Below are 144179 nucleotides of genomic sequence, written 5' to 3'. Positions count from 1 at the left end.
GACACACCTCTCTGCCCCACAGAGAACCCTAACCAGTGCCTTTCTCTTGCTCAGTTACTGAGTCCACATGAAGGAAGTAGGGCCAAGAGATGGAGCCTGTGACCTCAACCCCATGGAGCCCCCTTCAAACAATGTCAAACCAGGCCGCCCTCAGGCTGACCAAAGCTCCTCACACCCTTCCCAAATTATCAGCCGCTTAAGCTCAAGAGACAAGGTGCCTGGGGGAGGACAGACCCTCAGATCAGCAGCAAGGGAAGGAGCCAAGGACCCCTCCCCAGAGAGGTGGCCAACCCTCAAGCAGGCTCAGGGAACGTTCTGTGGCCCCTACACTCAGTAGCCTCAGACACCGTATCTGTCTACACTTCCTAAGCGTTCAGTGTCTTCCTGTCACTTGCTCTTCTGCATCTGACTTTCCCAGTTCCTCCAGCCCAATATTTCTGTTCTCCTGCCTGTTGTGAACGTGAACAGCAATGACTCGGGTAAGAGACAGTCTCGATGACCTAGCACGCTTTGCTTTCCACATTGTCCTCAAGTCAATAAGCCCCACACCAGGGGGCTGCACACGCTTGTTCCATGAATCAGTAAGGCCTCCAGGGATTGTGCACATGTGGGTGGGCGTGGGGGAGCCCACTGCTCTGGGTCTGTCTGCCTACTTCCAGTAGCATCCCTGACATCTGTTCAGACCTGCACTCCACCTGCTCTCTTGGACCACAGCTTAAAGAGTAGAACTCATGACCCAAGCTAAGCCATTCAGCTCCTTCCATTTTCCTGTCCTAGGACCTCCTTAGTGGTAGTGGGGGCGGCGGGGGTGGGGGAGGTGGGAAAGGGTGGGGATTGATCTAGGCTGGTCCCATCAGCATTGTCTCCATAGTTTTTCTAGGTATTCTGGGGCAAGGATTTCCTCAAAGGAAGTGAGGCCAGGAGATGATGCCCTGAATGAAGCTATGATGAAGCCAGATGTATCCTCTGGACTTTCAGCTTAAAATAAACATAAATTGTCTTCAGGCTTAAAACACTTGGAACTGGTTTTTCCATCACTCACATCTTCAAAAAGAGTCTCAACCCACAAGCTTTGTAACAGACATTGTCCTTGCTTTACAGAGGATTTTCCATCATCTTCTGAAATGACAGATGCTGCTCGATGATCAGCTTTGCTGGTAGTAGGTGGGACCATCTGTGCAGCCGCCATGTGTGGTGGGGCCCTGCCTGCCTCCTTCCCAGCTTCCCTTGACCTTTGCTCCCAGCCCCTGCTCAAGCCAGAAACCTGGGGGTCATCCCTGGTTCCTCTTTGTCCCTTGCTCTTTGAATCCAATCAATCATCACGTCTGATTAATTCCATGTCCAGACAGCTCTCAAATCCACCCACTACTTTCTCTTTTCTCTGACATCACCCTAATCTGAGTGCCTGTCACCTTCTATGAGGGCTCCTAAAATAGCCCCTAACCAGTTTCTCTCTCCACACCTGCCCCCTCCAACCCTTTCTCTGCCTAACTTGCAAGTGAAATCACAAAATGTAAATCGCATCATTACGTATGCCTCTCCCCTGTTTAAGTCACTTAAATCCTTTGTGTGTGTCTCACCTACACTGCTCTGGCCACACCAGCCCCCTTGTGGTCTCTGGAATGTAACAAGCTCTTTTCTACTTCTAGCCTGTATGAGTTTCCTTTTGCTGCTGAAACAAGTTACCACAAACCCAGTAGCTTAAAACCACATACATTTATTATCTTATAGTTCTGTAGGTCAGACGTCTCACACAGTTCTCATGGGGCTAAAGTCCATGTGTCTGCAGGACTGCATTCCTTTCTGGAGCTCTAGGGGAGAATCTGTTTCCCTGACTCTCAAGCTTCTAGAGACTGCATTCCTTGGCCTGTGACCCCTCTTCCTTCTTCAAACACTACATCTCTCTGATCCTTTTTCTAATGTCATATCCTTCTCTGACAGCAGCGGGGAAATGTCTCTTCTTTTAAGGACTCAGGTGATTAGACTGGGCCCACCCGGATCATCTAGGATATCCCCCCATCTCAAGGTCCATAACCTTCATCTGCAAAGTCCCTTTTGCAATGTCAGGTGAGATATTCACAAGTACTGATTTTGTACTGGTTTTGCTGTGTGCCCACAACAATGTCAGTCACATGGTGGATGCTCTACAAATATTTGATGAATGAACGAATGAAATTAGTCCTGAACTTTTAGCTTAGTCCTGCCTCCTTCTTCGGGACAAATCCTGACCTGAAGAAGAATGGATTTAGGGAGCTCTGACCTGGATTTCTGGGATTCAGTACCAAGGCTCCCTTGCTGTGACTCCACCCCTGCCTTGTCTCCAGTCAGAATCCTAGGTGCCTTCCCTGATTCTATGGGCCAAGCCCCTGCTTGAATCACTTCCATATCTGCTCTTGTCCGCAAGACTCCTGGATGAGGGTCTACTCTTGCCCTTTGCTGGGGAGGGGTGCATTTCCTTCCTAGCACTTCTCAGAATTACTAATTTTACATATCACCATCTGTCTCCATCAGTAAGCAGCGTACACCAGGAGGACAGTGTTTGCATCTCATTTGTTCCCTGTTGGATCTGCATGACCCCACCTCGTGCCTGGGCCCCTCCCCAGACACTCAGTGGCTGCTGGTGACTTCACGGAGGCTGCAACACTTCTGTCCTGTCTAGATCTCCCAGGACGGCCCATGGATCACTGCCCTTCTCCACGCTGGAGCTCCTCCACGCGAACTGCTCTATTCATTGAACCAGGTCATCCAGCGGCCACTTCTGGACTTCCTCTTCTCCTTGCCAGTCCAGTCCTCTTGCCTCTATTCCATGCTGAGGGAATTTTATCTCTAATGCATATTCTGGGATGAGTACCAACCTCAGGAATAGGCACAAGTCCAGAGAGAATATAGGATTTACTCAAGCAATATTTATTGAGCATCTGATCTATGCCAGGTCTTCTGCTGAGAGTTGCACAAAACTGAGCAACCACAAAAACTACCCTTGAGAATCCCCCCAAATGGCAAAGAAACATACTACTGTAGAATGATAAATGCCCCAATTCTGCTGCTATAGCTGTGGGGGTGGGGGGGGTGTTGGCGGGGGTGGAGAAAAGCCAAGAGTCTCCAGTTGTCTCTCCACCTGACCATCCTTCTAAGGGATAGACCACTATACCCTGGCTTAGAGGGAAGGGAGGCCGTAAGAGCCCATGGAAAGGTTAGAGGTGAAAACAAGCAGTATGAACAACATTTTGCTTCTCGTTTAAATGTAATTCATGTTTCATTCCAGCAAGACAGAGGCTCAGGCTCGGATGTTGCAAAGATTTTAGAAACTGTAAGGTCTGTTGTCCAAACAGGTACTCAGGTACTCATCCCTCAGGTGAGGATCTGCGGGTTCGACTTCGCGGAAGGTCTGTAGGAGGAGTAAAGGCAACAGAAGCAGGGTGTCTGGAGCAGGGCCAGAGTTGCCAAACTAGGAAAAAGGACACAGTTCCCCTGGGCCCTACTTCTCAGAGACTCTTCCTCAGATGCCAAAGTGCTCAGTGGGGAAAATTGCAAAACAGTAGTAAAAAAAGAGTTTTCAAGTTGGAGAATGCAGCCCTGAAGTTAATTGATAGGCACCAGGCAGGCATTCCATCATTTGTCAGCTGAGGGCGGAGATCCCGGAGCAACCAGAGGACCAGCAGGCAGGTGACACAGGGATGGAGTGTGTCATCCACCCCCTTGGTCTTGCTAGCCCGAGGACTCCCTCCAGAGGGTTGATGGGAAGATGTTTGCGGGCCTGGTATGTTTCTCCAACGTGCAAGCTGATGTTAGTCCTTTACGCTGGGTCTCAGTTGCGGCTGACACAGAGCTTTACTAATGCAAAGTGATTTGCCAAACCATTTTGGCCCTGTTTTGCTGGAAGCCAGAAAGAAGACAAAGAACACTGTAAAAAAAAAAAAAAAAAACAAGCAAAGCAGGATGCCCTGCCTGTCTCCCCGAGGTGACACCAGCTATTTTCCCATGAAAATAAAGAGAGCAAGGAATAATTAAGAGAAGGGGGAGGGGAGGCGCAGAGAAAGCCATCTGTAAAAACAGGAAGGTTTTCAATGACTTTTCGGTAGCAAAAGAACAATTATTATATTCTTCTGAGGGGATTCAAAATTCCTGAAAACGGAGCGAACTCGAAAGTGAATGGATGCTGTTGTTGTTTTTGTTGTTCCACCAGCCTTCCGAAACGTTATCTGAGCCTCAAAATAAGTTTTAAGAACTGCCACACTGTTCTCTTCTGTGAAGGGGTCTCCATGGGGCTTCCACCCTAATCCGGGTAAGTAAAGAGTGGATTAAGCCAGTAATTTTCAGTAGCTAAAAAAGAACTACAAAGGCACAAGTGCTACCAATTATATCTCAACACAAACCAGTGCCTCCTTAAGCCTGGATGCAGAGAAGGCAAACAATTTCATTGTCAACCGGGGTGTTCTTGAGGAGCCTGGGAACATGCTGTGTGCATTAAAGGCGAGATACCTCGCATGTGCAATTACTCAACACATCTTTAAAACTGTAAACACTTGTTCACATGTGGAGAAGTTTAGAGCTGCGAGGGCTTGGAAAACCCACCTGGCAGGCGGGCTCCCTCCGTCTCTCCTCAGTTGAGTAACCATTCTCTGCACCCGCTGCTCCTCCCAGAGCCAAACACAAGTCAGTGGAGAAATCATTAAGGATTGGGGGAGGCAGGAGTTCATGCGCGTGCTATTTTTATCCAGAACAATCCCTCTTCCCCTCTCTGGATTGATCCGATCGCTCCCATAAACCTTGCCTCCATCTCTCCCCCACCCCGCACCCCCCACCTCGCTGCCTTGGGGAGCTGGGAGCTCGCAGAGATGCCATCTGGGCTTGGCTAGCTGCTCTTTCCACCTTAGCGTGGCACAGAGGATACTGACGTTTCCAAATAAACCCAGTGGAGGATGATTGCCCAGCTCTGGTTTTTGGAAACAGCAGACTGTGTGGCCTCAAAGACGACCCGCCGTGCATGGAAAAATAATCTCTCCCAATGTGCTCAACAAAAGAATATATAGAACACAAATACCCCAGCCTGTAAAGATGGGAATCAAATGGAAATAAATTAAGGTTTATTCTCGCCTGTCGGCCCCTGGCCTGGCTCACTTGAGAACCACACTCCTATATGTATAGTGGATGAATCACACGTCAAATGTGGAAAAGATCCATTAGATCATCCTGTTCAGCTGGCTGCCCAAGGAGAGGGCAAGACTGGTCCTTCTTTCCCGGGGCTGATGTTACATGTCTCCAGCAAGGAGCTGATTGTTTTGCCTTTCTGATTTCATTTGCCATTGTGAGCCCACGGGGGAGGGAGCAAAGCCCGTTCCCTGGCCTCTCACACATTCTGTGTGTTGGTCTGGGAGATGAAGTGCTCTAAATTCAGAGAGAAATAAACCCAGCAGTGGAAAGATGGCAATAAAGCCATGAGAAATTAAAATTTCACTTGAAACGGAAATGTTCCCATCACCAAAATCTGCCAGATTTTGGACCGGGGCGGTTGGTAAAGAGGTTTCCAAAATGAAATGATGTCTACAAGTTGTTTGTTTTAAAGGACGTAATATATAGTAAAAATGGAATAATTGTCTCACCCGAATAAGAGTGATTTCTCTCCCAGCAGACCTTTTCCAGGCTCTGTAATTTTACTGTTAATGGTCCGAGGGAACGTAATCAGCTAGGTACTGGGCCCCCCTAGCACTGAAGTCATTTAATTAGCACCAGTAAATGAGAGTTACCCAGGTGCTGGAGCGCAATTAGCAGTGCCCGAAACATCTCCCACGTTGGCCAGTAATTAGAGCCGAGGATGGGGAGCTCAGCACCCTAGGAGAAGAATCTGCCCCAGCCAAGGACAGGACCAGGCCAGAGGTCCAGCTCTGCAACAGGCTGAGCAATGCTAGCACCCCAGATCCTCCAGAAGCATCACACTTGAAAGAGAGGCAAAGAAATGAGTTAAAGAATCACATAATAAATGATAACAATGTAGTGTTCTCCGAGTACTAATAGAGGTTATCTGGGGGACGTCCCTGGTGGTCCAGTGGTTAAGACTCTGTGCTCCCAATGCAGGAGGCACAGGTTCAATCCCTGCTCAGGGAACTAAGATCCAAATGCCACCTGGCAGGGTCAAAAAAAAAAAGTTGTCTGGGCTCTGAAGCCATATCATCTAGGTTTGAATCCTAGCTAGATGCTTTGAGTTAGTTACTAAGCTTTGTGTCTCAGTTTACTCATCTGCAAAATGGGTATAATAATAAAAGCTACCTGAGGCTTAAATGAGTTTGTATGTATAAAGTGCTTAGAAGAGTGACTGGGAGGGACGTGGCTCTAGGCATCCAGGCTTCAGTAGTTGCAGCTCTTGGGCTCAGTAGTTGTGGCTCATAAGCTTAATTGCTCCGTGGCAGGTGGGATCCTCCTGGACCAGAGATCGAAACTGTGTCCCCTGCACTGGCAGATGGATTCTTAACCACTGTGCCACCAGGGAAGCCCCAATCTCACTTTATTTTGACAGGGCCAATGCATGCTGGTTGCCCAAAGTCATCCAGCCATGGAGTAGTAGTTATAATTGCAATAAGAAGAAGATGAGGTTCTACTTAAGGCCTACCACGTGCCAGATTTTCACCTAGATGCTCTATCAGAGGTGTGGCCCACTGATCAATTCCAGCATGCCACCTGTTTTTGTAAATGAGGTTTTACTGGAACTCAACCATGCCCCTTTGTTTACATATTGTCTGTGGCTGCTTTGGGCCATGACAATAGACTTGAGTAGTCCCTGGAGACCACACAGACCGCAAAGCCTAAAATATTCGCATCTGGCACTTTAGCCTAAATACATTCTCATAACCTGCGAGGTAGGTTTTCTTTGTTTCCTATATTCCGATAAGGAGACCAGGCCTCAAAGAAGGTCAAGCATACGCCTAAAATCTCTCCTCCATGGGCTAGATCTCATTTGACTCCAACATGTCACTGCTTCCGGCCACACTCTCCCGGATCCAGGAGCCCAGAGCCTGTTCTCATCTCTGTACCCATCACCGTCCACGGAAGGGGGAGGGAGGGACACAACCAGGGAGGCAGCTGCTGATCAAGGCGCTCCCCTTCCTCTGGAACAAAGGCTCATGAGCAGAGTGAAGTCCTTCAGGGCAGGGACAGACTCAAACACTCTCCCCCCTCCTACATGCCAGTAGTTTATTCCCAGTCTCTGCTGTGTCTCCTCTGCGGGAGGCACGAGGGTGGCAGGAGGAGATGCTCGGCTGGGGATGGTTTCAGGACTGTGACAAGGAATCGGCATTGAGTTACTCCTTGAAGGCCGGTTGGTAATACTCGTTTACCAAATGATGTGGTAATTACCCAGAGATCTGTCCAATTTCAAATGTGTTTAGAAAGTGGAGGTTATTGCTACCACATGTGGTGGGTGTTAAGAAGCATTTTCCTTGTTTGAAAAGTGCCCCAGATTTCAAAGTCCTAGAAGATAAAAGGTTCATCTCAACTCCCCTTAAATGGATGTCCATTTCAGAAACACTCAGCAATCACAGGTGGCGGGGGAGTGGGAGGAGGGTTCACAGCGCTGGGCTTGGAAGGGAGAACATGGCCTGGGTTGGCGGTGTGGCCTTGGGAAAGCCACTGCCCCTCTCTTCAATGATAAAATAATCCTTATGAATCTGAAGTCCCCATGCTCTAAAATCAGATTCTATTTGCTGTAAGGGAGGCTGTCCTAAGCAGCGTGACAGTTTAATGAGCATGTGGCCTTTGAAAGGATATCGTTTGAATTCCTATCCTCGCTGTGCTGTGTGACCTTGGGCAAGTTAGTTAGCTACTCTGTGCCTCTTTCGCCTCACCTGTAAAATAGTGAGCATGGAGGTACCCACCTCTGTTATTTTAGTCCTGTTTTGAGTAAAGAGACACCCCCAGTGTCTGGTCCATGATGAATACCACACACGTCATACAGATACACACACTATTTATCACATTTATCATTACGAGCAATTTTTTCCCACTCGGGAAAAGTTCTGAGAGAGCATTTTATAAGGAAGTTAATTGCAAGCCTGTCCAGTCAGGATCAAGTCACTAAAAGACCCTGATTTTGGTGCAGAATCTTTCTGTACTTTCTCATTTCAACCTACATATGCGCGTTGTGAAGTTGGGCTGAAAATTCTGGGGCCTCTGGGAAAAAGGGGTGGGAGATGTGTATGTTTTTGTTTTTCCCTCCTCTCCTCTTCTCTGACTTTGTTTCCGCCCGTTCTGGGACCTGCCAGTTGGTCTCTCTGGGCTTCATGCCAGGCCCAGGTTGAGGAGCTGACCTCAGGGTTCTCAAAGGCCGTAGAAGTTAAAAGCGCTCAGTGTAGGCACCAAATTTGGTTCCGATGTGCTTTTCCCACTGCCTAGGACACTCCCCTCCCTGTCCTCCCCAGTTTACGCCTTCCATAGAGGCTGAGTGAACATCTACTATGGTCCCTAGTCTGTTCTAGTGAACAGAGAAAGGTCCCTTCACTGGAGCCCATGTTCTGTAGGAGGGTGAGTAGGAGACATATTAAAAACATAAAGAGATACAGTAAGTCCCCTGCATACAAACCTTCAAGTTGCGAACTTTCAAAGATGCGAACGTGAGTTCTCATGTCCAATCACGTAAGTTAGTTCACATGCCTGGCGTACATTGTCACGTGTGTGCGTCCTCTACAAGTGGTTGTGTTTTTGTGTACTTCACTGTACAGCACTGTATAGAGTACAGTAGTAGCATCTTTATTTCAAGCCCGGGATGTCTGGAAGCGCATGTAAAAGCAGCGGTGATGTAGCTGGTACTACTGTACTTTTCAAGGTACTCTACTGTAAGATTAAAAATGTTTTCTTTATAGTTTGTGTTTGTTTTTTTATGTATTATTTGTGTGAAAAGTATTAAAAACCTATTATTGTACAGTACTATATAGCCGATTGTGTTAGTTGGGTACCTAGGCTAACTTGGTTGGACTTACGAAGGTGATCTGGGAACAGAACTCGTTCGTGTATAGGGAACTTGATGTACCATGATACACGTCAATAAGTGATGTAAAGAATAATTAAACACAGAACAGAGGTAGTGATAGGCTTCCTCTTCATTTCAGGTACTTGGAGAGGGCCTCTTTGATCAGCAGAGACCAGAAGGAAGGGAGGGCATAAGCCCAGTAAATATTTGGGGGAAGAGAATTCTAGGCAAAGACATGAACAAAGGCCCTGAGGTGGGAACACTCTTGGGGGCTAGAGAAACACTGAGGGCCTGATGGGGTGTAGAGAGGGGAGAGAAGCAGGGCATGATGTCAAGAGCTGGTGGGGAGCCTGGTTGGGCAAGGCCTTTTGAGCACGATGAGGACTTGTGTTTGAGGGTGAGGGAAAGCCTCTGGAGGGTGTTGGGCAAAGGTATGAAATCCAACTCAATTTCAAAACCCAGTTCACCATGGACTAACTACTTGACCTTGGGTACTTAACGTTTTTGTACCTCAATTTCCTAATCTGTTAAATGGGGCTGGCAACCCAATCAGTTACATGAAAACACTTGTTTTGAATATACACATTTATTCTAATGCAATTTATGATATGCCAGGGAACAATCTGAGCATATTTGAGCAATTTCATGCTTGGCTATCCATGATTTCAACTGCAAAACACACAAAGTGAAAAGAAAATTGCACCCAGTTAAACAAAGTCCAGTAGGGACACATCCATGTGCACACACACACCTCAAACATCTCCCAGCTGCCTCCGTTCACTGCCTGTGTTGGGGCCACACCCTCCCCAAGTGACATCATGATTGCCCATTTCAGAAGATCCTCCTTTTACCACGTCGCAGTAACTCACAAGCTGACCCCGTCTGACTGTTCTGACACCCACATTTACAGGCACACTTTGTCTTTTCCAAGGTAAAGGGCCATATCTAGTATTTATGTATTTTGCACAGCACATTGATTTTTAGGAATGCGTATGTCACATTATAGCAGAACTGACTGTATAGTCTTCACCTCCTAGAATTATTGTGAGTATTCGGAGTAGATAGTACTTACAAAGCAATTACGTGTCTAGCTGTCACATACTTAGTGCCATAAAGACTAACTGTGCTTATTGCTGTTGTTGTTATTATTATAAGCGGCATGCCCTCTCAAAGGGCCACTCCAGCAGCTGGGTTGAAAACAGGTTGTAAGTGGGCAAGAGTGGAGACCCAGAGACCACGTAGGAGAATGCTGCAAAACTCCAGACGAGCAGCTTGGATGAGGGCTGTAATAGGAAATCGGGGAGATGCGGCTGGATTCTGTTGTGAAGGTTTATCCAACCAAATTTCCTGATGGACTGGGTGTGGGTGCGGGATGGGAGAGAAAGGATGACTCCAGAAATTTTGGCCTGAACCAAGGAAGGATGGTAGTTTTCTCCTCTTCGATAGGGAAGATTGTGGAAAGAGCAGGGTTTGGGGTAATCAAGTACACTATTTTGGACCTGTTCACCATGATGCCTGTTGGCTACTCAAGGGGAGAAGCCACGGGGACAGTCTTTTCCTCCACTCCTTTCTTCACTGTCCCTGAATGAAGAGAGCTGCCCTGCCTTGGGTTCCCCATCACTTTGGGTTTCCTTCCTCCCAGCAGTTCTCTGCTTTTTGGTACTGCATTCCTTGCTAGACTATAAGCATCATGAGGATGGAACTATGTCTTACTCGCCACTTGATTTCCAGAGCACATAGCTCATGCTCAGTAAATACTTCCTGTAATAAATGAATAGGTGAGTAATGTGGAGGCACCACTTCTCTTTACAGAGCAGCTTCCCCATCACCCCCAGGAATGGCTCTGTTCTGCCAATGGGCTGGACCACCAACCCATCAAGGGGCAGGACCAGGATGGGGGCAGGAACCTGGTCAGATCCAGGGCTTTTCAGCAGGGATGCTCCTGGAAATCTGAATGAAATCCCTCTTCTTACAGGACACCTGGCATCCTAGAGCCCTGACAGTCATGCCTGACTCACTCCCTGGGCGCTGGGAGAACAAAACACCCTGGTGGAGAACCACAGTTCCAGGATCTTATTACAGCAGCTGCCACCACTTGAAAGAGTCTTGCAGTCTGAAAAAGACAGAAATACCACTACTAATAAAAACACAAATGTTACACAAATCCTCTGGGTTTTACTAATAAAAGTATTTAGAAAGATAGGGTACAATTTTAGTGATAACGTGACCAGATTTGCCCAGGACTTTCCTGGTGTTCGCATCCTTCAGTCCCGGGCAAACCTGGAGGGTTGGTCACCCTGGAACCACCCTGAACCTCACAGGGTCCATGCATTTTTTCCAAACATTGACCTCCAGTCCTAGTGTACAGAGACCCTTCCTGTTACAGATCAAAGGATCAGTCTCAGAGAGGCGTATGTCTCGGCCACGGTCACCCCCCGAGGGTTTTCTATGAAAGCGAAGTCCCACTGGCAACACTAACATCCAAAGTGAAACGCAAATTCAGTGCAGTCTACCATATGCTTCCATCTCCTCAAGGAGTGAGTCCATACTCCATTCAGCTCTGGCTAGCTCCTGGCTGTTTCTAGGGGTCAGTAGGGCGTGGCAGATGGCAGGGACCACGCAATGAGATGATAACCAGGCCCTGTGATCTGCACCTCATGCTTTATTGGATCAACAGTGAGGCTATACCTGGGGATGACAAGATGAATCTGGGAAAATATGACATCAGCAGTTTCAGGGACTTTACTTTCTTGCTAACTATGAAGTAAATTCAGCTGCTTATGAAACTGCACATTGAGATATTTAAGAAAGCAGGGGGAAATTAGCAATGACAGCTATTTCATTTAAAATTTTCAAAGTAGGGATAAATGAATATAAGGCCTATTCCCAGGCTCCGGGCCTGTCTGCCTATCAAGTTACCTTTAACTTGGCTATTAGAATGCAGAGGGGAGCGCCTGGATGCGGCCACATGAAAAGCACCTTGCAGGCTATCTCACAGTTGGCCGCACTCCGCAGAACAAGAGGGGCCTTTCATGCAGGGGGTGCGGGTGCCCAGGGAGCGCAGCGAGGCTTGGGCATCTCAGCGTTCCAAAATGGGACTTCATATCACAGTCACTCGGGTGGAAAGGGGGCAGCTGGCCTGTCCCTCCTCTGCTCCCGCCTAAGGTCACAGATGAATAGAGCCCGATTGAGGAGTGGAGATGGCCTCACAGGCGGCTCAATGATGTGCAGAGGAGGGTGTCCTGTTCGGAGATAAGGCTGGAGTCGGGGAGGCTGTGGGCTTCCCGGGGCGGTCAGCTGATAGCGACAGGGACAACACAGCATTGTTGAGAACGGCCAGCTCGCTTTTGGGCAAAATGAACCCGGGAGGACAGCACAGCTCACGTGGGTGCTGATGGGAAGGGTGCCTCCAGCTCCTTCCAGGAGGCTTAGCTTCCAAGAATGAGGCTTAGCTTTAAATGACACACACTTGTCCTGTGCCCACGAATCACTTTCCATTCTGCATGACTCAAAAAATACAGACTCCCATTGGCTGAGTGCCTGTGCCAAGCACAGTGGTTAAAAGCACAGGCTCTGGAGGCAGACTTCAGCTCCTTGCACGTAGTAGGTGCTCAGTTAACAGTAGCTACTCATTATTATGGACAAACTGTGATGGTAGCAGCGGTTGGTCGCAAATGCCCCTCTAAAAGCAGCGAGCAAATCAGTACTGTCCTGCAGTGGAGCTGAGCTGGCTGAGAGTGTCAGCGCAGGTGACGGCAAAGTCTTTGCCCACAACCCGGGTGTCCCTGGAGGAGGGAGCGCCACACAGAGAGAGCTCCTGGCCCTCAATCAACTCAGTCACGGGGACAGCAGCTCCCTGCCAGGAATGCTGGGAAACGTGGGCTTCCCCTGTACCCAGTGAGAGGAAACCCTGGGGTAAATGCAAAGCAGCATTGTCTCTGCTACAGGGGTTACATCTGCACTGGAATCCTGCCTCTGCCCACTGACTCAGGGCTCTTTAGATCTGTTTCTCCATCTAATGATGCCTACCTCCAAGAATGGCAGCATGCCACAGACATAATAAGTGATCAATAAATGCCTGTTTATTAATAGATTCAGATCAGTTGGGAAAATTGCATTGGTTTAAATGCGTGGGTTAAATATCTGTAATTATCAAAATACTAAAATATGAAGCAAACTATTCTTGAACCTATAGAATAAAATTTTATACCAACAGGACAGTTGAATAAAATGACATTATTCAACAGAAGCAATACCTCAACAGCTGAATGTCAGTGTAATCTTCTTTTCTATTCTGTTTTCATCCATGGCCCTTATCTTTATCTTCTGCCTCCAGCAAATGACTCCCCTTCTCTTTGTGAAATCAGAAAAATGTGAGGAATAATTTGCAATTTTTTTCCAATTCTAATTAATGTAGTTTTCTATTAGCAGGAGACACAAATTAGGAAACACATTATGGAGGAAATCTCTTAATAACCCCACAAGGTTTAGAGTAGATAATTAAGAATTGAAGAATCACTTATAAAAATTTCCATAGAGATTAACTGTACCAGAGAAATATAGTAGATAAAATTTAGGAGTGAGGGTTTCTTGATTAATCACAATGAATTTTTTCTTTAATCCCAAAAGATGACAGAGGGCAGTAGAAGGGAAAACCACAAAGGAAACTGAGAAGAAACCCACAGACGCAGGGGAACATCCCTGAGAGTAGTTTTACACAAGCCAAGGAAATGTTCAAGAAGGCAGTGATTGGTAGTATCCAGTGACTTTTCATCCAGGGTAAGGACTGAAGAGAATTTGGCATCTAGAAGCCTACAGTGGTCCTTACTCAGAGCATTCGCAGTGAAGTGACGGGGGAAAAAGGCAAGTTACAGCATGGGAGGGATAAAAAGTTTCAGGAGATGACAGAGTCTACCTTTTAGAGAATTCTGTAGTAAAGAAATGAGAAAGTAAGAACTACACCTCGAGAGAATGGCAAGGTCAAGGGAAGTTGTTTTGTTTGTCTGTGGTGCGTGTTTCCTATTTGATTGTTTTAGGAGAGGGAGCGGAGCTTTATAGAGAGACTGAGAAGCAGGTGGAGGGTGATAACTGACTAGGTAAGAAAGAGAGGGTATAACAAGGTCCTGGGGTGACCGGGGAAGATTGAGTCCAGTGACAGTTGGAAGGACTGGTCCAGGGGTGGAGAAAAGGAGGGAGGATGGGAGGAGATATGGATAAGTTTGGAGGTGATGGGGAAGGAAGGTAATGGAATTTATAGCCGAGCTTTTCATTTTCTGTGATCTCAAGACCATTCTGCTTAGCCATGGCATGAAGTGGGAGGGCATAAAGAGAAAGTAGCCAAGGTTGAAGCAAATCCCTTGCAAATGACAAAGGGATCAGGGATGGTATATGCTTTCTCACTGCTGTACAACAAAGCACTGTAAACCCAGCAGCTTAAAACAATACACTTACTGCCTCAGTCTCTGTGGGTGAAGAGTATGAACATGGTTCACACGTTCAGTGGTTCTCTGCTCAGGGTCTCACGAGGCTACAATTGAGGTGTTGCCTGGGCTGTGTTCTCATGTAGAAACCTGACTGGAGAAGAAGTTCATTCAAGTTGTTGACAAAATTCATTTCTTTGTAGTATGACTGAGGACCCCAGCTTTTTGCTGGATGTCAGCTGGAGGCCACCCTTGGGCCCTAGAGGTCACCCACAGACCACAAGAATTTCTTTTTTTTTTTTTAATAAACTTATTTATTTATTTATTGGCTGTGTTGGGTCTTCGTTGCTGCGCATGGGCTTTCTCTAGTTGTGGAGAATGGGGGCTACTCTTCCTTGTGGTGCATGGGCTTCTTATTAAGGTGGCTTCTCTTGTTGCAGAGCATGGGCTCTAGAGCGCAGGCTAAGTAGTTGTGGCGTACAGGCTTAGTTGCTCCGCGGCAGGTGGGATCTTCCCGGACCAGAGCTTGAACCTGTGTCCCCTGCATTGGGAGGCAGATTCTTAACCACTGCGCCACCAGGGAAGCCCCACATGAACTTCTTCAACAACTCACTCATTTCATCAAGCCTGCAAGGAGAGTCCCTCCCTCCAGTGTGCTAAGATGGATTCTTAGCTAATGCAACATACTCATGGGAATGACATTCTATCACCTTTGCCATATCCTATGGTTAGAAGCAAGTCATGGGTTCTGTCCACATTCAAGGGGAAGGCATCGTACAAAGGCATGAACACCAGGAGTAGGATCACTGGGAGTCACCTAAGGGTCTGTCCACCACACATGGAGACAAAGACAGCAGGTAGGTAGCAAATCCCAGCTGAATCCAAAATCACATTAGTCAGATCTGGGAACTTCTCTATCAAGATTAGAGAGAGCTTAGCTTAGGAAGAAGAACAGGGAAGGCAGAGGATTTGTTTCATGCAGGGTTGGAGACTGGTGTCTGGGGGGTGGAGTGATGGAAACAAAGATGCTGTATAGAAGTCACTAATGAAGAATCCACACCAGGTAAGAAAGGGTGCTGCTGCACAGGAAGCGAGAGAGGGCTGTGCAGAAAGTGGGGCTGGCAGAGCTCAAGAGACAGGTTTATTGGAAGTCAAGGACAGGGTGGAGCCCACAGGAGCTCGTAAGCAGAGGGTAAGGCATCCAAAGTTATATTTACAGAAATAGGGAAGACAAGGACTTGCATATGCCCATGGGTTTGAGGTCTAAAGACAGAATTCAGAAAGTGAGAGCCTCCAGTCTTGGAGGGATTATCCTCAGAGACATTAAAATCTAGCAAGACTATCAATACCCAAAATTTGGGAAGACTGTGGACCAGACATCAAAGACATAGGAGATTATGTACATCTCAGGGGCCAGAGACTGCCCCACAGGCAGTGGCTTGATCAATCTCAGTGAAATTGAATCAGAGACTTTGTAGAATTTTTCCAGCCGTAATGCCCAGGTTCAGTAAATGACTCTGCCAGTCAATAGCTCACAGATTGAAAGTCTTGGCATCACCTTTAGCTCCTCTCTTATACCCTAAATAGGTCAGTTACATCTTCAAAATAAACCCCGAGTCACACCACTGCCCTTAGTCTGTGCTACCCACCTCTCTTCTGAAATCTAAAGGAACATTTGAACTTGCCCCAGAATTTCCAATATTTCCTCTTAGTCCATTTTCAATTCAGCAGTCACATGGTTCTTGTGAAATGTAAATCAGATCATATCACACACCTGCTCGAAATTCTCCCAGGACTCACCACCTCACTGGAGAACTAAACTCCTTTCCATGGACTCACAGACCTGATGTGGCTGGTCCGCTCTACTTATCCTGCCATCTCTCTGCCATGTTCCTTGTTGTGTACTGGTCTCTTTGTCTTTCCTTCAATGTATCAAGCACATACCCACCTCAGGGCCTTTGCACTTACGTGCCATCTGCCTGAACAAGGTCACCCTGGACAGTTCACTTCCTCACCTCATTCTGCTTAACTTCTTAAAGAGTCTTCCCTGACCACCCTTCTAAAAGAGCAGCCCTATGACCTGCCCCTCACTCCGCTGTACTTATCATTGGAGCCTCCCTACCAGTTGACATCTTATCCCATCATGGCTCCTCCATCAGAACATAAGGCTCATGAGGGCAGGGGCTACATCTGTGATGTTGACTGTCATATACCCCTGGCTCCTAAGAGAGTCTCTGATGGTAGTGGAGACTCGACAACTATTTGTTGATGGACTGACTGAATGAACAGAAGGAAGGAACCTAACAGTTACTTAGTGTATTCCCCATTTGACAGGGGAAGGCCATCAGCACCGTGCAGCTGGGGTGTTCAGAATCTGAAATAGTGCAGAAATAACATAATATTTTACATTAACTATATTTCAATCTAGTGCAGAAATTAGAGCAAACTCTCCTGGTATTAAGAGCTTCGAGAATCAGCCAAGACTGAGGACCCTTAGCTTCTCTGCTCACTGTCTGCTTGTTTATTTATTTGCTTGTTTAGAGGTTTCGTCATGCTGTTTTGCAATGTAGGAAAAAATGGAGGTAGAGACAGTAATATTTATTTCCTGAAAGAGAAACTTCTTGTCACTTAAAGGTTAAAAAAAGTTGGTTATTTGTGTTTCTTTAGTCCAGATTTTCAAGAACCTGAGTCCCAAGTACCCAAGTACTTTCATGTGCTGATGGAATTACTTCTGCCTAAATTTTCAACAACTGTGGGGTGACAGAGACAGTAGTATCCCTGCCTCTGACCTTGAGTTTCCAATCTCAGTCTTCACCGACAGAGGCATGTTATGTCTTTACAACTGTATGAAATGAAATCACCAGTGCTCTGCCTTCCTGCTCAGCCTGACTGTCTTCACGGCTGGAAACAACTTCCGGTTGTTGGGTCAGAGAGCTGCAAACGGACTAGTAGGGCTGAATCAGCAAACTCTGATCCATGTGTACACACTGCCACTGGGGAGATGACAAACAGACCCTGGGAACAAAGAGCTCCAGGCACATGATTCTGGAAGCATGTGAATGTTTAATTCTGACTTACACTCTTGGTAATGAAAGTGAGGCAGAGAAATGCCAAGAACACACACAAAGCTTTTATTGTCAATGCATTTTTACTGCAATTGTTTAGGTACTCTTTTAATCAGGCTATAATTGCTGCTGGGAAATTAACACATGGGCACCTCTCTACAATCTTACAAGCTCTAATTACACCCACAGTCTCAAAAGGGCACCACGTGGTACTGAAACAAAACTTCAAAATTGAAAATTTGCTTCCCCAATGAGGTTTCTCAGCTTCTACACCACATTATTTCATTAAGGAGGTCTTAAGTTGAAATACAAGAATCTGAGGTCAGCCTCCTGGTGAATTGTTTGAATTGTTCAAACTGGTCATCAGGCATGCATTAGCCTTGGCTTGTATATCTCTGGGGGTGGCAAACTTACTACTTACTAAGGAAGTTGTCTAACAAACTGAACTCTGCCTCCTGATAAATTCCATCCAAGACCTAAGATCTGTCTTTTGGAGCTGCAAATCTGTGTGTAACTTTTCTCCCACTTGACAAACTTTCAGACACCTGAAAGAATATGCCCTAGAGAAGGTCATCAGGGATGGATACCATATTGAAAATGCGATGTCTTAGATGGAGTTCCCAGAAAAGTCCGTGAGATGAAGGCAAGTGATATAGTAACGGTTCAGGGGAGACAAGTAAGGAAGTTCAGGACGAGGAAGGAGGGAGGAATCTAAACAAGTGGGAAATTTCAGGCAAAGCTCCACAAAACCCTAAAGCTAAGGAAAGCTTCAGAGCTGCTCATTCTGAGCCAGGACTGCTGGGCTTTCATATGCCCACCCTGAGAATCAAAGGTCAAGGACTGCCCTAGGACAGGGAGGATCAGTATAAACTCTCAGGCATTGCAACTCTGCACATGTCAGCAAAATGTTCCAATATCCCACTGGATGTTCTCCAAAGAAAAGACACAGATGCCCACTCTCAGAGGCAACAGCATCTGATACCTAGATACAGTTGCACACAATGGGAAAAAGAGATCTGAGGTGGGTTTTTTTGGAGCAATAACATTTTTGGCTGCAGAAATAATAATTGGAAGTCACTTAGTGTACTGTGAAAATCCCAGCTGCTTTCCATCACTCAGCATTGAGAAAACTTGAAGCAAGGCTCTCGTCTCCCAGGTAGAAGATGGAAAGGCACCTCTCTGGAAAACTGATCAGCTCAACATGCTGAAAGTTTAGGGTTCCCCAAGGAAAAAGCTGGATCAAACTGCAGTGAATGCACAAATAAACAACGTGTGTGCACACGCACACACACACACAAACATAAAACTCTGAAACACAGGCAATCAAGGAGCACCCTTAACTTAAAGAAAGCCTGTAAACCAGTGATCAAAGCTCACAAAATAAAAAAAAATAATAATAAACTTGTGGGAAATCAAAGCAAAGTTTTTAAGAAAAGAACACTATAATTGCTCTTCTCAGAAAGCCAAGAGAAATTATTTTACTCATGAAATAAGAATCAAAGGTTATTAAAAAAGTAGTCATAAAATAGGAACAATAAAAAAATCTTAAAGTTGAAAAGCAGAGAGCAGAAATGAAAGATTCAATAACAATTTTGGAAAATAAAGTTGAAGAACAAGAAAAGACTAGAGAGGTAGGAAATAAAGAGAAAAGAAAATTAGAACACAATTCCATGAGGTCCAACATTCTGGAATAGAGGTGTTCCAGAAGAGAGGACTGAGACAACTATGAGGAGAAAATCATTTTTAAAAACTCAAGCATCAGACTTCTCAAACTGTTAGACCTTATAGCAAGGCTTTCAAAATTCTAAGGAAAGATGGTTTCCAAACTAGAATTCCATTTCCAACCAGACCATCAATTAAGCTTGAAGGTAGAATAAAGACATTCTTAGCTATACAAGTTCTCCAAACTGTACTTTTCATGCATCTTTTTCTCTGGAAGATTCGAAGCATGTGCTCCACACATACACACACAAATATTTATATTTGTATTTATATTTATGTAACAAAGCAGGAAGAAGAAGAAATGGGATTCAAGTAGCAGGGGTCCCAACATGGGAGAAAGGGAACATCAGGTGATGATTAAGGATGACCACCAAGTAGCAAACCTGGATGGCTGCAGGGAGAGAATAAAGAGCAACAAAAGGGATAATGACATCTCTGCAAAAAGGACAAAATACATTAGTTGATGAGTTAGAATATATTGAGAGAAGTTTATACTTCTGGTGAAATGCTTGGGGTTACACTAAAGGTAAGCACTAGAAAGCTAAGCAAACACATAAAATAATTACCAGCTCTAGTGAAAAGAAAAAGCTGTACAAGAAAAGAGATGTGATCATAGTACACTATGAGCAGGCTCAGCTCAAAATACACCATTATGACAATGTCAGTATTGTGTATTGAATATTCTAACTGAAAAATGATGATGTAACTGTTGGGGAGGATGTGAGAAGAGAAGTGAAAGGAGGGCATGGACAAGACCATTTAGGGTTTTCACTTTCAGCAACAGTAGGTCAATAGACAACCTCTTAGAACCAATAAGAAAAAAATCAAGACATGAAAGTATGCATTAGTTTTCTATCACTGCTGTAACAAAATATCAGAACTCGGTAGCTTAAAACAACACAAATTTATTGCCTTACCACTCGGTAAATTAGAAGTCTGAAATGGGTCTCACTGGGCTGACATTAAGGTGTTGCAGGGCTGCGTTCCTTTCTGGAGGCTCCAGGGGAGAATCCATTTCCCTGCTCCTCACACCCCCGGGGTTGCCTACCTTCCTTGCCCTGTGGCTTCCTTCCTCCCCTTTCAAAGTCCAAAATGGTGGGTCAGGTCTGACTTCTAATTCCTGCCTCCCTCTTCCACTTGTAAGTTCCCCTGTGATCATGTTGGACCCATTCAGGTAATTCTGGGTAATCTCCCTATTTTAAGGTGGCTTGATTAGCAACCTTAATTCCACTATCAATCTTAACTCCCCTTTACTGCATAATCTAGCCTATTCACAGGTTCCAGGAATTCAGGTGTGGACGTGGACATCTTTGGGGGCCATTATCCTGCCATCCACAGAGTGAAAAAGTGTTACAGGGAAAAGTGATATGAAACTATGAAACGCTGGAAAATATCTCCTCTTAGAGAAAGGAATTGAGGTTAGGGAGGGGTAGGACAGAGGGCAGCTGTTTTCCCCTATAAACTAGTACTACTATTTGCCTTTTAAAAAAAACCCTACGTTAATGTATAACTTTAATAAAAACAATTAAATGACAAAACAAAACTGCCATAGCCAGGGAGGAATTTTAAACTGGTCAGAGACATGATCAGATTTGCCATTTAGCAAGCTCCCTCATGAAGATGATTCAGAGGTGAGGGTTAAAAATCTAAACTCACCCATCGGTGATATGCCTAGGGAAACAGCTCAACACGATAAAAAGAAATGTCTCTACTGATGTCTGGACAGTGTGACCAAAACTCTGCCGAGGAAATCTGAAAAGAAAAGAGAACTCAAAGACGACACACTTAAAACCAGCATCCGGAAACTTCAGAACCTGTACCTGGGCTCAGGTCTGCAGCGACGTCCATCTGACCCCTTCCTATAGACCACAGTCCCCTGGGGGAAGGGGCCAGGCCTCCATTATAGCCGGGTATAAACAACCACCTGCTAAGCCCTTACACAAACAGTGACCCACAGTTTGTAACTACAAAGTCCTGCCTATCATGTCTCCCTGAAGTTCTCGTGACACTCGTGGCACTAACAGAGCATTTTTTGTTCTCCTGGCTATTGCCTTCCAAATATCTCCTTAATTTAAAATTAATGCTAACTTCAGTAGCAAGACAAGGAAAATCAGACCTGAAGAGTTAATGGTCCTTTGAAACAAACACCAACTCCTTTCACTGGCTTTTTACATGATTGTATCGTAAAGATAACGGGCAGTGATTCATTTGACCAAGAAGGAAATAGTTCAAAGTTAAAATTCCTTCAGTTCAATTCCCAGCATTAACTCTGTGTGTGTGTGTGTGTGTGTGTGTGTGTTGGATGTTACACTAACAGCTGACACAGGAGAGTCACGAGGTTGAAGTAAACAGTATTCTCACCCTTGTTTTATAGATGAAGAAACCAAGGCTCAGAAAAATTACAGAACTTGGGAAGGACAATCAGCTCGTGAGTGAGTGACTTGGGGGTTTGAACACCCCGCCTCTCTGACCCTCAAATTTGTACTCTCTCTGCATCTTGTTGCCTTTGGAGCAATGCAGCTTAAACCCTTTCACGGGGCAGGAGCTCAGAAACACCAATCAGAGCAGAGCCCAGCTTCCAAGTCAGGGGCAAAATTACTAGCAGCAAACATGACGCCATTGTGTGGATGTCATGAAAACCACCATCATCCACAAAAGAACCAGACGTTGCAGAACGATGAGCCCCTCCCCACAGCCCCGCCTTCCATTTGCTGCCGCCAATTCCTCCGAGCATTCCGTGGCAGAGAAGAGATCCCGGTGTCAGGGGATTAAAAGAAATTTGGGAGAGAAAACTCAAACACTGCTTTTTTTTTTTTTTTTTAAATCCAGTGCGTGTTATGAGAAGGGTAGCCATTCACACATCTTGGTGACGCAACACCTTGGTCCGGGTCAAGGCTCATCAGCATCTGGGGGAATCAGGGTCTAAGACGGTGACCTAATCCAGGATGGAGACACAGAATTCCCTGGCACTGCCTAGTGGCCTTGTCAGCTATGTATTTACTGATACCACCTTCATTTTCCTTAAAATATTTGAGAGTGAATTGGGAGTATGTGGGTAATATTTAGTCAAATTTCTACAGACGGGCTGCCCGAAGAGCAGGAGTTGGCTGACTTTTTCTGTAAAGGGCCAGACAGTAAACATTTTAGGCTTTGCAAGTTGTACAGTCTGTGTCACAACGATGTAACTGTCACCGTAGTGTGAAAGCAGGCATGGACAGTATATAAATGAATGAACGTGGCTGTATTCTGATAAAACTTTATTTATGGACACTAAAATTGGACTTGAGTTTTCATGTGTCACAGAACATTTTTCTTTTTAGTTTTTCCAACCATTTAAAAATGTAAACATCATTTTTTTTTTTCACTTACAGGCCATAGAGAAATAGGCAGCAGGGCGGATTTGCCAACCCCTGCCCTAGATGATTTCAGGTTGATTTCAGGCAGGTGCGGGCTTCTGTCTTTTTTTCTTGGATCATGACACATCATGAAAAACTTCAAACCACTTTTAGGCTTTCGTCCTTCTAGGAAACAGTATTCATGACTCCCACTTCTTTGATCAAGTCATAATGGCAAGAGCAATTCTATTACTGCCAAGGATAGAGCATCAGTCCATCAGGGAGAAACAAGGTGCTGGGAGAAAAATAAATCACTTATTCATCCTCTGAACATGAAGGAGGGGAAAGAGGGGAAAAGGTGAAAACACAAATGAGGAAATACATGAATAAATTCAGTCTATGGCAGGTTAGACTTTCTGCCTAAGTGTTCCACACTGAGGCAAGAGGCAGATGCAGTTCCATATCTCTGCCCCTTTCTCACATTTCCGCTGTGCCACCTTTGGCAAGGCCTAGATAAGGCACTTTTGCTTTCAGAGTCCCATTCTCCACAAGGTAAATGGAGGACATAGGTCTCTTCCTATCCCCAAAGATCTAACGGGTCTATCCTCCATGACAGTCATTTCTCTATCTCCAGAAACAGTCCCCAGTTTTCCACTCCCCATTTGCTCAGACCATGTGGTCTGGAGGGAGCTCTACATCCAGTTCTGGGGTAGGTGGGACACACCAACCAGGCTCAAGCCCATCAGCATGTTGTATTTCCCCAGGTACCATGGTTGGTTCAGGAGCAGACATGAGACCCAATCACTGAGATTCAGCATCACTTCTAATGAAAATGTAGAGGTAGAAGCAGGCACTCAATCTCAGCACGAAGAGGATGTTAGATTTAGAGTTGTCACCTTCAATGGAGAACCTGAAATTGCTGAGGACAACCCAATGGAATGAAGTCAACGTCATGGAAGGCAGAACCAAGAAATGGGGCAGCATTACTGGTACCCTGAATTTAGCTGGCATCCTGAACTTTTCAGGGATTAAATTAAAAACAAACAAACAAACAAAATCTACAAGGCTTAAGCCAGTTGTAATTCAGTTTCCTGTCACTTTCATCCAAAAGAATCCTGACACCAGAGCTGGGAGTGTTTTTGAGACTGTCTTTACTGGGAGCCAAGCTAAAATTTGAGACTGTCCCTCCCAACTGATATAATATAATATAAATTATAGCATTATCTCCTCCACCCCACCCTCCACTGTAGCACAGACTGGTAGTTTGTTACACAACTGGAACATGATGTGATAACCTCTATCCACCCTTATTCTTTCTTCCATCTCTGCGTGTGAATAAAGAAAATAAAAATTATTTTAAAAGGAATCCTTCAAGACTTTTCTATTTACCCAGCACACACAGGTCATCACACATACTGCAGGCCCTCGATAAACACTTGTTGAAGGATTGAGTAAAGAGAACATTGCTTGTGCAGACTAATAAGTAGTTTCTTTTCTTTAATGTTCCCAACAGAACAAACAGCAGACAGAAGCATAAGAAGAAAGGAGATGATTGATTTTATTGAGTAATCCTTGGTACAGGACACATCTGTTGGAGCCGGTTCTGGCCTTCCTGATATAAGAGGGACACAGGGTACTTGGAGAGGGTACAGAGATTAAACTAATGATGGACTGGAAAGCACGCACATTTAGCAGCAAAAAACAACTAAAGAGACACTTACTACTTAACAAATGTACAGAATCCAAGAGTTTAGAGTTCATCTGGTCTAAAACCCTTCTCATTTTACAGAAGGGGAAACTGAAGCTTCCAGAGCTGTAGTGATGGGGGAATGCCAAGGCTTCTGAGATGCACTCTAGGATTTTAGTTTTCAAACTGTGGGTTTTCAAATCTATTAGTTGGTTGTGAAATTAATTAGTGGATTTCGATCATTATTTTATATGAGCAAATGAGAATAGAACAGAATAGAAAAAAAAATCCAAACATATTTTCTGTGATAAGAGTAGGTATTATTGCATAAAATTTTGTTCTGTGTACTGGGTCAGGATGTAAAATGTATCTCATACTATGAATCAAGTTTCTAAAAGTTTGCAAACCATGGGTCCAGGCAGATAACAATATTGACAGCTCATCCATTGTATTCAAAGTCCAGCAGAGAAAACATGGCTAGTGCTCAAACACCATGTTTATAACAGTGAGTGCAAACCTGACCAGTCATCAGAATCACCTGGGGAGATTTTTTAAATACAGATTCCTGAGTGCCATTTCCAGAGATTTTTAAAGTCTGGAATGATTTTTGTGTTTTTAAAAGTTTCTCAGGAAATACTCATGCACAGATTAGTTTGGGGATCAGACATCACTTTGAAGGAGAAAGGTCAGCAGAGGACCTCGCTAGATCAATCTACAAAGTGTTACAGGAGTGAACAGAGAGAGCAACCCCAATTTGTCTTATGGGGCACTGACACATGCAGTTCCTGTAGAGCGCAATGTTTGCATCAAATACCACCCATAGTTGTTTACAAACAGAGATTTAAGGTTTCCTGGAGACCTAGAGAAGGCAATGGGAAGAGAAGTAAAAGAAGAAAGCCAAGAACCCTCTAGAGAGGCTAGTATTATTCTGATGTCAAAACCAGACAAGTGCATCACAAGAAAAACAAAAACAAAACCTAAAGACAAATATCTCTTATGAATATGGATGCAAAAATCCTCAACAAAATACTAGTAAGCCAAATCCAGCAACATATAAAAAGTATTGTACACCATGACCAAGTGGAATGTATTCCAAGAATGCAAGGTTGGTTTAATACCCACCCCCAAGTCAATGAATGTAATATATCATAGCAACAGATAAAAAAAAAGCCACATGATTAGTTCAATTAATACAGAAAAAGCATTTGACAAAACCTAACATCTCTTCCTCATAAAAACTCTCAACAAACTAGGAATAGGAGGGAATTACCTCAGCTGAATAAGGGCGTCTCTGAAAAGCCCACAGGTAACATCATACTTAAGAGTGAAAGCTGGATGCTTTCCCCCTAAAATCAGGAACAAGACAAGAATATTTGTTCTTGCCACTTGTAATCAACATTGTACTGGAGATTATAACCAGAGATGTTAGGCAAGAAAAAGAAATAAATTCATAGTGAAAGAAAAAATAAAATTGTCTCTACTCACAGGTGACATAATCTTGTGTGTAGAAAATGCTAACAAATCCACCAGAAAAAAAGTATTAGAACAAATAAATGAGTCCAGCAAGCTTACAGGATAAAGGTCAATATACAAAAATAAAAATATTCCTGTACACTGACAATGATAAATCTAAAAATGAAATTAAGAAAACAATTCTACTTACAATAGCATCTGAAAGAATAAAATAGTTGGGAATATATCTACCAAAAGAAGTGTAAAACTTATACTCTAAAAATTACAAAGCATTGTTGAAAAATTAAATAAGATCTAAATAAATGGGAAAACATTCCATAGTCATGGAGCAAAAGACTTAATATTGTTAAGATGGCAATACTCCTTAAAGTGATCTGCAGATTCAACGCAATACCTATCAGAATCCCAGCTGGTTTCTTTGTAGAAACTAATAAACTAATCCTAAAATTCATATGGAATTCCAAAGGACCCAGAATAGTCAAAACAATCTCGAAAAAGAACAAAGTTGCAGGACTCACACTTCTGATTTCAAAACTTATTACAAAGCAACAGTAACAGGGTGGTATTAGCATAGGGATAGACTGGCAATAGTGTGATACTGGTAACAGTTTGGTCCAAAGCACTACTGTGGTACTGGCATAATGACAGATGTAAGGAATAGAATTGAGAGTCCATAAATAAACCTATGTGTCTATGGTTAACTGATTTCAGCAAGAGTACCAGGACCATTCAATGGAGAAAGAATAATCTTTTCAACAAATGGTACTGGGACAACTGGATAGCTACAAGAAAAGAAAGAAGTTGCACTCTTACCTCACACCACATTAAAAATAAACTCTAAATGAATAAAAGACCTGAATGTAAGAACTAAAACCATAAAACTCTTAAAAGAAAACATAAGGGTAAACCATGGTCTCAGATTCTTAGATATGACACCAAAAGCACATGTAACAAAAGAAGAAATAGATAAACTGGACTTCATTGAAATTTAAAACTTTTGTGCTCCAAAGAACATTATCAAGAAAGTAAAATTACAACCCACATAATGGGAGAAACTACCTGCAAATTGCACATCTGATAAGAGACTTGTGTTTAGTACATATTGGTTTGGCCATAAAGTTCACTTGGGTTTTTCCATAACAGCTTATGGAAAAACCTGAGCGAACATTGTGGCCAACCCAATACAAAGAACTCCTACAACTCAATAATAAAAAGACAAAAACAAAAACTAGAAACAAATAAAAAACAATTAAAAATGGGTCAAAGATCTGAATAGACATTTCTCCAAAGAAGATATACAAATGGCCAATAAGCACATGAAAAGATGCTCAACATCATTAGCTGTCAGAGAAATGCAAATCAAACCCACAATGGGATACCAGTTCACCCAGAGAATGGCTACAATCTAAAAGAGAGATAACAACAAGGGTTGGTGAGGATGTGGAAAAACCAGAACGTCATACACTGCTGGTGAGAATGTAAAATGGTACAGCTGCTTTTGGAAAGCAGTCTGAAAAGAGAAGTCCGGATACATGCTACAACAAAAATGAACTTTAAAAACATGATGCTAAGTGAAAGAAGCCATTCACAAAAGATCACATATTACATGATTCCATTTATATTAAATCTCTTGAAAAAGCAAATCTACAGAGACAAAAAAAGTAGATGGTGGTTTCCAGGGGCTGGAGTGTTGGGAGAAATGAGGAGTGACTGATAATGGATACAGGACTTCTTTTTGAGGTTTAAATGTTTTAAAATTTATTCTAGTGATGGTTGCACATTATCTGTGAATACACTAAAAAGCACTGAATTATAGAGTTTATAAAGGTACATAAATTATATCCTCACAAAGCTATTAAAACAAGCAAACAAAAAAGAACTTTCTAGACAGGGGAGAGCAGACTCTTTCAAGGGAAACTGCATCTTACAGATAACTTACTTCACGGCAAGACAGGTCTGTACAGATACCAGGTCTACGAACTCAAGGAGGCTGGACAGAAAGATGACAGGCAGAGGCAGGAAGGAAGTGCTGTGGAAGTTGCTGAGTCCCCATTACGAAACAATCAGGCATCTGATTTACACACAGATAGTTTTTGACAGATGCTGTTTGATATGTGGTTTCTACGCCAGATGACTTGGGTTTTGTTTTTTTTATATATAAATTTATTTATTTATTTTATTTTTGTCTGTGTTGTGTCTTCATTGTTGCGCACAGGCTTTCTCTAGTTGCGGTGAGTGGGGGCTACTCTTCCTTGTGGTGCGTGGGCTTCTCACTGCAGTGGCTTCTCTTCTAGAGCACGAGCTCAGAGTACAGGCTCAGTTGTTGTGGCGCATGGGCTTAGTTACTCCTCAGCATGTAGGATCTTCCTGGAGCTTGGATTGAACCCATGTCCCCTGCACTGGCAGACAGATTCTTAACTACTGCACCACCAGGGAAGCCCGACTTGTGTTTTTGAGCCATTTAATACTAGAGTTACTTATGCACATGTCAAAATCCCTTAGAAGGAGAATCCTTGAGATTGGAGCCCTTACTGTCTCCTGAGGGTCTCCATGTCTCCAGTGGCACATATTAGGTGCTCAACAAATATTTGTGGAATAGTAGTCTCCTTAAAAGTGACATCTATGTCTGAGTGGGTTGTAGAGCACCCGTATATCCAATGTGTTCTACCATCACTTTCTATGTCTGTGGGATGGAGGCTAGGGTAACGCCACGTGGATTTAACAAAACAATACATGTCCAGCACTTATGAATCTGCCTGAAATGAAGAAAGCATTGAAGATCTGGACACTATTGTACTATTGTGATTATTGTTGCTATAATTTTCGTTGTTGCATTTAGTGATGACTTAATACATTTTTTTTTCAGTTTTTTTTAGGAACTTTCATTGAGATATAATTGACATACAATAAACTGCATGTATTTAAAGTGTACAATTTGATTTTTTTTTCTTATTAGTAATGTATATATGGCAATCCCAATCTCCCAATTCATCCCACCCCAACCTTCCCCACTTTCCCCACTTGGTGTCCATACGTTTGTTCTCTACATCTGTACGACTCAGTAAATCTTGATTCGTTCAATAAAGAGGTGAAGTACAAAAAAGAAATCACTGTCAGTGAAGATTTTTAAACTCTGTGTCCACAGAGCTGGAGACCTCTGCAGGTCTTAAATATCTTAAATGATGATCTGTCTGACCTATAAGCATGGTCTTGACTTAAATTAGTAGGAAAACAAAGGGACATCCAAGGATCCTCCCAGCAGACAAGTGGTACATGTTTTCTACACACAGTGTGAGTAAAAATAACCCAGTGGCATCAAAGAGGCCAGCACAACACTCCTCTGGGAATTTTTTTGAGGAAAAAACAAGAGTTCACATGAAATTGTCTCTGTGGTTTCCAAAGCACTGACCGAATGCATTGCTCACCAGCAACTCTGGAATATTTGACTCCCTAATAGGGTTTTCAAGAGTGCACCATGCTGACTCGTACCCTGGATGCTCTTTTTGTTTTATTCCATCCTGGCAAATACGGGCTCCAGACATCAACATGAGGATTGGAGGGGCCAACTCTCCCTCAATTGCACCTGCACAATTTTTAGATCCAAAACCTGCATCCAGCATCAGCCCTGGTGATTACAGTGGAAAGTTCCTTACCAGGCTTCTCCCAGCAAGCGTGAGGTGCCCTCCTCCCACCCTCCATCACACACTCTGCGGGATTGGAATGATCAATGTGGCGCTTGAATGAAGCAGTCTCGGACTGGTGCCTTCTCACAGGTACTCGGTCACTCGGTCACAGGTGTGGTGTCTGTCTTGATGGAGGCAGCACACATAATTTGACATTTATTCATATTTTCATTGCTGGAGGGGTGGGAAGTAGGAAGTAAAATTTTCTTTATAAACCCAGAATGGCTGTACCGTGACAATGTGTGAAACACAAAAAACTATACTATTACAGAGAGTGTGCTTGTTGGATTCTTGTGGGTGAAATTAGAAACTTGTCAATGAACAAGTCTGGCACCTGCTCATTCTATTTTTTTAAACATATTTTTAAATTTTATTTATTTATTTATTTATTTATTTATTTATTTATTTATTTATTTAGTTATTTATTGGCTATGTTGGGTCTTAGTTGCTGTGCTTGGGCTTTCTCTAGTTGCAGGAGCAGGGGCTACTCTCTGTTGAGGTGTGTGGGCTTTTATTGCAGTGGCTTCCTTTGCTGCAGAGCACAGGCTCTAGGCATGAGGGCTTCAGTAGTTGTGGCACACAGGCTCAGTAATTGTGGCTCAGGGACTCTAGATCACAGTCTCAGTAGTTGTGGCACACAGGCTTAGTTGCTCTGCAACATGTAGCATCTTCCTGGCCCAGGGATCAAACCCATGTGCCCTGCATTGGCAGGTGGATTCTAAACCACTGCACCACCAGGGAAGTCCCGGCACCTGCTCATTCTGAAAGGCCTGTCAGGGGAACTCTGGTGGCAATTTGCTACTGTCTCAGACAAAGCAATAAAAGTCATCAAAATCAATGTGTAAGCATGTGGTACCCTTCTTTCTTTTATAGCCTTTTGAGTGAATTTCACATGAGGAAACAAGCAAAGCAAGAGGAATGGTTTACAATCCATCGTCATATTAACCTGAATGCATCTTGGGATACGAGACAATGAACTTAATCTGGCTAAGGACCTGCCATAACATAGCTCACGCCTTTTCCTTAAAAGCCAACAACTGACTTTCCTATTGAAGTAAAAATGATCTTCTAAATTTTGCCTCTGACATTTTCATAAACTCACAAATGTTTCCTCAGCATATTCTAATATATATCTGTACAGATGAAAACCCCAAGTTTAGTGCAAAGACAAAAAGATCCAAGCTTGACATCAAAGACCTGGGTTCGAGCCCCAGGTCTGCCCTGCAGTAACCAAGAATTTAGGGGTGTTTCTCATTCTTCTTTGAACTTCAGGTCCCTCATTATAAAATGAAGATATCTTCATTTAAAATCCCCATGGCAGCATATTTGTAAGGATTAAGTGAGAGGAGGGAGCTGTTGCTTCCAACATTTCATGTGTTTTCTGTATTCATTTAATAATTATAGTGAAATGCAATTATCTTGGCTTAGTGCCAATCAACACAAGGCGATTATAAGCATTGTCCAAGGTAAGAGTTCCTGCTTCACTTACTGAACATTCTTAAGTTCTGCATTTGGATGCTGAGGGCCAGCAGTGACCAGATCCAACACCTATACTGTATCTATTGGAGCCTTTGTTACCCAACTGTTTCCAACGGAGGATCCTTCACTTTATAGGAAAGTCAGGTAGAGGGTCAAAAAATGCGTGATCTCAGTGTCAGCCAGTGGAGTCAAACATCCTTCAGGCCATCCCACTGGGGTCTGGACCTCTGTCCAGGATGTGACCTACTTTGTTGTTCCAGGAATTGGTTTCAGTAGGTTTGGTTAGTCCCTGGAGCTGGAAAAACCCTGGATAATGAACTCTCAGTAACTAAACTCATAAAAGACTGGTATATAACCAGAATGCCAATGTATGGATTTTTAATGAGACAGTAAACTGTTAACAGACTGGAATGATCCCATTGGCAGGTCAATGCATTCCTTGCCTGAAATAAGGAAAACCACATTCCAATTGGGTGACTATTGAGTCAAAATAAAGGGATACCACTGTCCTTAATGCACCTTCTTCATAAAAGATATTTTGAGATATTGTCCCCCATTCTGGAGCAGCTAGAGAACTCTAGAGAACACCATATAACTGTTTAGTTAAGTCTTCTGGACAACGTTAGGTATATAGTGAACATGTCCTTTTTCTGTCTCCCAAATGTGTGCTTGGCTTCCATGCTAGGCATTGTGACAAGTGTTTTAGTGACATTTCCATCCAACCCTTTCAGTGATGGTATGAGGAAAGGTGTATCATTATCACTGTGTCATGTAAATAGAAGTTTAAGAGGAGACACTTGCCCAAGGACACGCTAGTAAGTGGAAAAACCAGGACTCAGACTCAGACAGTCTGACCCATGATCTCAACTATGAAGTTCTACCATCCCTACTGGATTAAATTACTACAGCCAGCCTCTGACCACTGAGACTCCTGAATTCTTGTTGGTGATTTTAGTGTTTCTGAAACTCCCCAGGCACCTGTCAACTCAACAATTATAAAGTTACTGATTAAAAGGATGCCTTAGTTGCCTGATCTCATTTAAGATATGCTGACTTAATTGAACTCTGTTTAATTAAATCTCTCTCCTTAGGGTGTCTTGCTACAAAAAAAATCATAGCCACAGACTGTTGAAGCTTGGAAAGACCTTTAAAATCATGTGATCCACATATACTCTTATGGATACAGAAAATGAGAGAGAGGTTAAGTATCTAGACCAAGGTTTTTCTCAATGTAATGCTCATCAAATATCAATTGAGTGGCTACTAAGCACAAGGTAAAAATACAAGTCATTGCCTTGACTCTTCAAGACTAGCTCTTTAATTCTTCCTCCAGCAACTACTCTCCACTCTATGCTACAGCAGTTCCAAAAAAAGAGAGGGCTTTGTTTTTTTTTAACCAAGATATAACCCTTCCCCCTGATAGTGCAATGTAAAGTGTGCTTTGGGTCCAATTGCTTGTCACCCCTTGTCATCAAGTTAGGATTTCTATCCCTCGAGACATCTTGAACTGTAACTGATCACTCTTGCCTAATGCTCGCTGCCACATGGATGTCCCAAGGTCAGGTCCCAGTGGACCATACTGACGCCATGTTGTGGAGCGGCCTGGGAGGATCCCGATGTTACAAGTCATCCCTCACTATGTTTCTTAACCCATTCAACAACTCTGCATGAAGAGCTGCCAAACGGTTAAGAAATTAAAAATTAAAAGACAGGGATTCCCCTGGTGGTCCAGCGGTTGGGACTCTGCTTCCAATACAGAGGATGTGAGTTTGATCCCTGGTTGGGAAACTAAGATCCCACATGCTGTACAGCATGGCTAATAATAATAATAATAATAATAATAAAATACAGATATACCACTGCAATGACTGTGGGAGGTTCCCATTGAAAAAGCCCTCTGGACTAAAAAGCAGGTGTGGCCAATCTTTTTTTTTTTTTTTTTTTAAGAACTTTTATTGAGATACAGTTAACAGACAATAAACAGCATATATTTACAGTGTACAATTTGGTATCCCAATCTCCCAATTCATCATCCCCCAACCCTCCCTGCTTTCCCCACTTGGTGTCCATGTGTTCGTTCTCTACATCTGTGTCTCTTTTTCTGCCTTGCATTTCCTCTTTCATAGTTGTTAGCATTTGCCTTATGCATTGAGGTGCTCCTATATTGGGTGCATATAAATTTATAATTGTTATCTCCTCTTCTTGGATGGATCCCTTGATCTTTATATAATGTCCTTTCTTGTCTCTTGTAACATTTTTTATTTTAAAGTCTATTTGATCTGATATGAGTATTGCTACTCCAGCTTTCTTTTGATATTCATTTGCATGGAATATCTTTTTCCATCCCCTCACTTTCCGTCTGTGTGAGTCCCTAGGTCTGAAGTGGGTCTCTTGTAGACAGCATATATATGGGTCTTGTTTTTGTATCCATTCAGCCAGTCTGTGTCTTTTGGTTGGTGCATTTAGTCCATTTACATTCAAGGTAATCACCGATATGTATGTTCCTGTTACCATTTTCTTAACTGTTTTGTTGTTGTTTTTGTAGGTCTTTCTCTTCTCTTATGTTTCCCGCTTAGAGAAGTTCCTTTAGCATTTGTTGTAGGGCTGGTTTGGTGGTGCTGAATTCTCTTAGCTGTTGCTTGTCTGTAAAACTTTTGATTTCTCCATCGAATCTGAAGGAGATCCTTGCTGGGTAGAGTATTCTTGGTTGTAGGTTCTTCCCTTTCATCACTTGAAATATATCATGCCACTCCCTTCTGGCTTGCAGAGTTTCTGCTGAGAAATCAGCTGTTAACCTTATGGGAGTTCCCTTGTATGTTATTTGTCGTTTTTCCCTTGTTGCTTTTAATAACATTTCTCTGTCTTTAATTTTTGTCAGCTTGACTACTATATGTCTTGGCGTGTTTCTCCTTAGGTTTATCCTGCCTGGGACTCTCTGCGCTTCCTGGACTTGGGTAGCTATTTCCTTTCCCATGTTAGGGAAGTTTTCAACTATAATCTCTTCCAATATTTTCTCAGGTCCTTTCTCTCTCTCGTCTCCTTCTGGGACCCCTATAATGCAAATGTTGGTGCATTTAACATTGTTCCAGAGGTATTTTAGGCTGTCTTCAGTTCTTTTCATTCTTTTTTCCTTATTCTTTTCCGCATCAGTGATTATCACCATTCTGTCTTCCAGGTCACTTATTCGCCCTTCTGCCTCAGTTAATCTGCTATTGGTTCCTTCTAGTGTATTTTTTCATTTCAGTTATTGTGTTGCATATCTCTGTTTGTTTGCTCTTTAATTCTTCTAGGTCTTTGGTAAACTTTTCGGTCTTTGCATCCAGTCTTTTTTCAAAGTCCTGGATCATCTTCACTATCATTATTCTGAATTCTTTTTCCGTAAGGATGCCTATCTCCTCTTCATTTAGTTGTTTTTCTGGGGCTTTATCCTGTCCCTTCATCTGGTACAAAGTCCTCTGCTTTTTCATTTTCTCTATCTTTCTGTGGCTGTGGTTTTCAGTTCCACAAGACAAAATACTGCTGATACTGCTTGATACTGCTGTTTGCCGTCTTGTGGAGGAAGCTATCTAGGAGGCTGGTGCTTGCTTCCTGATGAGAGGGACTGGTGGTGGGTAAGGCTGGGTGGGTAGAGCTCAGTAAAGCTTTAATCTGCTTGTCTGCTAATGGGTGGGGCTGTGTTCACACCTTGTTGGTTGTTTGGCCTGAGGCCACCTAGCGCTGAAGCCTACAGGCTCTTTGGTGGGGCTAATGGCAGACTCTGGGAGGGCTCAAGTCAATGAGCACTTCCCAAAACCCCTGCTGCCAGTGCCCCTGCCTCCTCGGTGAACCACAGCTGCCCCCCACCTCTGCAGGCAACCCTCCAACACCAGCAGGTAGGTCTGGTTCAGTCTCCTATGGGGTCACTGCTCCTTCCCCCTGGGTCCTGGTGAGCACACTTTTTTGTGTGCCCTCCAAGAGTGGAGTTTCTGCTTCCACCAGTCCTGTGGAGGTCCTGCAATCAAATCCCGCTGGCTTTCAGGGTCTGATTCTCTGGGGATTCCTCCTCCCATTGCTGGACTCCCAGGTTGGGAAGCCTGATGGGGGGCTCAGAATCCTCACTTCAGTGGGTGAACTTCTGCAGTATAACTGTTCTCCGGTTTGTGAGTCACCCACCCAGCATTTATGGGATTTGATTGTAACGCGAATGCGCCCCTCCTACCGTCTCATTGCAGCTTCTCCTTTGTCTCTGGATGTGGGGTGTCTTTTTTGGTGAGCTCCAGTGTCTTTCTGTCGATGATTGTTCAGCAGTTAGTTATAATTCTGGTGCTCTTACAAGAGGGAGTGAGTGCACGTCCTCCTACTCCGCCATCTTAATCCTATCTCCAGGTGTGGCCAATCTTAAAGGCAGAAGGACAATGAATAGCCCTACCTCCCAGCCTGTCCCTGTGATGGAGCCACCGGGGTGGTTATCAATGAGCTAAGTCTCAGCAATGCATGCCTGGCCAACAGTGAACATCCGCCAGCTTCTGTGCCCAGTTCCGAGTGGGCTGGTGCAGAGGAATAAGCAGGATAACCTGGGAAATTCCACTCGCTGTGAAACCAAATAAAATCCTCAACATCTCACTGGAACTTAGTTCTCAGGCTTTTCACCCCGGAGTGGAATTTTACCTCGGTGGCAAGTCCATCTTGAGCTACTCCCGTGATCAGGTTTCATTAAGATGCACCCAAAGATACAACAGAATCCCGAAGCAGCTCTCCAGGACCATGCAGGCACACTGCCATGCTCATCTGAGCTTTCAAATTGCCAAAAAGCCAAAATAAATATCAAATCCTTTCTGGTACTACCGTGTATGGTCTGAGGATTGAGGGAAAAGAGAAATGAAGTCATCTGGTTTTCATCGAGTGGATATTTATTGAGTGGTTACCCTAAGGGAGGCATAAGAATATAAAGATGAACACAGCATGGCCCCTCCTCTCCAAAAATTCCAAGTCCAAAAATTCCAAGTCCAAGTTAAGCGCCAGGTGCCCCAAGGAGTGAGTCTACTGTATTAGAAATGCTGATCTGAGTGCTGCAGTGATGGCTCTCTCCAGGAAAGCAAGAGTTAAATCACGTTACAGGAGGAGGAGAGATAGTGTGCTGGTTACTTCCAAGGGCTTTGGAGTCAGCTTGCTGGGGTTTAGTTCTCAGGCCCGCCATTTATGAGCTATGTGACTAGGCGAAAGTGAGCACATTTACTCTGACCTCTCTGAAATGTCTCAGTGGGACTTCCCTCATGGTGCAGTGGTTAAGAACCTGCCTGCCAATGCAAGGGGACATGGGTTTGAGCCCTGGTCCGGGAAGATCCCACATGCTGAGGAGCAACTAAGCCCGTGTGCCACAGCTACTGAGCCTGCACTCTAGAGCCCATGAGCCACAACTACTGAGCCCACGTGCCACAACTACTGAAGCCCACGCACCTAGAGCCCATGCTCTGCAACAAAAGAAGCCACCGCAATGAGAAGCCTGTGCACCACAACAGAGTTGCCCCCACTCACCACAACTAGAGAAAGCCTGCGTGCAGCAACGAAGACCTCACGCAGCCTAAAATATAAAATAAATAAAAATTAAAATATCTTTAAAAGAATAAATAAAACATCTCAGTTCTCTCATCTGTAAAACGGGGTCCACTGTGGCACCACACAGAGGGGCACTGTGAGCTGTCAGCGGCTGAGGCTTTGTAGTGTTTAGGAGGATACTTAGCTCATAGTAAGAGCTCACTATGCTTTAGCCATTACTATTTTTTAATTATTAACTTGTAATCCACATAAATTAATGAAACAGCTTACCAAATGAAAGGGGAGGGGACGGAAGGAAGGAGGAAAGACAGAAGACTACATGCGAACTCTTTAAATTGTTCCTTAAGAAAAAAAAAATTAATAAAACCCCCAAAGAAGTGAAAAGCATAATGGATGGTGATCAAAAACATAAGCACCTCTGTCCTCATTAACAGGTCCCCCCACCACCCTTCCTGGACTTGTCCAGGGGCCATGACACTGCTTGCCTGTGGTCAGGCCAGTGGCCATTTGGGTACCACACACCTGCTTCTCATTTCCTCCTCGGCTCTTCTCCCATAGTTAGGAAAATGTTCGGAAAAAAGAAAGAAAACAATGGTGGTTGTTTGGCAAATGAAAGCTCTTCCCAACTGCACAGGGCCTGGGGCATGAATGCTAAGCCCTGCCACCCAGCCAGGGGATCGCTCCCACAACATAAACACGGGCCAGGGAGGCTCTAGAACGAGGATAATTGATGTTCGCGGGCAAGTCCAGAGTTGAGCACGTTTCAAAGATTTATTGAGCCCCTCCTACATGTCAGAGTCGGTTCCGGGCTGGAAAGCGAGCGACAGTGTCTGCCTTTACATCCAAGAGAGAAAGACCAATGAAAAGCAAGTCAACAACCGTGTGAGAAGCATCATTGCTCAAGGGCTCCACAAGCCTCTGTTCTCAGCAGACAAGTAAACTTTTAGTATTAAACAGATTTTTCTCTATTCAAATTCTGAGAAAATAAACCATGTATTTAGGGCATGTCCTTATTAACCACAACATACATCCCATTACAATACTGAATAACCAAATATGTCCCTTAAAGCCACAAGGCACATGTAACACAGAACATTAAAACAAAAATTTTGCACCGAACACGATATCAATAGCACCAGGTCTATCCATGTGGCCTGCATCACCCCCTGGTTCAAGTGTTCATCTCACGACTGTGGAGTCCCTCGATTACTGGACCCGTCTCCTAACTGGTCTCCCCGCTTCTGTGCTTGCACCTCTCCAATCCATTCTGCACTAGCAACCTTTCTAAAATGCACCTGTGATCATGCCCCTCCCCTGCTTAAAACTCATCAATGGCTTCTTTTACTCCTAATCTAAAGGCTGAAGCTAGCCCAAAACCAAGGCTGACATTCAAAATATATAATGGCACCCTAGGTGTTCACCATTCAGATTGCAAGCCAGCCAAAACAACCTTTGTGAACACACAACTCTGTTACATGTACATTTACTTCCAAATTATCTACATGCACTGTCATCAATCCTCCATCAAGTATCAGTATGATTCATTTCTTTCTCATAAAAATAAGTGCAAAGATAAATTCCAATATCTCCTTTCCCAGGGGAGCAGCGTGTGCATTCCTGGACACCAAACTTGGAGACCACTGATTCAGGCTATGAACCAAGACCTTTCCTTGTGAATGCACAACATAAGAGCTAAATAATGGAGACAAAAATGTATTGTTCATTTCCATGTTGCTATTACAATGCACCTCATACCAAACACTTGGACCTGGAAATTTGATGTAAACCAAATTGTAGCAAAAGAAACTATATTGTAAAGACAGTGAGGGAAATTGGCTATTGATGGGAATCCCCTTCAGGCATCCTTTACGTAAGGTAAACAAATATTATTTTTACTAAATTAGTACAAATTCATCAGGTTTTTAAGCTCCTAAAATGAATTTTCTAAAACAATCTATCACTGCTAAAAGAATGCCAACAACCAAGAGACTCAGAAAAACAAATTATGTGCCTTGATCATTTGCCAGCTAATTATTTCACTATCACCATAGAAGCAGAATTGAAAGAAATTATCCCCATAAACATTTGAAAGAACTTTTTCTTTACAACAGATATAATTGGTGCACCCTTTGGAAAAAATGTTGCAGACACAGGTAGGTCTAGTAGGCAAGGACAGTGATCCAAAAATCCAAAGGATGGGTAAAACCACGTGTAAACAAACTTTTGACCATTCTCCAAACAATAGCCCCTTTTGCCCACCTTCTAGATTTTTGTTTATGCTGTTTCTCTCATCAGAAATGCTCTCCCCAGACTCATCTCCCCCTCCCCAGACAACTGCATGCATGCACGGGCCCAGGCGTGAGTGTGTGCAGGCACCAGTGTGCACACGCACAGACACACAATGCTCCAACGTAAATTGCTTAAATCCTACCAATCTTTGAAGCCCACCTCAAATTGAACCTTTTCTAGAAATCCACCCTTAATCTGTCCAGAAATTGTAGAAATTAAGTCATCTGAAGTCCCATATCCCTTTCTCTGAACCATACTTAATTATAATACAAATGTAAAAGTTCTGTTCTGTTTCAATTCTCCCACTAAATGCCAATCATGTTGAGATTCCAGACTTTTTTCTTACACATTTCTCACAGCATCTAGGGCAATGTTTTGTAAATGGTTTATGTCCCCCTAAATCTTTCTTTGGTGAATGAATGGAGAGATGCCTTACTGTCCAATAACCTTCCATTGCTGGTATCAACCCAGGTGATTTGCTTTGTTTCTGAAACTATTATCTTTAAAATGCAAAACAGGTCATCAAATCACTGATAAAAATTCCCAACATGGTAGCTCTACTTTTAAGGAACATCCATACTCTTCTCCATAGTGGCTGTATCAATTTACATTCCCACTAACCATGCAGAAGTGTTCCCTTTTCTCCATGCCCTTTCCAGCATTTATTATTTGTAGATTTTTGATGATGGCCATTCTGACTGGTGTGAGGTGACACCTTGTTGTAGTTTTGATTTGCATTTCTCTAATAATTAGCAATGTTGAGCATCTTTTCATGAGCCTTTTGGCCATCTGTATGTCTTCTTTGAAGAAATGTCTCTTTAGAGCTGCCCATTTTTTGATTGGGTTGTTTGTTACTTTGATATTGAACTATATGTGCTGTTTGTATATTTCGGAAATTAATCTCTTGTTGGTCACATCGTTTGCAAATATTTTTTCCTGTTCTGTGGGTTATCTTTTGTTTTCTTTCTGGTTTCCTTTTCTGTGCAAAAAGCTTTTCACAAAGTTGTGAGGTGTCCTGTAGAAGATACAGACGGTGCAGACTAATTTGAACGTTCACTTTTCATTCTTTAGTCATCATAACACCTTCCTGATGGAGCTTATAATTATTATTAATTTTGAGATTAATCAATGCTCTCTCCCAAATGCTAATGGCCAGTCGTCCAACTGAGAGCCCATCCCGTTGAGGACACAGCAGATGCTGTGGGTGGGGCCACAGTCCACAATTGGAGGGACTTTGGCAGCAATTGTTTTTTCCCTGGTGCCCTGCCTTCCCGCCCTCGGTGCCCCCTTTCCCCTACTGCCATTTGGAGGTTGCTCTTCAAAGCCCTAGCTGTTCAAGCTTTAAAACAACCAGCTTGCAAAAGTCTAAGCAGTTTACTGCAAATAATGCACTTCTATTTATAGGATAATGGGATCTATGTGTAAGCCTTAATTTTAAAATGAGTTCAACCCAAGGAACATTTAATAATAAATCCATGATTAGGATATGCATCCCTCAAAACTCTGATACTGACAAATTATCGCAGTCTTATCAAGGGCAATTTGTAAACTGAAAAAATAGCACTCACCCTCAAAAATCAAAACAGATGGGGAAAGACAGAAGGGATGAGGAAGAGTGCTAATTATCCAAGATAGGTCTTTGTGTGGTGGTTGGTTAGCTGCCTCTTTTTAACACCGATATTTCCAAGTCTTTTATAAAAAGAAAATTTTAGCAATATGCTGAAATCACCCTTTTATAATCAATCCCCAGATAACTTGTGTTTTATTTGGCTTTTTAAAAAATCACTGTGATGGTAATAAACTTGAAGTGAGCTAAAATAAAGACCCCTGAATATTTTTTTTTTTAAGTTTCAAGTTATCTGCTCATTAGGGATATTTGAGAGTCCAAATTCATTTTTTGTGTGGACTATGAATTATAACTGGATAAAGCTATTATGGAACAAAGGAAAGGCCACCCTATCCTTTCCTTACTCTCCACTTTTTAATTCAAATTTTTATTATGGAAAGTTTAAATGTCTGCAAAATAGAGTGACCAGTTGAATGAACCTAGAGGTACAATCACCACCTTCAAAAATTATCCTTTTGTGGCTCGTCTTAATTTATCTATACCTCATACATCTCCCTCTTCAAACTGCAATTTATTTTCAAGTAAATCTCAGATATCCTATCAATTCATCTATAAATATCTCAGTATGTATACCTAAAAGAACACTTAAAAATACCTCAAGAATGTTACCACCTCTAAAAAGAATGAATAATAATACTCACTATCACCAAGTTATCTAGTCAATATCCCAGTGTTCACATTTCCTAGATTTTCGTAACACTTTAAAATTATTTGAAGAACTATTCAAACTAGGTCCATACAACATGATTGGTTTTTAGTCTCTAAAGTCTTTTTTAATGTATAGGTTCTTCCTCATCTTTGTTTTTTAAATATCCTTAAAATTTTTTATTGAAGAAACTGGGTCATTTGTCCTACAGTTCTCTTCATTGATTGGATCCCCATGGAGTTCAGCTGTTCCTCTGGCCCCTGTCCTCCCTGTAATTGGTAGTTGGATCTAGAGTCTTTTTTTAATATAAATTTATTTAATTTTTATTTATTGGCTGTGTTGGATCTTCATTACTGCATGTGGGCTTTCTCTAGTTGCAGCGAGCGGGGGCTACTCTTCATTGTGGTGCGTGGGCTTCTCATTGCCGTGGCTTCTTTTGTTGTGGAGCACAGGCTCTGGTTGCGCGGGCTTCAGTAGTTCCAGCATGTGGGCTCAGTAGTTGTGGCTCTCAGGCTCTAAAGCATGGGCTTAGTAGTTGCGATGCATGGGCTTAGTTGCTCCACGGCATGTGGGATCTCCCCAGACCAGGGCTCAAACCCATGTGCCCTGCATTGGCAGGCAGATTCTTAACCACTGTGCCACCAGGGAAGCCCAGCTCTGGATTATTGCTCAGATTCAGGTTTGAGTTTTTGGCGAGACCACTTCACAACCAGTGCTGTGTTCTTCCACAGCCGTGTTTTCTCTATTTTGTGATGTTTGCAGCCATTGAGGATCATTGCCTAGATCCATTAATTCACTGGGGTTTGCACAATGGCCCTCTTTTTTCCAGCCTATGACCCAGGCAAGGGCATCAGGAGCTGAGGCTTCATTCTCTGCAGCTGCACAACTCCTCTCGTTCCTCTTCCTTAGCTGTGATACTTGTATAAAAAGCAACTTCCTCTCATCAACTCCTTTGTTCCCTGAGGTAGAGTTAATATAGAAACAACAGGACAAATGCTTTATTCTTTCCTTTATTCAACCATTTTCAAAATAATGAGTTCTTAATATTCTCCAAAGGTGACCAGTGATTTTTTTCCGCTACCATTTGGACTGCCTGGATTCAAACATATTGGATGCGTTTCCATCCATTTTAGTTACCTTTATTGATGTTAAAATATTTGCCCTGGGGAAGCTTTTGCAAGTTGGCTCCTGAGTCCTTTTGACATGTCCCTTCTAGTCTTTGATAGCTTCCTTGCTTTCACTTATGACAAGTTGCCCCAGGCTCACCTTGTTTATTTCTTCCCAAACATGGAATCCACCATCTTGCCAAGAAGTCTTGGCAAGTAGAACTTTTTAGCAGAACCACAGTCTGGATGCTAAGTGTACTCATTGGTATTGATTTAGGCATTGGTCCAAGGCACCTTGAGTGGACAGAGGTTGAAAAAACTCTATCTATCTGAGTTCATACTACTAATTCAAAATCAGAACTAATAAGATTTTACTTAAATTTCTTGATCTTACAACTGTATCTATACTCATGCCAAAATCCCATTTCTCAGTGATGACAACATAATTATTTATTTGCTTTATCCCACACCATACTTAAAACAGTATCAGAATAATAATACAAGCACTAGGACCAACAATGTGATTGCTGAAAATGATTTAAGATTTCTTTCTGCAGTCCTTTTGACCCTTAAGTGTGTATACTTACCAGGGACAGACAGTCAAATTACCACATTTAAAAGTCACTTGGAGGAGTTTCTCTCTCCTTGCTTATTCCACCAGCTCGTTACACAGGTAGGTTTATTTGTTTCCTTTTATTTTCAACTCTTAGAGATTGCTTTCTAAATTTTGTTTTATAAGTCAGTTTTATGATTATGTAAAACATTTTCACGGTTCCAAAGTCAAATCTACAAAACAGAATAGATTTAACAAGGCTAGCGTTCATTTCTGTACCCATCACACAATTTCCTTCCTCCCTCCAAAGTAGCCATTTTTTCAGCGTATGGTTTATTCTTTCATTGTTCTCTTAATATAAGCAAATAGCATAAATGATAAACGACAGCATACTATTCTTTTCTCCATCCTTCTTTGTTCACTTAACATACCCTGCAAACCACCCCACAGCTATACCCAGAGATGACCCTCATTCCTTTTATAGCTGTGCATCACTAAATTATGTAGGTGTCCCATAATTTATTCAATTAGTTTCCTATTGATGGACATTTGGGTTGCTTCCCAATCATTTGCTCTTATACATAGTGCTGCAATGAGTGACCCTGTGCGTTCGTCTTTTCATATTTTTGCCAGGTATTATGGCGAGTCCTACAAGTGGAATTGCTGGGTCATAGGGCAAAGGCATGTGTAGTTTTGCTAGATAGTGGCGAAGTCTCCTGCACAGGGTTTGAGACATTTCTCATTCCCACCACACCATGTAAGAGTCCCTGTATTCCCTAGGCTTTGCCAATAGACCATGTGATCAACCTTTTTGATTTTGGCATCTAGCAGATGAGAAATGGTATCTCAGTGTAGTCTTCACTTTACATTGATTTATCATGAATGAAGTTGAGCATCTTTCACACTATTCAGAGAGATTTGTGTTTCTTTTTCTGTCAATCTTCTGGTTATATTTCCAGCCCATTTTTCTATACAGTTGTTTGAGATTTTCTCCTCTATTTTTAAGAATCTTTTTTGTGTGTCTTAGGGTACTAACCATTTGTTTTTGATATAAGTTGAAAATATTTTCCCTGGCTTGTCATTTGTCTTTTTATCTAACTCATGGCATTTTGTTCGTTTGTTTGCTTTTTTCTGTTCTTTGATTTTTTCCATATAACATTTAAAAAATTTTCAATACAACCAAGTTTATCCATTTTTTCCTCTTATTATAATTGGATTTGAGTCACAATTCAGAAAGTTTCATGCTCTCTAAGGTTAGGGAATAATTTGCCAATAATAAAAAAAATATTTTTATAGGTTCAGATTTTACATTTCAATCTCCTACCTACTTGGAGTTTAACCTGATATATGGTATGAGGCATGGATCCAATTTTGTTTTTTGCCAATGGCTATCTGCTTATACCAACACCACTTGTAGAAAGGTCCATTCCTCCTCCAATTCAAGATGCCCCCTTTTTCTTATACTAGGTGTCTATATGCAAGTGGGTCTCTTTCTGGATTCTCTACTCTGCTCTATTAGTCTGCCTATTCATGTGTCAATAGCAAGCTGTATTGACCATAGAGGTTTCCTACTATGTTTTTCATTTTGAGATACAGTTAACATACAATAAACTGCATATATTTAGAATGTACAATTTGGTATCCCAATTTCCCAGTTCATTCCCCCCCAACCCTCCCCTCTTCCCCAACTTGGTGTCCATATGTTTATTTTCGACATCTGTGTCTCTATTTCTGCCTTGCAAACTGGTTGATTTGTACCATTTTTCTGTATTCTGCACATATGGTTAATATACGATATTTGTTTTCCTCTTTCTGACTCACTTCACTCTGTATGACAGTCTCTAGGTCAACCCAGGTCTCTACAAATGTCCCAGTTTCATTGCTTTTTATAGCTGAGTAATATTCCATTGTATATACGTACCACATCTTTTTTATCCTTTCATCTGTTGAGGGACATTTAGGTTGCTTCCATGTCCTGGCTATTGTAAATAGTGCTGCAATGAACATTGGAGTGCATGTGTCTTTTTGAATTATGGTGTCCTCTGGGTATATGTCCAGCAGTGGGATTGCTGGGTCATAGGGTAACTCTATTTTTAGTTTTGCAAGGAACTTCCATACTGTTCTCCATAGTGGCTGTATCAATGTACATTCCCGCCAGCAGTGCAAAAGCGTTCCCTTTTCTCCACATCCTCTCCAGCATTTACTGTTTGTAGATTTTCTGATGATGCCGATTCTAACTGGTGTGAGGTGATACCTCATTGTAGTTTTGATTTGCGTTTCTCTAATAATTAGTGATGTTGAGCAGCTGGTCATGTGCCTCTTGGCCATCCATATGTCTTCTTTGGAGAAATGCCTATTTAGGTCTTCTGCCCATTTTTTGATGGGCTTGTTTGTTTTTTTGATATTGAGCTGGATGAACTGTTTATATATTTTAGAGACTAATCCTTTTTCTGTTGATTCATTTGCAAATATTTTTTCCCATTCTGAGGGTTGTCTTTTCTTCTTGTTTATAGTTTCCTTTGCTGTGCAGAAGCTTTTAAGTTTCATTAGGTCCCACTTATTTATTTTTGTTTTTATTTCCATTACTCTTTGGAGTGGATCAAAAAAGATCTTGCTGTGATTTATGTTGAAGAGTGTTCGTCCTATGTTTTCCACTAGGAGTTTTATAGTGTCTGACCTTACATTTAGGTCTTTAATCCATTTGGAATTTATTTTTGTGGATGGTGTTAGGCAGTGTTCTAATTTCATTCTTTTACATGTAGCTGTCCAGTTTTCTTAGCACCATATTGAAAAGGCTGTCTTTTCTCCATTGTATATCCTTGCCTCCTTTGTCACAGATTAGTTGACCATAGATTATCTCTGGGCTTTCTATCCTGTTCCATTGATCTATATTTCTGTTTTTGTGCCAGTACCATACTGTCTTGATCACTATGGCCTTGTAGTATAGTTTGAAGTCAGGAAGCCTGATTCCACCAACTCCATCTTTCCTTCTCAAGATTGCTTTGGCTATTCAGGGTCTTTTGCGTTTCCATACAAATCGTAAAATTTCTTGTTCTAGTTCTGTGAAAAATGCCATTGGTAATTTGATAGGGATTGCATTGAATCTGTAAATTGCTTTAGTTAGTATAGTCATTTTCATAATGTTGATTCTTCCAATCCAAGAACATGGTATATCTCTCCATCTGTTTGTGTCGTCTTTGATTTCTTCCATCAGTGTCTTATAATTTTCTGAGTACAGGTCTTTTACCTCCTTGGTTAGGTTTATTCCTAGGTATTTTATTCTTTTTGTTGCAATGGTGAATGGAATTGTCTCCTTAATTTCTCTTTCTGATCTTTCATTGTTAGTGTATACAAATGCAAGAGATTTCTGTGTGTTCATTTTGTATCCTGCAACTTTACCAAATTTATTGATTAGCTCAAGTAGTTTTCTGGTGGCATCTTTAGGATTTTCTATGTATAGCATCATGCCATCTGAGAACAGTGACAGTTTTACTTCTTCTTTTCCAATTTGGATTCCTTTGATTTCTTTTTCTTCTCTGATGGCTGTGGCAAGGACTTCCAAAACTATGTTGAATAGTAGTGGCGAGAGTGGACATCCTTGTCTTGTTCCTGATCTTAGAGGGAATGCTTTCAGTTTTTCACCATTGACAATGGTGTTTGCTGTGGGTTTGTCATATATGACCTTTATTATGTTGAGGTAGGTTCCCTCTATGCCCACCTTCTGGAGAGTTTTTATCATAAATGGGTGTTGAATTTTGTCAAAAGCTTTTTCTGCATCTATTGAGATGATCATGTGGTTTTTGTCCTTCAGTTTGTTAATATGGTGTATCACATTGATTGATTTGCGTATATTGAAGAATCCTTGCATTTCAGGGATAAATCCCACTTGATCATGGTGTATGATGCTTTTAATGTGTTGTTGGATTCTGTTGGCTAGTATTTTGTTGAGGATTTTTGCATCTAAATTCATCAGTGATATTGGTCTGTAATTTTCTTTTTTTGTAGTATCTTTGCCTGGTTTTGGTATCAGGGTGATGGTGGCCTCATAAAATGAGTTTGGAAGTGTTCCTTCCTCTGCAATGTTTTGGAAGAGCTTGATAATGATGGGTGTTAGCTCATCTCTAAATGTTTGATAAAATTCGCCTGTGAATCCATCTGGTCCTGGACTTTTGTTTGTTAGGAGATTTTTAATCACAGTTTCAATTTCATTACTTGTGATTGGTCTGTTCATATTTTCTATTTCTTCCTGATTCAGCCTTGGAAGGTTATACTTTTCTAAGAATCTGTCCATTTCATCCAGGTTGTCCATTTTATTGGCATATAGTTGCTTGTAGTTGTCTCTTATGGTACTTTTTATTTCTGTGGTGTCTGTTATAACTTCTCCAGTTTCATTTCTAATTTTATTGATTTGAGTCCTCTCCCTCTTTTTCGTCATGCGTCTTGGTAGAGGTTTATCAATTTTATTTATCTTCTCAAAGAACCAGCTTTTAGTTTTATTGATTTTTGCTATTATTTTCTTTGTTTCTATTTCATTTATTTCTGCTCTGATCTTTATGATTTCTCTCCATCTACTAACTTTGGGTTTTGTTTGTTCTTCTTTCTCTAGTTTCTTTAGGTGTAAGGTTAGATTGTTTGTTTGGGATTTTTCTTGTTTCTTGAGGTAGGATTGTATTGCTATAAACTTCCATCTTAGAACTGCTTTTGCTGCATCCCATAGGTTTTGGATTGTTGTGTTTTCATTGTCGTTTGTCTCTAGGTATTTTTTGATTCCCTCTTTGATTTCTTCAGTGACCACTTGGTTATTTAGTAGCATATTGTTTAGCTTCCACGTGTTTGTGTTTTTTACAGTTTTTTTTTTCCTGTAATTGATTTCTAATCTCATAGCACTGTGGTCAGAAAAGATGCTTGATATGGTTTCAATTTTCTTGAATTTACCAAGGCTTGATTTATGACCCAAAATGTGATCTATCCTGGAGAATGTTCCATGTGCACTTGAGAAGCATGTGTAATCTGCTGTTTTTGGATGTCCTATAGATACCTATTAAATCAAGCTGATTTATTGTGTCATTTAAAGCTTGTGTTTCCTTATTAATTTTCTGTGTGGATGATCTGTCCATTGGTGTAAGTGTGGTGTTAAAGTCCTCCACTATTATTGTGTTACTGTTGATTTCCTCTTTCATAGTTGTTAGCATTTGCATTATGTATTGAGGTGCTCCTATATTGGGTGCATATATATTTATAATTGTTATCTCCTCTTCTTGGATGGATCCCTTGATCTTTATGTAGTGTCCTTTCTTGTCTCTTGTAACATTTTTTATTTTAAAGTCTATTTTATCTGATATGACTATCGCTACTCAAGCTTTCTTTTGATTTCCATTTGCTTGGAATATCTTTTTCCATCCCCTCACTGTCAGTCTGTATGTGTCCCTAGGTCTGAAGTGGGTCTCTTGCAGACAGCATATATATGAATCTTGTTTTTGTATCCATTTCACCAGTCTGTGTCTTTTTGTTGGTGCATTTAGTCCATTTACATTCAAGGTAATTATCGATATGTATGTTCCTATTACCATTTTATTAATTGTTTTGTTTTTGTTTTTGTAGGTCCTTTTGTTCTCTTATGTTTCCCATTTAGAGCGGATCCTTTAGCATTTGTTGTAAGGCTGGTTTGGTGGTGCTGAATTCTCTTAGCTGTGTGTAAAGCTTTTGATTTCTCTGTAGAATCTGAATGAGATCCTTGCTGGGTAGAGTATCCTTGGTTGTAGTTTCTTCCCTTCCATCACTTTAAATATATCGTGCCACTCCCTTCTGGCTTGTAGAGTTTCTGCTGAGAAATCAGCTGTTAACCTTATGGGAGTTCCCTTGCATGTTATTTGTTATTTTTCCCTTGTTGCTTTTAATAACTTTTCTCTGTCTTTAATTTTTGTCAGTTTGACTACTATATGTCTTGGCATGTTTCTCCTTGGATTTCTTCTGCCTGGGACTCTCTGCACTTCCTGGACTTGGGTGGCTATTTCCTTTCCCACGTTAGGGAAGTTTTCAACTATAATCTCTTTCAATATTTTCTCAGGTCCTTTCTCTCTCTCTTCTCCTTCTGGGACCCCTATAATGTGAATGTTGGTGTATTTAATGTCCCAGAGGTCTCTTAGGCTGTCTTCAGTTCTTTTCATTCTTTTTTCTTTATTCTTTTCTGCATCAGTGAGTATCATCATTGTGTCTTCCAGGTCACTTATTCACCCTTCTGCCTCAGTTAATCTGCTATTGGTTCTTTCTAGTGTATTGTTCATTTCAGTTATTGTGTTGCATATCTCTGTTTGTTTGCTCTTTAATTCTTCTAGGTCTTTGGTAAACTTTTCTTGCAACTTTTCGATCTTTGCATCCAGTCTTTTTCAAAGTCCTGGATCATCTTCACCATCATTATTCTGAATTCTTTTTCTGGAAGGGTGCCTATCCCCTCTTCCTTCAGTTGTTTTTCTGGGGTTTTATCTTGTCCCTTCATCTGGTACAAAGTCTTCTGCCTTTTCATTTTCTCTATCTTTCTGTGGCTGTGGTTTTCAGTTCCACAGAACCAAATACTGCTGATACTGCTATCTGCCCTCTTGTGGAGGAAGCTATCTAGGAGGCTAGTGGGTGCTTCCTGATAGGAGGGACTGATGGTGGGGTGGGCTGGGTGGGTGGAGCTCAGTAAAACTTTAATCTGCTTGTCTGCCAATGGGTGGGGCTGTGTTCCCACCTTGTTGGTTGTTTGGCCTGAGGCTACCCAGCACTGGAGCTTACAAGCTCTTTGGTGGGGCTAATGGCAGACTCTGGGAGGGCTCAGGCCAAGGAGCACTTCCCAGAACCCCTGCTGCCGGTGTCCCTGTCTCCTTGGTGAGCCACAGCTGCCCCCCAACTCTGCAGGCAACCCTCCAACACCAGCAGGTAGGTCTGGTTCAGTCTCCTATGGGGTCACTGCTCCTTCCCCCTGGGTTCTGATGAGCACACTATTTTTTGTGTGCCCTTCAAGGGTGGAGTTTTTGTTTCCCCCTGTCCTGTGGAGGCCCTGCAATCAAATCCCACTGGCTTTCAAAGTATGATTCTCTGGGGATTACTCCTCCCATTGCTGGACCCCCAGGTCGGGAAGCCTGACGTGGGGCTCAGAATCCTCACTTTAGTGGGTGGACTTCTGCAGTATAACTATTCTCCAGTTTGTGAGTCACCCACCCAGCATTTATGGGATTTGATTTTAATGTGATTGCACCCCTCCTACCATCTCATTGCAGCTTCTCCTTTGTCTCTGGATGTGGGTGTCTTTTTGGTGAGTTCCAGTGTCTTTCTGTAGATGATTATTCAACAGTTAGTTGTAATTCCGGTGCTCTTGCAAGAAGGAGTGAGCGCACGTCCTCCTACTCTGCCATCTTGACTGTTATCTCTCCTACTGTGTTTTGATGTCTGGTAGAGGTTCATCCCCCTCATTGCTCTTTTTTGTCAGGGTTCTCCTGGTTGATGCTATTTGTCTGTTTTTGCTAATTAACTTATCTAGCTTCCAGTTGGAATTTCTGGCCGTCAGTCAGTTTCCTAAAAACTAATTGACAGCTGTTTGATTTGATTGACACCATGAGCTGGCTGTTCTGTCACAGAGTCTGGAACAGAGTGGGTACTTAATAAATGTTAATAGAAGTGAAATGCCTTGAGGTACTCTGCTGGAGGTTATCAGACAACCTCAACACCTTGATAGCTCCAAATCTAGACAGGAGAATCAATAATGATTTTAATTCCAGTTACTTCAGGATAACTGAGAAGAAGATTGAGTTAATAATACTTAAATTTAAACAAGGAGAAAAAAGAAGGAAGGAAGGAAGAAGGGCGGAAGGAAAGAAGGAAGGAAGGGCAGGAGGGAAGAAAGTGTGGAAAGGTAGAGGTCACATTGCTGTGCCTTAAATGAAAGGAATTGAGTGGACTTCTGGAGGGCGTGGGAGGAAGCCTTTTCACTGGGTGCCCTTCTGAATGTTCTGAATTTGTACTACATGTATGTTTACACAATTAACTACTCAGCAAATTTCATATCATTCATTAATCAAATTTTTTGTGCATTTCAGTTAGTTCAACTAGGGGCTTTTTTTGCACATATACTCAACGTATATTTAAGACAATTGTGACATTTGGCAGCTGGTGGGAGAGAACCCTGGGCTTCTATCTAGGATATCCTGTGGGTGGCTTGGCTTGGGCCTCAAATCTTGGCTTTTGCTCTATTTTATATTTCTGAAGAACATATCGTCCTAGGAGAGCAAGGAAAAGAACAGCTCCTTTCTTTAATAAATGATTCGAATGTTGGAAATGGGGAAAAGAAAATATGGCACGAAGGAGCATATTTTCCAGGTTGTTACTTTTCTATTGGAAAAGGCCACATTAACCAACCCAATCTTGTTGAGTATAACCTGCCCCCATTCTACCAGGCTGATCTGGCTGACTTTGAGCAATCCATCTATGTCAGAGGAAGCCATGAAAATTCCGGCTCACGCAAAAGGCCAAATGGAAAGGAAAAGGCTTGCGAGGTCACTCCGTCCAGAGTGTGTCCTACCAATAAAGAGACTCCCAGGTTTTACCCTTAACAATCCTCCTGATGAACAGGATGATTTGGAAAGCAGCAGATGGGCCAAAGTCCCATCGATGATCTGGGGATGCTAAGACCTTGCTTTACCAATAAACATTCAGATTCAGCAAAATGCTTTTAGTGGATTTGACTCCTGACTCAGTTTATTATCTGCATAAACTTGGGCCTGTCTGAGACTTGATCTGGATGATAACATAAAAGGAGTAAATAACACGAGGCATGTAAATGCCTAGGCAGGTAGCCAGCATTAACTCTAATGAAAGTAAAAACTTTCAGAACTTTGCCAAAACTGCTCTTATAAAACAAGAACAAGAGAAAACGGGGCCCCTCTTTCTCCCACTTTAAGCATTATCTGGTGTTATGTCAAGCTCCGAACAAGTAAGTAAAATGCCCTTCCATTTTTCCTCTGTGGTCACAATTGATAGCATTTTCAATCGTGTTTTGAAACACGTGAAGACATGTGTTTACCTGAGGTTGTGCAAAAAGCCCAAGTGGTTTCCCAAGTGGCAATGATTTATTTATTTATTCCATCCATTTATTCCAAAGGAACAGAGTTTTTTCCTCCCTGCAGGTTGCTGGTGCCCTGGTACCTGCCAAAAGGAGCCACACCAGAAGACTGGATGACGCTGGCCTGCAGAGATGTGGCCTAAGGAGGCTCTTCCAGAAGAAAGTACAGCCGCAGATGCCTGAGAACCACACTCACCCGTGCAAGCCTGGTGTCCTCTACTCTGCGCTGTGCTGAGTATTTGCAGTACAAAAACCATCTCTCAATTACTCATAATTGAGTTGCAAAGAGATTATTATTCTTTCCTGAAACCTGACTTCTCATCCTGGAAGCAGATTTTTCTTGTTGTGAGGGGAGCAAATTACATTAAAATCTGTTGGAAAATTTTGTTTGGAACAAGGCACAAAAATGTTGCTTGTAGTTGTAGATGCCTCAGTTGTCATCCTTAACAAAATCAGGGCTTCCTTTGTAAAAACAAACACAACCCAGGCATGTTCGCTCTTTCTTTGGAATGTACCCGTTGTGCTAAATTAGATTTTTTGAAAACCCTCACCAACAGCCCCAAGGTTGTGCGTGGCCATTGCTGACTCTACAGCAGAGGAATTAAGGGCTAAATTTGTTCTGCTGAGTGCCTGGGTCTCTGATTATCCAGAGGGCATTGGGATTCATTTTGGAAAATCCTGGAGATTACACGCAGGCATTCCTCTAGGGGTAAGTTAAAGAATGTGGGAGATAGCCAGACACGTGGCTTAACACCCTGTAAAAAAAAAATCTGATGTCTCATAGGGTGCCCTAATGACCTGAAATAGGTAAAATGCCTCCCAAGGAAGCCCTTTTCTGCAAAAACTTTTTGCTTTAAGCCATGTGCCTCTTCCCATCCTCAAAAGTGCACGGGAAACACCATTCGAGGCTCTGCTGTGGCTTGACATGTTGTCAACACTGTTAAAACAGTAACAGGAAGAATCCCAGGAATAATGGAGGTATTTCTTCCACCTAATTGTTGACTCTCTTGCTTCCTGGCTCCATCGTGATTCCAAAGGAGACAAGGAACTTAATGTTTAACATGGGGAGAGCCTTGAGTTTCAGACCTTTACAACTCAGGCCACTATAACCTTCCCAAATGTTGCCTGAGGATGCTTTAGCTTGTTGTTGTCATGATTTTCATTTGCTTTCTTTTCTTTTCCTCCCAAAGCTTGGGAGGGTCATGTTTGCACCCCAGTACGTATCTGAAAGGCAGCAACTGGATGATGTTCTCAGTGCTTCAGTAACAGCTGCCCCGTGCTAATTGGGGTAGAAATTGTCGAAAGAATATGTTGCCATGTAGGTGAATTTTTAAAATAACCCTGTACATTGCAGTATTTTATTAAAAGTGAGCCATATAAGGGCCTATCCAAAAGAGCTGCTATAGTTATTGCTCTGTCGATTTGACCAAATAAACTTACGAGGAGAATGAGAAAGGGCATGATAAACGTAACTCACATGCACACACAGAACAGAGATAAGATGGGGAGATGGGAGCTGCACAGGGCCTTGGGCTGACCAATTACTGGGGAATACAAAATGTGGCTAGAGCCAACTTCTAGACAGTCCAGTTGATACTTCTTGAGCAAGCCGGGGGCGGGGTGGGGGGGGGGATTGCCTTTGGCAATACAGGATAAAACATATATTTTTAGAACAGGGTCTTAAAATTTTTAGAACACCGAGGACCCTTTAAAGGAATCTGGTACATATCAGTGAAAACGATTTTGAAAACCAAAGAAAACTCTAAGGCCAATGAAAAGAGAAGCATAGAAGGGTCGAGATGGTCTCCTGGTGGCTGTGCCCCTGTGCAGAACAAGGAGGAGGCTGGGGGTATTTATCTCACTCTCTCCTTTTCAAGGCACATTTTTATGTCCTTTGCAGTCTTCAGCATCCTCCTAATGAGCTCTGACAATAACAATAGCTAGTGTTTCTATGATGCTCTGTAAATTGCACTCGTAGACTTATTTTAACCTCACAATGACCCTGAGAAGTATGAATTGTAGTCTCCCATTTTACACATAAAGCAATTGAGACTCAAGTCATATACATGAGTCTCCTACACATGAATGAGTTTCATTTCAAGAGCGCATTTGTAAGTCCAATTTGTTCGTAAGTCTAATTTGTTGGTAAGCCCAACCAAGTTAGCCTAGGTACCCAACTAACACAATCAGCTATATAGTACTGTACTGTAATAGGTTTATAATACTTTCCACACAAATAATACTTAAAAAATAAACACAAAAAAATAAACATTTTTAATCTTATAGTACAGTACCTTGAAAAGTACAGTAGTACCAGTTACATCAGCAACGCCTTTACGCTCGCTTCCTGACATCCTGGACTTGAAATGAAGATACTGTACTACTGTACTCTATACAGTGCTATACAGTAAAGTACACAAAACACAACCACTAGTAGAGGATGCATACACGTGACAATGTATGCCAGACATGTCAACTAACTTACATGATTGGACATAGGAACTCATGTTCGCATCTTTGAAAGTTCTCACTTTGAAGATTCATCTGTAGGGGTCTTGCTGTACAGGTTTTCTAACATCACTACCAGTAAGTGACAGAGTGGAACGTCCACCGCTGTGTGGTAACTCTTGATGACAAGCTCTCCCTGCTAGGCCATACTGCCTCACTTGGCGTATATTTCTGCCTAAAAAAATTCCAAATGCATGGAAAACCTTCACACAAGAAAAACCAGATAACCACACACATTGTCCACAGTGACATCCAACCCTGAGATGCTGGGAAATGTTCCTAGAGACACAGTAGTTGTTCATGCTTCGCTCAGCTGTTCAGAGACAAAAGCATAATTAGGTCCATCTGTATACAAAGTGAGTCTCTGCTACTAGAATATAAAGTACTCGACTCTCTTTCGTCCACATCTGTATTTTTCTGACAATTTTAGTTTCAAGTTTTGAAATGTATTCATTCCTGAGTCACCGGGGGAAGGCTGAATTGAAGATTATCAAGCTCGTGATGGGCCCGTCTTCGCTGGAGATTTACAAAGCTGGTTTGCAGTCTGAGGTCTTGGAACACCATCGCATTTCATGTCTTTATGTGAACAGGTCTGCCTCAGCCAAGGACTATTTTGCTCGATTTAAAAGGGGAAAAATAATCTTGAGTAAGGCAAAAAACAAGGGCAGCACATATGATTTGAATTACGCTCAGATAATCACCATTCATGACCAGTCCAAGCTGGAAGTAAAGCTTGAATTTCTCCTCAGAGACATTTCCCGGCTTAACTTTTAACAAGGGCTACAATTGAGAGTGGCCTTTAAGTGAAAACTAAAGAAGTTCAACTTATTTAAGGCCTTTACTGACTTCTCCAGCCTCCTATGAAATTAGTCTTTTTGGAAGAAGATCATTTATGAGTTTCATTGGAAATGGTAAAAATAGCCCTCCCACACTCTTCCCCATCTTATAAAATGTTCTAAAGAAAGTTTTCTTTTTTTCCCAAATAAATTTTCCAAGCAACATCACTGAGCCTGTTCATCAGCCCCTCTCCCTCTGTTTAAAGAGTTTAAACATTTAATCTAAACATTTATCCTCAAAACGTTTTCTTTGCCATTGAATTCCAAGATGGCCAGAGGTCCATCTTAACCTATCAGCATTTAGAAATCATTTTGGCCACAAAAAGATATGAAGTAAAGCATACATTCTGTGGCTCAAAATCCCAATGATGTAAATGATTTATCTCCTATAGTTTCATCTTTCAGAGACAAGAAGGAATGAAAACCAAAGATCCATCTCTAATAGATACCTTCAAGCAAGGTATACTTGCTCTGAAATAGTGCTTGTATCGTGAGGCACAGCATTTAGGGACAAGTTTCCCAATCCTGATTAAACAGAAGCACTTGAGAACCTAAAAAAAAAAAAAGGTCCTAATGCCTAAGCTTCATCCTGATCACTCATATCAGAATCTCCAGAGATTCCACTGTTTTAGGAGATAGATTCTTGGCTCTGGAGTCAGAAAACTCTAGTTCATATCTCATTTTTCCTGCTTACTGGTTTTAAACAAGTTATTTAACCTTTCTGAGCTTAGATTTATATATGCGTGTAAGTCAAAAATTATCCACACTCTGGCTGTAGAATGTACTTAACTTTTAGAAAAGACAAATACATCATTTTTCAATATAATCGCCTTACTTTTTAATACACTTTGTCCATCTGTCAACAAACTTTCATATTCCCTCATTAAAAAATGTTTAAGGCTGAGCTGCGAGCCACAAATGCACCACTGTCTTCACTTCTTCATCAGAAGTGAATCTTCATCCTTATAGGACTGCTTTCAAGGGACTAAACTGGTTAAAGTCCGATGGAGCAAGATCAGGACTATCAGGAGGATGCTTTAACACCTCAAAACGAAGTAATCCACAGAAGACTTAGGTTTCAAAATGTTTATGCAATATGGGTACTGAAACAACTCACAGATGAGCATAAACAGAAACGTTTGGATATCTGCTAACAAAATTTGGACCGATGCTCTAAGGAAGGTGAAAGTTTCTTAAAGAGAATCATTACTGGTGATGAGACATGGATACATCACTGCAAGCCTGAGAGCAAAGGCAGAGTATGGAATGGAAACATCCTCAATCACTGACCAAGAGAAAGTTCAAAAGCCAACCAACTGGAAAAAGTTCAAAAGTCAACCAGTTTTCTGGGATTCTTAAGGGAACATTATCAGGAAAAAGCTTCAATAATCAACAGTGCTCATTACAGTGGGACGCTTATTGAAGAACTGAAGCCTAAACTTCAGATTAAATGCAAAGGACTGCTATCCAAGGGTGTTGTGATCTTGCATGACAATGCACGTCCGCACACTTCTGCCCACACTGTCTACACTCTGCAAAAACTTCGTTTTGGGGTGGTGAAGCATCCTCCTGATAGTCCTGATCTTGCTCCATCAGACTTTCACCAGCTTGGTCCCCTGAAAGCAGCCCTACAAGGATGAAGATTCACTTCTGTTGAAGAAGTGAAGACAGCAGTGCATTTGTGGCTTGCAGCTCAGCCTAAAACATTTTTTTTAATGAGGGAATACGAAAGTTTGTTGACAGATGGACAAAGTGTATTGGAAAGCAAGGAGATTATGTTGAAAAATGATGTATTTGTCTTTTCTAAAAGTTAATTAAAATAAATTCTACAGCCAGACTGTGGATAATTTTTGACTCACCCTTGTGTGTGTTTGTGTGTGTGTGCATGTGTGTGTGTGTGTGTGTATGTGAGAGAGAGAGAGCTAAAGATCCTACATTATAAGGTATTGAAAATGGTATAAAATGTTGTTTGTAAACACAGTGCCTGGCTTACAGGCAATCCATAAATGTGTACTAGCTTTAACGTTTTGAAATATGTAAGAATGTTTTTCTCCAGAATTTCCTTCTCTCATTCTCAATTTGTCTTTTCCTTCAAAAGCTTAAATAATTTGAGGATGAAAGATGATTAATCTTAAAAGATTAAGGAGGATACTTCACAAGTAAGAGTATAATACCCCCAAGAACAGAAAAGGACTTCCTGGAGGCCAGGAGAGCCAGATAAGAGAGTGAAAACTAGAGGGGCTCAGATTAAAGACCCTGACTCCCTCCTACTCCATACCTCCAACTCCAGACCTAGGAAGGAATCAATCCCCAGTTTGTGGGATCCAAGAGCAGGAGACACCTGTGACCCATTTCCTAGGAATGGGCCTAAAAGGAAAGACACAGCAGCATGGAATCTCTAGGTAGATGGGGACTTAGCCTCATAAATTTTCTGTTCCTCAAATACTTTGGGGACTGCAAAATGGTTCCTATGAGGTATGAAAGCAACAAAGAGAACTAAAGGACATGAGGTAGCCTTGCAGATAGGAATACTGGTAAAGGAGCAGAGATCTACACCGGCCAGTGACCAAGAGCCAGCTCAAGTGAGGAAGGAATCAGCAGGTACCTATGTGCAGGGATCCAGGACTGGACATGCCCATCTATACCCCTCTGACAGTTCATCAGCCCTCTCCCACCTCCTTAGACAAAACCCAGAATGAGAAAAATGAATAAGGTGTATCTCTCGCACCAGATTTTTTGACATGAGCTTCATACCTGCTATTGACATTACTGTCTTGTTTTTTTTTTTCCACTCCATTTTTGGGGTATAGTGACCACATTATGTAATAGGCTCTAAAGGAGGAGATTTTCATAACCTTTGTGTAAGAGCCAGGGAAAACGAAACTGGCAAGATGATTTTTTACCACCACGTGAGGGCCCATATCTGAATTGAAATGAGGCAGATCAGCAGGATCTGGGTCCTACTGTGGTCTCTGATAGAACTAAAATCCAAGACATCATTCTACAATGGTGTCTTACAACAAGCCAACCCAACAAGATGAAAAATGGATATCTGGTCAACCAAACAGGTAGCTTTGATCACAAAGCACCAACTAGACCTTCTGATTATTTTCCCTCAATGGATGACTTGACCAAAAGTAAGTAGATCTACTCTAAAATCTGAGGCTCTCTGATTGGCCTTGCTTCCAGACGATAAAGCATATCTCACCATAATGTATAAAATAAAGTTGCATACTAAAGTTAACAACTTCTGAAATACAGCTATAACAGTTATGTGATTACACGTTATCCTGGATTAATATGTGGCCCATAATCCTTTGATATTACAAAACTCAGCTGTGCCATGAGGTCTAACAAGTTTCATTTCATAGAAAGAGTTATTTGATAATGTTACATACCAGTGCGTTGTTCAAAACATTTATTGGGATTTAACACTAAGAAATAGATAAACAAGTGTTCCCCAGCTGCTAAATCTCACTTCATATATTTTAAACAATCCACTGTGTTGGCGATTTCTGAAATGTGAAAAGACGTCATATCCAATGCACGTTTTTAAATGTTACTTCTGAAGCTACATCTGCTTCACATCTCTTGTTCAAAGTGTTCCCTTTTCCTCCAGGGTTTCTTAATGATCATATTAGAATGGGTAAAAGTCAAGGACTGCATCCATTTTCTGAAATGTAGGCCTTGCTATTGCACAGTTACTTAAAGGAAAAAAAGAGAGAGAGAGAGAGAGACATCTGAAAGACTGGAAAACGTGTCAATCAGGCAACGAAACTGCGAGGATTAACAAAGTCAAATTTATAAAGTGCAAGAAGGTTCTCACATGAAAGAGGGAGGCATGGAGGAAATTTTTTCAGCTATATTATTACTCTAACGGGACTGGGTCATCCACTGAACTTTGTGCAATTTTTCAAGCTGTTCTGAAATGACTAATAATGGCATGTAGTGTATAATACACTGAAATGTGTTGAAACTTTGGGTAACGTTCCCAGTTTGATATTTAAAACACTCGGTCAGCTAGAAAAAGTTACAAAGCTGTTTCTCTGCTCTGCGCGTTGTGCTTTCACAAGCTCCATCTCATTTCACTCCACAAGTTTGGAAATCTTGTCTCTCTCCCTACATTTCAAATAGGCCCACGTCTTGCCGGCATATTTTACAAGCAAGAAAATTAAAGCAAACCATCAATATGAACAGAGTTCTGTGGAAACAAAGAGAATGGTGTTGTATTTGACATCCTTATAGTCTCCTAGAATTTGTTCTGTGTTTTGGTTAGCTGAATCTACTCGGCGCCCCAGGAGTCTGGCAATATGATTACTATCAAGAAAAAAAATAGATTAAAAAAATTCAGCTTGTGTTTGTGGCACTTTCTGAGAAAAAGGAATGGATTATGTAAGCAGATGTTTGAGATAGTTATTGTTCTTTTGCAATTATACAGCACATGTGCCCCCCCCGCCCAAACCTAGACCTTGCTCGCAGCAGCAGAATTAAGGTGATGTCAGCATATCAGAAAAGAAAAAGGCCACCTGGCAAGTAGCCAGCTAATTTGACCAATGTAAATAATGTGCTGGCATAAGCTTGTGCTCTAAAAATAGTCCAGAATAACTGCAGACTGTGGTCAACCTCCCAAATATTATGGAATGCAAGCAAAATTTCTGGAGCCTGAGTTTTGAATATGGCAACTTAAGGAAAGATTTGAGACCCTTCAAGCAATAGTTCAATTTTCATTTGAGTAACTGATGTGAAACAGTTGCTCTATACAATGAGTAACATTGGCTAAGAGGCAAAATATTTTTTATTGCAGAACAGGAAGAGATAGTAGCTAAGGAGAACTTACTCACCTGGGGAAGAGGTTCAATAAGCAGTGATTGGAAGAATGAATTAACTTTTTTCAATGTAAATTCTTCAGAGTCAGTTAATGAATGCAGGGGAAAATTGGCCTCTATGTATCAATATTTTCACTTAAAACTTCATTATGTAGACTGCTGGCCACCTCATCCATCCAATTTGACTCTTCACGCTTTCTGGAGGGTCCCCTAAAATCCAATGTATCATCCAAGAGCTGTGCTGTGCTCTCAGTAGGGATGATTTTAGTGGCATAGGTGCTGAAGAAATTTTCAAAAAGAAATGGCTGCATCTTTGGAATGAGTGAGTCCTTGCCAAAGTTTACAGTTTTGAAGAGGTCAAAACTCTTTGGCATAGATGGTTCTTAGAGTTATATCTTGCTGATTTACAAGTAAAAAAAACTGTCAGGTGATGGTTATCTCTTTGTAAGGAGAAACTCTTCCTCTTCCTTTTCTTGAAGCTTGGCCCTCCTGTTAGTAAAGTACAGTCTGTACACACAGCCCACTTTCCTACCAATTAAATTACATGTCTGATTTAAGTTGTGTTTCCCAAGCCAGGTAAACTGGCTAAGAGGCCTGGGTATTACAGAGAGTATGAGATTGGGTTGGAGTGTATTCCACTGTATTTATTTTTGAAAATGGGTATATGTGCTTAAGAAAACAGATGATAAAAAAATTTTGGAAGGACCAAAGCAATACTCCATAGAGAATGGTTTTACTAAACATTTTAAGCAACCCCTTTTAAAGTTAAATCTTATGCAGAAGCCCAATATTTAATACATATTGAAGTGGAACTTTTTCCTATTGAATTTGGGCAGGAATGGTGGCAGCATCCATCTTTCAAATCATTGTCCCAAACCCTTAATTTTGTCAAAGATGTTTCCCTGTAACTACGATAGCCTCCGAACTTGCTTCATAGTTGACCCAATGATATCTAATTAGCCTTGGTGAAAATTAATGCTCTAAAATGTTCTAACTCATCAAGTGCTGTAGCATTTAAATGCTTGCATAGCACTTTTAACTTCCCCTCAGAGAAACAGTATTGGAAAGACAGACAATATCATTTCCTTTAAATAAAAAATCTCACGATCAATCATCTCCAGGCAGGAAAAAAAAAAAAAAAGAACCAATTAAAACCTAAGATGGAGCCATCTCCCTGGAATTCTAGCTTCTGACACTGCATATGAATTGGACCATTCACCAAAATGAAATTTTTACAGCAGAGACAAGCTTTTCATTCACTCCTAGCTGAAGCTGCAAATCCCCAGTGCTGGTGTCAATTTTTTGCTGGTGTCAAATAAGGTAGGCTTCTCAGATTTTTATAGGGAAATCTCAATAATCTTCAGAAAAAAAAGCATTTAGGCTTTTTGTTAGGGAAACAATCAAATAAAGCCCTGACAAAATAAATAAATAAATAAATAAAGCCCTGACAAAATTGTTGCTTGGGGAAAATATGCATATGACAATCAAGAGATGCTCCCCACTCAAGATCAAGAGATGCAGTGGAAATTATGGATCTGAAGACCTCACTAACGATCTGAACTACCCACAGTCATGCATGATTAGCTAAGGGGTAACTGCAGACCCATTCTCTGGGAGCTAAAAGAATGAACCAGTGCTTCGTAGGATGTTCTTTGGCTTTTATTTTTGAAAGGCTTTCTGTAGAATGTTAGATGTGATTCCCTCTCCTGATAATGCAATACCACAAAAACCTTCAGTAAGTTGAAGAGAGAAAGGGCGCGGAATCACTCCATGTCCCATTCAATGCAACTATGGAAGTGTCTACGAGCACCCATGGAGAGAGACCAGGAATCAGGATGCGCCTGATTTGTGGCAGCACAGTTTCTGGTTTTCTCTAAGATCTACCTCCTAGAGGGTTCTGGGCTTGGCAAATGCCCTTCCTGTTGCAGCTAAGAGTAGAGATGCTGGTTGGTATCCTAGCAGGGTTTCACTTTGGGCTGCTTTCAAAAGGGCACAAAGCAAAGAAAACTGATCTTCAGCAAATCTGACCACGAAATTCCACGCAGATCACTTCAACCAGAGAATTTTTTTTTCCCCTTCAGCAACAAAGTTTCTTCTATAAACTAGAGGGACTTAAGCACTTTTTTCAAGGTATTGGGAAAAAAGCTAAAGATAATACTGAGTTAGGAAGAGCAATGTGCCAGGTGGAGGCAGAACTCCTTGGGCCTTCACTGTAAGAGTCACAGATGACCAAGTCAGCTTTGCCTTACCCCCTGAGGTGAGCTGTGAGCTGGGTGGGTTCAAAAAGTCTGTCTGTATCCTCTCATCTGGTCCAGTGTGACAAGGAAAATGTCAAGATCGCTGGAAGATATGTTGTCCTGGTGAGGAGCCCAGATCAACCTGTGAACCCATCAGCCACAGGCAGAAAGCCTAGAAATGAGCCCAGTAGACATGAAGCCCTCTGGGTCTGCTATTCTACTTGCTGTGCATTCCCAAGGAATACTATAGAAATCTCTTTGGTTAGAGAATTTGAAAAAGAAAGGAGACAGGTATCTGCTTGGACTGGCCATAGATCTATGATAACCTTTGTCTCATGACATTGTAATTGTTTACACATGCATCTCCCTCAACAGACTATCCAGTGCTTAGAAAAGAGCAGCTATTCCACACCCAGCACGGTCCTCGGCATGTGGTAGGGATTCAGTAAATGTTTATCGCAAAAGTCATGATTTCTGTTTAGACTAAATAACTGTGGACAACATAACCTCTGAAAATTCCTTTCCGGTCACCAAATTCAAGAATGGAAGTTGAGTAAAAAAGGATAGATCTTATTTTTGCAATATATCTCTGTTAAGACAGAGCTACATCAGTAACAGTGGGTCTAACTGAACTCAATCACAGCGTTAGGTCACCTGGGTTTTATGTGGGCTGCGTGGCTAAATCAAGGCGTGAGTCTAACATTTGATACTCTTTAGTGTTTCGATGGTGGCTTTTGAGACTACAACAGGCATTTTTAAGGGTAGCTTTCCTCACTTTCCATGGGCATCCATCCATCAGATGACAGTGGGTTCTCCAACAATAAAGTTCTTCAAGCCAGAGCCCAGAAGTCAGAAAAACAGACAAAATCATTGGCTTCCAGAAATCTCTGAAGGACCATGCCTGAAAAAGTTCGTTCAGACCCCTGTGGCATCGGAATCTCATTCCTTTGCTGAAGATTAATCCAGAGTGGAGGATTTGGACAGATGGGTCTGGGCAGTGCCTCTGCTCTGGGCAACTCATCGACAACAGTTTCCCGCTTGGCTCGCTCCAGGCTGCACAAAGACCATGTTTGTCTTTGTCAATTATTTGCCTCCCTCGTGGCTCTGCTTTTTCTCAGCTTGTTCTTGGTTTATGAGCACCAGAAGCCTCATAGTCATCACATCTCAGTGGTCTGTCCAAAGTGGGTTGGGTTGTTTGTGTCTGGGGGGGATTTTTGGCTTATTGAGAAAGAAAAGGCTTGCCCCTGTGTTCTCCACCATCACCAAGGGCTGATGCTACTCACAGAGAAAAGAAGCCCGAGCCACTGAGAGGGGCCCATGTGGCACATGAGGACGGCACTCAGCTCAGGTACCATCCCTACCCCAAACTGCTAAACAAAGGGCTGAGCACGGCTTCCTGGCCTGGGCACTGGCTGCGGCCTCCTGAAGGAAGCCTAGAGGGCACGCAGGCTCCTTCCCTGGGACGCTGGGAGCAGCCTGGGGCTGAGCCCCAGCAGCACAAGAGGCCTGATGGTGATGGTGGTCGACAGAGTGCAAGGCCAGCGGGGGAGGAAACAAGGTCCCAACCAGCCATCTGTGGACAAGTAGAAAGGAGGTGACTGTGACATTTTGCTGAGGTTTCCAGAAACCACAAACTTTTAAGGGATGTTCATGAAAATGATTACAAGCTTGAGCTATGTCTAGTGTTTTTTTCCCAATCCAGGGCACTGAAAGGGAAGCACTGGGGAGTAACCCACACCTGAGGAGGGTCTGTGCTCAGCCCATTGATGGAGGCACCAGAAGGAACCGGGACTCATGGCCCCAGGCATCAGTGCGTTTCTGCTGCAGCAGGTTGGTCTCAGGGCTTTTCATAAAAGTAGCAATAAAATAAACTTTTATTCAAAATGCATTGGATCGACTTCAAGCCTTGTCTCCAGGGTCCCTTCCACATCCCCCAGATCAATACATTAGAGTGATCCAGCTGGATTCATTTAGATATATCAACAGTGGCTTCCTGGAGCCTGTTCCCTGGGTCAAGAGTGATTTTCAAGACATTTGGGGCAGGTTGTCATTGGAATACCATTTTACAGGCCCAAATTACTAGCTACTAGAGTCTATGGAAAAGTGTTCTCTTTTAAATAAACTTTCTTTCTTCCTCTAAAACCTCAGGGAAAAATAACAATTCAAAAGATTTTTTTTTCTAAGTTCTTTCTGCATTGAAGGTTTTTATTACCAAAAACCATTTGCTGTGCCTGAAGCACTGTGAAAGATCCTGGGTGCCTTATCTAGATACTATCTGGCAGGCTAGTTGCTGCAGGATAAAAAGGACTATTTTCCATTTAACTTCAAGAGTTTGCCGAGCCCATGTTACAGGCGATAAGGGCTGGGTACAATGGAACTCCCCATAGTCAGGGAAATAAAGATAAAGGCAATGTCTCAGCTGCTTGCCCAGATTCTTCCGTGAAATACCAAAAGCCCAGTCATCTGACATACAAAGTTCAAAGTCCCTTTTACATATTCCACATCCACTATTTTGTTTGAATTTTTCATCATTTAATGTATTCCAAGCTTATTTCCACCACAGGCCCCTCATCTAGAATCCCTCCGTTTTCTCTGCTCACCTAAGCTCCCTTCCTCCTCTTAGACTCCCTCAATGCTCTTAAGATGAAGAGACCTAGTTGGAGTCCCAGCCCTGGCCCTGACCAGCATGTATGTGCCTTTGGGTAAATTGCATTTACCTTGTGAGGCTCATCTGTAAAATGGGCCCATCAGCTCTGACCTTGCAGGGAATTACAAGGGCAGGGTTGATAAGGCATGGCACAGTGCTCTGAAGATTCTAGCATCACAGGAATCAGGCTACATATATCTCCTCCTGAAAACCCAGACCACAAATGTCTGGACTGCTTACTTGACAATTAGCCACCAACTCTTGTGTTTTGTTCCTTTTGCAGGGAAGACATTTGGCATTTAGTTTCTCTGTGTTATGAGGTCTAATGAGTCAGGAAAAGTTATCAGAGCATGAAAATATTCATGAACAAATTGACAAATGGACTATTTATAAAATTAGAAAAATACATCGTTGCATTACCATGTATAGAGAATGCTAAAATTATGATTCAATTAGAACAACTCAGACTAGAGCCATCATCACTGCTAGGTAAGGAAATGGTAGAATAGGACCAGTTAACAAATGATGAAAAAAAAATCATCTAGAGTGATGACACAGTGGAATATATAAATAGCCAAGGATGAAGAGGATTCCTGGAGGAAAGAGAAATGGCCCCTTATATTTTTGTCAAAATGAGCTTCTTTGTGATCTAGTGCTGTGAAAGTCACCCATGAAGGACAAGGTGTTGGTACTACAAGACAGTTTTGTCAGAAAAAATTATGCCTCAAATGCCCCAAGATTTAATTCATTCTTTGTTCATGCTACGAAGTCATCACAATAACCTAGATTCTGCTTACTCTAAGTAAACCTGCTTTCATGGTTCTTAAATTCTTTATTTTCCACTATGAAAATGACAAATTTGGTCTTGGTTTTAAGTGGCTTTACCTTCTCTAGAATCAACTATGCTCAGATAATGAGCATCTGTACACATCTGTCTCAACTGCATGGTGTGCCCATCCAGACATGAGCCTGGATACAGCTGTTACCGAAGTCCACTGAGAAAAAGGGAACAACCCACTGTGATTCAATTACAGAAAACACCACGGTTGTACCTGGTCAACAAATAATCATTTCTGATATCTTTAGAAAATATAATATTACCATGTGCAAGTAAACATTTTAAATGTTCTTTTTCAGATTGCTTTGCTCATTACAAAGAGAAAATAAATTATTGCAATGAGCAAAGAATCATGATCAGAAACAGCGTCGCGGGCTAGGGCTTTTTATGGAAGGAGCACCTCGGGAACTTGGGGACTTCCCTGAAAAATCTCCCTTTGAAGTGCAGGGTGTCCCACAGTGTGACTTAGCATCCTTGCTTCTGGAACCCAACCCTCAGGACACATGAGGTGATGAGAAGCTCATGTCAGCAGCTCCAAAGGTATACAGAACGTGTCAGGCAGGAGAAGACAAACCCCACGCATAAGGTGCAATACACGGCAAGGCTAGACCTGGACCGAGAACACTAAACGTGTCGGGAAGGACAGCTGGGAAGAGCACGAAGGTGATTTTCAGCCTTGGAACTTTTCAGGATGGTATCAAACTTCTCCTCGAGTTCATCATCTTAAGGTGCTATGAGTCCACTGCACATAATGAATAATGCCTCCCTGTCAGGCCTGTCACCAGGCCTCCTGCTCCCTCCACCATGGCTAGGAGCAAGGGCCCATCTTCCCCTACCTGTGAAATAGGAACGGTGGCGCTGCCAAGGGAGGGTGTGGGACAGAGTTGCTGGGTTCAACCTTCCAAGGAGCAGTGTCAATCAGTCATAAGGGGGCTGTGTCCCAACACTCCACACCCCTGCCCCCATCTTTGGTGACTCACAGCCAAGCGTGGGGAGAGTGGGCAACAAACAGAGAGGGGTTTGAAAATACAGTCAAGTCTGGCTGTTGGGTTTGGAACAGTCATCCTTTTCACTTGCTCATCTCCTCTCCTCCACCATTGCCTTGCAAGTGAAAAACATATCAATATTCAAGATCCATTCACAAATGATGATTTAAGAGTAAAGGACTTGGAGTACTTCCCTGGTGGCCCAGTGGTTAAGAATCCGCCTGCCAATGCAGGGGACATGGGTTCGAGCCCTGGTCTGGGAAGATCCCACGTGCTGCGGAACAACTAAGCCAGTGCGCCACAACTACTGAGCCTGTGCTCCAGAGTCTGAGAGCCACAACTGCCGAGCCCACGTGCCAAACTACTGAAGCCTGTGTGTCTAGAGCCCATGTTCTGCAACAAGAGAAGCCACTGCAATGAGAAGCCCGCGCACCGCAACAAAGAGTAGCCCCTGCTCGCCTCAACTAGAGAAAGCCCTCAAGCAGCAACAAAGACCCAATGCAGTCTAAAAAAAAATTAAATTCATTAATTAATTAATTTTTTTAAAAAAAGAAAAGAAGGGACTGAGTCATGAGATACGCTTTAATTAAAAAACGAGTCACTATCTCTTTAAGGTTTTGTCTTTTTCTACCAGCTGCTGTTTACTTTAAATTCATATAAATTTGAGCTCCAACTTAAGACTATAAAGCTCTAAAAGAAAAAAAAAAAGGGAAGCCAACTATTTTTCTTGGATACAGAATCCTTTGGATTCAATTCTTATGCAGTCGATGCTAGAGGGGAGGCGAGAAATGATTGAATTCAATCCATTTCCATAAGGAGTCTGATGTCTGGAGACAGGGTATCATCTGCTCAAGTTTAACTATAAAGCTGGCTTCCAAACAAGGAAATCCACATTTGTTCATTCAATTTTTATTGACTGGACTGACAAAAACATGTCCTATGAAAGCAAAGAGGACAATATATGTGTTCTTGACATGTCTGCAACATGGCCTAGGAGGATGACACCTGCAGTCAGTCCAGGTGAGGGCTGTGATCACGTTCTCAGGATTCTTAAGGATGATGCCTGGCGGAGGGGAAGCAGGGATGCTCGGGTGAAGTAATGCTGAAAGGCATTCCAGGTTGGGAGAGCAACTGTGCAAAGGCCGAGTGGTGAGCCCAGCGTGTGGTACAGCTTTGAGGAGCGGGAGGTGAGGGTGGCGGGGTGTGAACACAGAGGGGGAGATGGAGTGGCCAGCCATGAGGCTGGAGAGGGTGCCACGGGCCACAGAAGGCTGCTGGGCTGGCTAACAAAGGCTGCTGAGCCCGGGGAACAGTTTAAGCAGAGAGGGGTCAGATGGATGAGTGTTGTAGAAGGCAACTCTGGAAGCTCATAGAGGAGGAATTAAATGGGGGCCAGGAAATCACTTAAGAGGCCATCCCAGAAATCCAGGCCAGGAAAGAGGACCCAAAACAAGGTGGCTTTAGTAGGAGGCCAAGAGAGAAGAGAGAGCAGAGAGAGGATTAGCACAGCTATTGATAACCAGGTTATGGATGTGGAGTTCAGAGAAGGGAGGTGTCAGGAACTAGCCCAGGTTTCTAGCTTGGGCTGTTGGGAACTGGCAGTTCACTGAGAAAAGAATTGATGAGAAGGTTAATATTCAAAAGGAGAAATGAGTTCTGCTCGGGCCAGAGGCTGGTATCCTATGAGATATGAAGAGGCAGCAGGACATCAGATGGAGATATCAAGAAGCAATTGATTAAAGGGACCAGAAACTCAGGAGAGAGATATCCTAGATAGTGGGAGCCACTCAAATATGGACAAGATATGGGATGGTGGGGGGGGTGGGGGATGGGGTGGCAGAGAGGGCAGGAAAAGATTATGAAATGAAAAAGAAGAATACCAAGGATGGAAGACTAACATTTAAGGACAGAAGACAGACAAAAAGGAAGTGAGAGAATGGTGGAAATGGAGGGTAAAGGGACCAGAAATTTTGGTAGAATAAACGAACAAGAATTGTGAGAACAGGAGTGTAAAACCTAGATGGTCAATGGTGTGGTCAGAAGATAGGATAAGTGAGTTTAAGACAGCAAGGTACCAAGGGATGGTGAGAGGAGCTTTAGGCCTATACCCTCCATCATGCCCCTTCCCAGATCAGCATCTAAGAGAAATTTTCACCCAAAGTGAAAATTTTTTGGTGAAAAAAAATTTATATGTGCATTTGCTATATAAATGCTCTCAAGATAAATCTCTCAGGTACACCTTCCAACCAGACAGCTGCCCCCAAGTCTCCCCTACATGTAAAATGTGGGGCTTCTCCCGAGCTGAGAGCTTCCATGGAAGCTGAGGATAAGGTCATGGTGCTACCTTAGAATGGGTCCTGGTGGTCCAGCGTCTCCCCTGAGAAGGTAAGAATCACGTCTGTCTCATCTTGTTATGTCCTTCAATAGCCTGGCATAGAGGACACGACAGTATATTTTGTGAATGAATGAAGGTATGAGCAAATGAATTATGGCTAATATATTCACACACATAATAATCCCAAAGCTCAAGGAGAGCTGAGATGTAAGGCTTAGGAGCCTCTGACTCCAGCTGGTGAGATGTCCTTCCCAGGTGGGCCAGGAAGACCTGAGTTCTGAGGTGTCTCTATGCCTCTGTCTCCTCTTCCTCAACTCTCTTCCAGTGTTCAGCCCCTCCCAGTCTGACTTCTCCACTGGGCCCCAGTGAGTGAAATCCCAAATGAGCAGTCCCAATGTCCACCCTCTGGCTCATTCGAGTTCATCCTTCTGCATTTGGCACTGCTGACCACAAGTGACTTTCAAAACTCTCTTCCCTCTGTTTCAAGGACATCACTCTACCCTAATCCTTGTGTTGCTTCCAGCTATCAATCCTGATCCCAGCCTGGAAGTCCATGGGCCCTGCCTTTGACCTTCTCATATAAAGCTCTCACCTGCCCTATAGGAGTCCCTCACCTGTGTTTGAAGCTGCCAGCTCTCTACAGAAGCTCCTTCAGCTTAAGAAAATTCCCCAGGCTCTAGTCCCACCCCTTTCCCTTTGAGCCTTCTTATCTCTGGTTTTTGTCCCATTAGCCTTCGGTGGCTTAGAGAGAACTTTAAACTCCCTACCTTGCTTACAAGGCCCTTCACATTCCGACATCATCACCTCCCATCACAACCCCTGGCCATTTTTCACATTCCCATTAAATCCACTCTACCTTTTGGCTCCTCTGAATTACTCTGTTCTCTGAATTTGCCTTGTCCTCTCACAGGGCCACCATATTGCACATAGACTACAACATGAATGCCCCCCTCACCACCATACACAGACCTGGAGTTGCACAGTGCACAACCTGCACAGCCATGCAGAGCAGTCCCACCCTTTAGCAATGCCTTGCCCTTGTACATTGTTGCCTTTGCCTGGTATGTCTTTGGATCTCCTCTTTGTCCTTTCTCTAAAACCATTTTCCAAACCCCGCTAGGTAAAATTACTCACTTCTCTTCCCAGATTCCCTCAGCAGCTTGAACGACCCCAGTCACTGCACATTCTACTCTGATGACCTGCTGACTTGTCTTTCCCACCCATTAGTCTGGAAGCAGAGACACGTCCCACTCACTTCTTAAAATCCCAAGTGCCCAACACAATACCCGGCACATAAACAGTGCTCATGAAATGTCTGCAGGATGAAGAAGCTGTTTCTCTGAGTATGATTTACAACAAGACCAGGCAAATACTCCCACATCATCTTATCCAGAGAACCATCATTTCTAATGAAGTATTTTTGTATAAATAAAGGGTGTTTAAGGCAAGCTCCATTACCTGCAAATTTCAGAAGATTCTAGGACTTGCTCACACACTCACTTACTTATTCAACAAAGATTTAGTGAACACCCAGGTGCTATACTAGAGCTGAGCATACAGCAGTGAACACAGCAAAGCCCAGGCTTGTTGAGCTTGTCTTCTGGCACAGGAGGATGAAGAGTAGTTGAACAGTAAGCAAATAAACCAAAAGTCTTCTAGGATGCAATAGGGTAACAGGTGCTAAGGAGAAAAATAGGCCAGGCAGGACTATGGGAGAGTGCTCGGATGGGAGGGAGGGAGTTTGATACTATTTTATTTTATTTTATTTTATTTTATTTTATTTTACTTTACTTTTTTGGTTTTTGGACCACTCCACATGACATGCGGGATCCTAGTTCTCCATCCGGGGATCAAACTCTCACCCCCTGCAGTAGAAGCACACAGTCTTAACCACTGGACTGCCAGGGAAGTCCCAGAGAGTTTGCTATTTTAGATACCATGGTTAGGGAAGGCCTCAGAGATAGAAAAACTGATCAGGTATAAGCGTGATGAAATTTATTATTTAAAAAATATTTTTGAGCACACTATCTGTGCTTACCATTGCAGATACTTTCTCTGCTCCCATGCAATAGCTTTTATTTCACCAGTTCTGCCACATCCTCCGGTGCCTTCAGGCGGCCATTGGTGCTGTGTCTGACGGCACCTGGGGACTCTGAGGAGGGAGGACAGAGGACACTCCTGGAAGGACCACCTACGGCAGGGCCAGCACCAGGTCTCAGCCTCCTGCTTTCTCAGGAGGAAAAGGACTGGGCACTCAGGATACACAGGCCCTACTCTGTGTTATGCTTTGAAATATTTTACTGGGGGCATGAACACTGGGGAGGTGTCAGCTGTCCTCTTAGGGGCTCTGAGGATGTTTCCTCACTTGTAAAATGGAGATGTTAACACCAGTCCTGTCTTCCAACCCTGTACCTGCCCGGTGAGGATAAAATATGCTTTAAAGGTAGATGAAGAAACAAGGCACATGCTCAGCATTGTTCTTTCCTTCTCAGGAGGTGTGTGGAGGTTTCTTGTCCCCTCCTGGCGACCATACTTCTTGCCAATTCACCCCTCACTTGCCCCTTGCTCTTTCCCATCTGTAGCTTCACTTAATCCTTGCACTGCCCCAGGAAGCAGGCCTGTTTTAGAGATGAGAAGTCTGAGACCCAGATGCAAGAATGACAGGTCATCAGCTAACCCGTGACCAAGCAGAAATTCAATTCCAGATTTTTCCATTCTTCTTTCCTCCATAACTGCCTTTTCAGCTTGAATCACCTCCCCAGGCAAACACACACACGCGCCTGCGCGCGCGCGCGCGCGCGCGCGCACACACACACACACACAAATACACAAGGTTCCACAGTGGTACAGGGTTTGGGTCTGCAAATAAAGCTATAAAAATACTGCTTTCCAGTTGCCTTCAATAATTCTACTCTCATCAATGAGTTTGAGTAAGCTAATGCCATATTTGGATTCAACCTGAAGTCTAGGCTTAACTTACCGATTTGGATAAAGGGCATTTTCAAGGTGTAAAGATTTGCTTCACATCAAGCTAAATGCTGGTGAATTAAAAAAAAAAAAAATTCAGAATTCCAACTTTCCTGAATCTGGTAAAACTCTAATTGAGGCAATAATTTGGGCACATGGGAGGCTGGCTTCTTCCCCTTCGTGAGTCTGGCACTAAGCACTAGGGAATGATGCAAATGTGATGAGTGGCTAACAATTAAAGGATTTAATGAAGCATCGTCTGGGAACATGTCTAGTAGCTCTGTGTGGGCACTGGCAGCTCCCAGCAGTCCGGGTAGTTCCAGGGGGAGGTAGCATTGTTGAAGGCAAAGGAACTGGTTATTTGGGGAAGATTTTCTAGTCCAAGGGCAAAAAGAAATACATGTTAACTTTTGCTATTACACCTTGGGGGCAAGAGTTTCAATGAAGATGATGAAGACAGAGGTTGTTAATTGCTTAACATTCAGTTATTCGCTGTTATGAACCCAACATCTAGCATCTCTGTTGGCAAATGGATGACAACAGCAACAGCCCCCTGTTCATCTCTATTTCTGGACCTGAACACATTGTAGGTGCTCAGCGATTGCTCAGGATTGAAGGAGCAAAGGAATAAATAAACACTAAAAAGCATCTCCAAAAGCAATCAAATTATCACGCAATGTTAAGCCAAAAAAAAAAAAAAAATCCCAACACAGGATACAAAAATCTATACAGAGTCTGATCCAACTATGTAAACAAATACATTGAAAAAGAGTCGAAGGAAATGTTAGTAATTATTTCTGGCAGATGAGATCATGGGTGTTTTCTTTCTTGCTTCTTGATTTTCTATGCTTTCAAACTGTTTATAGATGTACATATATACATATACATGCATATATATGAATTATATATTATACATCATATTATATATATAATATGATTACATATAATATGAATAGTATTTTATATATACATTCTCTTAAAACACATAAGAATAGAGTTGATGTTTATCAAAGAGATATAAAATGCTGTTTTTGATGAGGTGCCTAACTCACAGATGGACAAACTTGGGAATGATCCAAAAATTTAATTCCTTCCTTCCTTCCTTCCTTCAATCAGCCAGTCACTTTATAACAAGTAATTGGGCACCTGCACCTACTATGCCTGGCACTGTGGTAAGTGTGATCCCCAGCTTACTCTTTGCCATACTCTTGAAGACCTTTGCATTCATCTCCGTTAACTCATGTAAGCATCCCTGTGTGGTGGGTACTATCATTGTTCTAATTTGCAAATGAAGCATCCACTCAAGGTCACAGGGGATTAAGCAGAATCCCAACCAAGGCATCTACCCCCACAGCTGGAGCTCTTAACCACTTGACTGAGTCTCCTGGTGGCCACGTCAGGCTGATCCCTCCAACTGCGACCAAGCCCAGACTTCTATATGCTGTCTTCCTCCACCTTCCACTGACTGGCTTTGTTCTGCCCTCAAACCTACACGGAATAAGAGGACTCATCACCCACTGAATGATCACGCGTCCTCCTCAAGTCCTCAGGACTTTAGTTTAATTCCAAACTAACCCCTCCTGGGTCCGTCGACTATCTGTCAGTTTCCTATGACCCAATGCACCACTGCTCTTCCCCGGGCTGCTCAAACTTACCAGTGTCCTTGACATTTGGCTCTGTGGCTAAGCTCCCCGTTGTGGTTTGACAGGCAGTTGACCGTTCCCTGTGATGCTCTGTGTGGTCTGACCAGCACAGAGGGTCACCTCTCTTGAGCCAGACATTGGACTTCTATTCTCACAGCTCAAAAGCATGCTCATTTTGACTTTTCTACATAGTTGTTTTTTTCCCTTTAATATTTATCTTGTGTTCTTTAGTGCATAGCATACATAGATCAAGTCCTGTATGACAACAAATGCTAAACTAGAGAAGCATGTAGTTCTTAAAGCCTGTATTCTAAAAACTCATTCATGGGCTAATTATCTGAAATCAAAACTTTAATATTATAGTACATGAAGATTATATTCATAGATCAAATCACCAAACCTACTATAGCCTTCCCATAATTGAAATACATTTTGTTTGAAATAATGTATAAAACATTAGTAAGGACCCATCTTTTGAGCATATTTTTTAAAAAGCCCAGAGGTTGGACTTCCTGATGGCACAGTGGTTAAGAATCCACCTGCCAATGCAGGGGTCATGGGTTCAATCCCTGGTCCGGGAAGATCCCACATGCTGCAGAGCAACTAAGCCTGTGTGCCACAACTACTGAGCCTGCCCTCTAGAGCCCGCGAGTCACAACTACTGAAGCCCATGCACCTAGAACCCATGCTCCGCAACAAGAGAAGACACCACAATGAGAAGCCCACTCACTGCAATGAAGAGTAGCCCCCGCTGGCCACAGCCAGAGAAAGCCTGTGCGCAGCAACCAAGACTCAATGCAGCCAAAAATAAATAATAAAAATAAAATAAATTAAAAAAAAAAAAAAGCCCAGAGGTTGGGGGTGGGGAAGGCAAAATGAATGAAGGGCATCAAAATGTACAAACTTTCAGTTATAAACTATATAAGTCATGGGGGTATAACATACAGCATTAGTGACTATTGCTACTAGTACTTTATTGCATATTTGAAATTTGCTGACAGAGTAGATCTTAACAGTTCTTGTCACAAGAAAAAATTTTGTAACTCTGTATGGTGACAGATGTTAACTTGACCTATTGTGGTGATCATTTTCCAATAACTACAAATAGTGAATCATTATGTTGTATACCTGAAACTAACTTAATGTTATATGTCAATGATACTACAATTAAAAAAAAACAGCCATTTGAACATGGAGAATACTCAATACTGTCTTAATAGATGTAGAGTAATTTCATGGTATATTCTCATACTATTAATTATTAGAGAAAAACTATTGAATGTAACATGTTTTACTTATATTCCAATACTTGAGGTAAAGCAAGTTTTATTAAATCAGGTGGTTAAAGATTTTCGGGACAGACTCTGGGGAGATTCTGAAAGTTCAAGAACAGTGTGAAAGATCCAAGGAATTGGACCCATGGTGCTGGAGATCTGTGTCTAAATCAACCACTAAGCATTCCCTGCCCTTCTTCCTGATACAGACTGTAGTTGCATTACCTTTGATTTGAAATTCTCTCCTTTGCTTTCTCAGAATGTCTTGTATTTGGTTCCAGAATCTCTGTGGGTTGAGGGTCAAGAATGGAAGGTTAACCTGGAGCATGAATTTCTGGAAGTCTTTGATTCAACTTAGTCTAGGGACTCAACAAAGTTGTCAGGGCTCTTTCTATATCCTTGGACTCTGTTCTCATTGTCATGGCTTCAATTCAGGGAGGGTCTCAACTCAGAGATAAAAAAGACTCCAGTATCTCTAGGCTTATATTTCATCATCTTAATCATCCAGCCAAAAGAAAAAGTGCTCCTCTTTCCCACTGTTCTCACTCAGTTTCCAGGTTTGATTCTCATTGGACCAATGTGAGTCATGTGCTCACCTCTTACCCAATCACGAGGACCAGAGAGATGGGAAACATTGATTGGTCAAACTCAAGTTATATGTCCATGCCCAAAGCAGGTGGAAGGATGGGTAGAAAGGAAGCAAACCAGTGGTCAGCCTCATCCAAACCACATGGATACATGGATGTGGAATGGGAGAGGGATGGTTTCCAAGGTGAATTGAGCTGCTGTGACCTGTAGAAGGCTGCATGGATAATGGAAGGACAAAAACACCAAATATCTACTATAGGGAAGAAAGGAACTTAGAGGGCCTAATTATGTGACCAACACTAGGTGCTCTACAAGGCATCTGTCACCCTCCCAGAAGAAAAGATGGGTAACCACCTAGTCACTCAGCCCACAGCTAAGAGATAAGCAAAGCCCAAGGCAAGTAGATGAGGACCTCCTGATGATAGGATTAAGAAGGAAGAGCAGCAAGGACAATTGCCAGGGATGATCATGGCACTGGAGGCAGAAAAGTAACACGTGAAAGGAACATTCCTAGATGTGCTGTCTGTAAGTCAGGTTTACCTGAAATAATTACACTAAAAAGAATAATGGCACAAAAGCCCAACTAAGGACCCCTGGAATGAATGGTCTTTTGTCAACAAGGTATCACCCTCCACACCCTTCTAAGGATTAGGAAACTATAGTTCCCAGAATCTCTCCCCTGTATGGTCCATGTCAGGTTTGCCAATGAGCCCTGCATGGTGGACCAGGAATAGAGGTCATTCTTCTCTAGAGATCAGTTCAGCAGACACATGAGCTGATGCGAGATCCGTGGTTGCTTTTCAGCCAGTGTTGTGAATCGCCTGTTTTGCTACTTCAGACTAAGCCAGTTGGTAGGAGTTTCTTCAGAAATTCTTAAGAAATCCAGGAGTTTCCTTAGAAGTTTTTGAGAAGCCTGAGGTCTAAGTGTCTACTTCCCCAACCATCTGGCTGCAACTTCTCTGCTTTGCTGCAGTAACTTTTCAGACCTTGGCAATACCAGCTCTTCCAATACTCAAGCCCTCATTCCTAAATTAAAGCCCTTCATTCCTGGAATACTCGACTGGCTCCATTTTCCTGAAAAAAAACAAAAAACCAAAAAACCATACTGAGAGAGAATCCTACCGTAAAAAGGATTCTGCCTTGAGATCAGGATTTGAAGTCTATGAATGTCCAGCAAACGTACTTGGTAGCCTTGGTTAAATCTGAAGTTCTATAAATATATTTTCCCCCACCTTTTCCATAACCATCCATTGAACACAGAGTGATCAATAAATGACTTAATTTGAAAGTTACAGTTATGTCAAGCACAATGTTTGACCAGCTTTGTCGGTGTTAAGATGTTATTATCATGATGAACAAAGTACCAGAAGAATACCAACCATGACGTGTGCTCATTAATTTTTCCTGGAGGGTTTTGGAGGGATTCACAGGGGTACCAGGGCTGAGCAGAACCTTACAGAGTAGCTAAAGTTTCTTCAAGGGAGGGGGGCCTTCTGGCCAGGTGGGATTAACTGCCTGGGAGATGGGGTCAAGGACTGGCTTGACCCCCCCACAGGCCGGCTGAGTAGACAAAGGCCTTGAGCAGAGTCTTAATTGGTGGAGGATTTCAAGTTTTCCCCACCCCCCACCACAGGCTGCCCCTATTTTGAGTCGGTGCAGCTCCAGGGGGCCCCCCTGTAGGTCTGGCCTGCCCCACCAACCTCCCCCATGATTATGTTCAGAAGCAAACCCACACTATTCGTTCAGTGTCTTCCGAACAAGAAAGATGAATCAGCCTTTCATGTTATACACACACACTCCAGAAAGTCATGAGTAAATCGCACCAGAATTGGGAGCTGGCCTAGCCTCCCCTTTACAATCAGCTCTAAGACAAAACTTAACCTGAAGGAAGTGCTGTGGGAAGAAGACAAATTTCACTGCTTTCCCGGACGTTCATGAACCGTGATCTTGGAGCGTAGGAGTTGCAGTCCGACAAGCCACACACCACACTTAGCTCGCTGTTCCTGTCCCTTGTTTCCCCTCTGGCTGGAACACCTCACCATCCTGACAAACGCACTGATGACTCCCCCTCTCCCCTAGAAATCTGTCTCCTCCTGGAAGTCTCCCTGGGCCCCTGGCCGGGTTCGGTGCCAGGCGTCTGTGCTCCCGTAACTGCCTGGGCCCGTTTCCATCCTTGCACTTAGATACTGTGCTTTGAATTCCTGCCTTTAGATTGTGAGCTCCTGGAAGAAAGTGTCTGTGTCATGGTCATTTTTGAGCAGCTAGCACAAGTGGGCCTGACTCAAGTGCACCCCGCATAGAAGCTCCTAGAATAAATGAAGCACCGTGATCAATAATGCACTGGTGAGGGGAGTGGGGGTGGGAAGTGAGAGGAAGTCATTTTAAGAGATTTTAGACAGGGCTTTACAATCCTGGGCTATGAAAGGGAATAAGATAAAAGCTAAAGTGATGAAAAGAACATCACTCTACAGGGTGAAAAAGCAGAGACGTGCTTCGCAGAAGCAGGAGTGACAGCACCAGTGGGCTCTGATTAGTCTTCGTTATGAACTTCCAGCTCTGACTTCCTTGCTGGGCACCTTGATAAGGCCAAGTCCTGTGCCCAGAACATCTGCGAGTGTTGCACCCACTATTATGTCGTGATAAAATCATGGAGGTTTTCTATAAGCCCTCCACACCAAGGTGGGGGGAGGGAAAAGAAAATGTTTGTGTACTGGCCCATAAAATGCTGTGTGGTGAATGCCTCTAACAAAATTCCACATGGGTCTGAAGACCCAGCACTTGGAGGGTTTTCATTTTAAGACTTATGTCACCAATATTGCCTCACTTGGAAGTAAACTATTGAGAAAACTTGAAATTCACATTTAAAATTCGTGTCCCTCCTGGGTTGATATTTATTCCTACTCAGATGAAGGTGCCCTAGAACTTATGCAATAACACCCAGGAATAGGAGTGTATAAGCAGAGGACACAACATTGGAGATTGCCTAGTTCAGGGTCCCCATTCCACAGATGAAGAAACTCAGGTCTAGAAATTCTTTGATCTACCAAAGGCCCACAGATGGCAAGAGGTGGCTGGCACTGGGGAAGGACCTGGGAGACCAGCCCTGCAGTGGATTGAATTGTCTCCTTCAAGAAGACATCGTCAAGTCCTAACCCCAGGAGTACCTGTGAATGTAAGCTTATTTGGAAATAGGGTCTTTGCAGATGGTCATACGGGAGCAGGATGGGATCTCATCCAATGACTGTTGTCCTTATAAGGAGAGAAATTTGGACACAGAGGCACACAAAGAAATCGCCATGTGAAGAGGGAGGCAAAGATTGGAGTTATGCCCCCACAAGCCAAGGAACACCAAGAATTTCTGGCAGCCACTGGAAGTGGGGTGTGGAACAGATTCTCCCTCTGTTCAGAGCCCCCCAAAGGAACCATCTCTGCCAATACCTTGCTTTTGGGCTTCTAGTCCCCTGAACTGTGGGTGAATAAATTTCTGTTGTGTTAGCCATCCAGTTAGTGATGTTTTGTTATGGGAGCTGTAGGAAGCCAATGCAAACACAACACATTTTTTTCCTTCATGAGTTTCCAGAACTAGAACCTAAGGGTAGAAAACATTTGTCGGACCCAATGCTCTTTCTACCACATCAGGAAGAAGGAGGAAAATGTGGTCACTTTTGGCCCCAGCTCTGATGGGCACACAGATCTAAAACAGGGAAATGTCCTTCCCTCAGGTGCAAGCTTGAGGGACTAGGAATCTGGATCCATGCTAAGGATTCAGGCATTGCCATCAAGGGCTGCAGACTCTAGAAGCCAAGACACAGTGGTCGTTCCCACAAAGAACTCAGAAAGATCTCTGCCTGCCCAGTTTCCCAACCGAAATGATAAGTAGTCCCAGTGGATGCTCTAATTCTATGAATTTTCAATGTTATTTTGGGGTCACATGACATGCTACGCATACACTCTTGGAATTGGTGAAAAACACAGAGCATTCCAAGAATATCAGCATCCAGGCGGCCAAGATACCTCTCAATGGAGCTTGCAATCACTGAGGTTTGAGATAATTGTCCTCCCTTAATCAGATCATCATTGCCACCCTAGCAGTTCCAACACCCAGGGCTAGAGGAGTCTGGGAGGGGAACCAGACCAACCTTCTTCAGCCTCGATTGGGGTTTCTCTGGATGTGAGGAGTCAGAGAGGAACCCTCTGTGGTGTTTCACGCTTCCCAACCTTTTGGTCCAAGTTCATTTTTTATCTCACAACTGTTCTGGATCATCCAACATGTGTAAGGGTTTGTTCCGGCTGTTTGGGGTTCTTTTGTGAAAATGTCCAAACAATGACCTCATCTGGAGCCATCTGCTGGCAGGCGGGATTGGCATGGAGCCCACCTCCGACTTGTGTCGCTGGAGCAGTCAGTTCAAGATGGCTACTCCGGGCACGAGGCTTGCTAAGCGATATGGAAGCAGATAACGGATTGCTCCATCCCTTCCTCAAGTTACCAAACGTGTCACTGTTAAGGCAGCCTCCACCAAAGCCTGTCTGCCAGGCATGGCAAAGGGAAGTTATCACCCACTGACCCAGAAGCTCAAACCCCTCCATTGCCTGGATTGGGGATGCTTCCCCCACCATTAACTTGTGAAACAAAAGGTACATGATTGAATCAGAGAAAACTGTTGTTTTTGGAGCAGAAAGCATGCGGGTACCATGGACATGTGCCCGCCAACACCACGAGATGACCTTGATCTGATGCCTGCGCATCTGAACAAGGGCTCCCCCCATAATAGCAGAGTCCGTGGAAAAGAATCACTCTGAGCATAGCTCAGATTCAGTCTGCGATCATCTGAAGAGGAGAAAGTGGGACATTCCACAAGGGAACGGAGCCTGGAGGTATTCTGGAACTGTGACCAGGGTGCTGAGCCCAGCGTTTTTCACGGTCCCTGCAATGAGAGAGCAGGTGTTTTTACGTGCTCATGGAAAGAAGATGCTCATTTTTTATTGCACATCCGCCACCCCTTCCATTTCTCTGGGAAAGAAAAGAACCTTAAGAAACATGCTGGGAATTATTTTTGACCCAATTCGTTGTTATTGCCAATTGGCTTCCTGAAGTGGCTCACTGGGCAAACTCAGCAGAATGTTCCAGTCTCAGAGCACTCCTGTGCGCTCCAGCTCTGCTGAGAGGTGACGCTTTCCTCAGATTTCCTATTGTTTCTGATACCATAACAGTGACCCATGTAGGGGCTGGGGGTGGGGTGAGCCTCTTCAAGCATGTGAAATCCAGCGAGGAGACAGCCCTCACAAATCTGAGCCCTTCCAGACTGCTTGGGCAGGCGTTAAATCTGCTGTGCGCCCTTGATTGTAGCCAAACGAGGTATAATTACTTGAAACTTGGGTCAAGTGAGCAGTGATAATTTGCTAGAAGGTCACTGTGGCATCATCAACACAGAGCAAAATAAAAGCAGGGTAGCATTTAAATACATAGGATGCAATAAGGAAAAAGCTGGAAGGGCTAAGAGGGACCCACGGGAGATGGGAAGGGAGGGGAAATAATAAGATTGCTACCTGTCTGGAGGCATCACTCCTAAACTGGCAAGTGTCACACTGAGAGCAGGGGCTCAGATACCTTTATGAAGGGGGGGAGTTTTGAGTAATCTTTCTTTAGGATGGACCAGGCCCCCACCTGCCAAGCAAAGCTAATAATGATAATAATAATGTATTTGGCAGGGTGGGAGAAGATTGTAAAAGAAAAATCAACAAATTTACTTCTCTGCATCTACCTTCCCCTCACCCCCTAGAAGAATTATAGAGAGGAGCCCATCTGCACTGGAACCCCCAAATGCAAGGTAAGGAGCCACTGAACTCGGGTGAGGAGGAACAGGGAGTTTACTTGACATGCACTCTACCCTATGCCCACGCCAAGTCAAACTGCAAGCTTCCACGAGAATTTATGGGTCCCTGGTACACAAATTGTGCTGGGGGAATTTTTTTTTATTTTTATTTTTAAAGTTTAACACAACTACAAGAAATGTTCATTCCTAAAGACAGGCCACTGATGTGAACCCAATAAAAAATAATCAGCTGGGAGTCTATCTACCCACAAACCTCTTCCATCCTTCAAAAGTCCAAACTGAACTGCATATCTGTAGAAACACTTGACATTTTTAAAGGACATTTTCATGAATACCCACCCAAGAATAATACCAGAAAAGATAAACTGCTTATTGCCAGACCCAGTCATGTATGCAATTCAACATGTAGAGCTTCTTCTGTTGCTTTCACTGCATCAAAAGTCAGAAGTGGCTATTCTTTGGGCCAATGTAATCAATCAACTCAGCATTCTAACATAAAATACCAAATATTTTATGATATTTTACAAACTATCAAAAATAGCTATTTTTACACCCTGAAATCCTCTCTAGCTTTGTGGCATGTGGATCTTTACAACTTGCTGTAAAAATTACATTTTACTCATGCTTTGGTTTAATACATCTTATATCCCAAAGCAATAAAGCAATGACATGACCCGATAATTAACTATAACACACTAAAAATAGTGGTTTGAAACAGGCACAAATGCAAAATTTCAGTGCATTTAGCTGAATCACAAATACAAATTGAAGGTCTAGATCATCGTATAACCTTGTATGATGATTATTAATATTCACCATTTAAGGGAATACGTCTTACACGTAAACATCCATAATGATAATTATTATTAGTTGTGATTGGTTTTAAAATCCAACCAAAGTAATTTCAGGCAAGGTAACGAATGAAAAGCTTCGTCTCTTCTGCAGGACTTAAAGCAAGATGGAACTCTGGTCGTGGTTTTTTTTTTCTTTTGGTGAAATGTGGAAACAGGGTCACACCTATCAGCAGCCTGGCTTAGCTTCTAATCCACTTACAGACTGGGGCAGGGCTTTCCAAGGGCACAGTTCAAGGCTGAGGTGACATGCATCCACCCCCTTTATCAGAGCCAGGTGTCAGGAGAATCTCGCTGGCTGTGTGTGGTTCCAGGCCGACACTGGGCCATCCTACTGGAGATTCTCACCTTTCTGGGCACTGGAACCCCCAAATATGAGGTAAGGAGCCACTGAACTCAGGTGAGGAGGAACAGGGAGTCTACCTGACATGCACTCTACCCTATGCCCATGCCCACCCCCAGGTCAAACTGCAACCTTCCACGAAGATTTATGGGTCCTTGACATATAAATTGTGCTGGGGGGAATTTTTCTTTTTAAAGTAGAACACTGGAAAATGTGATGCAAATTTGCAATAACTGGAAAATGTGATGCAAATTTGCAATAACTGTTTATATGGTCAGAGAAGTCTCAATTCAGATTCATATGTCTGTCCCTCCAAGGCGGTCACTATCTAAAATCAATTCCTTCAGGACTTCCCTGGCAGTCCAGTGGTTAAGACTCCGTGCTTCCAATACAGGGGGTGCAGGTTCGATCCCTGGTCAGGGAACTAAGATCACATGTGCCACGTGGTGCAGCCAAGAAAAATAATAATAATAAAATAAAATAAATTCTTTCATCAGCCTATCACTCCAGGGAGGCCAGCTTAGAGGGACCAATTGTACCAGCTCTGGAGACAGAATGCAATGCTTAGTCTGCCACTAACTTGTACGCCAGGAAATTTCTTTACCTCCCCAGGTCTCAGTTTCCTCATCTGAAAATGAGCTTGGATGAGGATGATGCAACCTGCTGAGCTACTTGCAACCCCAGGGGTTTTGACACTTGCTTTTGCTTCTGCCTGAAACTGCTTAAGCTGGTTTCCCCCATGGCTGGATTCTTCAGCTTCAGCTTAACTATCCAGCCCTTGGGGAGATGCTCTCCGCTCACCCTATCTCGATCAGACATCCTGTATATTTCTTTTGTTGTAATTGTCACACCCCAAATTAACCAATTTGTTTGGTGACTTATTTATTGTCTACTCCTACTGTCCCCCTCTAATACATACACACACACACACACACACACGATCTCTGTGAAAGCTGGGATCTCACCTGCTTTATTCATTGCCCTTTTCTTAGAGCCTCAAACAAGGACTTGGCACAGATCAGGAGCTCAGTGAGTGTCTGTTGTTGAATGAATAAATGCATGTAAAGTGCTTGACCGATATTAGGCCTTCAAAAGATAGCAGTCAAACAAATGAAAAAAAAAAAGAACTTGAGAAATTTCTAGTCCAATCACACATACAGTGTTTGGAGAACGCTCGAATTCACCAAGCCTCATGCTTACCATGTTACCACCGAAGATTAGATGTAGGCCTCTGAGAAGCAGGACTCCCCTCCCCCTTATCACCTGTGTGTGAGCAGAGGAGGCAGAGAGAAGCTCAGAGGTTCTTGGGCCAAGCAGACATGATTCCAAATTCTGGTTCTGCAATATGACCTTGGGCTGGACATTTAGCCCAAGGTCCTCCTTCTAGAAAGATGGGGTAAATGACACAATATCCTTGGGCTGATAGGAGGATTAATAGAGAGAAAACAAACAAACTATCCAGCAGGACTGGCTACAGAATTCACAAGGCCCTGTGAAAAGTGAAACCACGGGACTCCTTGTTCAAAAATTATTAAGAACTTCAAGTTGGCGATGTAGAGCATTAAGCCAAGTGCAAGGCCTTCCTGAGCACAGGACCCAGTGGGACCGCACTGCCGCCCGGCCCGGCGTCTGGCATGTAGTAGAGCCCTAACAAATGAGTGTCTTTTTTCCTCCTTCCCTACTCATTAAAAATCTGATGTAATGAAATGAGACAGATTGTGACTATTGGCTGAACAAAGGGATCCTGAGAGGCGGAATTTCTGGTAATGCTAAGCATTCCGGCTAATTATCCAGTCTGTGAATTATTCAGATACCTTGGTTGTCTCTCTTCTTGTCCTTTGAGTTATGTCACTGCTCACTGAAAATTCAAAAATAATGTTCCCTTCCCCATTTTTCCTTTTTACCCTGATAAATGACTGTTGAAAGAAGAGGTCAAAATGACAGACTCATATACTTTCTATATATATATCCCCAATGTGCTCTCTTATTCAATATGCATTCCTTGGTTGCCTGCAATGGGCAAGTAGAATGGAACGTCCCTGAGACAAGGACCTGGAATTATTCTGAACCCTTGTGGTTGCAAGAGACAGAAACCCAACTCAGTTTCAGCGAAGAAGGGATGTGTTGGTTCAGACCATGAAGTCCTGGGGTTCGGCTTTAGCATAGTTGGATCCAGAAATGTAAATATGATGATCAGCTCTGCAAGATTACCATAGACATAGACGGGATCCAAGATTAGCAAGATCTCTTCATGTATCCATACCCACAGCCAGACAGCACGCAGGACATCCCAACCAAAAATTGCTCAGATCTATGAGGGATGAGAAAGCAATTTCCCAGTGAAAAGAAGAGCACTGAACACCAAATTACAACAAGTAACTGCTATTGATTTTAACAGGAAATTGTCTAGAATTGGGACCTTGTGGAGCATACATTTCTCAAGTTCCAAGTTCCTGCTCAATAATATTCCAGGAAAGAAAAATGTAAATGAAGCCCTGTTCTGAGATACTGTGAGAATACATACAACTTCAAATTTAAAACCTTGGGGACTTCCCTGGCGGTCCAGTCGTTAAGACGCTGCACTTCTAATGCAGGGGGCATGGGTTTGATCCCTGGTGGGGGAACTAAGATCCCACGTGCCACAGGGTGTGGTCAAGAAAAATTTTTTTTTTTAAATCAGCTCTGTTTCTGCAATGAAAAGAAATAACAAAACAAACAAAACAAAACAAAAACCCTTTCCTTCCCTGACATTCTAGACACAGAGACCTTGTCTCCATGATTCCAAATATCTAGAATAAACACTGAGGAAACACGTAGGCAATCATGTATGTGTTTCTAAATACCCAGATGTTTGGCATCACTTAGTCATTGCCACAGCGTGTAGGAGTCTTTCAGCAGAAAAATTGGAATCACTTCCCAGAACCAGGTTCAGATAGTAGTTTTCTGAGAACAGAGATACCTTATCTTGTACTGTTTCTTACAGAAAAGAATTAGCCCTGCCCTAACTCGAGAGCCAAACATAAAGAATGAAAATAAATACAAGACAATTTTAAAGTAACACCACCCCCAAAAGTAAAACTTGGACTCTGTTTCTCTAGTCTACTTGAATTCCATTTTAGAAGGAGGTATTAAAAAGAAAAATGCATAGGAGCTCCTCCCAGATTAGGTGATGAAAAAATTGCTTAAATAGCAAATGTTGTAATGGAGAGAACACACAATGAGGGGTTAGAAGACTTGGGTTGTAGCCTCAATTCTACCATCCTGGAGCCTTGGACAAATCACTTAAACTGCCTGGGGCTCTCCTTCTCTGCCTGTAAAACACAGGTGTTGGATGGGATGATCTTTCAGGTCTATTCTAGCTACACCACAATTGTGATGAATCAGTGTTTATAGAAGCAATAGCACTAACACCTCACATTTTATAACATTTTGCAGTCCATAAACATTTTCGTGCATGGCTTATTTGATCTGCACAGGAAGTCTGTGAGTAGTATGCTCAGTTAGAGGGACGTTGTCCCTCTGTGGTGTGGCAATGTGACATGTGTGAGGTCACAGATAGTAGGTAGCGGAGATGTCTCTAAACTAGGTCTTCCCATGATGCAAGTTGTTCTCTTCATCTGTGATGTGAAATAGATCTTCAGCCTTCATAACTGCATTCAAGGTTTAGCGTGCATTATTAATAGTATCCTTCGGGACACCTTGACAGATTTCAGGTGCCACATGATAGGTCATCAAGTCTCCTAGTCATTCATGGTTTCTAAGTAAATTGGATGTGAATTCAAGGCCAGAATGGTGACTCCATAGTCACTCCCAGGCACCTGGTCACTACAGGGCTGGAGCACAGAAAGTATAATACAAGACCAGCCAGGAACATCTTCTGTTGCCAGAAAATAGGAGAATGCTCAAAAACGATAAGGGCTTGGGACTTCCCTAGTGGCGCAGTAGATAAGACTCCATGCTCCCAATGCAGGGGGCCCAGGTTTGATCCCTGGTCAGGGAACTAGATGCCACATGCATGCCTCAACAAAGAGTTTGCATGCCACAACCAAGGAGCCCATGCACCACAACTGAGGAGCCAATGCCACAACCAAGGAGCCCATGTGCCACAACCAAGGAGCCATGGAGCTGCAACTAAGGAACCCTGGAGCTGCAACTAAGGAGCCCGCATGCCACAACTAAAGAGCCTGCCTGTTGCAACTAAGACCCAGCACAACCAAATAAATAAATAAATAAAAATAAATCTTAAAAAAAAGAAGAAATTCTAAACAAACAAACAAAAAACTATAAGGGCTTGTTGATGGAACAGAAGAGTCAAGCCAGAGGAGCTCCTAGTAGCCTAAGCTGGAACAAATTGAGGCACAAAATCAATAATAAGAGCATTAGATTATAATTCACTGAATAGAATAAATAATTCTAGTCCACACTAACGTATTCATATTAATCAATTGATTAGGGGAGGAAAGACTGCTCTTTCTCAGAATAAAGTTCCAGTGAATAAATGTAGAAGGACAAGGGGAAATAGAAAACTTCATGTTAATAATAGGCGCATTCCATAGTAATAATTGTTGCAGACAAGAAACACATATAGATGCTAAAATTGGAGGGTGAAAGTAAGAGGAAAAACAGAATCTGCTTAGTCTTATAGTATCTACCCCAAGATATTTATTAACTACAAAGGAAAAGATAGTGGATAAAAACCAGCAGACATTATCACCTTAACCCAGTGATTAAGGTAAACATCTCTAGTGACAAGATGTATCAACATCAGGAACCCATGATATGATACACTGAGAAGGATACAACATCCCTTCTGTGGGATTCTTACCAAATATATGTAACCTGGTTCCAATCATGGGAAAACATCAGATAAGCTCATATAGAGGGGTAATCTACAAAATTGTTGACAAGTAATCTTCAAAAGTGTCAAAGTTGTGAAAACAGGAAAAGACTGAGGAACTGTAACAACAGCTTGAAGGAGACCAAGGAGAAATAACAACTAAATGCAATGTGGGGTCCTGGACATTAATGGAAAACTTGGTGAGATTCAAGTAAGACCTTTAGTTTATAGCATAGTATCAATGTTAATTTCACAGTTCTGATGATTATACTATAGTCACGTGATATGCTAATTTTAGGAGACACTGGATGAGGGATATGGAAACACTGCACTGGGTTTTTTTTTTTTTGCAACTTTTCTGAAAGTCTGAAATTAGTTCAAAACACTTAATGACACCTCAGAAGCCATTTTGACAGTTTCCTGAGCATCTCAAAAAAGTAAGATAACTTTCCCAAGATAGCCAGAGTAATTGTAAAATCCATCCTGGCTCTTGCCCCAAAGGGTGTCTCTCTAGACAGTGAGATCCAAGGGACCCCAAAACCACATTTTGACCTTGCCAGTTTGCTGACAATCCAGCTATTGGAAACTGTTTTGCACCCTGGACCACTCATCAATAGCAAATACTGCTGAACTTAATGCCTCCTTGGAGACAATGCGAGCTCTGTCTTTAGTGAATGCAGAAAGAGTGAGCCAAACAGCCCCAAAGATATTTAATACCAAAAACATCTTCTTAATTTTGGTCACATTTATTCTGACTCTTTTCACACAATTTCAAGAGCAAAGAAACCAGAATTCTGCTATGATAAAATCTGTCTTTTCTTCCTGCCTCCAACTGTGTCCACCCTGTAATTTCTTTGTCACAGTGTCTGTTCTCATCCTTAACGGGTGGAGAGCACATGTTACAACTTAATGTTTTCTGCATCTTTTTTTGGTTGTTGGTTTTTCTTAAAAATACACGTCTGCCTCCGTTATGCATTTCCTGAGGGTGTGAACTGGCAGCAAATTTCAGTTCCAAGCCACATACACAACTGACAATTTTTTGACACTACTCAGTCTCACGCAAAGCCACATAGCTGCAGAGCTGAGTGCCGCTGCCCAGAAGCGAATTAACCTCCTGAAGCTGGTGAGTTTTCTTTTGGAAACTAGACTTGCATTTCTTCTCATGGGCTACAGCTCTCTGCTATTAGTGGGGACTTGATGGGTAGAGGAAGGGCCCTCCCTGAATCTCTGCCTGCCTCACACCTTGACCAGTTGACCAGCCAGTATCTATGGACTCCTTTTATCTGAGCTTGGGAGGATGGCTTTATGAGAAGCACAAGACTTGGTCCCTGGCCTCAAGGATCTTACAGCCTCATATGAATTTGTCAATTTTAAACAGTCAAATCCTAAACAAGAGAAGTTTTTAGTATAATAGTTAGGGTAACTGGAATCCAGGGAAAGGAGAGAAAAATAATCAGAAAAACTTTAAGCAAAAGGGGAATTTCACCCATTCATATAATAAATATTTAATTTTCCTTGTCTGTGTCAGGCACGGTTGTAAGGGCTAGTGTCTCAGCAGGAAACAGAAAATAAAAACAACTATATAAACTAATTCATTCCAACTAGTAAGAAATAAATTAAGAAAATGTAATTTAATTTAATAAAAAAGATTGGTGGAGTATATGTGGTTGATCTGCAGACTTAAGATGGAACTTCCATCCAAGCAAATCCAATGTCACCATAATTTATGTTTAGGCTTTTGGAACTCCTTCTTAGGACCCCAAATCCTACATTGTTTTAAAGATTCTATATTTTGTAGAGATTATGCTTTAACCCTACACAGAAGTATGACAAACACACAGTAAGATCCAATCAGATCTTAGCTCTGGCAGTTTCTTTTAAAATCTCAAGACTCAAGGGCCAGAGTGATTTTTTGCCACCATTTTTTAAAAAAAGAAACTCTGCCAAAGAGGAGAATGCCATTTTTCATGAATCATAAGCCTCTCTTATCTCTTCCTTGGCCAAGTACATCTAAGCCTACTCATGCAACAGTCAACAATGTTGATTGAGCACCTACTATCCTAATTGTTCTCGCAGCACCTAGGACAGTGCCTGGAACAGAAGAGAGTCCAGAAGTGTTTGTCAAACTAAGTTATCACATAGAGGTCTGGGCTTAAATGCATTTAAAATAATACAGAGTATAAAAATGTGATAAGAATATTTCTTTCCCATAGCTTTTATACATTTATGGAACAATCCATTAAAGTGGCAAAGAGCTTTAAAAATAGAAAGTACAACCTAGAGGCAAATGCTCATGTCATTATTATTCATGGAAGTTGTAAGGTAATGCATCTGGCTGCCAAGAGAACTAATGAAAAGTGTCCACTGCAGAGAAAATGATCCAAGGACACCATCGAAATCCATGCTACAATTTACAGTATCAATTAATGTCTTTGACAATGATCGTTAAAGCAAACCTGAGTAGTAAAAGGAAATCACTGCAGCCTTTGTGATTTGGTTAGAAAGGCCTCCCTCACTGAATGTACTCCCCTAGCTATGGTGATAGACATCTGTCTTGCTGAACCTATCTTTGAAGCAAAGGTATCCTTTGGGTATATGATGGTAGTTAGCAAATTGGGCATGATGAGCCTTGCCCATAGAAGTAGCAAACAAACTCTTTATTTCCCCTATTGCCCAGAGCTGCCTCTTCTAGGCTTCTCATCTTAGAAAATGGTACTTCTATACCGCTGGTTGCACATGCCCAAAACCTAAGGGCCATACACAATTTTTCCTCTCACGTGGCTTCTGCAGAATATTTCTCAAATCCATCTCTTTCTTTCCATCTCCCTGCCACAATCCCACTCCAGGCTACCATCATATTTAACCTGAGCCAATCATGGTGGTCCATGATGGCCTTTCCGGGGATCTATTAGCTGGGAGCATGTGATGAAATTTTCATCAGTGATATGCAAGAGCTTCCGGGAAAGGCTCCCACACTCCTAAGAGACACTTAGAAACAGATGGCCTTTGTGTCAACCGGCCTTTGTCATTTCTAGATATGACATCTAGAATCCTGTTGGTCATCTGGTCCCCATGAGAAAAGTGAGACTGGGGACAAAGCTAACACTCCAAAATAGGCAGACAGGCAGAATAGGATAAAAAGAGCTGGGGTCCTGATGATATTGTGAGTCACTGAATTTACTCCCCCAACAGTCACCCTACACCTAGGCTTCTTAAAAGATGAGATAATAAACGTCCTTATTGTTTAAGTTTCTTTTGGTTGGAAATTGCAGACACTTGTAGCCAAATGCATTCTAACCATCTCAGTCTCAAGAGTGCATATCACTTCTACTTTTGGTCCTCTCCAAATCGTTTTTCATGCAGCAACCAGAGTGATCCTTTTAAAAGAGTAAATCTGATTACACAATTGTCCTGCTCAAAACTCTTCAATGATTTCTCCCTCCACTTACAAAAAGTTAAGTTCCTTAATATGGTCTACTAGTCTGTATCTGTTATCAATTGCTGCATAACAAACTACCCCCAAATTTAGCAGCTTGCAACAAACCTTTATTATATTACCATTTCTGTGGGTCAAGAATTCAGGAGTGGGGAATTCCCTGGTGGTCCAGTGGTTAGGACTCTGTGCTTTCACTGCCAAGGGCGCAGGTTCAGTCCCTGGTTGGGGAACTAAGATCCCGCAAGCTTCAAGGTGCACCTCCCCCCAAAAAAAAAGAGAGAGAGAGTTCAGGAGTGACTTAGCTGGGAGGTGTTGGCTCAGGGTCTCTCTTAAGGTTACTCAAAATGTCAGCTGGGACTTGACCGGGACTGAATCAGCTTCCAAAATGGTGCCTCCACATGGCTGGGGGTGGGCGATCTAAGCCACACGAACCTCTCCATAGGGCTTCTTGAGTGTCCTCACCATAGAGCATCTGGCTTCTGCCAGAGCAAGTTATCCAAGCGAGAGCAAGGGGGAAACTCAGTGTGTGCTTCTGTCCTAATTTCAAACATCACACACTATCCCTTCCACCACATTCTAGTCATTAAGCATAGATTGTGCTGGAGCGAAGGGAATTAGGATTCACGTTTTGAAGGGATGAGTCCCAAAGAATTTGTGTGGACAAATTTAAATATTCCCCTCGGGCTTTGCATGATGTGACCCATGCCAACCTTTCTGATCTCACCTGACATCACTTTTCTCTTGGATAGGCCATGCTCCAGGCCCACTGGTGTCTGTGAGTTCAGACACATCAGGCACGTTCCCACCTCAAGCCTTTTACATATTCTGTCCCCTCTGCTTGCAACGTGGTCCTCAGTTCCTCACCTGCGTGAACCCTTCCCAGTCCCTATATCTCAGGCCAAATGTCACCTCTTCAGCCAGGCCTGTCTCAACTGCCCAATCTAAGTAAGTCACTTCTTTATTTTTCTTTCATGGCTTCCTATATTTTCCCTTCTATCATTGGTCAGAGTTTTAAATCACTTACTTTATTATTTCACTGTTTAAAGCTGCCAGGGAAGAGATGACAATATTACTCACTACAGTATCTCCAGAGACTAGAAGAGTCTTTGGCACAGAACGGGCTCTGTAGAAATCTTTGTTGAGTAAGCAAATGAACAAACAAGTGTATCATCCTTGAACACACACACACAGGTGCCAGTTGCGAACTGGGTATGTAAATTCCTGACAGGCCACCTCTGGGAGGGACGCTGAGCCTAAGTGGAACTGAGAAGTTCTAGCCGCTGCATCATGCTTGGATTCTGTATTAGCAAAGCAGACCAAGGCTGGTGAAAGGTAAAGAGTGGGTTTCACCACCCACTTGGTGTAAGTGCCCCAGACGTAGGGCTTGGAGCCACCCAGCGAGGACAGTGTCCTGACGTAGTAGCCCCAGCTTTCACCTGCCCTGTGCTCCCTCCTATTCAGGCCTGTCTTCCTGCCTCCCGTTGGAGACCAGGACTCCCAGCAGCATAGCAGGGTTAGGGGTGGAAACGGACAAGCCGTGGCACTCTGCCATCAGGCTGTGAGGTCAAAGGGGGCAGCATTGGGAGGACTAGGGAAACAGTGTATTCTAGAGGGTGGCCTCTCACGAGGTAATTTTGGCAAGAGATGATGTACAGACTTCTTCAAATGATCAAGGGCCCCATTATCCCCCCCAGGGTCAGAGGTGCTGAGATGTCTCCCAGTTCCCACGATGTCACCCGGGGAAAAGGTCTGGCAGATGCAGGAATCTGGCAAGCAGCAGGGCAGGTCTCTTCAACCTCCCCAGTGTAATATGTGAGGGGGATCTTTCACCCCGCGGACCGCAAGGGGACCGAGGGTGCCCATGTTCCTATCCATCAGCAAACCACAGGCTGGGAGAGATCACCTCTCACCCCAGGATGCCAAGATCAAAAGTCAGCATGGAGTTCTGTAAAGATTTCTCAGGAATGCTATCTAGACAAAAGCATGCTTCTGCAAAGGATTTATTTTTTAAAAAATAGAAGAAAAATTGTATGTTCTAAATCATATTGAAGGCACTGGGTCTCCATGAGTTCTCACTTAGAATAGGTTTACTCTCTAGGGGTAAGAAGCCTGGCTACTACAATTGAAAGACAGACCAGGTGGGGAAAGAGCAGGCAAAGATCAGGGTCAGAACACAAAACAATCCTTTCAGACCCACGCCCTCTTTCTAAAATAAATATTTCATAACATTCTCCTTATGGACCTGTAATGAATTTCATAGCTTATGTAACATAACCACACACACAATTTCAAAAAATCAAATCAATATAATGTTCTATTATATAAATAGAAGTTAAAAGTTAAATAATTGATAATAAAATAACCTGTATTTCGATATGTAAGTGTTGAGTACCTCTACCCTCAAGATGTAACGGGCAACCAGAGGCTTACATTATGAATATATTTGGATTTAAGAGAAGTTGTTTTTGATAGGTTTCCTTTATATTTAACATTTAAAAATAAGAGAGCAACAAATATATTCATAAATATACATTGAGTTGGCCTGAATGCAACAGCTATAAATGTAGACTGACGCAGGGTGCTGTCTGGGGGACTCGGATGCCATGATCAGTGTAGCCGTGGGTGATGTGAATTTCAGAAAGGGCGAATAACCCTTCGGGGAATTCTGAACAAAACAAGGTACCATTGCCCCTCATTTTATTTTGTTAGTGGCATTTCTTGAAAGTTCAGTGTATATTAAAATCATGCACAAAATACTTTGTATTTATATGTAAACTAGAGTTCACTTTCAGGTTTAGATAACTGTCAGTGGGTTTTTCAGCTTCATGGATCCCCAGTAGGATATGGGCTCATTCTCCACAGTGAGAGACTTCCTGTTCCAGGTCATCTAACACCCCTGAGCACTACCCCCCATCCACCCCCTGCCCAGTACTACCAGCAAATGGCAATAGGCTCCCCACATTCTTGTGACAAACAGAACCATCCCTGGGGTGGTAGCACATCCACTGTTGAGGACCCCTGAGAAGGACAGGTTCTACTATTATGGGACCAAGCTCTCAAAGAATTTTCTCTTCCTTAGAAATGTACAAGTACCTACTATGTGCCAGGTTATATACTGGGCACTAAATATGGGTCGAATGGTAAGCTCAAAATTGGAGGTGTGTCAATAAGAAATACAATAAGCTTGATGGACTAGACAAGCCCTCCTTCATAAGATCGAATCCAATAAACATGAACTCTCTGCATCTTCATCTTTGTTTGTAGCCCTCATTCCAAACCTTTCCACCTCATAGCACAACTCCCTCCATCTTCCCACACTCCTAAACCCTGACTTCAATGCTAGCTTTGAGTCTCACACTTGACCCTTGGTTCCAATGCCAAATATTGTTCCTCCACCACCACCCTTAGCTCTGCCCCGCAGAGCGGACTTGGGTCCGGCCACCCTTGTTCATTAACCTTTCCTCGGGAGCCTCCATCTGTCCTGGGGCAGAACTCCTCACCAGGTCTTCACTCACCCCTGGGACGAGCATAAAAATAAGCAGACACAAGTGCATCACTGGCCCACATCCAGACCCTGTCTCAGAGGGTCTGTATGAGAGGGTCAGTAATTCACGCAGGCATGGAAGAGGAGGGAAATGGTTCATTTGAATACTTCGGTTCACATGGGAACTGGACACTAATAGGAGAATAAGGCAAAAAGTGTCTCCTGGAGAAGTGGGATCCCGAGATTGGATCCTGGGCCTCCTGTGTCCCTACCCACCCACTTAACCGAGCACAGGGCTGGGATTGGCTCTGAGGGCTTGAAGTTGTGCTCACCTGCTGGTCAAGCTCAACAACTCCCAGCCATGAGGGTTGAACAGTGGCAGGGACAGGAAGTTCAGGGACAGGAAGGAAATGGAAACACCCAAGGACTGGCCATCAGTTCCTCAGGTTAAGCGCTCTCTGACGGACACTCAAAGCCACTAACTGCGGCATCCTCAGAGAACGGCTCCTAGCCCGATGCACGCCAGCTGGCCTGAGCTACCTCTCCCCCTGGCCCAACCTGCCAGAAACAGGAGGACAAGAACAAAGCCCCATTCCAATCAGGCACAAAGGGATGTCTGGGGAGCAGGGAATTCTTTTGATAGAACCATAATTCATATAAGGGTCAGATTAAGGTTTAGGATTGTGTCAAAGTAGAAGGATTGTCAGAATCTGGCAAGGAGCTGAGGTGGTGGATGGCAGAAGGAAAAAGTATTCAAGGGTGAGAAGCCAGGCATGTGATTAAGACCACAAAATAAGGATAGGTAGGCTCATACTCAGGAGGGATGGGGAGGAGATGGGTCCCAGAGCAGAGCACATGGTCAGACATGAGGTCTACACATTGAGGGCAGCTCTGGGTGGTTCGTGGAAGGACCATGGATGCTGGGAGGTGGGGGGTGAGATTCTGTGTTGGATTCTGCCTAAGCATCATATAGCATCAAGCAAAACTGACCAGAGCTTCTGTCACCTCCTTACTCACACTCCAAAGACCAGATTTCCCAAAGTCAGTTTTTAGGGGATAAAAATCAGAGTACCTCTCTACGGTGGAAACATCAGAGCTTTCCTGGAAATGAGCATATAATAATACAACTAATTATTACCATCTCTGTAATCCAAAACATGGTCTACCAGCTTCTTTCACTAACTTCAGAAGATATTTTATATAAAGTTAAATCACTCTATATCCTAATTTTTTATAGTCATTCTTCTTAAGTAAAAAAGAATGATATGTCATTTTTAATGAACTGTTACTGGCTCCTTTTAGTTATTCAAAGTATGAAAGAACATGTTGTTACCGAGCTTCAAGAAGTTAAACTCCAGACAGAAATCTACTTCCAAAAAGTAAGAATGGGAAACAGCATAAGAAAGGATTCTGGCTTGCCTTACAAACTCTTACAAAAAGAAACACATGTTTGAGAATATGTGTGGTCGAGCAAGATAGGGAGTTTTCTCGCCCCGTATCATGCTTGAAATTTGTACATTTTCCACCAATTTGTATGTAATAACTGCTGTTACTCTCCATTTCAGTTTTTAAAACCTCAGTCTTTAAAGAACTCATTTCCTTAGGGTGCTTGTCCTGTAATTAGAGCAAAATCCACCAGGTGACAGTGGATGGTGGCACTTTAGCCAGGCTATAAGATAGGGCAATCAGGCGTTGTAGGCTTTCTTAGGGAGTGAAATATTTTATTACAGGCATCATCTTTTATGAAAAGATAGTGTCATAGCTAAGGAAAAGGTTTGACAGAATTTGATTCCGTTATGGTTAGGGTCTTGGAAATAACCAGGTCCTGCCCTGCCGATAAGCCCTCTGCCCATTGACCCCCTTTTTATTGGTCTCCCTACCCTACTGGTCCCCCTTCTCATCTCCATGCTGTCGGCCCCATCCCAATTGTCCTCCAGCCATCACCCACATGTTGCGCCCCCCACCCATCTGCTCCCCAAGGCTCTCCCCCTGTCCCATTGCCTCCTCCCCATCAGACTCCCTGATCGTCAGCTCCCTCCCTGTGGCCACCCCATCTCTCCTCCTTATCTTTCCCAATAACCATCAGCCCTCCTCCCCAAAGGATCCCCTTCCTATCTGCCTCCTTCCTCATCAGCCGCCCTCCTTGCGGGGTTTCGGGGGGACCTATATGTAAAAGGAGCAGCGGCAGAATGAAGACGCAGAGCCCCTTCCTTGTGCACGGCAGACTCCCCCTGCAGAATCTGGACAAGATGGTCTGAGCAAGCAGCTGACGGTGAGACCCAGATGGGGCTCCTATCCACCCCACCCCCACCCCCCACCTCCAGGATCTTTTCCTCTGGGGAGGGAGGAAGATCTAGAGATCAGATATTAGTTTAACTTCTCTGCCCTGCTGCCCATATGAAGGCAATTGAAAGAAAAGAACCTGTATCTCTCTTACATACCTTATTCAGATACACCTGTATATCTCACCCAGCCAAGTGGGTGAGCAGAGAAGGCCTGGGACAAGAGCGGAAGCTGAAAGGTCCCTGTCCCTACAGGCGACTGCAAAGAATAAAGCACCTCAGCACCAAAGGAAGTATTTTTCCAAGTTATTCACTCATTTTTGCATATAAATACTGTTTCTCAAACTTTCCTCGTGGCACTCATGCCAGTGTACTCTCTGGACAGTGACAGAATGGGGTGGGATCAGGGATTTAAACTGTATTTTAATAACCAACAAGGACCTACTGTATAGCACAGGGAACTCTACTCAATATTCTGTAATAACTTATGCGGGAAAAGAATCTGAAGAATGAATATATATGTACGTGTATAACTGCATTACTATGCTGTACACTTGAAACTAACACAACATTGTAAATCAACTACACTCCAATAAAATTTTTCAAAAAAGAAAAAAAAGCTATATTTTAAGCAAAAACACCAGGTGATTTGCAATAACCTTTGAAGAAAGGCTAATCCTTGAGTACCATTTGGCATCTCTTTTACTCATCCTTAACTGTTGCCCATCTTAACTATTATCTTAAGTTAGCAACAGCTTAATCTGACTCTGATTTTATGCCTGGACTTGGTTAGAATTTATCTAAATTACCCGACCTCTCAGATCCCTTCCTCTGATGGGAAGAAAAGCAGTCAGGAGATGGTTTGGTGGGTTGGTGGGCTGGTTATCAGTCAAGTCATGTAGAGGCTCTGCCTTGCTTCCATTTTCACCTTCTACGAAAGTTGGTAAGTATTTGGGTTCCTATAGCCATGGTGGCTCTCCCCTGCCTTGGTCTATGATCCTGCATGGAGGAAAACTCTCTACCCTTCGAGAGTTCCTGGTTTATTTTTCCACCTGTCACTGTGCAGTGCAGAAAGCAGGAAGCCCCACGGTGGTCATAACTGATTCAAACGTATCCCAAATCCTGCCCTGTGACGGCACAAGGCACAGCCATCATCGAGCCGTGGCCTCTACGGAGAATTTTCTCTCCATGTGTCTACCCTCTTCCTAATGGAAGCTGTTTCCAGTTACTCCAAAGACAAATGGTCAGGGGAAACATCTAAAGGAGCTTGTATTCCTAACAAGACAGCTCTAAAACAATTCAAACAGCCAGTGTAAATGGTTCTAAAGGAGATTTGCATGAGAGGGAAATATAAAGGCCAAAGAAAAATAGAGATACATCTGTGGAGTGGAAGTGATTTTATCGACTCCTTAACAAATAAGTGCAAAAAAGAAGGCCCTCTTTTTAGGGATTTCATCCACTCCGTATTTGCATGAGTTTGGGGGCCTATAGAAGTATAAAAGGGTATCTATTTTCAAAATCATCCAAATCACAGAACAAGAAAAGAAAACAACCAAACCAAACCATTTTTTAAACAAGTTCCCTGAAGAAGGCAGCCCTTTCTCAGACCAGTGATCGGTGATGCTCAGAGAAATGCACAGAAATCCAGGGGACTCCCAAGACATTGGTCTGCTCAGCCGGTCCCTGATGCTGTGCCCAGTGAGCCTTGCTCCTCGCCGGGCTGGCTCATAAAGGGAGGTCACAAGTCTGGCAGAGACTCAAGGCGGCAGCCAGCTTCTTTTCAGCTGCCTTTTCTCCTGGCTCCACCCCGTCTTCTCCTGACTCACCCCAACTCCCTGGACTTGAGACCTCTGCTCTGTAACCCACAACACCCTAACTTGTAGGTGCCCTCTGACCCCTTCCCATTTGACAACTCATTAGAAGTTCTCCCCAACCAACAGACCGGACACCACCTTCCCATGGGATGGGCCGGTCCGCCATCCTTTGAGGGTGTGCTTGCCACTCACCCAACCACCAAGAAGGGCGGCAGGATTGGGTCCAATGCCCAGCACCACCCTTGGCTTCAGACCTCGATTTTGGCAAGTTCCTTATTGCCGCTAAAGCCCTCACCTTAATACCCCTCTGGACCCTGCTCTCTTGGTACCTGCCACCTGTCAAAGGAGAGGATTCGTTCCCCTTCTATTTGTCTTTTCACCCTGATTTGGTGTGTGGCCTATTCCTTGTTATTAAATAACCAGCATATGTGTTTATTTTGCTCTGGATGAAGAGTCTTACACACGTAACAAAACAATAAAAGCGCCAAAGAGCACCTGTTACCTGTTCTGCCCAACAGTGCTTAACTATATTGCCCGCTTATTTCAAGGAATGATAATCTCACCCAGATATAGCAGCATCTGGCTCCTGACGTACATCTCTCTTTATGGACCCTATTCTGGGGCTCACGTAGAATTAACTTCCTTTATCATTACCGTGAAACTCTCATGCGTCTTCCCATATTCCCCTTTAGTTTATTCCATCACCAATGCATTTTATAAGAAAGGTTGGTGCCTCAAAATCTTGTGCAATGAGGGTTTTAGAAGCTATATGTCCATATACATTATTGATACTATGTATCAAGTAGACAACTGATGGGAACCTACTGTATAGCACAGGGAACTCTACCTAATGCACCGTGGTGCCCTAAAAGGGAGGGAAGTCCGAAAGGAAGGGGAGATCTGTGTGTGTATGGCTGATTCACTTTGTTGTGCAGTGAAGGCTAACACATCGTAAAGCAACCATACTCTAATAAAAATTAATAAAAAATAATTTAAAAGAGAAATTAATTTTAAAAAAGGAAAAAGAATCTATGTGCCAAGAACTCAGGATAAAAACCAAAAGTATTTCTTATTATACCACAAGAATACAGTTGTTAAAAATTATACTTATTTGTTCCTCAAAGAAGAACAAATACAGCATTTGTCTTTACTAGAACTGTCTAGTAAAATTGTCCAGATCTAGGGTTTTTCTGTGAGAACAATTTGAATGACAGATTCAACTGCCCTAATGGTTATAACACTAATGGTTATAACACTATTCAGATATTCTGTTTCTAGTTGATTCAATTTCAATAAGTTATATGTTTTTAAGAATTTATCCACACCTACCAAATTTTCAGATTCTTAGCATAAACTTGTTAATAATATTCTATTATCTTTTTAATGTTTTTGCATCTGTAACTATTAAATGTTTTCATTCTTAAAAATAAAAAATCTCGTGGAATAGGCCAAGTAGGCACCCACATCTCCATTTTGCAGACAAGAAAAATATAACTCATTCTCAGTTCTAGTGGTCAGAATATGGATCTCAGGGAGAGTGTTTCTCTTTAGGCCACAAGGAACTACCCATCGCACCACATTGCCCTAGTGGTCGGACTTCTGTCCTCGCAACTCCCCTTGGCTTATAAACTATTGGATCAGAGGACCTATATTCTACTCCAAGAGGACGCTCATTGGGAAAGTCACCACAAAAGAACTGGAGGAAGCAGACTGGCAGAGCCTCCGTGATAGTTGATATGTTCCCAAAATGGCCCAGAGACCAGTCTGAGAACTAATCCCAGGTGAATACAATTTCTACAAAACCATGCTTTTAAAATGTGGCCAGATAACACAGAGCACATAGAGCAGAACTCCAACTCTAACCAAAAAGATGGCTCAGGACCACAACATCCCTCTCCCAAAAGAGAATCTGTCAGAAGGCAAGCGGGGCAAGATGAGGCTGTAAACATGATGGTGTGGCCTCCGACTTTACAAGGTGACGCCAACGAATCTCGTGCAACTGGACAGATACACCACTTCCGTTTTAATGAAAAACAAGCTTGCGCTTTGTGGGATTCAGGGGGCTGCCTACTGGTAAAATTAAGTTTTAAATGCTCCCCCGCCCCAGACTTTCGGGTCGAACTGTCTGTTGGCTAGCTCAACCCCAAAGCACTCTAAAATGTAATGAGAAAAACCCATAGGAGTAAACAGGAGACTCGCACTAGGATTACACCCTCACCCCTGTCCCTTAGGTCCCCAAGGCTTTGTCAGGAAGAAGGATCCCACAGAAAACTCATTGCCGTTGGCACAGAAGCACCAAGCAACTCCACCTGCTGGGGCAGCCAGAGAAGAAGGATTGCCTCCTATTCATGGTGTTTTGCTAAGTTTCAGGAGATGAAAAATAAATGAAAAGGAGGTGGCCCTGGCAAACAGGCTTCTGAGAGCTATGCAGTCCCCTCCCCCAGCCCACCCCAGGAAAGCGCATCTGCAGAGCTGATCACACTGCTGGCACCGTGGGAAGGAAGTCCCTGAAAACTCTACACACGGCGTCCAGAAACACTCCGGAAGCCTTCCGTTCAGCTCTCTAACGAGCAGAGCAATGTCCTCCCTGGGCCACAGTTCTTTGCAAACCTGCCTCTCTGCACAAGGCTGGCCAGGGCTGATGGGCACCACATGGTGGCCTCCTAGCTGTTGGCTAAGCAGGGCAGGTGAGAGCTGGTGCGTGACTCCCGACTGGGGCTCTCAGGTCAGATGGTGGCTGCAGAGGACACCCTTGCTCAGGTGTGCCTCCCATTCTGTTTGTTTTCAGATAGAACGATGACCTCAGCACATGAATCACCAGAGACTACGTCTCTACACTTCACCGAGGTCAAGTTAAACACAGGGTTGTGCCCACGTACCAACTGGATTCCATCTTCATTTGCCAAAGATGTGTGAATAGCAGGAAGGAGACAAGGGATGAATTTGCCCACCATCACCTTTTGCCTGCTAAACTGGACAAAATACAACAAAGAAAGCTCCAGGGAAAGAAATCAAAGGAGTAAAAAGCAATGGACACAACGGCAGGCTCTTCCTCCTTCTCTCCTTCATTCCACCTTCCCCTGGACACAGTGCTTTCATGTGCTCTCTGGCTGTGCCCGGTCTTCCCACTTAAGGATTATTTGGGGCATCTTCCACTGAGGGACCCATACCCTAGAGCAGGAGCTGACAAGCTCTTCCTACCCAGGACCAGGTAGTATATATTTTCAGCTTCGCAGGTCATATGGTTTCTGTCACAACAACTCAACTCTGCGCTCATAGAGCAGAAGCAGCTGTAGATGATGTGTAAGTGAACAGGATGGCTGTGCTCCAATAAAATTTTATTTACAAAAACAGGCAGTGGGCCAGATCGGCCCACGGGCTGCAGTTTACCAACCGCTGCTCTAGACTACCTCCTCCCTCCTTATCAAACCTGCCTGCCCTGTGTCCCACATGGCTAAGGTCTGCATTCTAAGCCCAGCGACAACATGATGCATTTCTTAACTTCCTGGGTGAAGGTGCCTCAGTCTTTCTCACCTCCCAGATGCAAAGGGTATATTTATGAAGTCCTTCTGATTGTTCAGCCCATCTCAGAGGAAGGGTTCCCATCCTGGCAACTCCAGGCATGTTAGAGACCTAAGCGGGGTCAAGGGCAGAGATGCTCGGTCACATCTTACCATCTCCTTTCCCACCTGTAGAACCTGGTCTATCATTGTCCATGTGAGAGCTTTCCTTCCGGTCTTCACTTGTGCTCCCCTTTGCCAAATGAAAATTCCATGCTCTCTTTTAATGCTGTTTGAAATTAAAGCCACATCAAACATCTGACCAGCGGAGGTAATCCTGTTTTGTTTTCAAATAATACACACCCTCCCCATCTCCCACCAGCTCCACCACTCCAGACCCTGATAGGACCCTCTAGGGAGAGAGCTCCCTCAACCCCTCCCTTGGAATCACTGTTCTGGGTAGTTGAGATGTTACTCACAGGATCCCAGAGCCTTAAATATACCCCAAAATTTTAGGGTGAGAAGGAATCCAGAACACACTGAGTTGAACACCACTATCCCACCCACCACCCATTTAAGACATCCAAAGACTCTGCTTTAAGACCTCTGCTGATCAAAAGGTGCAAAAAAAGGAGGAGCAGTAATTGTCTAGGGCAATGGGATGCCCACTTGCATTTGGGCAGCTTTTGTCACTAAGATGACGTCTTTGCACAACAAAGTGGAAAACGACAGTAAGTATTCTGGATAATTCAAACAACAGCTGTCCCTGTGGTTTTGGAACGGTGGTTCACTTCTTAATCAAAAGGTATTCGGCCTACAGGAAAGGGGTCCCATAAATCACAGGAATTTTCAAGAAGTCAACAAAAGGATTTTAGGAGGGAGGCAGCCAGAGCGAGGGAAATCTGATCTTGGTCCGTTTTATTAAGTTAACATTTTTCTACCGGCATTTGTCTTCTCCCCTCTAAAATTCCTCCACTGACTTGAAGGATAAAGAACCTGATCTGTGGCTGGCAAACCCTAGAGTGGGTGGGCCATGCTCCTACTTCTCCCTCAAATATCAGCCTCAAGACTAAATCTAATAACCCCCCCAAATTAGCTGCTCCCCGTGATCAATAGATTATAAATAAGTTGGAATTCACAGCCAGAGAACTTGAGACAACCCTGATACAGCCAAAAAAAAAAAAAAAAAAAAATCACATCTCAAGTTACAATAGGAAAGCCCAGGCTGGCTTTTTACTCAATATTATGGCTAGCGTAGCGGCAGTATGTGTTCAGAGACTACCTCCTAGTGCTTTAGGAAACATTGAGCTCCACCTTAACTGACAGCATGGTCACACAAGACTCTCATCCTGCCTTGGAAGAAAGCAGGCTGATTGGGATTTTAATGCCAACTATATATGCTTCTTACATCCATGGAAATATATGGACACCATTACCCCGAGCTCCTTTTTGATTATTCCCAGAGCAAGAGAATCACCCACAATTCTGCACGCACACGTATTTTTGACGCTGCTTAGAAACATACCAGAATCCTTTATCTTTGAGGCATCCTCTACACAACAGCTACAAAGGGGCTTGCAATGATCAAATATGAGAGGATATTTCAGTAATTCCACTGGTTTTATTTCAAACTTTCAAAGGAGCTGGGTTTGGGGAAGTGGCATCTGGCCACTAAGAACTGGAGGATAGAGCCCTGTGAAGACTAGTTTCACTGCATTTTTCCTTCCATCTGGCTTTTCTGGCTTGTAAGCTAGCTGGCTGGAGGCTAGAACCAGTGACGGTCTGGCAAACGCAGGTACAGAGACAAGGCCCTTTTGGAGTCACTTTGTAAACAGAGTTGACATGTAGGTAAATAATGTTGCGGTGTCCTTGCTCCGGGCCAGCTGATGGTTTCCCTCGGGGTTCCCAGTCTGGGAGGGGAAGCTGCCTTCACCTGCCAGGGTAGCTGCCGGCAGCAAACCACTCCTCTGCCCTGCAGGCCGGCAGTGGACTGTCACCAGTGAGCCTGGTCGGGCCTAAATATTAACTTTAAAGGACTCAATTCAAGAGCATAATGCAATTGATTTGTAATTAATTAAATGCCTGATTCTAAAAGAAGTTTTGAGACCTGTAAGCCTAAAATCGTATACACTAGAGCAGGAGTTGGCAAACTCTGGCTCCAAGAACAAAATCATGTTTTAGTAAATAAAGTTTTATTGAAACCAGCAATGTCCATCTACCTGTGTGTTGTCGTGGCTGCTTTTGTTTTGCAAAGGAAGAGTTAAGGAACTGTAATATTAACTACCCAGACCTTTACCAAAAAGTTTGTAGACTCCTGCACAAGGGAAAGAGATAGAGGTAAAATGCTGACAATCACTTATGCCCAGAGGTGGTCATTGTATTAATTCATAAACTAAAGTAAAAATTAGATTCACCCTAAGCAGCTAACAGTAGTGAAATGGTTGGAGCAACGTGGTCAACATTTGGTAAAATAGTATGAAGCTGTCAAAAACTATATTTATAAATCATTTTACTAGCATGTGGAAGACACAATATTTCATTAAGTGAAAAGTGCAGCATACAAAATACATTACTAGTTAATCTCCTCAACTAAACAAACATACAGAAAAATGTTTTGCAGAAAAAAATCAGCAGATGAAAACACAACCAAACTTTAGGGTGGAATTTGGATGATTTGTTCTTTTCTTCATTATACTTTCAGGGCTTTTAAAAGCCATTTCTACAACAAATATTACTTTTATGAGAAGAAAACATTTATTTTAACAATAGGAATTAAGTAAAGAGTTCATAAACTGTATATTATAGTGGGAGAGGTTGTTCTCAGGATAAAATAATCTTATTGCTGAGCTGCTAGCTGCCAAATTAAAACACAGAAAGATGGGAGGGATGGAGCGAGGGAAGGAAGGAGGGAGGAAGACAAAGGTCATATGATTCCCTGTCTACTCAAAAGACCATTTTAGTTTCCAGCAGAGATGAAATATTTTCCTGGTGAAAGTTTTCAGGTCCCATATACATGAGCAGAATCTTCAATGATGGAAGTAATGGTCTGCGAACTGACTTCTAACTGCCCTTCAGGTTGGAGATATTCTCAGATGAGGGTAACCATGAAGACTCTTGGAAAGGGTGAACAACAGTGTTCTCTTTGGGTTTGGGGGGAAAAAACGGATATGCCCAAAACCTCTTATAAGTATTAACCAAACATTTGTGTTAAAAGAAAAAAAAAAAATCCCCTGGAATGCTTGGTAAAACTTACAATATCAGAAACACTGCTAGCGTCTCCATTTGAATCCATGGCATATTTTTTGCTGTGTTTGTGATTGTGTAGAGCTGCCTAATAACAAAATTGGAGCTAGAAGAAGTGACAGACTGAAATATTAAAAATATAGATTTTGCTGTTTTTCCTGGACTAGACATTGAAATGTTATATAGTAAAGTGATAGATGGTTGCAGACTACGTGGCTAGCAGAACTCTCCATGGATATACTTTTATTTTCTATTTACTCCTAAATAAGCTTTTGACCAAAGATGGAGAAAAGAAAGCAGATGATTATTAAATTGTACAAAATGACTTCAAACATAAAGAAAAGACAAAGAAAAGAACCTGTTCTATAAAAGCCTCTCAACCCTTTTATTCTGTCCATTGTGAAGGCTAAGAAACCCAGAGTTATGTTTTCCTGACATCACAAGCAATCACTTAAAGTTAGAATCCAAGCCCTTTTAGCCAAGTTAAATTGAGAAATGAGGTTTGATTACTGTTAAAAGCAGAAAGTAGGACAAACTGAGAGACAGTCATATATCACCAAGTTTCTAGCCCTGGAAGAGAGAGTCTTTGAACTCTGAAAAGAACTGCCCAGAATGAAAACCAGAAGAAAGACGTGTCAAAAGCATTTAAATTGCCAGTCACACCATCCACACTGCTCACTCGCAGAGATCTAACACGGGGAATGAGGCCTCTCTACCTTCAGCCCAAGTGCAGAATAATCTTCTTACCAACAAATTCAGCATATCAGTGAGTCTCCTGGTCTTGATTTAGATGAAACGAGTAGCTACGAACTCACATCTAATGAGTCCCTGAGTTAGCGATTGACCAAAAAAAAAACCTTGATCTAAATATATATGTATTACTTGCATCTAGCCTCTTTTATACATTGCAAGGAAGTGTGCTGATGAAGAAAAGGGGATTTAGAGGCTATTTCATTATAAAATGCAGAGACATACTTGAAAGAAAATTGCCTCTCTTTGAGAGTGGCACCATCAATTTTCCAATACAGGAGAAGCATTGGGTCAGCAATTTGGCTGTGCTTCGGACAGAAACTTTTCTTAAAGTTGCATTCGCACAGCAAACATACTGTTTTACTTTTCAGTTAGAGTGTCTGTTACAAATAAATAAAAATAAAGATGCTTTCATTTGTGTTTTACATAAAATCAAGAAAGAAAACATTAATTTTCCATGTTAAGGAATATTATTAATAAGGTAGCTTTGGGAAGAGGGTGATGGAGATTACGGACATCAGACCTCACCTCCCAAGTCACCCCAAGTTACCACCAATAAGATTAGAATTCTTTATTTAAAAATACTGTATCAGTGTAAAATGCTATTAACTGAAAGATGTACTTTTATGTGAAAAGAAAGAGAGGGAGGGAAGGAAGAAGCAAGGAAGAAAGGAAGGGAAAGGAGAGAAGAAAAACAGTTATGAATGTTTAAGACACCACTGATTATAAGATTCATCATGATTTCAAAAATGTTAAGAAGTGGAGTGGGGGAGTGTATCTTAGAATTAATGAAATATGTTAGGTTTTTCAAATGAATGATATTCCGGAGTCACCTACATTTGACCAGTTCCTTCAGAAAACTTAAGTTGGAAATGTTGTATCTCAGATCTTCCAGGGCAAGCAATGGTTATCTTCTTACTTACTAGTAACTCCTTTCTACCGCTGTACAAAAAGATGATGGCAATCTGTTACCTGAGTTGGTTGGAGACTAAATGGGTACCTGGTAATGAAACATTCTGGTCAATAAAGAGTTATAGTTGAACCATTGAAACTGTACCATATATTTAATATCAAGATGATGTTTAACACTATTCACTCTTTAGTAACATATATTTATTTTTTTTAAATTGAAGAAGAGTTAATACATAATATTATATAAATTACAGGTGTACAATATAGTGATTCACCATTTTTAGAGGTTATACTCCATTTGTAGTTATTATAAAATATTGCTATATTCCCTGTGCTGTACAATATCTCCTTGTAGCTTATTTTGTACTTAACAGTATGTATCTCTCTGTCCCCTCGCCCCATACTGCCCCTCCCCGCTTCCCTCTCCCCAGTGGTAACCACAGTTTGTTCTCTGTATCTATGAGTCTGCCTCATTTTGTTATATGTATTTAATGAAATATTCAATGCCTCAAAGTCACAGTTATGAACACTATTGTCCACTACACAGTGAAAATGAAAAATAAGAATGATTAAATCATATAAAATTATATATTATCAAATATACAATATTAAATAATAAATAATTCCATTAGCAGATAATTTAGGGTCTACTCTACTTCAGTGAGGTTCTCATCAGAAAATAGAAATTGCCAAAATTGGTGGACCAGGACCTTTCAGCTTAATATCCTATTGCCAGTAACAGCCCTGAGATACTCCTGGTGGGAGGACCCAGCTCTGTCCTTCTGTCAGCCTCAACCACAGAGGCACGGCATGGATACCTCTAGGAGTTATTTATCATTTCAGAACCCGTACGCCTTTCTAGATCCCCGTGAATTCACTTTTTCCTCCTAGCTGCACCACAGCATCGTGAATAAAGGAAAGGCCGTTGACAACCCTCTAGCCCAGCCTCACCTCACTTGCTCCAGCATCCCTGAGAAATTATTTTTCCATTTCATGTCAGGTACAAGTAAGCCCTCAATAAGTAGTTGTTGGATCACATCATGTCTACACTAATATTCAAAGCAGGGCCTGATAGGCCTGAGAAGAGATGGAAGATTTAGCCTTGACTTCAAACATTCTACTTCTATTCCTTCCATACTTTTATTTCTGCTGCAACGCACTATTGATTCACACTGAGTCAACCGAGACCCCAGACAAGATGTAGCCATTGTCCTGTGCTTGTGCATTTAGTCCTCTGAACTAAATGAATGTTATCTATGTCTCCTAAGGCAAGAAGTGTTTAGCTCATAGGAGCCCAGGCTGAAGACTAGTCCTTCGAGCACAAAACAACATAAACTCCCGAGGGCAGAACCTTGGCTATCTGGTTTACTATCTTGCTGCCAGTAATGAAAACAGTGATTGACACGGTAGACACCCAATGAATATTTGTCAAATGATTTCTGAGTGCATGAGTCGCATCACATTTTATGGTATATTTGGTCCATCTTTCAAGTTGCTCAGGGTTCTTGGGGGTGTTGAATCCATCATTAGCTGTAGTCAGAATCCCTCCAAGCATCCTACGATCTATTCCAGGGGACGGCAAATTACACCCACAGACCAAGTCCAGTCCACCACCTTCTTTTGTATAACTCACAAGCTAAGAATGGCTTTTACATTTTTTGTTAGTTGGAGGGGAAGATCCAAAGAAGAACAATATTTCATGACAAGTGAAAATAGTATGGAAATCAAATTTTAGCATCCACAGATAAATTGTACTGGAACTCGGCCATACTCCTTTGTTACACGTTATCTATGGCTGCGCTGAACTACAGCAGAGTTGAGCAGATGCGACTGAGGCCATAGAGACCAGAAAAGCTAGTACATTCACTATGGGGCCCTTTACAGAATAAGTCTGAGCGCCGCTAGTCCTCTCACATCATTTTGTCCTCCTCTTAAACATTATTTAAAATGTTAAACAGAGCGAAGGCAAGGACTGACCTTTGAACTGCGTGCACACTCTGGAGACCTCCCTACAGTGGGGTTCAGCCCAGGTTTACCATCCGTTGGGTCTTTTTCAAGTGGATTTGGACGCTTAAACTGCATTAGGCTCCCGTTTTTCCATCATGTCCCCAAAGGCTCAATGGGAGGTTGCTGAAACCCAGGAGGTCGAGATGATGGAGGGTTTGAGACTTTCCTGAGTGCTGCAGCCCTCATTCTAACAGCTCCCCAAGGCAGGGAATAGCCCAGGAGACATTCACTCTCAGGCAGGTGAGATTTGTAAGTGAGAGCACATGACCAGCACATGCAAGAGCGCAACTCAACTCTAATAATCAATTCCACTGAACAGCATGAATCCCTGCTGTGTACTTGACCTTGGAGAACCGTCTGCAGTGAGGAGCCCCACCTGGACTCCACCTTCCACGTGGTCTCACCTTCCTGCCTCCCTCATATCCTGCTCACTGCTCTCCCTCTATACTCAGGATGCCTCCTTGCTGGAGCCTGAACATTTTTTTTAAAATATTTCTGAGGCTAAATGACTTGACAAATTAACATCAGCCTTAAATAAAGCCCTTTTAGATTCCAAGGACAAGGGAGCTGGGAAACTGTCTCTACTGAGCTACAGGGAAGAGATGAATTGTTATTCTGAATCAATCATCTTTTATTTCTCTCAAATAACATATCATTTGGTTTCCATAAAGTTCTGGCCATTGTCTTCTGGAAAATTCACAGAGCCAACAAGAAAAAAGGAGGAAATGATTACAAAGAATTTTCTCTCAACACCGCTAATTTGTTGAAGCCCCTCCAAAGCTCTGAGCAATGGCGCCCCTGCCGCTCAGGTCCTGATTCTCTCTCTGACTGTCCAGCCTTTTCATCCATCCTCTGGCAACTGCTGACTACTGAGGAGAAGTCGTGGTGTGGTGCAGGGAGCTGTCTGCAGGTGAGTGTTCAATCTGGATGGCAGAGGTCCAGAAAAGAAAGCCTGGGAAGACATCCTGTAACCCTCGATTGCCCTGGAGAGCGAGTTGCCCAGGACTAAACCACAGAATGCTAAAGTGGCAGTTGTTGTCAAATCTTGTTTAGAGCACAGAACCAAAGGAGAAAGAAAGAGCCAGTGGAAAGCATGAAGCAGAGGTGGGCATCATTTCATCCCGGAAAGCAGTGGCTAAGAGCTGCCGAGCATTGGCATCAGTGAGACTTGCCTCCCCCAGGAAGCCCTCCCGGATCCCTCCATGTCTCACAGATCTTCCCCTTGGCCAGCCTCCCACACCAGTCACCGTCCATGCAAATTATATTCACCCTGAACAGCAGGCTGCTTTGACTCATGAGCTAATTCTTGGCTACTCCCTAGAGGGTGAAGTTGCCGGAATTGCCATGGATGATGTTTTATATTCCTGTGTATCTGTCACAGCACCTGAACACACATAGTAAGTACATGATATTTATCAAAAGAATGAAGAGTGGGAAAAAGGCCACTTTTTCCTTCATAAAATCTGAAGTAGGCATTTTCTAAAGATGAAGTGCCCTCTGAGCAAGACAGACTTGACTCCTGCCCTTCTTGCTCTTATTTGACAGCTTTTAAAATGCTGTCAATTTAAAAGGGAGCTTCTCTTTCTGATGACTGCGGAAGTGATTGGCAGCCGTAGACCTCCTGGGCCACTGAGATATTCACATGGCAGAAAGAAGGGCAACACTGTCTCCAAGCGATGGAGCTCACCTCAGCCTATAAATGACATCAGTGCCTACACCTCAGTGCACCTGCATACGGGGAACTGAGGTAGAGCTGAATCGTTTAGCCACAGCGCTAGCCCTTCCCGCATCCACCGACCTCATTATAGTAACAGCAGCATTCCTAGATGCCAGGGGCCTTTCCCTCCGATGAATACTTGAGTAACGTTTTAAGCTTTCTTTTTCTATCTTAGCATAAACAATAACAAGACCCAAATCTGCATTCCAGGTGACTTTACATTAAGACATTCCAGAAGCTATCATGCATCATTGCAGATAGGGAAGAAATTATAAAAATAGTCATATTCTGAATGTTGCTTTATTTTTCTTACTTTGGGTTGATTGGAGACTGTAGCATGTGTTCATTAAAATTTAAAAGTGTAAAAAGCTTTTCAGCAGTGATGGAATGCCTTATAGTAGATCTCAGCAGGAGAGAAATGGGATAAAATACCAAAATCGTCTGTCTACAGGCATCAGAGAACAGCCAAGGCATCCAGGACTTGAGAAAGCATGTCCCAGAGAGAAGGGAGGTCCATTGAGGTGAACCCAAATTTCTGCACACCTCTTTTCTCTTTGCAGCATTTGTCAGTGTTTGGTATGAAGCAAAAATATGAGAAGCAAAGAGGAAAGAGGCTGCTAAGAGATGGAGGAGGCAGCAGAGGTTAGGCAACCCCACAAGCTGGACAGACAGAACCTGGAGTTCAAGGTTGCCAAGCAGCCAGAGTCTGACGGGCACGATCCCAGAGAAAAGCAAGGTACAGAGGACTGAGCCCAGCACTCTGTGATTTCTCCTAGAAACATTTTCTCGGTAAGTTGCACAGAAAGAGAAGCTAAGAAGCCAAGCAGAATGGGGTTTTAGAGCAGAAGAGAATTTGTGGATATCTCAAAATGACAGAAAGGCAAAAAATTGAGTTCTAGACCCAGCAAAGAGTTATGGCTCCAGGAAACACCAGAGGATGACATCCTAGGAGTAGGAGCAAACCAGGAGAGAGCCAAGCATCGCAAAGGCTCGAAACCAGGTTTGGGTCACCTTGGTCCTTGATTGGACTGAAATAATCTGCCTCTCTGCTTCTTGCACAAGGATAAGTGTGTATTCTCTCTGGAGGGAAAAAACATCATGCAAAGCTTTTGCAAAACTCATACAGAAATACCTAGCATATAATGTAAAATTACCTGATCATACCAAGAAACAGAAACAAGATAAGAAATTTGCAATGAAAACAGACTCCAATTAACCCAGATATTAGAGTTATCAGACACAGACTTTAAAATAACTACAATTAATATGTTCAAGAAAACAGAACTGAAACATATAAAAAGGTGGAAATTCTAGAACAGAAATAAATGGAAATCCTAGAAAAATAGAATGAAACTAAGAACTCAATAGAGGGCTTTAACAGAAGAGTAGACACAGCTGAAGAGAGAAACAGAGTATTGAGAAACACAATAGAAAATAGCCAAGACTAAAGAATGGAGAGAAAAGGAGTTGGAAAGTACAGAAAACAGCATGGAAGACATATAGGACATGACGAAAAGGTCTAAAACATGTGTAATTAGTGTCCCAAAAATGGGAGAAGAAAGGGAATGGGGCAGAAGCAATATTTGAAGAGATGATGGCAGAGGAATTTCCAAAACTGAAAAATAATAATATCAAGCCACAGTTTTGAGAAATGCTGTGAACTCAAATAGAATAATTACAAAGAAAAATCACGCCTGGGCACATTATAATAAAATAGTCGAAACCAAAGACAAACAGAAAATCTTAAAACAGACAGGAAATCTTAATTTCCAGGTATGTACGCAAAAGAATTGCACTATGTCCTCCAAAGACTTAAGCAAGAATACTAGAGGGAGCACTCTTTACGAAAGCCAAAAACTGCAAACAAACCAAATGATCAAGAGCAGTAGATCAGATAAAACATGGTGACATCATACCATGGAATACTATACAGCAATAACAACAAAAACTACTGCTATACACACAACACAGATGAAACTCACAGATATAATGTTAAGCAAAAGAAAGGGGAAACAAAAGAGTACCTGATATGATTCTACTTGCATTAATTTTTTTTTAATAGGTAAAACTAATCTGACCTACTAATCTAAAGGTCAGAGCAGGGATTATCTCTGCATGCTTGGACTTGGAATGGCACAAAAATTGTCCTGAAATGCTGTAAATGTTCTGCATCTTGATCTTGGTGGTTACACAGGCGTGTACATATATAAAAATGAATTAAGCTATAAACTTAAGATTTGTGCTCTTTACTAAACATAACGTATACCTCAATAAAAGATTTTAAAAACTGAAAACAAAAAATGAAAGCAAAATAAGGACATTTCTAGAATAACAAAAATTAAGAGAATTAATCACTCACAGACCTGTATTAAAGGAAATGCTAAAGGGAATTTTATTTTGTTTGGTTTGGTTTTGCTTTTAGACAGAAGAAAAATGATTGCAGATGGAAACCCAGCAACACAGGAAGAAATAAAGAGAAATGGAAAAGGTTACTTGTGTCATGTGGGTAGTCCTAAGTAAATATATAAATCTATAAAAATATTTTCCATATATAAATAAATCTATAAAAACATAAAAATTGGGAAGTACAGTGCATGACAACAGTAAAAAGGAGGGAAGAGGATAAAGTGTAGAAATGTTCAAAGACCCTAGCATTGTCTGGCAGAGAGAAAGTACTCATTTAAATTAGACTAAACAGTCAAAGATGCATGTTGCACTGCCTACATTAGCCACCAAAAGAAGAGTAAAGGATGTGCAAGTAATAAACCAACAGAGAAGGAAACATGGTATGATCTTAAAAAAAAAAAAATTTAAGACATTTAAAATAGATGGGCAAAATATAAAATAAAGATAGGTAGATAGACATCCAAATACACACAGTTAATCGGTAATCATATTAAATGTATAAATGTTCTACATACTTTCATTAAAAGATATATATCTTTATACATATAACAATGTATAATATCTTACATGTATAAAATATCTTACATGTATAAAATATCTCCTATGTCCTTACATATAATTATTGTATAAGGACCTAGAAATAGTAAATGTTAGAAAACTACACTATGCAAAAGTCAGCCAAAGAAAGTAGACATACTAACATTAGATAAGCTGGACTTTAAAACAAGAAACATTATTAAAGAGGGGCTATTTCATAATGATAAAAGTATCAATCCAAAAGGAAGATATAATAATTCTGAATCTGTATGCATCTAATAATATACTTTCAAATATATAAAGCAAAAATTGATAGACCTAAAGGGAGAGATAATCAAATCCATAATCATAGTAGACTCTAACAGAGATTGTAATTGAGACTTTGTCACATCTTTCTTAGTAACAGAACAACCAAACTATCAGTAACAGCACAGGAGACCTTAACAAAATAATGAACTAATTTGACTATAGATAGATATAGATACAGATATTAATATCAATATATGGAATATCTATTTATTAAATGACATGTATGAAATGAACCCCCCAATGAGATACTTTATTGCAACGAAAAGATACTGCTAGAAATAGAGACACAGATGTAGAGAACAAACATACAGACACCAAGTGGGGAAAGTGGGGGGGGATGGGGTGGGATGAGTTGGGAGATTGGGACTGCCATATATACATTACTAATAAGAAAAAAAAATCAAATTATACACTTTAGATATATGCAGTTTATTGTATGTCAATTATATCTCAATAAAAGTTCTTTAAAAAAAAGATACTGCTGTATTCAAGTGCAGGAATAAACTTTACCATCAGAATGAAGTCATACAAAAAGAACACACACTGCATGAATCCCATTATAGAAAGCTTAAAAGCAGGCAAAATGAATTGGTGGTGTTGGCAGTCAGGGTGGTTGACATTTGGAGGGTGTGCTTATGATGAGGTGAGATGGAGGTCTTCAGGGGGGTCGATGATATTCTACTTTTTGATCTGGGTACTATTTACAGCTGTGCTGGTTATAGCTGTCTTCACTTTGTAAAAGTTTGATCAAACTATACATTTATGATTTTTTCACTTTTTATATATGTTCCCACTCCAATAAAAAATGCACTTAAAAACACTCAAAGAAACGTAAACAAATAACCATCATTCTATGAAACAGCAAAACTTTTCATTCGAGCTGACAATTGATATGCATAATTTCTCAAACATTTGCAAACCAGCATTTGAATGAGGATGGATTATTCTGATTCCTTTATTTCACAATATACATACTATAGCCCATAACAAAAGTTAAATAATTTATACTTGTTTTAATTTTCTAACGATAGTTTTAAAGTTTACAATGAGACTCAGCCTGATGAACTTAGAAGTGTTCATCTGAGGTCTCAAGATAGCTCTGCTTTAGATAGCCCTTCACAGACAGAAGACATCCAGTGCAAAAACTAATTATCTTGGGGCATTTGACATTTTAATTCACAACAAATTATTTCTCTTCCAAGAGTATTTTCACTTAAAAAATATCACAGAGGAGAGACAAACTTAACCCCAAAACTCTAATAACTAGTATAGGGGACTTCCTAGGTGGCGCAGCAGTTATGAATCCACCTGCCAACGCAGGGAACACGGGTTCGATCCCTGGTCTGGGAAGATCCCACATGCCACAGAGCAACTAAGTCTACGTGCTGCAACTACTGAAGCCCGCGCACCTAGAGCCCGTGCTCCATAAAAGAGAGACCATAGCAATGAGAAGCCCATGCACCACAATGTAGAGTAGCCCCCACTTGCTGCAACTAGAGAAAGCCCGTGTGCAGCAACAAAGACCCAACACAGCCAATAAATAAATTTAAAATAATAATAACTAATATGGGATTTCAAGCCAGAAAGAAAGAAAATAATCTTACCCATTTGAGGTGAAAATTTGGCCCATACAAACCATACACATATACATGTATACGTCATGTAAAACTGTGAATACATGGACATCATCATCACATTTTTTGATGTTTTAAGTAATTTCTTTTCTGCAACTCCTTCCCGCACACACACCCCCACCAAAATGGCCATACCAAGCAAAGATCAGTATAGTAGTGTAGTGGTTTAAAGACATGAATTCTGGAGCCAGACTGTCTGAGTTCCAATCCCAGCACCTCCACTTACAAAGTTACTTCACTTCTGGGGGCTGAGGTTTCATCACGTGTAAAATGAGACTAATACTAATACTTATCCCAAAGGAATAAGTACTAGTGCCGATTAAAAGAAATAACCTATAAAGGACTTAGTGCCTGACCCATGAAAAGCTCTCACTAAGTGTGAACTACTCCATCACTTAAATCTATACCCAGTCTAGGAACAATAGGTTTGTCCAAGACATCAACTGGATGACCTACCAACCAGCTCTACATCATCAGAATGATCACTGGTGCTCAGAATGGTGAATATAAAACATTATAACCATCTTACATAATTTCTGAGTTAAAAATGAAATTCTATTCAGCAGAGCTTTAATATCCCGTGAACTTTATTGGGTGCAAATCTGAATATTCAGAATCTAAACATGGTACGTATGGTTATTCAGTTAACCAGACCCCTTAATTCAACAGAACACCAACCGCCAATGGTATCAGCTATCAGGGAGTTAATGATGGGATGGAGGGAGAACGCTAACATCTCATTATCTGACACTGTGATGATATATGCACCATTCAGGAGTCACAACATGGATTATTTAAAATGCTCTCATTAGAGAACAAAAGAAGTTCTAGATTGCTAGTGAAAGTACTGGAAATATGTCATGTCATTTCCACGACTACAGTTGCCATATTATCACATGCTAACCACATTAATTAATACTCGACTCTAAACTAACAGGCTTCTTTTCGTCACAAGATCCACTTTTCAAAAATGCTCCAAAACATACACCTTCTCTTGTAAAACATTATCTATTGCCAACAACTTATTACATTTCTTTTGTAATGCTTTAAAAAATTATTTTCTTTTGCTTTAAGCTACTCATCCTACTTCCCACCTCAGTTTACAATAATTCATACATGTTACTAACATCTGCTGTATTTTAGACGTGTTAACTACCTGGTTTCCTTTCATTATGTTGAATTAGCAAATGAGTAAGTCCTAGAAATGGCCAATTTTTCTGAGATTAAGTTGAACCATCTGAATTCAGTTGTTTTACACATATGGGTCCTCTGACCACATAAATCTCAGACTACATTTTGTGAACTTGGAAAGTAACTGTCTTTTCCTAAGTCAGAACTATTTTTATATATTTTACAGGCAAGCAAAATCTCCTCCTCATATTTTATAGGTGTAAATTGCTCCATTTAATAGTGATATATAGTCATTTTAATAATCAAAGTCTAAAAATACAAGTTTTTCAGTTTCATACAGTCTGTGCATTAATGCGGTCTGTCTCTATTTGTTGCTACATTAATGTTTTATTAAGCAAGTAGTCCAAAGTAAAAGAGGGAAATGTGGGACCATTAACGAAAAGATTTAATTAAACTGACATTAAAAAAAAACTATCATTATCATTTCCATTTTACAGATTAAGAAACTCAGGCATTGAGGTTAAGACACAGTGCCAGGGAGTAGCGAAGTCAAGATCTGAACCCAGGCAGTCCTACCTCAGAGTTCACACTCTTAACCAATACGCTCTACTGGCAAACAGACATAAACAAAATAATTACAAATTGTAGTAAGGACTCTAAAGGAAAAAATAAAGTGACTAGGGTCCAGATATAACGGTTATTATTACTATGGCTGTCTGTTGGATCACTGGGTAGAAAATCTATTCTAGAAGGGGTGGTCAGGAAAGGCATTTATGACCTGAAAGATGGGACAGATACAGCTGTGTGATGAGCAAGAGGAAGAACATTCTAAGAGAAGCAGCATGAGCAAAGGCCCTGAGGCCAGTGTGACTGCAATGCAGAAGGGGTGGCGTGGTACCAGATCTGGTCGGAGAAGCAGGCCAAGGCCAGATCATGCCTTGAAGTCCTTGTTAAGGAGGAGTCTGTCTCATGTGTATCTCCAGTGCCCAGCATGATGCCTGGCACATAGTAGGCGCTCAGAAAAAGATGGATGAATCCTTAACTTGAGCTACAACTAAACTTGCAGAAAGGCTGAATCATTTATGGTGGGGGACTAGGCAAGAGGACCAGATCTGTTTAAAACCAAACAGCCAGTTGGCTTTGATTAGCCCACACATCTGCAAGAAGCCATCCTCATGTGAACCGAGATCAATACTGACAGCCAGTCGCACACGCAACATCTGGTTTACTTCCAGCTCAAAACAGGAACTTTCCATTGCCGCTGGTCACTAGACTCCTTCCAGTCCCCAAAGGACCTCAGCAAACCAGGCATGCTAATTGGATCAAGTTGGAAATCAAGGTTCCAATTAGATCAAGCCTCTCTTCTTCATGACAGCCCCAAACAGGCATGTCCATGAGGAGGATTCAGCCTTAGACCAACACCCATGGGACAAGATTTCCTTATTTTGCTTAAGCCAGTCCGGGGTCCAGTTGGATTTTCATTCAGATATGTTTGGGGGTTGCTATGACGAAGCCTCCTTGGCCTAATGATGTAAGTTATGGTATTCACCGCTCTCCTCCCCCCAGCCAAAACCAAACTGCCTGGACCCTTCAAATACTCTCTGCCAACAATGACCATAAGCCAGCCTTTGGCCGAGTCATGCTACACATCCTTGACCTTGAATGAGCACAGCCCTGTTGCTCTTGAAGCCTCCATCATGGTTTCCTGACTTTCTTTTTTGGATATTCCCCCCTTCTCCGGCTTTCTCAAAGTGCTCAAAACATTCCAGATCTGTGCAAACAAGTGTTTTGTAGCCCAAGACAGTCTGGCATAATTCGACCCCCACCCCATAGACCAGCCCCACTCTTTCTGCCTACCACCTCACTCTCAGCCCTCATGAATATCCCACTGTAAAGCATCAGTGCCTACTTTGGGGGTCCCCAAGCAGCTCTGGAGAATAACCCAATACCTTTTTTTGGTGCCCTGTTCTCTCCTTGCTGCCAGAACAGAGGGAGTGGGGGGTTTCGAGGCTGCTATCCTGATTTATGAGACTTGTCTCGGAATCTGATTGTTAACTGCCGAAGTACTTACAGAGTAAAACCCAACTCAAATAAACGATCACGGAGCACGTGGAAGATTTCACAGACACCCTTTCCCGGTGCTCCGGAGGCGTTGGTGAAAGGGCTCGGGGTGCTGGGGGAGCTCCGGGGGTGATGTCAGGCCCACTCGGCAGGGTGGAAAGCATCCCGGTCACAGGTTGTTTGAACCAAAACGGACTTAAAAGTGGACTCGCCTCAGCAAAGGAGGTTCAGAGGGATCCACTTTCTCATCCACTCCATCCATTTAAAGGCACTCTGAGGCTATTAGCATGGTTTTAGTTTTTTTAGAACTTGGTTGCTCATAGTTTCCCGTTCAGCCCTTGATTTCCTCCAATTGCCTTCTATTGTGCTCACAGGACTGAGCTGTTGAAAGATTTGTGGAGCAATATCTATATGTTATTTTAAACTGGTTCAGCAGGAAAAATCCTTTTCTTTGTCTTCCTTGTTCTCAGGAATTAGGTAAATTGGGTTCAGAAACAATCTTCAGCACCAAAAAAAAAAAAAAAAAAAAGGAAAGAAAAGAAAAGAAAAGAAATTTTAGAGCATCTTTAAAAACGCAATTCTGCTATAGAGAATTTATTGCTTTGATTAACCAAGCGCAGTCTCATTGGCTCTGCCATGGTCTCTCCTTCAATCAAGGGAGGGCACAGAAAGCACCATATGTTGCAGCTTCTTTATTGATTTCCATCGTGGATGTCAGAGAATTGCATTTCACCCCTCGGTACCTTAACTCCTACTTTTAAAAATACTGATGGTTGGCTTCTTTGTGTTAAGAGAATGTTGCCCTCTTTACTGCAGCGAAGGAACATTCCTGGTCCCCTAAAAACCCGTAATGACTTAATAGCGTTTAAAACACACCCTACTGAGTCTTTAATTATATCAAGCTACTGTAGTAGTGAAATTAACTAAATTGCAACTCCTGCAGGAGTGACCTAGGTGACAAGTGGGGTGGGTTTCAAACATCTGGCCAGCTTCCCCAGCAATTTATGATGGATGGAGGTTTATTAATAAAAAACAGCTGAATGGTGGGAGACTTGCTTTTTATATTTATTTTGTGTCCTAGATGTATAACAACACCTGATCCCTTCTCGGCATGATTACATAAGTGAGGATTTATTTTTTTTCTTGGTAAACCTCAGATTTGCACATAAAATTTATTTGGCCTTCTTTAATGATTTACGTACATAGGGCTTTAACCGGCTAATAAGCCCCATGTTGGTGCAATTAGTAACCAATTCTAAGGCTCCTTTCTAAAAAATGTGAGAAGATAGTTTTTAACTCAAGTTTCCCTCCCTGGTGTGTTTCTATAAATGACTGAAGCGCCAAAAAAAAGAGAAGTATTAAGTTATTAAGAATATATTTAAAAGAAAAAAATCACGTTGGGCACTTGAATGTGAAAATATAACTAGGCATAGAAGAGTTTTTCTTTTTTTTCTGTTTTCTTTTTCTGGCCACACCACATGGCTTGTGGGATCTTAGTTCGCTGACCAGAGTTCGAACCTGTGGCCCCTGCAGTGGAAGCACAGAGTCTTAACCACTGGACTGCCAGGGAAGTCCCCATAGAAGAGTTTTTATATCCAATAAGATCATATACGGGATGTAGTTTAGCATAAATTGCTTGGAATATAATAAATTTAACAAACATGGGCTATATCAAGCAAAGAAATCATGAAGTATAGAATGACCTAAGTTGTTTGGATTTTTAAAAAAGACCCAAAGATTGTGAGTAGAGTGATATTTGACGGGTTGTTTTTTAATCCAAATCCTGTCAGAGAGAGAGAGCAGTTCTCATTTACTTTAATACCCAAAAGCCAAATTGCTCAATGGCATTTCATTTAAAATATGTCTTAACAATCCACTCACATAAACATGTCTACAACCGATAACTTCATGTGTCAAGTGAAAAGAATGGAGGAGGAAAGCTGATGTCCATCACAGGGAAACGGAGCATCCAATGAAGCCCAGACTTTTCAATTACCTTAGGATGACTGCAGTTAAACTCCTTTGTGTGGCTGCACTAAACCCAAACAGCAGAAACAAGTGTGAACTGGTTTGGTTTACATTACACGTTGCCGTCTTTATAAGGTGTGGTCCAGGTACTTTCACTCTCACAAACACATCAACAGAACATTTAGTCTGGATCTTTGTATGTGAAATAGAGTCATTAAAGTAATTAATTACACAGAAAATCCAAGCTTTTTTTTTTTTTTTTTTTTTTTTTGGTAAATCTATTTTCCCCAATTATTTGGCTAGCACAAGAAAGTTTAGGTGGAATTACTGGGAAAATTATTTCCATCTTTTATTCCCTTTGTGCCCGAGTGCTGCTTGCAGGAGCTTGAAAAGCCGGGAACACGCAGGCCCCAGGAATGCCCGTGGCTGTCTCTCTTATCTTGCATTTATTTTCTTAAGGACTCTAACAAGAGTAGCAAGTGTGAACATCTGTCTCAACATATAGTCACAGACTTTATTTTCACTAGGAAACATTTGCCTTCCAAATGTTAATGGGTTGAATCCACTCTTATTTATTTTCTGTCAGTCCTTCACATGGCACCACAAGGAGACAGAGCATTTTCTGAGCCTGGGGACATGCAAGAACCAGTTAGCTTATTTTGATTATGTGACTGCTCCAGGCAAGGGACCCTGAGGTAGAAGACGCTGAAGGATGCGCCGCTCCACTGCTCAAGAGTGGGCAGCAACCACCACCCTCGGGATAAGTAAGATGCTGCTCAGGACAGTTGAGGAGAATGGTCCATGCATGCATCTTCTCTGGGGGAAGCCCAGCCACACCACCTGGATTGGTGTTAAATTTTGCTAAATTCACTTAGAGCAGTACAGGCTGAATTATTACTTTATGTAACAAACAATGCCGGTGGCTTGCTTTTTTTTCTTAACAGAATTGATTTGCAATCAACACACAGACTCTTTCTGCTCAGTCATACACTTATCAGGGCTGACCACATGCCAGGCAGGGTGGCAGGCACCAGGGCAGCGATGCTCAGACTTTGGTATAAAGAATCACCAAAAAGGCTTGTTAGAAGGGCAGAATCTCCAGGCTCAGAAATCAGGATGAACTGCGTGAGGCTCCAGGTGATTCTCAGATAGGTGGTCCCAGACCACACATTGATACATACGAGGCTTCAGAGATGAAAGATGAATTTGCTTTTATTTGTTTATGTCTGTCTCTTTCCTGTAGATGGTAAGATCCTCTAGACCAGGGGTCGGCAATTTTTTTCTGTAAAGGGCCAGATAGTAAATATTTTAGGTTTTACGGGCCAAGAGGCCACATGCTTTGGCGTTGTAGCGTGAAAGCAGCCACAGACAACACATAGATGAGTGACGGTGGCAGCGTCCATGGCCCTTGCAGAACAGGAGGTGGGCTGGATCTGGGCTAGGGCCATAGTGCGCCAATTCCTGCTCTAGGGCAGGGCCTTGATTTCACTGGTCTTGGAACCCACACCTATCACAGTGCTTCACAGTTGGCACATGATTGAGAAATGTTTATTAAGTAAGTGAATGGTCACAGTTCTTGCCTCAAGGACATACGTACTGGTAGGGAAGGCAGTTGGCAGAATAATAAGTCATCGCAATGTAAGGGAGATATAGGAGGTCTGTGTACAATGCTCTATGGGAAAATGAAGGCAAAAGGAATGTCAGATGTCGAGGTGCCAGATGGAGCGAAGGGAAATACAGGACACAGTTCATTGTGAATTTCAGATAAACGATGGCTCCATTATTTGGAGCATATACTGAAAAATTATTAGTTATTTATCTGAAATTTGAATTTAACTGGCATCCTACATTTTATCTGACAAGGACCAGGGGATGCTCACAGCAGACCTGATACTGGAGAGACGTTGAACAAGGATGTGCGAAAAGAGGGCAAAGTGGTCAAAGGACAGGATAAAATGTATACATGGTACAGAATCCTGGGAGCCATTCCCTGTCCAAAGATGCGGTGTGGCTGCAGGGCTGGAATGGCTGCAGGGTAGGCTGGGGCAGGGTTTAGGGGGATGAGGTCCAATGTTAGAGACTTGGACTCCAGGACAAAGGGTCAGACTCAATCATATAGACAACAGCAAGGGAACCAAGGTTTTTTAGGCAGAGGAATGACTGTTTCCAGTGGTTCCTGTTTAAAAGCACAAGGGTTTTGCTAATAGATTAAATCTTGGTCTTATTTTGACCTAATATCTCTTCCAGGCCACGTGGGTTAGATTTTCCTCCTTGTGAATTTGCTGATTAAAATATACACTCAAGCACAGTCAGACATGCACACGCTCACACATTCATACTGATATATGCAAACTAAAACACACATACATACATGCATACAGTGGTGATACAGTACTTTCAACCAAAGACAAAAAAATATTACACCAGGAAGACGATTTGCATAACTGGCAATAAGGGATTGGGTTCCAGGCGGCAGGTTGCGAACATCTCTGAGGCCCTGCTCGGTCTACACTGCTTATTGGATGCTGACCTGAGGACCATAGCACAGAAGGAAGGTGAGAGGTCAGCCCAAGGATGCCAGCCTGGTTCTGTGTCTTGGGCTGTTTCTGCCCAACTAGAAGCCACTTTCCTTACCAGTCAGTCTGCACACGTGATGCGGTAGCCCCTCCAATCCCTAACCAGCTTGGAGGACACAGAGAGTCAACCTCTCTCTGCCTACGGTCAGGAGGAGTCCAAGACTGGTAAATGTTGTTGGCCCACCCTGCTGTCACGTGATGCTCTTCTCTGGCAGCCTGTGGAAGATAAACTTGACTGAGAAGAAAATGGAGACAGAATCCAGGATGATGAAAGGCTGGCTTCATGGGACACTTCTTGGATTTAGTGACTTCAAGAAGATGATGGGAGAGCAGAGAGGGACAATATGAAGTTTCTGGATTAGATGACTTAGTGATACCACCCACCAAGCTAAAAAGCTAAGAAATACAAACAGAGCCTTAAATTTGGGGGTGGGGGAAGAAATGGTAATTTGATTTTGAAATTTTCTTTTTTGCAGGGCTTTCCAAGCAGAAGACATTCAGTAAGTAGTTGGATATGTGTTTCCAAAACTTGGAAGAGAGATGGATTTGGAAGTCATCACCCTAGACGTAGCCCCAGAAGTCATGTGAGTGGATCAGATCCCATAGAGAGAAGGGGGCTGGGAGTGGAGCTGGGAGGAACACTAGCACGTATGGGATAACCAGAGGAGACGGAGAGCAAGAGAAATGGAGACAGGTGAGACAGGGTGGTTTAAAAAGAAAAAAAAAGGTCCTGGACCTTAATCAATGAGGAAGAATGGAGGGGAGGAAAGAGTTGGGCTTCGCCATCAAGCAGCCATTAGTGACTGCAGCTAAGCTCATCAGGAGATAACGGTGGGGACCCAAGACACACTGAGCCGTGTAGTTCAGCCCTGTCCTGTTCAACGTTTTGATTAACGCCACAGATGAGCACATCACTTCATTTCTTCAGCAAATACTCACTGAGCACGTAACTGTGCCAGGCACCTCCTAGACAAAAGCTTAGCAATCCAGTGCATGAGATCAAGCTGGAAGGGGATATGTTCCATTCTGTTGGGGGGACGCTAAAGCCATCAGCCTCTGTGATAAATAGAGCCAGGACTAAGTAAGCATATTGGCAAGCCAAACTGATTGTTTTTGTGGCCCAATGAATTAGCAAGCGATAGGAAATGCTAGCTCCATCTACTTCCAGGAAACTGCCAGTCTGAATTAGAAGAAAGTCTGAATAAGTAATTATTTTGAACGACACAGAGTTGAATAACTCTCAAGTACTAAAATAATTCATACGTTCCTAACATCACGGTCACATAGAGCTCCTTTAGGAAATGCTTTATGGAGAATGTAATCCGATTTGTAATTAAGACATCAATCGACCAGCAATAAATTTTGTTCCTATGATGCTGAAACATTCACTTTCTTTAGCAGATTAAGCATTCTTTTTGCAATATTGTTTACAGGATTAACTTGTTTTGTAGTCAAGTATCCAGTAAAGAGTAAGAGCTTTAGAGTCAGTCTGACACGCGTTCAAATCCTAGTTTAGCTGCTTACCCGGAACAGGACTCAATGGGGATTGCTCAATATTTGAGCTTCAGTTTGCTGAATGGTCAGATGGGCACAACAGTATCTGTCTCAAAGGATACATACCCCATGCTGAATGTTCTCATAATGCATGGTAGCTGTTGTTAGTCTCAGACACTAAAACAAGCAACCTCAGCCCTGAGTGCTGGGTGAGGTCTTCCTGAAATTCCAAAGACAGTGTTCGGTGCAGGGCTCTGGGGTGGTAAGAGAGAAATGAGATGGATGAGAAGGGACATTCCATTGCCATAAAACCTGGCAGGGGGCAGCAACCAAAGAAGCTTCCATCAGTTACTAGTCAGCCTGTATCCCTCCCTCACACCTGGGGAGCCACCTGGAGCACGGAAGGCCAACATAAAGCACAGGTGTCGGATGTCTTGCCAGGTGTCACCATCAAGGTCATAGGCGGGCCTCCCCACAGGGATGTCCTGAGCACTGACTAATGCAGTGAGGTCAACCCTGCTTCCTTTTGTAGCCAAAGCTCTTCTCCCTTTGAAGGAGCAGGGGAAGGGGGTGGGCCGTGGGGAGGAGGGGGTGATGTTGCGGGGGGGGGGGGTTCCCAGCAGCCAGGTCCCCGAGGGCCATGAGATAGTCTTGGCTCTAGATTCAAAACCACAAGGGAACCATCACCCATGAGCACCCCAGGCCAAACTTGTCTCACCAAAAACATGTTGCATCCTTTCCTGTTTAAGGAAATGGGAATGTTAGGGAATTAAAAAAAAAAAAAATACAGTGTACTTTTAGTTGTAGTTTTAAAGGAAAGCAGCTGAAATCCTATTGGGCAGGACCTTGGGGGCATTCTGGCACCAATTTTTAAATTTCTATTTTTCTAATCATCTCAACATATGCAGTGGAGGGGATGGTCCTAGGCTCCATGAGAAAGAGAGTGAGAAAGATGAGAAGGACATAACCTCTACCCTCAAGGAACTCCCCATCTAGCTGGGAGACAAATACATGAAGCGGGTGTAACAAAGACCCGTACAGAGGGTATAGGTCTGAACAGCCATGCTGGGTTTTTGTGTTAATCCAATACCTGTCTGGGTGGGGAAAGGCCGGCTACACACAATGAAGTGGTGCTTACCCCCGTAGACCAGTGCCCCCCATGCGCTGGTTAGGGCGTGGTCACCTTGGCCATGACAGTTCCTAGTCAGCTGTGTGGATGCCACAGAGGGAAGGAAACAAATCCAGGCTGTCACACTTGGAAGTGTCCCACATTTGGCAGGGGTGGGCACTACTCATCAGAAGCTGGGATTGCCATCTAAAATTATTCTTGTTTTACTATCACATAATAGCGCTTATATGCGGCATCTAGAAAAATGATACAGAGGAACTTACCTGCAAAGCAGAAATAGAGACACAGATGTAGAGAAGAAAGCTATGGATACCAAGAGAGGGAGCAGGGGTGTGGGATGAATTGAGAGATTGGGATTGATATATACACACTATTGATAATAGGTTTACAATAGATAACGAATGAGAACCTACTGTATAGCACAGGGAACTCAGGGCTCTGTGATGACCTAAATGGGAAGGAAATCCAAAAAAGAGGAAATATATGAGGGTGAGTCAAAAATTAGCCACACTTCAGTTACATTAAAACTTCTATAAATTCTACAGCCAGAGTGAGGATAATTTTTGACTTACCCTTGTATATATACACGTATAGCTGATTCTCTTTGCTGTGCAGCACAAACTTACACAACATTGTTAAACTCCAACAAAAATTAATTAAAAATAAATAAATTTTTGTTGTTTTAATTTACTTTTTAGCCATGATAGTTATGTTTGGTTTTTTCATTTCAACCAATGATAAAAGAAAACAGGAGTTTTTTAATTCAGTGAAGAAGATGTGGATTTAAAAAGGCAGAGGAATTGTCACACTCATGTCAGAACACTTTGAGGCTCAAGTCACTGTGGCTGCAGGAAGAATGGGCAGTCCAGGAATATCAACTGAATGAATGAATAAACAGGTAAGTAAATAAATGTGATGCCCAGGTTTCATGTATCCTGTGTGTTCGGGGGTCCAGATGGAGAGCAAGGGGCACATGGAGGGAGAGGTCCTATGTCTGATTTGCCTCTGAAGATACATCATATAAGGGGCTACAGGGAAGTAGGGGTCCCCTCTGACAAACTGGGCTCCCCATCTGCAGAGAGTGTCTCAGGAGCTGTGTCCTGAAGTCCATGTTTTGACAAATGACAACAGAGGCCAAAGAATGGGCTGCGGGAGGTATCCAGGAACTAAAGTCTCACTTCTGTCCTCCAGGGGCAGGGAGGTCACCGGGAGCAGCCAATGTCCAGGGCAGAGACAAGTTCAGATTACGAAGAGTGCAGAGCAGGGCTTAGCAGAGAGGAATGCTGCTCCTTGGAGATTCTGAGCCTATGAATGTAACACCCCAATTTTGCAGTAATGGAATTTAAAACAAACTCTGCCTTCCACTTAGGGAGTTGGGCCCTGAGCAAAAACAACACAGACAGTCGTCAAAACCAACATCTAAATACCACTTGAGAAGGCGTTATGCTCGGCACGAGCATTCCCAGGTCCGAGAGAGCGCCCACACATCATTTAGTCTGACCGGGAAGGCTTCTTGGACGCTCACTCACAAGGTCTCTGCTTGGAAGCTCCCGAGCTCAGCAAAGGCCCCCTCTCGGCTGAATGGCGCCAACTCTTGACCATCTCCTTGTACATCCCCCCAGGTGTATGATTGGATGCAGCTGGAGCAGAAGGTACACGTGGAGGAGCAGCTGGAAATGATGAAAAGCTGCCCAGGCCATGAGGCAGAGGACTCTGGGCAGGTAAGCAAAGGGGTGTGTTAATTACATGGCAAGAGAGAGCTGTTAAGCGTGTCCACACAGGACAGAAATGGCCTGATGGGAGAGTAAATGGGAAGTGACCCCCAAACTAAGCTTCCTTTCAGAATACCTGGGGCACTTGTTAAAAATGGAGACTCTAGGCTTCATTGAGGAGTTTTGCTTCTGCCTGGCTGGCGTGGGACCTGCAGTCTGCATTTATGTAAGTGCTGTGGGTTTCTCCTTATGCTGCCATTTCTCTGCCTAAGAATGGGAGGGATTGGGGTAGAGAAAGACTGGAGGCTGGCAGGTTGGATGGGAGGCAATCACAGGGCTGGAGGCAAGATCTCTCCGTAGGGAAGCAAGAGGCTGAGCCTGGATGCCCTTGTAAGCCCCTCCCCCTTAATACCCTATGATCCAAAGCTGTAACCAGCACTTGGGCTCCATGGCAGCTACAATGATGTGATGGAAAGAAAGAGAAAGAATTGAAACACTCTGAAGGAGGCAACATTTATAAGACCTGACAATGTTTTGAGTACATGTAGGTAGGAGGAGGTTTTAGCCTCAGCCCCTCGTGTCTCCCTGGCAAGGAGAGCGACAAACCCATTCAGAGAAATGGGGCAGCAAGAGGAGGGGCTGATGGAGGGTGCAGACAGGTGTTCAGTTTGGGACCCAATACATTTGCACTGGACAGCACAGTGTAGTGGTTAAAACAGACTCTAAAACCAGCCTCTGCCTGCACTCCTAATTCTGGCTTTAATACTTACCTGTGTCACTTTGGGCAATTTTCTTCATTTCTCTATGTCTTAGTTTCCTCATCTATAAAACGGGGATAATGGCAGGCACACTTCATGGGGCCATTGTGAGAATTAAATAAGTTCATGCACATGAAACGTTCAGAGCCATACCTGCCACATATTCAGGGCTTCCCTTATCACCAGACCTTTAGACAGGTATGTCAGTTGTCTGAAGATGTCAATCTGGGGCTGACGAGTTCAGGCAGGACTTTATTTTCACTCTTTCTTATTCAATCATTTGTCATTAGGAACTTGTAGCTAAGTTAGATACGCAAGGGGGAAAAGCATAATTTCCATTGCATCTCTGCAGACATGGATGCTAAGATAAGGACATTACCCCTACAGTTCAGCCCCAGCTATAAGCTGTCCAACCTGACACCACCTGCATTGCAAATGGCACTGACATGGGAAGTGGAGAAAGAAGTACATCCTGGAGTCTGGTCCCCCGTCTGCCACCAGCCACTTCCATGGCCTTCTCTCATCTATTACACTGAGAACTAAGCTACCCACACTCAAACATGTTCTCCAGGCTTTAATTCTGATTGTTCTAAAATCATGCATATCCTGAAGGAAGGAGAAGCCCTTGGCTCTACTGCCCCCACGCTTTGACAGCTTGCATAGAGAACACGATGCTCAGCTGCAGCAATGGATAACAACTAAATAGACTGAGCACCCACAGAGGGGCTGCTGGGTGGGTATCTTCCGGTTGGTAGTCAAGATCCCAGTCCAAAGCATTACAGAACAAAAAGCTAGTTTCTATTCACATTTACCTAGGGATTAAAAGCAACAAATAAGGGCTTCCCTGGTGGTGCAGTGGTTAAGAATCCACCTGCCAATGCAGGGGGACACGGGTTTGATCCCTGGGCCGGGAAGATCCCACATGCCACGGAGCAACTAAGCCTGTGCAACCACAACTACTGAGCCGGTGTGCTAGAGCCCGGAAGCCACAACTACTGAGTCTGGGTACCACAATTACTGAAGCCTGCACACATAGAGACCATGCTCCACAACAAGAGAAGCCACTGCATTGAGAAGCCCTCGTACCACAATGAAGAGTAGCCCCTGCTCACCGAAACTAGAGAAAACCCATGTGCAGCAATGAAGACCCAACGCAGCCAATAAATAAATAAGCAAACCATCCAACCAAAAGAAGGGCCACCCACTTGGTCCACACCATAAAAAGTGAATAGCTGTACTTTGTGTACTTTGTGCTGTATAGACACACACCTTAGGCAGGGCACAGTGGGGGAATGTGACAAAGTCAGCTGAAAACCCCTCTTAACTTCTAAATGCTCAAGGAACACAACCCACATTGGTGCATAGTCCCCAAAACAGAGTCCTCTCTGATGGAGATTAAAGAATACATAGGCGGACTTCCTAGGTGGCACAGTGGGTAAGAATCCGCCTGCCAATGCAGGGGACATGGGTTCGATCCCTGCCCCAGGAAGATACCACATGCTGCGGAGCAACTAAGCCCATGTGCCACAACTATTGAGCCCATGTGCCACAACTACTGAAGCCCACGCACCTAGAGCCCGTGCTCTGCAACAAGAAGCCACTGCAATGAGAAGCCTGCGCATCACAATGAAGAGCAGCCCCCACTCGACACAACTAGAGAAAGCCCGTGTGCAGCAACGAAGACCGAACACAGCCAACTAAATAAATAAATAAATAAATAAATAAAATTTATTAAAAAAAAAAGAATACATAGGTGATGAATTGCAGATATAAGCTCATTCTACAATAAAAAAAGAGAGATGGTAATATACATGTAATGTACAGCATGGTAACTATAATTCGCAATACCTTATTGTATATTTGAAAGTTGCCTCTGCTTAATATTCTGTAATAACCTAAATAGGAAAAGAATTTGAAAAAGAATAGATACATATATATGTATAACTGAATCCATTTGCTGTAAACCTGAAACTAACACAGCACTGTTGATCAACTATACTCCATCATAAAATAAAAATTTATAAAAAAAGAAAGTCGGTAAGACAGTGGATCTTAAAATTTCTCAACACAGGAAAAAAAATGTGTAACTATCCGAGGTGATAGATGCTAACTAAATGTTTCATGGTAATCATTGCACAATATACATGAGTATCAAATTGTTATGTTGTATGCTTAAAACTAATATATGTCAATTATATCTCAATAAAACAGGAAGGAATGGTGTCATCTTGAAAGTTGCCATTTCTTGTATGCCCCTAACATTCATGAAGAAATAAAAATTGAAATAGTTCATGAAATCTGGATTAACTGAAGACCAGCTAACTGAAACCCTCAATTCACCGGAATTTGTATACCTTCTGCATTTAAGTAAGTAGCATTGATAAGAAAATGATCAGGAAACTGGCGGCCACATTTCCTCCTCTTTCACTCTAGGTTCGTTTCTCACAAACTACAAGGGAAAGAGACCGGGACTGAATTCAAATTGACATGAATTCAACTCCCAGTATGATCATTGCTAGTTGTAAGAATTTGCCTTCAAAATCTAATCTCACCAAAACACTGAATTTTTCATTTATAGAAATGCAACAACACCTGCTCTGTAGGGTTGGTTATTTTGAAAATTATAAAATAAAGCTGAATTTTCATTTGGGATTGGGGGCGGGCGGGGGGAGTTAGGTTAGAAAGTTAACACATATAGTCATATTTTCCTTGAAAAGTCACTAACTTGCCTACCACTGTCCAATAGAAATATAATGAGAGTCCCATATGTAATTTTAAATTTTCTGTTTGCCCATTAAAAGTGTAAAAAGAAACAGGTCAAATTTATTTTCACAATATATTTTATTTAACCTAATTGGTCCAAAATATTATTTCACCATGTAATCGACATTAAAAATTATTGAGCTATTTTACTTTTTTTTTTTTTTTTTGGTACAAAGTCCTCAAAATCCAGTGTGTACTTTATACCTACGGTACATCTTAACTCAGACTAGCCACATTTCAAGTGCCCAATAGCCAACTAAAATACTAGACAGCACAGCTCTGAAGCATCCTTGTGTCTCCTGGAGACAGAGAGGTCATGTCTTCACAGGGGCAACCCACCAGGATTTCTTCCGGTATTGAACCAAACCAGGTCCCTAACTCCTTAGTTGAGAACCATGGTAAAGTAGATGGTTTGCATTTAGGGTGCGAGATGAAAAATTATCCTGAAGGGACAGAATCACTCATTGAGAAAGATGTTCTCACATCCAAGACACACCTCTGGACAGACAGAAGGACAGAGTTTCCTTGGCCATCTAACACCCTCTGTAGATCCCTGAGATTTGATCATTAGTTTGTTCATCATATGTAGTTGGAATTATAAGTTAAATGCATATATATGCTTTCACGTGGTGTGTGGACAAAATTTCAGCTCAGGGGACATTTGTTGAGCTCCTACTCTAAGGCAGAATCTAGAAAATACAAAGGTGTCTGCCTGAGTTCAAATCCTGACCTAGTTACTTAAAAATTCTGTAACCTTCAACAAATTAATTACTTAAGCCTCAGTTTCCTCATCTGCAAAACAAAAATGAGTTCTCTATTAGTAGGATTTTTTTTGAAAATTAAATAAGGTAATCCTAACAAAGCACATGGCAGAAAACACATTTAATTCATTTTCCCGTTTTTCTCTGTGACTGGCACTGGGGAGCACAGTAAATATTTGCTGGTAAAGACAACGCTAAGTAGCATTGGCCTGATTTGGGGATATTAAGGAGATGCAGAAGGCTTCCAAGTTCCAAGACGTCTCCCCAACCACCACCACCACCAACTTCTGAAACAATGACACTTTTAGCTTGTGTCATTCTCTCTAAGCCTTTTGTTATAAAGTGGAGGAGGGGTCAGTAAGAACACGAACATCTTAGTAGGAATGTGTTTCATTCCCTTTTCTCCTGCCTGGAGTAACCCCAAGAATCAGCAATGCTCATAGAGTGAAATCAGGGCTCAGAAACTGGGGAGGAGGCCAAGCTGGTTTACACGTTTCTTCACAGACCACAATTGGCCCCCAGAATGCTTGGACATTTTGACTCTAGCAAACTGGTGAAAGTGGTTTTGTTTCCCTGTAGACACGGCTAAGGAAAATAGAAACGCTCACATGTCAGCAAGGTTCCAAACAGACTAGACGTTATGGGGACTTTGGATGACTTTATAATCTGTTTGTCAAAGTGTTTCCCTTCCAAGAAAGGTGAAGGCTTAAAGAATAATTCCTCACCAAAAAAAGCATTTTTTTTTCAACAGAGAAGAACTTTGACAGTTAACCTGAGGCAAAAGCATTTTATGAAACATTTGACAAATAAGGAAGAAAATAAGTGCAGGCCTGTAGGAACTTGTCAATGGCTCTCTGAGCAGTGGAGGGAGAGGGCTGCAGTCACGTGACACCAGCCATGTGCCTGCGTGTCCTTTGACTCCACGGTGCTTCTGCACGTGGGGAGCTTGTTTCACATTTCTTATTTCAGCACTCTTTTTAAGAGCACTCCCAAAAAATGAAGTGCCAAATGAAAGTGTACATTTTATTGGAAAAAAGATACGTTTTCTTCTTTCTGTTCTCTGCCCCTCTGTGAACAGCAGAACAGGAAACTTCACACCTGGTACTAAGAGTAATCTCTCCAAGTCAGCATCTCTCCACCTGTATCATTCTTGGTTGTGGGGGGCTGTCCTGTACAGGGTGGGATATTATTTAGCAGCATCTTTGGTCTCTACCCACTAAATGCCAGAAGCACCACTCCCCTCCAGTTATGACAACCAAAAATCTCTCCAGACACTGCCTGATGGACCCCAGGGGACAAAATCTTCCTCATTTGAGAAGCATGGGCTCAGGGCAGGAGCAGCTTGCCATTCTGCCCAACTTCCGGACGGCAACGGTCAAGGAGAACGTTCTGCTTTCAGAGCCCGGTGGGAAAAATCACTTATCTAAACCCCAACACTTCACTACATCTTTTTTTTTTTTTTTTCTTCAACTTCCAACAAAAGGACAGTTCAGTTTGGTAAAGCAGTGAAGAATATAAAATGCAGCCTGGCGGTGGGGTTTCTAAGCCAGATTTGGCCTTCCTAGCTTCAAAGATCATGAAACCTCTCATTTGTACTCCACAAAGCAGCAATTTCTCACAAGGATACGTTCCTTTGACTCTCTTTTAAAAGTCAAGTACAGCTTGGCAACCACAGAGTACAGAAAATATAGGCTTTCTGCAAGAAGCAATTATTCAAAACCCAAAGACTTAAAAAAAAAATGAGCATGTCAAATCATGTCAGTTACAACACATAAGACAACTGGATTCCTTCACTTATAAGCAACGGAATGGTCTGAGTTTGTTTTTTCTTGCTGACTTCGATTATTTCTTAGAGGTATAACCCAAGCTGTCTAAAACTGTTGACACTGGGTTACTGACCTTTTGATTTAAAAACAAGAAGGTCCAGGTTTAGTATTTAGGCTTTTGCTTTAAATGTTCACCAATCATTACACCCATAATTAGACCTTATGCTGGAATGTACCAAAATCTGCCTCCTGGATCACTTACAGGGCCTGGAGAAGCCACAAGAAAACTGAACACTTCAGCAATGGTAAGATTTTTCTGGGCTGGCACAGGAAAACTCAGCTCATGGAATATAAATCAGCAACCCTACACCCTAATTTCCACCCTTCACATGTAGCGTGATTATACGAGCAAGCAGTACGAGTGTCAAGTCAAAAACTGAGGTTTGTTTGCCAGAAGGAAGCCAAACCTTCAATTCTGTGGTTAATGCCACCTAGGGATATAATTACACACATATCATCTTTCTACTGAAGAAGAGGAAAAGGGATCCTCATGGCCAGCGTTCATGCGAATGAACCATCTTGGGTTTAATACCAAGGCTTATATCAAAGTCCTAACGTATTCATATTCAGATGTTTAAAAGTGAAAAACTAAGCATCTGAGAGTAACATTAACATACTTATAGCATATCTTCTTAAATTTATTAAAGGTCAGTTTCAGAAATGTTCCCCAAACACTGTCTCCTGTGTTATTAAAGGGATTTTGGGTAAAATAAACCAATTTTCTTATAATCTTCACATACACAGCAAAATTCAGGGAGAGTGCAAACATTTGGTGAACTGTTGGTTTCCCTCACTGGGTCTCAAGGAATCAACATTAGCGTATTTAACCGAAGGCAGGCACAGAGATTGTTTTCATTAGAAGGCCCAAACAGGATACTCATTGAGAAAAGCTTGGGGAGAGGGGTGGGGCTGGTATTTGCTTTTCAGTGCAAAAACTAATTCCTGAAAAGTAAATGAGGCATTTAAAATTATAGGACGCTTTATACATGGATCACATCGAGTCTTTCAGACCACTAATATCCTACTACAACTTCACTATTACACAAATAAATATGCTTAAAAACTGAAGAGATTGTTCTGAATGAACGCTCTATCATGGAAAACCATCCTCCTTAAAATTTCCTCGGTCTGCGGCTCTCCTCTACCACTTTACTTTCTTACCCTCAACCTGGGTCATTCTCTTCCCCCAAACTGACATTAACAGGCCTACACATAACCCTGTCCATCTCCATGTGAGAGCCACAGAACATACGGGCAGTTTCTTCAAAAGCGAAACGTAGACTTACCGTTGGACTCCGCAGTTCCAAATCTAGGTATGTATTCCAGAGAAATGAAAACATGTATTCACCCAAGACTTGTACATGAATATTGATAGCAGCATGATTCCTAATAACCGAAAAGTAGAAGCAGATCATCAGCTGATAAGTGGATAACTAAAATGTGGCATGTCTATATAATGGACTATTATTCAGCTATGAAAAGGAACAAAGATCAGATACATGCTACAACATGGGTGAGCCTCAGAAACACTGTGCTAAATGAAAGAAGCCAGTCACAAAAGGGCACCTTGTGTACGATTCCATTTATACGAGATGTGGAAAAACATATGGGTTCGAGTATAAATAATTTTCCCACAACACAAGTAATCCATTCCTCATATTTGAGCTTAGTGCCATGTTTAACACTAATTTTTAAATTGTCTTCTTTAAATATATCACTTCCTCGTACTAAAATGAGACTTGAATCATATTTACCAGACTACACCAAAGAAAGTAGAATTAACAGTGGTGTTTAACATGAAGCGCCGAAGATGGCAACAAAAAATAAAAATAAACTCTTTTTAAAGAGATAATAGCACCATTAACTTCTGTCTTCTAAAATCTTTACTCCAAATTCCAACTACTATTCCTTAAACTTCTCAACCTGGGGCTCAGCTTCAATTATGTTGAGAAGCAATGAGACGTGAAGCATTTCCAAGTCTCCCTGAATTATCAAAGAACCAAAAATAAATCCCAACTTGCCTTTAAGTGTGAAATGTAGTTTTTTTCCACTCTTGGTTGCAAAATGGCTGCAGAGATTCTACTCAGATTTTCCAAGCTATAAATCTCACTCAGGCTAGGACTAGGTGTGGACATTTTTAGCCTCAAAGGCTATTTTTGTCAGAAAGATATGACTGAAGGAATCAGGAAGTTGGGATGGCCATCTGTTGTTGGAAAACAGAGGTGGTAATGTAAGGTCATTACCAAAGAAATGAAAGAAAAAGAAAGCAAGAAAGCAAGCAAGGAAGGAAGGAAGGAAGGTAGGAAGAGAAAGAGAGAGGGGGAGGGAAGGGGGAAGCAAGAAAGGAAGGAAGGAAGGAAGGGGGAAAGAGGGAAAGAAAGAAAGATGCACACAATCCAATCAAGTCCAACAAAAGCAGTTTGCATTAAGTGCCATAAAATGTTCATGTCCTTTGGCTCAAGATCCTGTTTTTAGGCAATTTATCCTACAGAAAAGCAAACCACTCCAACATGATTTGTGACAGCAAAAGACTTGAGGCAACTCAATAAGCCACAATAAGGGTTGGTTAATTAAATTATGCTGCATCCCTTTGATGAAATGTTATGACTCCATAAAGACTAACTGTAAAAGACATGGAAATGTACTTATGATAAAATGTTAATGGGGAAAGGATAAAAATATATGGACTCAATAATAATCATGCAAACAAATGTATGTATCTGAAAAAAGACTAAACGTGACCATTCAAAAGTATAAATCACTGTGCTATTATGGTGAGCCCACTTACTTTTTTCTCCATGTTCCCAAATTGCTCAAATGCTATCATATAGAAAACATTAGAAAAATTAAGTCAATCATACAAATATTATGCGAAACAATTCCTTTAATCAGCTTGCACTACCAGCTACACTTTTACTCTTCCTATTTATGTTAACGTAATGACCACCAGACACCCCTAGTCAAATGCAGGGGAAGGAAACACTTTTAGCTGAGAGTCAAAATGTGATTGCATTATAAACTTAGTGATGAGAACACTTTGATGGACAAAGAAGTAACAGAAGAGGTTCCTCCTGCTTTCTGAACTCCACCCATGTTCTGCTAATTTTTTCTCATTATATTTCCATTCTATCTCTTGGGAGGAAATTGTAAGCGAGAAAGATCAGCTTCCTTGCCTATTGAGCCTCATCTGCAAGCACCCATCCACCATGCTGATAGGACATCAGGGAGCATCATCAAATGTTCCCTGGGACTGACAGAGTGAGAAGGGTAAGCATGGACCATTCGGGTAGACCAAGGAGCCCACCACTCAGAATCCTGACTCTTTTATCCTTCACACGAGGAGTCTCTCTGTGGTGGTTAATCTGATGTGTCAACTTTTCTAGACCATGATACTCAGACATTTGGCGAAACATTATTCTAGATGTTTCCGCGAAGGTATTTTTTAGGTGAGATTAACATTTAAATCATTAGACTTTGAATAAAGCAGATTACCCTCCAGGATGTGGGTGCACCTCATCCAATCAGCTGAAGGTCTTAAGAGAAAAAAGGGGCTGACCTTTCTCACATACAATTCCCTCTCATGAGCTAGAATGGAAATCTAGTGAAAGATGGAGATGGAGATGGAGATGGAGACAGAGATAGACACATCCTATTGGCTCTGTTTCTCTGGAGAACCTGGATTATCACAGAGTCCTCCTTCCATAAATGTTCCTTGTGATGTCACCTAGCACGGAGTAGGTGTTCCGAGGATATTTATTGAGGGAGGGAGACGTAAACTACTCTTAGACCCTGGAATGGAGCCCTCTCAGGTCTATTATTCAGATCCCTCTGAGAAATTCATGTAAATGAAAATACTAGCAAAATTATCAAAGTTACCAACTTGCAAGCTCCTATCTATTATATGAATGTTTTGTTCCTATTGTAAATGTTTGTTAAGAAGTCATTTTTGCCATCCACCTTCCCATACCTGGTTTACCTGATCTAAGAACCTTAACTGCACACCTGAGGACACAGAAGATGTTGCTTGTTATGCTCTCCAGTGAGATCACAATTTTTACATTTACAATTTTTATGTTGACTTGCTAACTCAATATGAAGTCACAGTAATTACTTCATTTTCCACTTATAACATCTAGAGTACAGAACAATATACCCATTGTTTCATACTCTGGAGTATATAGATAAACATTTAGAGTATAAAAACAATATACCCATTGTTTCTCTAATGTGGGGTTAATATTTAGTCTGCAGCAGACAAGACTGCCTTCTCTTTTTAGTGTCCTTTCTGATGAACCCTATTAATCAGCAGTATGTTTTTTAAAAATCTCATTTTAAAGCCATGTAATAGCTTGTGTTTGAGTTACTATTTAACTTTCTGCCTCCCAGTTTTGAGGATTCTAAGCATAGTAGTTCAGACCAAATTATACATTTTTGATATTAAATTCTTTTTGCCTTCTAAAGTTTCTTTTAATGGTAAAAACCAAAGGCCAGATTTCAACACAACTTTTACATAGTTGGTTTAAATTTGCACAACGTATTCAAAGCACACTGACTACTGTTTTAACATATTTTTTAAATACTGGCTTAACACATTTTTGCTGAAATGGATAATTTCTGACTTAAATGATTTAAACTGCCTGATTGTTTTACTATCCCAAAGGCACCTCACTAATAGACACTCACACCTTGGACCCTAGGAGGGCAGCCCTGCCAGGGAAAGAACGTACTAAAGCCTGATTTGAGACTCAGGATCAAAGGAAGAAGGTCAGGACCATCTCCTTGGAGGGCTTGCTCTGGCAGGCAGCACATGAGAGCTGGTCTGATCTAGGGTCACATTACATTTCTGCTTAAGGAAGTCAGTCTCTGGACATTAGAAAAATCACCTTTGAGTTAACTCCCCAGGAACACAAATCCCACAACATGGACAACAAGATGGCATGATTGCAAAGTGTCAAATACTCATCTGCAACCTATGGTTGGCTGTGCATCATTTCCCTTGCAGGTAGCTAGAAGTAAGACCAGTAACCTCAGCCACCAGCTCACCCTCCTTAAGCCACATCTGCCACTAGATCAGGGGTTCTGAATCCAAAATGTCCTCATCACATTGCACCCCTCCAGAGGGTCTTTTAGAAAGAAACGCTTACCGAGCCCCACTCCAGACCTATTAAATCAGAATTGACAGGGATGGAACCTGGGCTGATTCTAATGCACAGTCAGGAAAATGAATACAAAAACCCACCAGATGGAGGTGCTTTCTAAAGAAAGCTTTGACAATCAGTTGAAATAAATTTCTGTGAAAGCTGCCCCCCAGTTATTCCAGGCCACATGCTTCACTGCCCAGGTAACTGAGAGCTCTAGGCTCCAGAGGTTCAACTGCTGTACCGTCAAGGTCCTTTTCTAAAATGACAAAACTTCCAGAGAATTCTCCAGAGTTTCACGTGTGCAACAGTTGAAACTATGTTGTGTTGGGTTTTTTTGTGTGTTTTTTTTTTTTTTTCCTGAAAACACATGTGTCCTTTTGTTTCACAGTCTCACTTGGCACCAAGCACCCAGTTCATTTGCCCATCAGATTAGCTTGAATTACATGCTTTTACCGCTCCTACAAGCTAATGCAAGAGACCTACAATTAACTGTGGGCTGGTTTAAGCTCTAAATAGAATTAATGTCTGCCCCAACCAAATGCCTCAGGACCTGCTTTTTTTTTTCCTGTAAATTGCTATTTTTGTAGGCTGTCTTCCAGAAGTTGAGCCCCCAAACAAGTTAAAACTGTAAGCCTACTAGATTCTCCTCACAATAACTGTTGAATCCCTACCACTTGTGCTCTCTCCAAAAGCTTACCAAAATGCATAATATTGTCCTCGCAACGGAAGACAGAATTGCCACTCGTAACACAATCTCATTCAAGTTCATATAATAGCAGAAGTGAGAGGAAACCACTAATGCATCTGTCCTCTCTGAGTAGGTATTTATGTGTCAAGACAGAGGAAGACATAATGTCTTCTATCTCTGTATCTGCAAATTGAAGAGATCATTCATTTCTAAGGAAAAAGAATTCTATTTGGCACTCAATTTGAAAATACCAGGAATGTCAGAAAATTCCAACACTGTGAGTACTAAAATGATGACAGAGGACACAGATTTGTTCTGGCGAGTTAAATTTTGCAAACTTCAGAAAGGGAAAAAGATGAATGGGTAAGAATCATGATTCTTACTTATGGGCCTCCATGGAAAAGTAGCATGATATTGACATTACGTTACCTTTCCTTTCCATCAGCAATGAGTTACACTGTCAGTCCCTGGGAAGGACAATCAGATAAAATCCTACCAAGCGCCTGTGGAATTTGCTGCTCCTGGCATCAGGACCGAAAATCAAGCGTGAATGAAGCAGAGCCGATTCTGCCTTTGGAAGTGGGAGGCTGGGGGAGAAACACCTATGTACCCATTAGTAGAGCTGCAGCTTCCTTTCTCCATAAATCACATTTCCCTCAACTGCTGTCATCAAGGAATCAGAGGAGGCTCTCAGTAATAGGAACTGGAAGTGGAAAGCGGGTCCTGGACATACGTCTTCCCTTGCCTGACTCTGAAGTCTTGTCTTCTAGAAGGACTTTGATGCAACAACTTGTATCCATTACTTCACCTGAGAGTCAGACTCTAAGCCTGACATCCTTAATAGTAAAATTAGACAACTCTTTCCTCGAGCTCAACTTTCATTCTTGAATGAATCATACGGGATGCATAGTATCATGTTAGATTGTACAGAAACTCAAGAGGTCCGTTTGGTGCTAAGGAGACAAACACCTTTGTGCTACTTGAAAAGTACCCATTCCTCTTTCATTTTAGGATGGAAACATACCTTCCTAACCCTGCTTGCCCAGGAAGCCTGGTCTGTGTTCTAAGTAATCTTGTTGTCTCCTCCATGTACATATGACTGTTTTCAAATATGTGTAGATGGTGTCATAACAATAATGTGCAAATTCATCTAAAAGCATTTCTAAATTTAGAGTAGTTTTTGACATTGCATTTCATCAACATTGATACTAAATACACAAGTACAGCTTGTGATAATCTGCACAACTCTTGCACATCATGAGCAGTTCCTTCATGTTTGGAGACACTGAACTAGATGACTACCCAATTTCACTATTGTCTGAGGTAACTTTCAGAGCCCTGTAAATATCCTTTCAAGACTATGAAAAACAAAATCCAATATGCTACAACTTTATCGTCCCATTCCATATATTGGTGATGATAAATCATAATGGTTGTGACGAGGATGACATCAGGAAGAACATACCAAAATAAGGTAGACTTTGCCCAACATTTTGAAGGGTCTTAGGTTCATAAGCTGGGGTCTTATCTGACTCCAACGATCCTCCCACTTCACATGGCCTCCAGTTTGTCACTTCCATAAGGTCAAGGTCACCTTTGCTTAAGTAAGAGCTAAGAAGGCAGGTTTGAGGGTCAGGCTGTGTAGATTTAAATCCCAGCCCTACCTCTCACTAGCTCTACAGCTTTGGGCAACTTACCCTGTCTCAGCCTCAGGGTGCTCTTCTGGAAAATGGATCCACAAAGAGTGTCTACAGCGAGATGGGCCTTGAAGGGTCTTAGCCCCAGAGCCAGACCAAGTGTTTGCCATCCATACTGGCTGTTTTTCTTCTTCTAATTCAATTCAGTCACGTTTGTCAATTGATCATACATGCCTTCCTAACCCTTTCTGAAACATCTCCAAGCCAGACATTGGCCCAAAGCACTGGTCTGGTTCTGCCTTTTCCAGAAACTTTCTACATTTCAAATTTTTTTTCCTTACATCTTCCACTTTTTCAAGCTTAACTGCAGATTTGTTCCCAATGTAATGCTTAAGGGTTCTGGATCTTTATTTATGAGTCTTTCCCCTTCTTGCCCAGGTATGGAATATGAAATATGCTCCTGAGTTGCCTTTAAAGACACACACACACACACACACACACACACACACACACACACACACACATGCGCGCGCGGGTATACATCAGAGACCTGTCAGCAGGTAATTATCTTCCACGCTGAAGGGTCTGAATTGTTGGGTGCCTTCCAGCTGTGTTCACTCTTCAAGCTTCACTTCCCATCCTCCATGCAGCTGTTTCTGACTCCAGGAGCCCTGGGGCAGCGGACCTGCTCAGCCCTTTCAGTCTTGCCTCTTCTTGCCCCTATGAAGAACTGCTGCCCTGAGCTATACAATTTCCAGAGCAAACACGTAAGAGAGTTTACAACCCAGCCCAGTCCAGGAGCAGAAAGCTATCTTTCTATAAAGTCAGTCCCACTGTTGTCTTATTAATTTATATTTTATTGGCCAAACAGTGCTTGTCCAGACATGGTGGAGCTATTTTTACCCAGACTATCACTTTGCAGGTGTAGCATGCAGTGCAACCTGGGGCTCTTTTGTGTCATCCAACAGGGGAATTGAGGACTCAGTAACTGCATCACCCATGGGATCCTCCCCACCCATCTTTTATCTACTCTGTGCTGTCCATCCTGCAAGGACAAACCCTCATGGCTGGATGAGAGGAGAGGTTCTGTGGCTGGTATCCTAGGAAGAGAGGACTATTTCAATGTGCACTTCCTGAGGCAACAGTGGGAAAGGGACAAGCTAGAGAAGGGGGCTAAGTGGTTCTGCAGAGCTGGGCTGACACCCAGGGGCCTCTCTGGGGTCGAGGATCACTCTTCCCACCGCGACTCAAATTGTTTCAAGGTTTGGATCCCCTAGCATTCTTCTGTCCCTCTGCATTTGCAGGGCTGTTCATGCCTCCAAATCTGACCTTGTTATGGGAAGATCGTTCTCACTTTGGGGATAATGTGTAATTTTAAAACTAGAGTGTGAATGCATTGAAGCTGTTTTGAAATCCCATATGCTAAATTTCATTCAAAAAGTGTGGGGTTTTTTGTGGTTGTGGGGGGTTTTTTGGCGGTTGGTTTTTTTTTTGGTGACTTTCCCACTCTCTTCTCCTTCCCATTCCCCAAATAACCAACCAAATGAGCATTGTTTTTTCTTGCTTTCAGCAATCTTTGCTAAAAAGCTAGCTTGATGTGTGTTCTTGACAAATAGAGCCCTGTGGCTACTTGTAGGAGAAACAAACCCCAGCATGAAAATACCAAGCCTTCCCTCCTTTCTTATGTAAATAAATCTCCAGATGGCTCATTTGTAAGACTGTGTTTACTAATTCTTGTTTTCTTTCTAGACAATCTGTTCCCAGTAACCATTCTATCGCTGAAACTTGAGTTCATGCTTACAATTTCATTTCATTAAAAGTCTTTGAGAAGATGTGGTCTAGGGGGTGGAGCAGGGCCCATGCCACACACACACACACACACACACACACACACACACACACACACACACTCACACACACACACCCCTCAGGGAAGGATTAACAACCCTCGATGTTGTTATTGTTGTTGGACGGGAGATATTTTTAATTAGAGTCGGAAGAGAATAGTTAATTTCAGGCTGATTAGACTATCAGAGCTGGAAGGGACCATAGACTCTTCTCGTCCAGGGATGGAAATCTATGCCACACATACTCTTCCCCTCTCTCCCATCTAGTGCCCATGGCAGACATCACTGAGGACTCATGGCATCCTTTCCAATGGATCTCAGAGGTGATCTCAGTAACGTTTTCAACATGCCTCACCAAGTCACTATTAATCAATCACAGTCATGATGTAAGATGACACACGTGCCATAGCTAAGTCCTCATTGCACAGATAGGGAGATTGAGATGCTGAGAGAGGGAATAAATTGATTCAATGTCTCACAGCTAGTTAAGAGCATGAGTTAGCCTGGGAAACTCAAATAGTGGTCTGTGATAGCAGATGGGAAAAAAATTTACATCTTCATTTTCAGTACCCCTAACTATAATTTAGCATTTCCTTCACTTATGAAGGAAAACGACAGACCAGAGTAGCATTAGCGTATCTGACTCTGTCACTAATGGCAATCACAGATAATTTCACGTAACACTCAGCGGCTACAGGTGTCAAAATATCACATATGCTCTTGCCAATTCTTAATTATTAGTAGGTATGAGACCTGCAGCTAAGATCTTATATTTTAATGCATTAAGGAGCACATATATTACTATATTATACATTTGTTCTTTTAATATTTTAATAACTATATCTCAATATATTTGGCTTCCTCTGTAATTCCATGTATTTGATTTTATGTATGTAAAGCATTGTTCTAAGAAGGGAATCCTCTTTCTTCATCAGGCTGTCAAAAAGGCCCATGGCACAAAAAAGTCTTAAAACCCCTAACTAAGCCAGGTCTCCAACACTCTTACCTTCGTGTTCTTTCCTCCCCCCACAAATAAAGGGGAGAAGAGGTGGGCTTACCATCAACTCCCACTGTCTTGGACTCAGATTTTTTATGATTTGAAAACTATTTATGCTCAATAGAATCAACTGAAGGGGAGAGAGAGAGAGGGAAATAGCTACATAAAGTAAAAATTACAAGTTCCAAAGCCCCACCTCCCCGACACAACTATTGCGAACAGTTTGGTATAGGCTTTCCAGTCACATATACTCTTTATGTAATAAAAATGGAATCAAACAAGCCATGCTCTTCTACAGCTGACTTTTTTCACTTATAGTAAGAGAATCAGGAGTAATATTGTGGATGTCTTTCTTTTATATAAATTTGCCCCATTCTTTTTAGCAGCTACAGAGTATTCTCCTCTAGGAACATACCCCAATTCATTTTACAAG

This window comes from Hippopotamus amphibius, chromosome 5 (genome assembly GCF_030028045.1).
Source record: "Hippopotamus amphibius kiboko isolate mHipAmp2 chromosome 5, mHipAmp2.hap2, whole genome shotgun sequence".
NCBI classification, from domain to species: domain Eukaryota; kingdom Metazoa; phylum Chordata; class Mammalia; order Artiodactyla; family Hippopotamidae; genus Hippopotamus; species Hippopotamus amphibius.
Note: the sequence above shows the minus strand (reverse complement) of the source record.